Genomic DNA, 141,415 nt, shown 5'->3' on the forward strand with positions numbered 1-141,415 from the left:
TTAGGCAATTGGGTTCACAAATTAAGGAAGAAGGATGCCCATGCAATTCAGTCGTGCCATGGACATGACGAAGATTCCCCGTGCAATTCAGTCGTAGGTTAGATTCATTCACAACCCTCAATCCGTGAAATAGGGTATGAAATGAATTCATGACCAATCCCAAAGGTGGGCAATCATGTAAAACATGTGCTAGCTCCTTCAAAAATATATCTAATTTCTCAAGAATCTGGGCTTCATTCATTCATTTATATTCCCTGAAGAAGTAAAAGAAACAAACTTGACAAAAAAAGAAAAGTAAAATAGCTCTTAGCAAATGGTTTAATGGTTTAAACTCGTGTTTAACGAGGAGCAAATGGTTTTATGTGACGTTTTTTGTGGTGTCGTGTGGGTCAAATGGTTTAAACGCGTCACCTTGGTGAAAGTCAAATTGGTCTTATTCTCCTTTTTGTTAGTCTTGCTCTCAATAGACAAGTACGGAATTAAGAACACCGTTGTTGCCAAGAAAACAAAGAAAAAATAGACTCTTAAAATGGCGGCTTAGGTGATCCCACCTAACAACTATTTTTATTCTATTTCATCAAAATAAGAGTAATTAATTACTACTCTATGCATGAAGCATATTGCTCTTATAATTTCTGGAATATATATAGTAGGTTTTTCCATGTTTTTTGTAAGATAATGTGGCTAACGTTTAACCTCGAAACTACAAAGGAAAACTTTATTAAATACTAAAAAAATGATAAATAGTTTAACACTTAAAACCATCTCATTAATAATTATCTCAATCATATGGCTTCTTTTTTTTTTTTTGAGAAATTCTATGATTGCATTCATAATTCAGCCAAAAAAGCCACTAGCCACAAAGGGCCAATACAAACTAGCCACAAAAGGGCCATTACAATAACGGAGCGGTCTAATATCAAAATTAAGAAAATCAGGTATGTCTCCACCAACGATCAGGCAAGATCGAGGAAACTCTGGCATAGGCATCCCAACTAAGATTGCAAACTTAGAATAATAAAAAAGAGATAAAGCTTGAAAAAACCAAGCCATAACAATACAAATAAAACTTTCACCAATCATATGACTTCTATCCTACCACACAACCCTAATAATATATTCATTAATTTATAAAACTTAATCGTTGTTTTTTGAGAAAACCCTAAAGAAAAATTCCTTGCCGCCTTCGAGAGTGGCGTCCACCCTTCCTATTGTAAGTTCTTTCATATATTTATTCAATAATACTAACTTTGGTCAGACATAACTTCAGTAGGGTAAAATAGAAATCTACCCCATGTAATGTTAAAATGACAATATTTTTATTTATTGTTCATAATTAAAATATTTAAGACAAATGAAAAACAAATAATAAGTAGTTGTCCTAACCAGTAATCAACTAGCTTTGATTGTTGATAAACCAAAAATGATTTCCACTGGGTACTTATCGCAAATTACAGTCCCGTAAATATGATCCCTACAAGATTTTAAAGAAGATCAACAACAATGCTTATGTTGTGGACTTGCTCCCATCCATGGACATTTCAAGCACTTTCAATGTTGCTGCCTGTATGCATTCCATGAAGATGATCCACTCTATCTCGAAGATAACTCAGGGTCGAGTTCTTCCAAAATGGAAGGGACTAATGTAGAACATATTGCCGAGTTGATTGAGAAACAGCTGGATAGACGCGCACGCATTGGCGGAGCTAGGAATTCTATCAAGGAGGGTCAACTTTAAATAGCTTTATAATTACAATGAACTTAGCTTTTATAGGAAAATATATATAAGAATTCATTATAATCATTAAATTTCAATATCACAAATTTAATATCTTAGTAAGTATAACCCAAAATGTAGCAACCTAAAAATAATGAAAGAGTATCAAAAGTTGATTTTAGATAGAATGAGAAAATCAAATAAAATCCATGAGACATACATATAAATGACATATGAAGACATCAAAACAAATACAGATCATATTCATGTTCATTGTAGACAATTTACATTTGTGAGAACGGTCAATAGTAAGTATAGTGTTGGAAGTTTGAATGAAATTCAAGAATATTTGTCCCACATTGGTAGAAAGTAGAAAGAGTGAGGTGTGGAAGTCTCACACTTAGTAAATGAAAGTGGGCCAAGTGGAAGCCAATTGAGCTTCAAAAACGATTTGGGCTCTGAATATTGTATAAAACTATATAATATTAATAGTAGAAAAGATGGGCCTTGGGCCACTTGGGTATTTTCATATTTAAATTAATTTTTTGGTTTCGGATTAATAATTTTTTATTAATTCATTAATTAACTGTTTTCTAATAGTTGTGACTCTTCTGATAAGGTTTTAGAGATTTATTTAAATCAAACAAAGCCTCATTCGTTTGACACAGAAAAAGCATTCTACAAGCATTTCACATTGTCTGAGAGGAAAACAAACAAAGTTCGCCGGATTCTAAGTCCGAGTGCTAGGGCTTAGAATAAAAATAGGTGAATCCTGAGAGGCAGTCACCTATAAAACTTCAAGTACTGAGAAGAGGTGAAATTATTGTCTTTTAGACATTGCATCAAATCTACAAGCCTCTATCTCGAATCCAAGTCAATTTTATTTGTTGTTGTTTACTATATTATGTATTACAGTTTGTATCTATTTCGTTGATATTGTTAATATACAATAATTTAAATAGTCATTGATTATTGTTTTTCCTATATATACGTATAAAACAACTTGGATAACATAGATAAATATAATATTTTTAAAATGTTGAGAATGGTCAAGTGACCCTTGTGGGCCTTAATTGGCTCCGTTAATGTGCGCACGTCGTCGCGGCAGCAAAGCCCAATATGTGCAAGTATGGGCCCCGAGCTTAGAATCGAGTCCATGACTTATCGTTTCAAACAGAACAGTGTGACAAGTGCAACTCATTGCTTTGCTATGATGTATGGGCTATTTTAGCCAAATTCTATCGTTCACTTTAACTTTTTAACGTTTAAAGGTTTTAGAATATTTTAGAAATTTTTTATTATTTTCCTTTTTGTTTCTAATTAGCTTTCCTAGCAAGTCTAAGGTTTCTCATTAGCTTTCCAAGCAAATTTAGGGTTTCTCTTGTATAAAAGGAATGCGTTGAAGCATCCTGAGTCATTCATCTTATCCATTATATCTCGCTGCATCATAAAGCAAAAATAATTCAATAATAACTAGCACACTAAATTAACTCCATCTTGAACACATACGTTAGCATCAAGCATGGGGTAGCAAAAGGTTCCAAAAACATAAAATAAAGTAATTAAGAAACAAGAAGAAGACAAGCATGGGGATTAATTGTTGCACAAAATAAGGACAAGAAGAAGAGGGCAGGAGTTGTTAGTTAGTTACAATAAAAATCCAATTAAGAACACAAAGCAGGTTCTTTAATTAAAACACAAGTTAATTGAGATGCCTTCATCTTCATGTCTAAATAATGATGTACTCCATAAGACAAGGCATTGGTTTGACGAAGAAAAGATAAGACAAGGCATTGGAAAATTTGATCTGAGAATCGAATGAGATTTTGTTTTAGGGTTTTTTTTTTTTTTTTTTTTTAGTGGAAAGACTTCTTTCCTAGTGGTCAGACAACCAGTACTGAGAGACTTTGATATGATTTGATTTGGCCCATCTCTCTGTCTCTTTTCATGCTTCTTTTTCAACTTATCTCGGTTTTGTGTGTGTTTTTTCTTCCATGTAATCAATCCTTCAATTGAAACTTTTCCTTGACCAAGATAAATAGCTCGCAGTGTTTTTTTTTTTTTTTTTTAATAATATCTGAAATGTCCCTTTTTTATGTGTCCTTTTCAAGATTATCTATTGGAAAAAAGAGAAAAAATTTAAACTAGAAGTAATTAAATTCAAAATAATACAAATAGGAACCAAAAAATGCTTAATATTAGGGTATCATCTCACAAATATATTGGAATGTTATCTAATTTAATAACTTTTTTTTTTTGGTAGGCCAAAGTGAGGGAAAGGGAGTGGAAATTCGAACTCTTTCTTTTATGAAAAATCAACCTAGTTTTTAAAAAAATTCATAATTCTATCACTTTTCCCTATTTTCTTTTTTCTTTACTTTTTCTGTGTAGAACCTAACACTCTTCTATAATAATAAAATACATGCAAAAGAAATTTAGACATGAGAATGAAAGAAAAACAAAAAGAAGAGGGGGCATTTAAGAAATTTATAGTACATTTGTACAAGATCACTAACATAAAATATCTATACAACAACATTTGAGTGGGGCCAGTGCAAGTGTCATTTTTTATTGGACTAGAGACCTCATTGGCGTCCAATTTAATAAGTTAAATCATAACATTTTAATGTTAGTCAAACAATGACCAAGACATTAATCCCTCTTATACAAGTGTTTGTCCCATTTATTAGGGAAAAAACACTTACAGTATTTCTAGCCCTAAGTCAGCAAAACAACGACCAAGACATTAGCCCCATTAGTTGGGGTTGAAATTATTGTTTGTCTAGCCCAAAGAGCAATTTCCTAGGAAGGAAAGAAAGGGATACGATTTCTCCACTCCCTTTTGCTTTTTAATACTTTTTAATCAATTTTGTTCATTTTCTTTCCTATCCTACCCTTACCCTACATCAATTTCTTTTTACTTCGCTTTTATATTAGTTCTTTTTCTTTATACTTAATTTTCTAACTTGCACTTCATTTTCAGTATTTTTTTTTCCTTTAATTGAGTAAGAAATTAAGTTTTTTCCTCCTTTAATATTGAAAATGGAGTGTAAGTTAGAAAATTAAGTATAAAAAAAAAATAATACAAAAGTGTAGTAAAAAAGAAATTAATTTAGAGTAAAAATAGAATATGAAAGATAAAGAACAAAATTAATTAAAAAGTATTTAAAAATAAAAGAAAGTGTAAATAGAGAAAATAAAAATGGAAAAATCAGCTTCCAAGAGAAAAACAATGAGCAATTTCCAAGTGGTGGCCATTGCACCGAATAAATGGGTTTATTACCGCTTTGATCAGAGCAGCAATCTCCTAAACTACATTGTCTGAATGCACAGTACACTCTTGACGAATCTTCATACCTTTTCAAGTCAACGGTTTCACTGGGTTTATGACGTCATAAAAAAAAACGAAGCTGACGTCACACATTGGGGAGGGCTAATAAAGATGGCAGCAATGATTAAGGGAGCATGTGCTTATGGCCTTTTTACCCTTTTCTAGAGGGAATTGAAACTTTATCTCACCACTTCCTACCATCTGATTGAATGATAGTTATCTATTAAAGATGTCCATATACGTATGAGAAATTAAATGTTTTGGTTAAATCTTATCATGTAGATCCATAACATGGTAATTAACGGGTGTATTAGTATTGATACACGATAATATGAGAGATTATAGAATGATATTGAAGTACGGTTATGTAGTATAATTTATACACATGTTACTAAAATATGAGTAGATAACACAGTTGATATTTCCCTCTTTTAAGGCATAAAAAAAATATCTATTTATATTATAATACGTGGACAAGTTGATATGGCTCATCTATTTGAGCATTCTAAAATTGTTAATTGAAGAAACGGTTTGAGATGTTCTAATGTATTTGACATAAGTTTTTGTAGTATTTTTAAGGCATTTTCTTTATGTTATAATTGATGTTCTTTTATATTTTGGTGTTCAACTGACCCCCTCTTTGGTTTTGATTTTGTCAAGCCATGGTCTTCCATGCCCATATGTTTGTTAGTGTTGGTTGGCTTTTGTGGTTCTTGGTACTGACTCTAGGTGGCTTCTGGTCTTTCAAGAATTACATAACACTTCTGCTCTATGAATTTTACAGTATAAAATGGGATATGGTGGGTGCGGAAGAGAAGATAGAGAAATTGGGAGAAAAGATGTGGGTGGGGTTAGTATGAATTTTTATTTTTATTTTTCCAAAACCATGGCTAGAGATTATGATGGGGATTTACTTGGAAGAGTTGGGCTGATTGAAGAAGCTTAGGAGACTCTTGTTTTGAAAATAACGCTTTTAGCCCTCATTTTGATAGTTAAATTATCAAACTATCACGATAGGACTCAATTGCAACTACTTGTCGAGTTAAAAGATGTAATTGCATCAAAAAAAGTTCAATGACTCAATTGAAACTCGAGGTAAAATTCAAGGACCTCTAAAGTTAAAAATCCTTTTTTTTAAAACACGGAATATAGTTTTTTTTTATTTTTAAATGCAAACCCTCAAGATATATTTTCCGTGATTTCAATGAATACAGAGAGCACGCCATTTAAAAAAAAATACGAATTCAAGTGCAATTCCCATTTTCTTTGTTTCCTCATGAGCTCTAAATCTTGTATGACTGATCTCCACCACAACTAGAGCAATGCCAAGAAGTCATGCAACGCCAAACATGAATTATTCTTTGATTTCGAAGACTTGGAATGGTTTTATATATAATTATTGGATTCTAAAGTAATTAAATGGCAGCAAATTAAAGACTAGAGAGAAGATTTGCTGGCAAGGGTCCCTAATAATTTTTGTTTTCACCACAGATTTGGCTGGGCAGCTAACCCAGTCCTCTGTTCGGTTCGTCCCTGTCTGCTTGTCTGTCACATAGTCAACAGGCTTTATCTAGACAATTATTGCTTTGAAAATTGATTTGAAATAAATGATTTGTATTTGACAAGAAGATTAGATTTGTCAAAAAAACCCGTGAAATGAGATCAACGTGTTTAATAATTAGATGCTAAATTCATTTGTTTCTTTCTTTTCTTATTCAAATATTGAAATACGTAAATCAATTTACAATATTCAGTACATATTTATCTCAATTGAGAATTGACAAAATATCAATGATATATCAAATATTGTAGATTGATATTCAGTGCGAAACTAGTACGGCAATTGGGATCCACAAATTAAGGAAAGAAGGATGGCCTTTGCTAAAAGTGTCCGTGTCGTGGAGAAGAAGAAGATGCCATGCAATTCAATCGTAGGTTAGATTCATTCACAACCCTCAATCCGTGAAATAGGGTATGAATTCATGACCGATCTCAAAGGTGGGCAATCATGTAACACGTGCTAGCTCCTTCAAAAATATATATCTAATGTCTCATGAATTTGGGCTTCATTCAATGTTTTGCCAATTTTTTTGCACAAGTAAAAGAAAAGGGTCACATGAAACACGAGGATCAGTCATCAGGAAGTAAATTTATGGGGATAATTAGTGAGAAGCAAATGGTTTAATGGTTTAAACGCGTGCTTAATGAGGAGCAAATGGTCTTATGTGATGTTTTTTTGGTGGTGTCGTTAAAGTCAAATTGATCTTGTTCTCAATAGACAAGTACTTAATTAAGAACACTGTTGTTGCACAGAAAACAAAGAAAAAATAGACACTTAAAATGGCTGCTTAGGTGATCCCATCTCACAAACATTTTTATTCTATTTCACCAAAATAAGAGTAATTAATTACTACTATATGCATGAAACATATTGCTCTTATCATTTTTTTGGTTGTGTGTATTCTCTTCAAATCAATTCAACTTGTTATTGTGTTTGATCATTGGAGAAATTGTATCCTTATTCGGCACCTTACTTTATACTTGTTTTTGTTATTTTATCAATAAAATACTATGATTCTATTATAATATATAAAAAAAAGGAAAAACCATCTCAATAATAACATCTATTAGGATTTTATTAAGACTATATAAATCAATTATAACTAACATAGCAATGTAAGAAGTGACCAACCACCCTGATTGAGACTATTGAGCTATAACTATAAAAGGATTCGAAAGCACATTAATCAGTAGATGTGTAAAATTCTAAATAAAACTAGAACCAATTAATAATGCTTCGTCTCATGGAGAAATTATAAAATAATACGGTATAGTATGACATAGTTTGTACACGTGTTATAATATAGGTAGACGACATGGTTGATATTTTAAGTTTTTAGGGTATATAATATCAATAACTATCCACTTATATTATAATATGTGGACAAGTTATACCACGCGCGTGACCGTACTATCCAATGTAATGTTAGTATGACAATATTTATTTATTTATAATAATTAAAATATATAAGAAAAATGGAAAACAAATAATAAGTAGTTGTCCTAAGCAATAATCAACTGGCTTTGATCGTTGATAAAGCAAAAATGGTTCAATAATAACTAGTAAACTAAATTAACTCCATCTAAAACACATGCGTTAGCATCAACCAGTGCGGAGAGACTTTGCTATGATTTTGGCACATCTCTTTGTCTCTTTTTCATACTTCTTTTTCAGCTTATCTCGGTTTTGTGTGCTCCTTTGTTCGTATTATATTGTGTGTGTGTTTTTTCTTCCGTGTATTTAATTCAAACTTTACCTTGACCAAGAAAAATATCTCGTAGTGTTGTTTTCATACATCTAAAAGGTCCGTTTTTTATGTGTCCTTTTCAAAATAATACAAATAGGAACCAAAAAATGCCTTATATTCTTATGTATCATCTCACAAATATAGCAACAAAATTCATGCAATTCAAAAGAAATTTAGACACGAGAATGAAAGAGAAACAAAAAATAAAGGGCGCATTTAAGAATTTTATAATATATTTGTACAAGATCAATAGCATAAATTTTATATATAATAACATTTGAGATGGGCTAGTGCAAGTGTCATGTTTCATTAGACTAAAGACCTCGTTCGCATCCAATTTAATAAGTTTAATCCTAACTTTTTAAAGTTTGCCAAACAACGACCAAGACATTAGTCCCATCACTTGGCATTGAAGCTTTTTGGACCCCAAAGAGCAATTTCGTCGTAAGGAAAGACAAAAAGTGAGCAATTTCCAAGTGGTGGCCATCGCGCCGAATAAATGAGATGACTTTTAAGTCGCGCCGCTTTGAAGTTTGAACAGAGCAGCAATCTCCTAAACTACATTCTAGGAATGCACAGCACACTCTTGACGAATCTTCATCCCTTTTCAAGTCAACGATTTCACTGGGTTTATGACGTCATAAAGAAAACTAGAGCTGGCGTCACACATGGGGAGGGCTAACAAAGATGGCAGCAATGATTAAGGGAACATGTGCTTCTGCCCTTTTTACCCTTTTCTAGAGGGTATTGAAACTTTATCTCACCAGCTCCTACCATCTGATCGATTGAATGCTTGTTATCTATCTATTTGCAAAGATGTCCAAATTACGTATGAGAAATTAAATGTTTGGGTTAATCCATAACATGGTAATTAATGGGTGGATTAGTATTGATACTTGACACCCGTTAATATGAGAGATTATATTGGAGCATAGTCACGTGGTATAATTTGTACGTATGTTATTGTAATATGAGTGGATAACACAGTTTATATTTCTCCCTTTTAGAGAATGGTATAAAAAATATATCTATTTATATTATAATACATGGACAAGTTTATGTGACTCACTTATTTTAGCATTCCAAAGTTGTTAATTGAAGAGACGATTTGAGATGCTATAATGTGTTTGACGTAAGTTTTTATAGTATATTAAGGCGTTTTCTTTATGTTATAATTGATGTTCTTTTACCCTTCGTTTGAATTGACAATTATCTTGTTTGACAACTTAAGTGCAGAATTTACTAAATGACGCGCGGAAAAAATCATGAAAATTAGGGCATCAAATTCCTAAGTTTAACTTCCACAAAAATAGGTGTCCTTTCACAAATTCTATAGTGCCATTTACAAAATTATGTCATTTACAAAATTTGACATACATAAATCCAAATATTGACATATTCAATTGTCATAAATTGAAATGATAGAAATCTAAATTCCGTCATTTTAAAATTTTATATAATTTTTAATTTCTTCATCTAAACAAAGGATTATATTTTGGTGTTTGATTCACAAAAAAAAATAGAGGAAAATAGGTAAACGGTGTTCAAAGATAGCAAATTCTATTAAGGCTTAAAAACGAATAGAGACGTTGGCATCTTCAGCCAGTACATCAAACAACCACTCATGAAGGTCCCTAAAACAAGATTTTATTTATTTATTTATTTATTTATTGTCCCCGTCCCATACTCTGAGAGTTTGTGTAACCCAAGAAAGTAGATACTTGAAATAAAGATCGTTTCACAAATAGTCAATAATATAATCAATGTGCATCTTCTTGGATCCATATAATTTGCACGTTTGAGACCAATGATTATAATGTTTTTGATTTTGACACAACTATGTTGGATTCCCATTGTAGATGTAGAGAAGCTAAATTCCACTCAGCACTAATCTCCTTATCTCTTCTATAGAGAAGCTATAATTCACTTCATTAATTAAGTTTGATCTTTTGTTTTGACCAAAGATGGTCGGTCGTTAGTCCTCGCGGCTATGAATCATTGTCAATTATTCCTCTATATAGTATAGTGTCAGTAGGGTATAATTTAGTTGGTTTAACTCTTTTATCTCTATTTATATGGATAGAAATTCGAAATTTTCAGGCACTCAATGAATATTTGTGCGTAAACTTCCTTCCCCTAATTACTTGAACTAGAAAAATAATAATAAAAGCAATCATATCAATTTTACTATTTCGTGAGTACCAGCAAGAAAAAAGAAAATTATTACCCATTTGTGAAATAGTATGGTGGCTAGCTATGCCTCAATTATAAAACTTTAGACATTAATTAAAATTTAGACAGTTTAAAGATTTTTAGCCCAAATTTTAGATTTTGAAAATTTTAACCATTCGAGGGGGTTCGAGCATTGCTCAATGAGCCTCGAAAAGGATTGTGCATTGCTTGAAGAACTCGAATTATTATATTTCTAAATCTTTATACAAATATAAAAATAAAATAAAATAAAGTCGTTTTCGTGTTAGAAAAAAGGTTACATTTCCAAATTTCCCATTTTCTCATTATTTAAAATAGTATACCTTGTAGAAGGGGTTGGTCGAAATTGTTGATAGGTTTCTAAGGTTCATTTGACGTTCTTTCATATGATAAGTCCTGATCTTATTTATATACTAGCTCCGTGGCACGCGTGTGTCAATTGATTTTACTTTATTATTTATTTTTTTATTTTAGAATTAAAAAAGATAATATGTGGTTGTATTCCATAAAAATAGAACCTATTGTTTGATGTTATTTTAAATATTCACCAAAGCATTTTATGATATTTTGAATGTTTTATCATTTTCTGTCTTTTACTTACTTTATATATATATATATAAATAAACAAATAAAAAGCGTCTAAATATTTCCCGTTTATTATCCTTGGCCCAAAGTGCTCCTCTCCTCTCATACAACTAGACAACATGTACTAAATTAATGTTGATGTGCAACCATCCTATGTAGATATTAGAACCATTGGTATATCACGAGTGCAAAACATGCAACATTTTTTTTTTTTTGGTCGAATGCAAAACATATTTATGTTCCTGTGAGTTCCAATTATCTTCTCCGATTTGTAGGTTAAAATAATAAGACTGTAAATCAAAATACTAAAATGAAAATTAGGAATATTTTGAAAAGTAGTCCAATTATGGCATGTTAAAGACTTTTAGCAAAGTTTTTTAAAGACTTTCATGGAACTGTGACTGCTCTGATAGTCCAATCTTTGAGAGAGTTGATTCGCTCTCAAAATCCCTCTATGGTGTTCTTAGGGGACTTTAACGAGTTAGTATGGCAACATAAGAAAAATGGTGGTGCTCCATGGTGAAATAGTAGAGTTAGATTTTCAAGGATTTTATTGATATAACAACCAGCTCTTGGATATTGGGTTTAAAGGGAATGAGTTTACGTAGATTAGCATGCATAATGGAGAAATCGACCTCCAAGAGAGGCTAGACAGGGGCCTGACGAATATAAAGTTGATGGAAACATGGTCGGATCACTAGGGTTGGCTCGGAATCCCCATTGTTGGAAATCACTCCCCTCTGTGCGAAGCCCTTTGACCCTGTTTGGTTCATGGGAAAGGAGATTTGAGGATGAGAAATCAATTGCTTTCTCATGTTTGGTAAGTTCAGACATGGAAAATCGTTGTCTAGCCAATGGGAAAGTAGGAGTGAAAGTGAAGTCATCCTCCCAATTTGGGTTTTGTTTTCCCTCATCATGGGAAAGTTTGGGAAAATGAGCCAATATTAAATAAACATTTTTCATGACCATTTTGTCCCCATTAACAATTTAGAATTACAATATATCATTAAATGCATTCTTTTTTTATTTGATTTAATATGGGTATAATTAAAAGTTTATACAAACTTTGTTTTCCATTCATTCTCAAAACAAACATGGGAAAGGAAATAAAGTGATATCTCCCGGTTACTTTCCTAGCATTACTAAATGTGAAAAATGAATCTTTTATTTTCTATTCCTTGGGAAATGACATGAGAAATGATTTCCTCTCAAATTCGTTCCGTGAACCAAATGGGACCTTTGGAAAAAAGATTTTGAGATGATGCCCGGAATGGAGAACGAAATCTTAATGAAGTTCGAAAATTTTCATCTCAATTTCGTACAAAATTTGAAGGGTCTCACTTGCATGGGCAAAAATGTGCTTTCATGCCTATTGACCCTCGTTAACAACCATTAAAATCATGACACATAAACTCAAAATTTACCCTTGTTTAATAAACGAAAAAGAAACTAGACAAAAAATTGACCTAGAAAGAGAAGAAAATAAATTAGAATTAAATAAAAATTGAACCTAACTTTACATTAGGGTTGGAATGAATTGACTTACATTAAAGTCTAAGTCAAATGGAGTTTGTTCATATTTGGACTCAAATTGAGTTTTGTCTCAATGTTCACTAGTATTCAAGTTTAAATTGAGTTTTGTCTCAATCATCACTCGTATTCAAGTCTAAATCGAATCCAATTGTTTCAATAAATTCTCGCATTTAAAGTTAATGAGATCTAGTCTAGTGCAAAAGGGCCTTTACTTATTAATCGATCATCTCAAGTTTAAACCCCATGACACCTTGAAAAATCCCCTTTTCTTTTTTAGTTTAGACTATCACTTGTATTTTTTTTTAGAACCTCGTATTTAAAGTATAAGTGAAATCAAATTGAGTGGAAGTCATACTAAACGGTGGGCTAATATACCTTTTTTTTCTCTCTTTCCTTTTTCTAAGTACATGATTCATGCCTTTGTTTTTTTTTTTCAATACGAGAGATAAGGAGAGGAGGAATTTCACACGCACTATTAAGATGTTATAAAAGTTTGAATGTGAGACCACTGACATGCAAATTAATGAATTTTTTCACTGAACTAAGCCTTTGTCTTTAAATATAGAGAAAAACATAAATCTCAGGCTGTGTAGACCCAAGTAATATATCAATATATATTTTCCTTTTGTTTTTCTTGGGTGATGATCCACACAAAGTTTATAAGAGCCACTCATGTGATGGGCGCGTGGAAGACTTTCTTCTGTACCACACCCAAAGAACAAAAATTTGAAAGTACCCCAATTATTAGGGCGATTGAAAGCACGCGCCTTGTGGTAATAGACAGAGAGAGTAAAGGTAGCCAGCACAGTCATTTATTTATTTATTTATTATTATTGAATATGTATTTATCGTTTTGGTTGTTGTCGTTGCTAAAGAGAGGGCAGTTCAGTTTTTTTATAGTGTGTCCTACGCGGCCTTGTAGACCAACATTCAACATTTTCAATATTTATCCAGTCAATCGACGGTTCACATCAATCCAGGAAGAAGCATCATAGCTTCCTGCTTCCTGCTTCCTGCTTCCTTCTTCCCACGTGTGTGAATTCAGATTTTTTCTTCACTTATAAAAATCCCCCTCAACTCACTCCCTCTCTCCCCCCCCAACTGTGACTAAAAATTGCTTTTTCATCAACAATACAAATCCCATCTCTCTCTCTCTCTCATCAGACTCTCTGAGCAGCCATGGACAACATTGGTGATGAGTACAAACATTACTGGGAAACCAATATGTTCCTCCAAAGTGAAGAGCTTGACAGGTTTATATATTATTAATTATGGAGCTTAATTTATCTTAATGTTTTAATAAGCTTTCATAATTTATATATATATATATATCTGCTGTTTTTTACACCAATTTTTGTCATGGCAGCTGGGGATTGGATGAGGCTTTTTCTGGGTACTATGATTCCAGCTCACCAGATGGAGGAGCTTCTTCCATGGCCTCCAAAAACATTGTGTCTGAAAGGAACAGGAGGAAGAAGCTCAACGAAAGGCTCTTTGCTCTTAGAGCAGTGGTCCCCAAAATAAGCAAGGTTTTGGCCATACAATATTATTTCCTTAATTATTGCTTGCTTGTTTGCTTGCCCATTATAATATATATATAAATATTAATATATGACCCATTGTTTTATTTTATTTTATTTTAATTTTCAAGAAGAAGAAAAAAAGTGTTCATCATGATTTGGGTTTTTTTTTTTTTAAAATTTGGTTGGTTTGTTGGGTTTGGGGTACAGATGGATAAGGCTTCTATAATCAAAGACGCCATTGACTACATCCAGGAGCTTCATGAACAAGAAAGAAGAATTCAGACAGAGATAGGGGAGCTAGAATCTGGGAGATCAAAGAAAAATCTGGGTTCTGAATTTGATCAAGAGCTGCCAGTCTTGTTGAGGTCAAAGAAGAAGAAAATTGAGCAGCTCTATGATTCCGGAGGATCAAGAACTTCCACCATTGAAGTGCTTGAAGTAAGTCAATCCTTCTCTGTTAAATCTTGATCAATTAAATGTATTCCCATCTGAGAAGCGTTTGTGTGAAACGGGGATAACATTGTTTCGCTATTCCGGTTTAATCACAGTACGTCATATTATGATAAATTTTTCACTTTACATATCGTAATTGACTGTGAATAACAAAACAATATCATTCCCGTTTCACACAAGTTTTTCTCCCGAATGCTTCATGCACTTGTATCAAAGGAGCACTGCAAGTATACTGTCATTATATGACAACGTCATAAGCACTTTCTAGAAGAGTGTATAATACAATTTGAGGGGGTGTGAATAGCACTATTCTTTTTTAAAACTATATAATAATGTAATATTATATGTAATCCATTGATTAATTAATTAATTAATGGGGTCTTTGTATTACACTTTACAGCTTAGGGTTACATATATGGGGGAAAAGACAGTGGTGGCTAGCTTGACATGCAGCAAAAGAACGGACACAATGGTAAAATTGTGTGAGGTCTTCGAATCTTTGAAGCTCAAAATCATTACAGCAAATATTACTGCTTTCTCTGGGAGAGTCTTGAAGACAGTCTTCATTGAGGTAATTAAACTCACTTTGCTTAATTGCTTATTACTTATACTTAAGTAAACTTTTTTTTTTGGGGTGAGTTTATCCTTTATTTAGTTTAATATTTTTAGTGTTGTGGGGTTCTTGGTTGGCATATAAAAATAGAACTTTGTGACAACGCCGCGTGGTTTAATTCTATATGCGTCCCGGACACCATACCAAATATAACATGTGATTTAGTACGGTCCCAAAAGGGTGTTCTCAAGAATTGAGGAAGGGGAATGAGAACGAAGGGCCTTCTTTTCTATATGATAGTGACTAAATTTAATTTTTGAAATGTTTGAAATATCTAAAGCAGAAGGGGTTTTTAGGTTTAGATTTCAGATCTTAAGTATTTGGATTTGACCATATTATATAATGTTTAATAAGTACACATTAACTGTCAAAAAAACGTATAAAAATGGAAAAATCTCATAAGTATTACCCGTAAACAAATTTGAACTTCAGAACAAAACTTTTATTTAATCAAACTAACAAGAGTAATTAGTTGAGTAAAATAATGACAAATAATAATAATAAAGAGGTAGAATTTGAGGGTCCACAGGCACAAGAATTGGAAACCAATGGAGAGCACTTTTACTAAAGTGGATGATCCATCACATGATACGGGCTACTAAGGGCAATGATTGATTGGTGTAATCCAGAGTGTTCGAATAATACCAGTCGATGAGCAAAAGTGAGGAAACGACCCCATTTGGATTGGATTTTCTCTTTAACATTTTCCCTTTTTTGCTCTAACTTCATTTTCATCACCTCCTTGCTCTCATCTCCTCCTCGTCAATCGCCTTTTATTTTGGTAATTAAGAAAATGAGCACATTGTTTGGGCGACTGTTCCTAGTAAAATCTATATAAAAAATCTCATAACGCACTTTTTTATTAGATATAGAAATTTGGAGATCGAACTGAGTTTTCTTGTACGTCCGTGAGACCGAAAAACTTAGGGCATAGAGTTTATTTTAATATATATATATATATATATATATATATATATTGTGAGATCAAGGTCCGTGAAATAATTTTTGTGTTTTTTCAATAAGATGTTTTTTTTAAAACTTTTATGTTTGATAATGGAAGTTGAATACATCAATTATTCCCAAAGCCAACAAAAAGGAAATCTCGTACTTGAAATTGTTGTGGAAGTGTGATGTCAATGGTCAGTGGATAAGCTCTGGTCAATGGTTACAAAGAAACATGTTTCCCATATGGGAGAAGTTTCGAAGAAAATACCAGCAACCAAACAAAAATTGAATGGTTGGACAAATTTGGAGACCTCATGGGGAATTTATTTTAACATATAATAATGATGCTCCACTATGAATTTTTGGTACTAGTTTTTATTTTTGGGTTTCATTACAACTACCAATTTTTGCTTTAGATGGGTTACTTGTTAAGTTTTTCTTGGTTTAGATTTGTGACACAATATTAGGCACAAAAGACTTTAAGTATATGATAGTGTTGGAACATACAGTTGACTTTCAATCGTTAATTCACGAGGAGTTCACTTTAATCATGGATCGAAAATCGTTCACACGGAACGTATGAAAGTATAAAAAAATTTACAGCGCAGTCATATCAACATCATGTATAGAAGTTTCGTTGCCGAAAATATTGAATGTCCAACTTAGTAGGTTAGCCCTCAAAGTAGGAAAGAGCAAAAGGGATAGATGGTGTCAAAATCATATGTTGATTAAAATCTGATAAGTAAACTTTGTGTTGAAAGCTTTCCCTCTGGTTATGTGTTGGGTGGATAAGGTTTCCCAATCCTTGAATATTCAGCCAAAACATTACTAATGGTCCCAAGTTGTACCTTCTGTGATATGAATTATTGTTGCAGTTTATTTTTCTTGCCTTGTTTTTGTTGTTTTCTCCAGGGCAAAAGCAAGACACACCTTAAAAGTATGATGGTTACATTACATCTGCACATTTATGCTCCTAATATTCCTTTTACATTTTTTTTTATTTATAAAGTTTTTAAATGGATTTTGGTGCAACAAAAACTATGATTCTGTGTCCACACCATCTCCCCTCTTACTTTTTATTTATTTATTTATTATTATATATTTTCTCTCAATTTTGTTTGAATATTATGTCTTTTTCCCCGTTGTCTTTGTTCATATATATATATATATTCAACTTCTGCAAGTTGCAAATGACGAAAATAATCAAAACACGCTTTAAATACTTTATGTTTGTGATGACGCCATCATGATTATTCTTTCAATGAGTCATGTTTTAAAGATGTTAAGTTTTGTCCACACCTACATCATCATCATATAATAAAATTCTATCGCCTTTTTATGCGTCCGGGGCACCTAAGATGTATTACATGTCATTAATTTTGTCTTCATAGAGCTTTAATCAATTTTAATTAACTTGTTAATTTGGTTTATTTTTGCAGGCAGATGAAGAAGAAAAAGATCATTTGAAGATTAAAATTGAAACAGCCATTGCAGCTTTGAATGATCCACAAAGCCCCATGAGCATATAATTATGACAACAAACTTATCCATGAATGAAGTTTCATTTTTCACATCACTGCTGTTAGTGTTGTTGTTGGTTGTCACCATCTCCATCTTCTTCTTCTTCTTCTTCTTCTTACAGAAATGTCTTCTCTCTTGTTTGTTTTTTTTTTTTTGGGTTCCTTGATGAAAGGCCTTCCTTCGATCTTGGTTTTTGCTTCTGAGAAAATTAATATAGGTTTTTTTTTGTTCAAAGCCAGTGTTAAATAATTGCATGATCATGCTGTAAGAAACATGTCTTTGAATTGAATAATTGGTTGTCTAAAATGCCCAAAGAAAACCCCTTTTGTAAGACTATTTAACCAATCATAAATGGGAGTGGAGGCCAAAAAACATCAAATGAAAAAAAGGAAAAAAAAAGCACAAATTCAAGCCCACAACCTGCGACACTCAAAAGTCTTGGGTTGAACCCACAAAGCAAGCCCCACAATTTTATCCATGGGCTGGGACCAGGAGAAACCAAGAAAGTTGATGTAATAAAGGAAAATTTAGGATTATTATCTAAGGGTATGAATACAAATGTGGTATCTCTAGTATTACTCTTTAATTTTGAATTAAAGTATTATGTTTAAGGAAAAAAGAAAACACAAAGGAAGTTAAGGTTTTATTCTAGAATCAATTCGTCATGGGAAGTAGCCTAACTCCTTATAAGTCGTTAGGTTTCTCAACTTTCTAATGTGAGACATTTTTCATCTTCACATTCTCACATGCCCCTGTACGTGTGGTCAAGCCTAACATGAAGATAACACATATTAGTGACGTGAAGCATGTGTGGTCGTTGGGCTTTCATAAGTGGGCAAACCCGCTATGATATCATAAAGAAAGTTGAGGTTTCACTCCAAAACCAATTTAGAAAAAAATTTCTTTCTTTTTCATGTGAAAACTATGAATATATACAAAACTTAAGAGCGGTCCTGAAATAATCGGAGTCGGTATGGCAACAACCCAGAGGCACAAAATGTTTAAAGTTGGCCCCTACATATCAAATAAAAAACCAAAAAAAGAAAAAAAAATTCAAGTTTTGGGGGGTAGAAATCGGGATAGAGGGAGGGAGAGAGAAAGAGAGAGAGTTTAATTTTAATTTTTTATTCATATTTTAATCAATTTTGATACAAAAATACCATTTTGCCCTGCACTTAACAGAAAAGTTAATAAAATTGACGGCAGGAACATTTGTCCTAACAAAACTAAAGTTAAAGGATCACGATAACTGTTTTAGAAATTGAACTGCTTAAATGCAAATCGAGTCTAAATTCAGGGACTAATAAAAGTATTAACGCATAGTTGGTGCTAAAGCCGGATAATTTTGTTTTTAAACCTCAAAATTTCAGAGCATCCCCCATTCCGCTCGTAAAATTCTTGAACTCCAAAAATTTCAGAGCTTTTCTCTTCTCTTTCGTCTTCTCTCTTCTCGCTCTCTCATGGACTCTCTGCTCGCTAACTACGCCTCTTCTGACGAAGAAGAAGATCAACAACAGCCTTCCAAACCCGCAGCTTTGCCCTCAAAACCCAGCTCTGAACCTTCTTCCTCTTCCTCTCTCTTTTCTTCTCTACCCAAACCCAAACCCCAAACTTCCTCTCTCTTCCAGTCCCTTCCCCAACCGAAACAAACCCAAACTAAACCATCAAATCTTCGTCATGATGATGACGACGATGATGAAGACCAAGATTCAAAACCCACCTCCAAACCCTTGTTCTCTACGCTTCCTCCGCCCAAATCCCAAATCCCAAATAAACCCATTACCGATATCTCATCCTCAGACCGAAACCCTAAAAGGGTCGTCCAATTCAAGCCTCCCATTAGCTCTTATTCGATGAAGTCGTCCCAATTGGACGACGAAGATGACGATGATGATGAAGAAGAAGAAAGGCGAAGGCGAAAAGCGTCTGAATCCTCCGCTCAAACATCGTCCGGGAAGTTCATATTTTCTCTTCCAGCGCCTAGGTACTCCGCCACATTGGGTGCGAGTTCGGGTTTGGGTTCGGGCCGAAGAGCCATTCTTGAAATGGAATCAGTTGGTTCTAAAGTGAAGAGCGATGCAGGGGTGGATCAAAATGGTGCTAGTTACGAGAATCACCAATCAAGTATTGATCAGAATGCAGTTAACTATGAAAGCTATGGAGGTTATGAGACTTACCAATCTGGTATTGATCAAAATGCAGTTAACTATGAAAGCTATGGTGGTTATGAGAGTAACCAATCTGGCATTGATCAAAATGTGGATGTTGGGGTTCAATTACAGGCAGGAATTAGCGGTAGTGATGCTTCAAAATATGGTAGTTATGATGTCTATGGGAGTAATGCTGGTTATAGTGGTTATGGGCAGTACGGGAATGATTGGGTTGGTGGGTCTGAAACTGCAGCGCTGGCGATTCCAGGAACAGATGTAAGTGCGATTAAAGTGAGTAAAAAGAGAGGGAGGAATGAGGTGCCAACTGAAATAGTTGAGGTTAAGCAGGACGAGTTGATGAAGAATCGGCCAAGAGAGGACCAGGCCAAGTCAACCGGAATAGCTTTTGGGCCTTCTTATCAGGTATCACCACTTATAGGTTCTTGCTGTTTTTGATCATTTGGTTTTGTAGTGATTATGAATTTTGATTTTTTTCATTAACTGGTCTGCATCCTTTTATTCATTATAACGTTGAGAACTCAAGACATTGTTTTGCTACATTTTAATGCATACTGAAATAATCAGCAGTTAGTCCAGTGTTATGAACCTGAGTGAGATATATCTTTTACTTTAGCTATATGTTATTGATAGTTTTCTAGGAAGAATTTGATATCTGTGAAACTCTGTGAAACGGTTCATTAAGTTCTTTCCATTAAAGAAGATGATAAGAGTCATAAGAAACTGTCTTTTTTCTTTTGAGAACCATTCTTGATGAAAAAGACGTAAGTTCCACTTTATATATAAGTTATCTTTTGTGTATGTCAAACTTTTTGTGCATTACTCTTGGACAACATAACCTGGTAGTTTAATGACCATTGCATTTACTTTAGCAAAAGCAATACGATCACTAAGTCATATCAGTGGAACAAAGTCTATGAAATGGGATGTGGGAACTGTGAACTGTCAATTTCCATTGACATATATTACTATCATAGGATTAGCTTGGTACCTTGGGTTTATGTAATCTAATCCATTTTCATAATGGAGATGCTTGGAATGGGGTGATAATTTTGAATATGAGGTAACATGACATGAATGCAGTAGAAAATTAGCAGGTTAGAATTGATATTTACAACACGTAGCCAAAAGTGACATGACCTTATAACACATGTAATAAACAGGTTATGTTACTGTCAACTTGATTTTGGCAAGACGTGTTTTAACTGGTATTGAATGGAGAAAAATCTTGTTTTTTCTCTCCATCTTCTCACTCTCAAGTGAGAAGGATTTTTATCAATTGAAAGGAAAAACTAAGAGAGGAAAACATGTCACTCAAGAATCATACAGGTAATGGTCAAATACAAGACTGATGTTAGCTCAAAATGTGTAAATTATTCAGAAAGGAAAAAGACCGAGGCAGCGTTCCAAAGCATGGCTTAGATTAATATTTAGAAGCTTTACAAATGGGAAATCTCAGAAGATGATGCTTCTCATGAATCGGACAAGAAAAAGGTGCCTCTGGTAACAATGCTAGAGTGTTTTCCTTAGAATGAAGAACTGGCAGTACTGTGGAACTTAGAGCTGTATTGTTTTGATATCTGATAACAAACTGATAGAGCATGTTTGGGGTCTAAAGTAGTGCATTGCAGAACTTGGGTCCATGGGTGGACTTGGGTTTTAACTTTAATTCTTCTATAACTGCATTGGAACTTGGCAAGCACTGAGGGGGACCCTTTCCTAACTTGACTTTGAATTATCAAAATCCACCCTAGAGAAATTTTTTGGTCATACTCTTTGCTAAGATCTTAACAATCCTTAACCTCCGCCCTAATGAATGTGCTTGCAAACATCATGAGGAGTTGATATATCATTTTAATGAAGTTCTATGTATCTCATGATTCCCCGAGATTGGAAGCAATGAGATTATGGTGTCAGAAGATGGGATCATGTTGAGATGAAAATATTGTCGAGGTTGTTTGCATAGAGAATTTTATATATCTATTTTTCAAAAAATAAAGATATAATTATATATGTTACTAGCTTTTTGGGTGTTCTGTCATTTTCCTTGGCTCAATGTTTTTTTCCCCTTTTTCTTTTTTGCTTATTTGTTGTTTAGTTCTGCCTGATCGAGCACCTAGTACATCTTGTGCATGTTACATAGTACTTGATATTGTTTGAAACTTAGAAAGTGCTTCAGTCTACTTTTCAATCAGACATTATTGCAAGTTCCATTCGAAAGAAAGGAAGTCTGAATCACTATTCGTTTTGTTCATCATCGGCAATGACTAGACTGCTTTACTATTTTTGTGGATTATGTATATATGTATATATATATATATACTAATTTGTTTTAGTTTATGCATTGACATATTTATTTGTGTTTGTTCCATTCAGCCTGTTTCAACTAAAGGGAAGCCTACAAAGCTGCATAAGAGGAAGCATCAGATTGGTTCTCTATACTTCGATATGAGGCAGAAGGAGATGGAACTTGCAGAGCGACGTTCAAAAGGCTTCCTCACAAAAGCTGAAACACAAGCCAAGTATGGATGGTGATCCTGGGATAATTCTTTATATGTTGTACACTGAAACTGTATTTCAAAATAGTGACATCAAAAAGGGGGAAATTTCTCTTCGTAGTGCTGGCCCAAAGTTCTGTTCTTTCTAAAGATTTGTATCCATCATCAGAGTATAATCATGTTTTCCATTCAAATTTTGTAAAACTTTGATATTTGGATTTGTTTCGTGGGAAGCTATTGAATTTTAGGCTTCTGTTAGCTAATCCTATTTCTTCAATAATGGGAAGACCAGTTTCCTGGAGCTACATTCTATGCTGCCATAATGTGTAAACGTTATAAATGAAAGGTTATGTGAATTTTCATCCTTGTGGGGGGTCGGGGGAGGACAGAAAGGAAACCAAAGCCATGGAGACAGTAAATCATAATGGAAATTCAAGGCAAACGGCATAATTAGATGATAAATGAATCTAGAAAAAGGCAAGTGTCTCAGTTTGTATTGACATATAATTTAGGTACAAGACATTCAAAAGCCCAACTAATCCACAATCCTTGACTGCGAGTCTGCGACATATATACAGAACAGACAGTAAACCGATGCAGAAAACAATTTACCAATCCTTGAGCAGCTCACCAGCAACATCCTTGTAGCTAACTTTCTTTTTCTTTGAAGGTCCTGCATTCAGATCTACTGCTGGTTTTTCCTTTTCAATACTCGTATTTGTAGTTTCAACTTTCTTCATAGCCAGACTTGGAATCATGTCAAACAACATGGCTTGAACAGGATCAGCCATAACTTCAAGTTTCTCCGGCTTTCCACTGTCTTCGATATTACACTTCTCAATCATTTCGACATTAGGAATTTTATAAGAATGGTCCTCAAAGCTAATGTCTTCAGCAACCTCTTGCACAGCTGCATTGTCTCTTTGTAATGATTCAGAATCTTTAATTGCTTCATTTTCTTGGATGTCTAAACTTGCGTCGCTCATCATTCCATGTTTCCTTGCTTCCTTATCAACCTCTTCCGCACGTAATGTGTTATCATGAGAGCCACCTTCATCTGACTCATTTCCTGATATTTTAGCAGGCTTCCTTCCAATGCGCACCCGTGTTCTCCGAGCTTGGTTGACACCAGTTTTTCCTTTGTTCATGCTTGTGAGAGCAGGTCTTCCTCTTTTCCTTTTGCTTTCCCTCTCAGGTGAGGCCAAGATCCTATAGTTTTCTGGAGCTTCTTTGCCTCCTATCTCTTTTCCTTCTTGGTTAGGAGAAGCAGAAGAATTGTTGATTTGCAGAGTGTCCACATCAGAGGGTGCTTCTTCTAGATCCATGTCATGTTTCCTAGAAATAACAGGAGCAGAACAAAAATGTTAACCACCCTGAAATCCCCCCTATTTACTCTGTTATCATAATTGATATTAAAGGGAACCCCACACACGCACACCCCTAGCAAGTCTGCACTTCACCCCTCAGAGATGTACAATACCTTCCCCGTAGAACTTCTTCCCCTTGCTATGTTTATGATATGAACCGAACAAACAATAAAAAACACAACTCCCCTTCGTATGAGGAATTTTTCTACGCACGTCATTTTAGACAGTCTACCATTTCTTTGTGCAATGAATCCATTCCTGTATTAGTTTTCTTTCTCTTAGTAGTTTATTTCCAAGAATGACTATCTAGCCCAGTATAGCGTCTCCATCATTCAGTGGAAAAACAAAATTAAGAAAAGAATAAAAGATGAAACAGCTAGCTTTTAGCAATCATTCTTTCTATTTTATTTTCTAAGGATTACGATGGAGACACTACATAATGAACAGGTAACATCCAGCACAAAAGGACGATACGCCGGGGGCAGAAGCAAGCATTGTCTTGGGTGGGCTAGCCCAGTGTAAAAATGAAAATGAATATATAGCATGTCCACTGCAACCCAGAAGAAATTAACCCACCCCTCAAAGAAGAAATTAAGCCATCCCATATCTAAGGCCTGCATTCTCCCACTCAAGTTCTCAACATAGCAGCTCTCAAGATAGAAATCACCAAATGAAAATACACCCCTGTAAAAATTTATGGTTCTGCCCTTGGCAACGTCCACTAATGAGCAAAGGTAAATCTCATAAATACCTCAAGATAATAGTCCAATATCAGTTACCTGTGTTCAAGGACTTAAGAAAGAATTATGATGGTCTTGATAAAGAATAAGATGGGGGTTTCTGAAACTGGATTTTAAGCATTTATTTTTGCTACAAAACAGGTTTTAAGTGACAAGTGATCCCATCAGGGACCGTTGGCTTCCATGTCGTAAATCTGAAATTGAATTACGAGTGAAACTTCTTGTTACTATTATACCTAATTTTGTATCATAACCCAAATCAACTGATTTGATTTTATATGCGTATTATAACTCAGTGGAATACCACATCCAAGTGCAATATTATAATAATTGAACTCACCACTCTTCAATGCTGAATTCTTCCCACCCATTGGGTTTTAAGCTATATGTTTCTTCTTGCAGTCTCTGGTCCCTTTCCAAGCAGTCTTCCAACCATTGAGATCCAACGATATGCAACTTTTTGTTATGCAGAAATCGTTTCTCTGATTCAGTGAAACTGTAACAGAGAGAGCAGTGAGAAAAGATAAAGGAGAAAAGGTCATGGACTGTATTGATGTTGATAACAGCTGTATGAGGAAAGGGGTCAGACAGTGGGCAAAGCTATTTCTGTTGTAGTGTAAGAAAAAAATATCCAAGAACTGGGGGATAGAACAGAGCAAACAAATCATGCTCCTATAATGGTCATATCTAAATTAGGTGAATAAAGCCTTATCGTAGCTTTTTTTTTTTAATGCAGTAATTCATCCATAGATTGAAAGAAGAAATTAAAATTGTCTCTTTTCTGTTTCTTAACATGATACTTGATAATTTCAGAATGCACACGCCATTAAGCATCATATTTGATAGTTTTGTTATAAAAACAAAACATGATACTTGATAATTATAATTATAATTGAACTGTTACATTGGCTACTATAAAAACCATGCATATGGCTGTGTTGAGAGAAAAATGGCACCCTCAATATGTTGTAGACAAATCGTACTACACAAACATACTTAAATTATCCTGAATAATCAACTATCTCACCAACATCTTGTCAATCAATTCATGCCAGAAAATGCACCTCTGCCAACTTCAATGGAAAGCATATCAATGAACGTATGGTCGGATATTTGACAAAAAATCAAAACAATCATGTGATGATTTAATCGTCAATAATGATTCCACATATCTTATTGATCAGGAGATCCAAGCACTTATCCCCCATTAGAGACTGGGAATAATTATTCATGTAACTCGCAACATTATGAACTATAGGTTACCTTTGCAATAAAGTTCCAGAATCGACATCAAGACCCTGCACTGACAAGACTACCAAATGAGTCGCATGAGCAATACTGTCAGTGACTCTGCCAGCACTTATGAGAACTTGAATCTTCAACCTTCTGAGTGTGAATCGTAAAAGGACTTCCCAATCCGGTTTCCTTTAAGCAAAGGTTAATCAGAAATCCATAAATAATAAATTTAGAATGTGAAAAACAAAGAAAGCCTAATATAATCCGTGTCCTGAGAAAGCCTAATATAGCCAACAGATCTTACAAGGAATGAGTTGATGGGATAAAGTAAATGCAGCAGCCGTGAAAGCGAGACCATTTCTCCATTGGACAGTATTTTTTCTTGTAATGGTCGATAGTTTTGGAATCCTCAGATCTATACATGTTGCTTAAAAGCTGAAAAGAATGAAATAAACAAATTACCTCATTGCCTATCAAAAGTTCTCTGTGTTACCTCCAATAGAACCAGTATTAAATAGTTTCACTGGTAAACATAGTACTTAAAACTTGCTGCTTTTCCGTTCTTATATGCTTAGATATATAATAAAGTAAATTCACTGTTTGGAGAGAGAGAGCAACTAAGAATACTATGTACATTTACCTGCTTGATGTCTGCAAGGTCAAGATCCCAGTAGTACGAGTCAGAAAATTCATCAATTTCTTCTTGTAACTTCATTTTTGAAGATTCAGATATGAAGAGATAGTACCTTCACAAGAAAAATATTTGAAGCATTGTTCAATAAAAAAAGGGGTCACATTTTACAATGTCTTTTCAATATGAATAGATTAGATAGTGTTACTAACTTTGGCTGTAAAGCAAGAAGTCTCTTTTGAGAACAACAATCCAATACCCAAGAGAAATGAATTATATCTCCATGACGCTTTGCTGCCTGATATTTAATCCCTGTCATATAACATTATTATTACAGCCAATCGAAATTGTGTGTGTGTGTGTGTGTGTGTGTGTAACTGAGTTACATAAAAATAGAGAGAGAGAGAGAGAGAGAGAGAGAGAGAGAGAGAGAGAGAGAGAGAGAGAGAGAGAGAGAGACCTTTGCTATCAGCTGCAACACAGTGCGTAACTGCGTTATTCAAATTCATAGAGAAAGTACCCCCATTCTCAACAACAAGTTTGTGCAAGGAATCAAGAGAATTAGTGGGAGGCACATTAACAAAGTCTGCACGTGTCAAGGACAACATGGTAAAGCAGAATAAATAGATGCAATTATATGGTCAGTAGTATGCTCAAAATATCCAATTTTGTTGGTTCCAAATGCATCCTTATAGTATTGCCTTTTTCTTGTATTCAGTTTGTATTTGCGGGGATTATCTACAGTGAACACCTTGAGGAAAGATGTTAAACAATAATTTCTTCAGGTTATTAAACACACGCACGTCATCTCTCATCCAGCTAATACACGACTCCAAACCCCTTATGGAAAAAGGAGACAAGTACAAAATGCAGAAAGTATGACTGTTGGAAATAATACATACACCAGAAGAAGAAAAAATCATTATCAGTATTATTATCTGATGCAAAATGCAGATTGAAAGATCAAGCAATTATGTAAATGAATTGACTCAGATATTAAGCAAGTAACTCCGAGAAAAACCCACAGGATACAAAACATCATATTTGAAAATAGTAATGTGTCCTCCTTGACGCTGGAAACATCAGTCTGAACTAAATGAGAGGGAACAACAGAAAGATTTTTTTTTTCTTCCTTTCTAGAGGATTTCTTATGTTTCGTTTTAGTATCCTGCAGAGCACCGTAATCCGTTCCCCTTTGTGTGGTCCCATTGCTTGAATGTACAAGCTCAATAAACGCTGCAAAAGAAGAAAATCAAATAACCAAAATTTAAAGCACGTGATAGTTGAAGAGCTTACCCCATCTTTGAATGCTGAAACTAAGGAAATAGAGAGGAATCCTAGTTTATAAAATTAGAAATATGCTGGTCACTATAAGTAGAGCTAGAATCCTAGGATGCGTTTGGAATAAATTTGATCCTCTTACATTCCACATCAAGACATTCATGCCAAGGTTTATCATATCTAACTCGATCAATACGTGGAAATCTCAGGCTGTATGGTGCAGAAAAAACCTGCAAGAACACAACAGCCAACGAATCAATAAAGTCATCAAGTCAAACTAATACAACTTATACTGCGACACCCTAGTAGATCTACATGTAAATATCTGATTAATAATTGAATCAAAAATGATACTATAGCTGTTAGGACACACCTCAGACCTTATAGTTCTGATGTCACTTGTTATAGAAAGTATTATTGATCTGCAAAATACAAGGGGCAAAAGGAAAAAAAAAAAGATAATTGATATATGTGCTGAAAATTAATATATCACAGACCTATCCAGGAAATCATACTAACTTCTCGGGGCTTTCAACCCAAACATCTGGTCTCTCTTTTGAATTGTTTGTTACTTGATAAAAACTTGGTGGAGCCTTTCTTGGGTACTCATATTTCCTGACAGAACAGAGAGAAAATCAACATATATTTGCAGAGATAAGGAAAGAATAGCACCTAATAAGGTAAATCCAAGGGCTTAATAAGGTATTGTATTTGACCATAAAAACAGACTTATTTTCGCAGTACCAGTAAATTAGTAATCAGTAAAAAAAATGCCCCATGTGGGTGTTGGCTCCAAGCATTATCTCAAGTTTTCAACAGCATTTCTCATTCATGATAAAATAAATCAAACTGATGCGGCCTAGAATTACAAAACTACACTGAACAATCACCAATGCTAACAATTTTTTGTCTAAAACCATAAGCTGCATGGCCATCAATGCAATGGTCATAGCACAAACTGTTCTGGTTGCCCTAAAGGCTATTTCATGTTGCTCATTGGATATTTTCTTGATAAACCCCCCTGAGGAGCTACCACAGTGTCGTTAAGTTATAAAACAAAATACCTCAAATAAGGCTTTAATTTGGTTGCAACAGCTTCTAGATCCTCATCAGAAAGTCCAGTGCCCACTCTGCAAAAGGATACAAATCTGCAATATGAAAACTTAGTCAGAAACATTCACTTACCCGTTGTGGATACAAGGATTATAAGCACCAATGAGGATTTAGGCTCTCTGGTGCATCAAACTACTCTACCAAAAAATTAGCACCAACAAACAATATGGCACACACATGGAACCAATGGCTGGTTAATTGTTTAAGTATCAATATATTAGCAGCAAGCTAACCCTGATTCAGCCAAAGTCATATTCAAAATCTACTATAAAATGGCCAGGCAAGAATCTAACCTAAGAGATAAAAGTTGACGAGAAAGCAATCAACTTTTTTATTTTTAAAGAGAGAGTAGCAGTAAGCTACGTAAGAGTCAGCTTAATTCATATCACACTCTAGTATAAAAGGAGCCAGACATTGATCCAACCCAATAGATAAGACCAACCAAAATTACATAATTTAAAAATAAAGAAAAGCAATTAAGGCTAGAATAACACATGCTGATCTCATCCCAGTTAATCCAAGAGAGGGACAAAGAATGACCTCTTAGAAAGTGAATCCGAAGGGCCTAGAAAGGGCTTCTTTTCGATGTGAATCAGATATGGGATCCTAGGAAAGAAGACAAACAATTGACCCTGGAGGAGAATTGGAATTATGAGAGGAATAGGCCCTGGAATCATGGTAGTACGCCTCAAGATTGGAATGAGGGGAAGGAATGGAAAGATAAATGGATGGGAAATCCCCCTATGTGCTGAGAATAAGAGGAGCTGCCTTGCTTGGACTTGATCCCACCAAATTGACGCATGACCCATACTCAGGAATTTAACCTTCACACACCTTGGATAACTTCTCCATGCTACTTAGCCAATCAAGAAAGTCGTTGGGATGCAATCGGCCATGACTCCAGCATAAAAAACAGCACATTAATTCCGGAGCTGTGGATGATTGAGAAAGCTCTAAGATCTTGTTTGTAGTTTCTGTTTAAAAAGTTGTACTCATTGGTTTTCCCGCCCTATCAAGTGGATCAACTGCTTTAGCAGCTAGGCCCTTCACTGCAGAGCATCCAATTCCCAACTAATCTATTCTGAATGGAAGCGATCGATCGAATGGATTAGAACAAACAAATTGGATTAAAATTGGAAAGATTTTACTTTGCGTCGATCAACAAAAAAGAGACAAAAGGCACGAATCTAAAATATACATTTGTCGGAGAATCCGCTGAAGTAGCTCTTTTGAATCTTCAAAGACAGGCTTCCACCAATCGACGTTTCTCACATTTCAGATGGTGGTAAAGTGAGACCACATAAAGAGCTCTTCCTCAGTCCGTCTGATTATTCAGTAAGATATGGTTTGACCCTTTTTTTTTTTTGTTTGAATCTTCATAAAGAAAGCAGAATCAGTTGGTCAAGAAAAGAGAAAAAGAGGCCAAGGAAAAGGAGGAGGATAACCACATGATCACCAAACCTTATCCGGCTTGGATAGATTCCGCGCTGAATACGGAGGAATACAATGATATCAGAACAGAGTAGACCAAGCAAGCTTACAGAATTTGGGGAATTAGAACTCAGAATAAGCTCTTTTGACCAAAATAGAGTTAAGTAATTCAGAGTCATATCAGGTTGGCTTTAAAATGGTGGATGAACATGTCCAAAAACCATATTAGTTCATAGCTTGTAAGTTATTATCGATCGCAAAAGCCAAATCTGTTAACAGACCCAAAAATGTATATCAATCTGAATCCATCACACTAACAAATAGTATATGCATCAATCATGGCAACTCTGATAGTTAAATACACCCCTGAAATCATCTATTCACGATGGTTCAAGTAATCTATTGGTGCTTGCTTATATTTTGTTAACTCAAGGTCACAACTTCCACATTAGGCAAGAACATGACTTCAATAAGTTTACCGTCAAGAGAAACATAAGAAAACAATATGGTTACACTGTTGGTAACATCAAATTTTTTATATTTTATATTATGAGTGTTATTGTGTTTAATTTGATAAGGGTTTAAACAGATTCAAAGAGATAATGAGAAAATTAACTGTTCTCTCTCTCTCTCTCTCTCTGTGTAAAGTATTCAACTAACTCTTTGCTCATCTGCCCACTAGTCATTTTGCGCTTTTGCGCCATCATTTCACATAAGATATGGTTTGGGCAACCAGTTTCAACAAAATGCCTTTAATTAACTCGTAGATGCCCTTTTTTATTATTTTTTGTCTCAACTTACCAAATAATTGATTTACTCACAAATATGACCAACCTTATTTAAACAAGACAATACAGAATCCAAGTTACTACTCCAATATTTTCATTCATTGAAGCCAACCAATCTGTATAGATCAACCATTGAAAAATTCTTACTTTCTAGGATATGTATTTGGTACTGGACGTTCAGCAAGACCCACCAAGAATTGAGCTACCTGCAATAATAAATTTATCACTAGAACTAAAAGTCCATCATATATAACTACATATATTATTTGAGGGACACCCTTTAGGGTCCCCCTACGAATTTTTTTTCAACGATCCAAACCATCTATTTCTTAAGTCTACATTCATAGATCATCCTTGCAAAAAATTAGACGAATCGGAAACCATTTCGACATCCAATTGTGTCTTACAAAATCAATGAACACAGTGTCTATATATATCTCCTAAGGTCCTTAAATAGAGTCGTGTTTCTCAACCCTTGTGCATGCATATCAGTTGTCTACACATGATCTAAAGGTCGAGAAACATAACCTTATTTAAGGATCTTATTTGAGGACCCCAAGAGAGTTATTGGTACACGCATGCACACACATCTATGTTTGGGTCGGAATGGAAATAAACTAGAATATGAGCAAGCATTTCAAACTGACCTCCCCTCCACGACGTCCAGAACCATAGTATCCGCCTAAATACAGGTGTGTAGACATTTAATTAAAAACTATAGCAGATACGAAAAATATGTTGGTTCGAGGTAGATAAGAGAGTTTAAGAAAAAGAAATTACAAACCTATGATAAGAACATCCAAATCAGAGCCTGCACGAATGTAATCTGGCTTTAATTTTAACCACTTTCCACTCCGATCACTAGGTTCCCATTTAGAACCAAGGTCCTTCAAAACAATCCCCTCATCTCTAACAGGATAAAAATGATATATAAGCTTAAGGAAACAACTGACCAAATGATGCATGAACAACTCAATTTGATAAAATACAAATAAGACATTTAGGTCAAAGAACTGTATATTCAACACATAGAATAGGAGAGAACAATGATTCTGTACATCAATGGATATGATCCTTTTAAGACGCTATTACAATATGGGAAAGAGGTTAATGTATCGGATTTTACTCCTGAGTGACATCAATCGGTATGATCCTTGTATGATTTTGAAGGTAATTTGCAAGTAGTGTGGGATTAAATCACCATGAATCTTAGCTGATAATTTAAAGTTCTAGGTGTTTGTGCAGGGCAAAAAGTGGAATTAGGAAAAAAATGGTACAGGTGATTTTAAATTTTTGGATTAATTTTCGTGATCAACAAATTAGTCTAATTTCAGTTTTACAAATCTAAAACCCTGGCTTTAGTGCTAAAACTTTCTTCTATTTGATGCGGAAAGACTAAAAATTTATTGAAATTGGAAATTGAAGAGAGAGAGAGAGAGAGAGAGAGAGAGAGAGAGAGAGAGAGTAAAGGAAAATAACATCAATCGTAGTAGACAGATTATGCCCAAAGAATGTATGTGATAAACAACAATCATAGTCCACTCGAACTAACAAGAATGCTGAAGCTATGCTAACCTATTTTCGATGGTTTCTTTGAAAAACCTCTCGACTTCATCCACACTACGAGCAATAAGCGACCAACAAGGATCCCCTGCATGACCAACACAGGTAAGACACTGATGTACTGGTAAATGTTAAACCATTTGACAAGATTAGCTTTCGAGAAAAATAAATAGCACTATATTCATATGCCTGGAATTACCAATGGTGGAGAGGTGAACATAATAACCATCATTGTACTAACACCAGACAATAATGATGGGCATCTTGTCATTCATTCTGTACTTCATCTTTCTTCTTTAGTGAAATGTTTTATCTCGTATAGAAAATATTTTTTACTTGGATGAAAAATTTCCAAAAAGCCCAGATGAATCACATGGCAAGTTTACATACATAACTTCTACAGGTTAGAGATATTCTCACAAGCTTCTCTCAATGCTGGATACATAATAGTTAGGAGGTTTTATACCTCCGTAGGATTCAATAGATATTTAGATGGAGTTCACTGGCAAGAGCAGGGGGCAGTCCAATCACCGCATGCTAGACTTCATAGAGGATTAAGTCTATCAATAGATGTGGGTGCTTACTTTGTGAATTAAGTAATAGAGGCAACAAATCAGTTAACATGCGGTGAGTTATGACAATTGATAATCGTGTATTAAAATTAAAACTGGCATTCAATCAAATAAGTTGGAATAAGAAGTCACAATAAATAAATAAGGTTATATTTGTTTGTGCTTCAGTGACATGAGAGTAATCTAGCACGAGAGAAGTTTGACCATCACATCACCCCAAACCTCACCCTCCTAATGATCATATGTGTCAATTTGGACTTCATACATGTCAATTTGGAATTCATACACCCAAAATTTTAGTCAGAACTCAGGACTTCATGACTTCAGTATGACAACAGAAAAACATTGAATGTCCAATATATCTTAAACAGAGTTGAGTCAATCCTCATCTGTCATGATGAACAGAATTTGGATTAGTTTAGGTTGGTTCCTTAAAACGGCATATCTTAGACTAAAGCTTTGCTTCACCTAGAACGCAATCTAGAGCATAGGTTGCACACATCACTTGTTCTCGTCTACACTAAATCAACCCACTAGCAAGCAAATGAAAATATAAAAAATGCCAACTAAACCAACAAAATCCACTAAATCAAACACAATGCATAGGAGAAATTCTTTTACCACATTGGAAAAAAAAAACATAGGAACAAATTCTGAAATCTGTAAAAATATTTTTACCTTCAGAACGGTGAGTGTTAAGACCACCATTAGGTACTAAAATTTCTAAACGACCCTTCAAAGGTTTCACAACTTTCTGGAGAAGCTCATGCCGTTCCTTCAAGCTCTGGTGAATTACACTAGTATCTCCAACATAGAGGATATCGAATGCAACATCTAGTCAATCTCATGTCAAGGTACACAAAATCAACATTTTTCAACTGTCCTTCACATTTTTAATTTTCAGTTTCTATGATTTATCACCATCACCAATAACATTGAAGTGCTTGCAAAGCCGGACATCAACCTCAACTTTGAGCAAGGTCAGACACAAAAAGGATACAGCACAACTGCATGAGGAGGGGGGGCATAAAGTGTAAGCTGGACTCTAACTTGATAGTTTCTAAAAATAGAAAAAGAATATCATGAAAAGAAAACCTGTCTATCACTGTCAAGTCCATCCCTTGCTGCCTTGGCTGTAAAATAAAACAAGGAAAACAAATTTATTAGTGACAATAAAAAAAAAGCAAACAGTCAACAGATCATATCAAGAAAAATTAATTAATTACAAAAGAAAACCTATTTCTTGATTTGAACCAAACTCAGCAAAACGATTGGAAGATGTGTCCCAGACCAACATCTCACCATCAAGAATACACCTACCAACATTGCAAGGGGAAGAATTAATATGGATTAAGTTGATTGCAAAATATTACGTGAAAAAGAAACTGTGTACATTTTCGCACACCAACATGTATGGGGGGGTTTGACTGTAAATGATACACAGCTTGTTAAACCAAAGGCCTTTGCAAACTACACAGGTTCCAGGCATATAAGAATTTCAAAACATAGTATTCAGACATTGATCCGTTAACAAATAAGGGCACTGTTAAAGTTGCCCCTACAGGCATCTGTTGGTGTTCACCAAAACGAACTGTAAAGCCTTTGAGAGAATGAAGCTTTCTAAAATTGAGATTGTGATGGTTGCTCAAATGGATGTAAAGGACAGCATGTCCATTTAACTCATTTTAATATGGTCATTGTACTTTTCCCCCAGAAACATACAAAGACGCCTAAAAAGGTTGCAATGGCAGGACAAAAGTTGGTAACCTATGCTCTTTCTAGTCTCATTTGTGTGCATGCAGGGGTGCATGTATGTGTTTTTTGCATAACAAAGGTATCTCTTGGCTAGTACCTCCAGCATATTTTTCCCGTGATTCTTTTCTTCTCACTCTTTCTCTAAATCCTTTTGTACAATCATACCAAAACTATGCAAACAAATAAAAGAAGGATTATCCATATAACAGACTACTTTATCAAGATACTTCACAACACCGGAAGCACCTTAGACAATACAAGCTATTTTTTCTTTGTGATAATTTAACTTGTTACAAAATTCTAAGTTTTGGCATATCTTCTCTAATTTGTAGCTTAAATTAATAATTTAACAATCACTCATACTAGCAAAATAAGAGAACATGTGTTAGACTGGTTATAAGGGAGGGAGAGTTGAAAGGGTTATTGCTGATAGTAAGAGAGACACAGAGAGAGAAAATAAAGAGGGAAATGAGATTCAAGTCGTTCTCTATTTCTATTTGAGAGAATCCTTAGGAAAAGCATTTTGTAATCAATCTCCATTAAGCAATAATATATATATGATTTTTAAAAACAAAATCAGAAATAACAAGGGAGGGGTTGATAGGGGGCACATGCCCCTCCTGGGTCTGCTGTGCCTCCGCCCCTGCTTCACATTCACAAACCAAGCAAGAAAAGAACAGAAAAGGCCAACAAACCAAGACATGTCATAACTACTGTAGATTATAGTAGAGCTACAAGAAAATAAGATAAAGGAAGCCAAAAATAACAAAATTCTAGAAATGACAATTTGATGTAGATAAATTTACCTATCAGCCAGAACATTTTGTATAACAATGTCTGACATTGCATGTCCATATTCAGGGTGATCAAGAAAATTCCTGCAGAAGGGAAGCAACTTATGAACAAAATATTTTTTGAGTTTATGAGTTTTCAAAATATTTTGCCTAAGGAACCACCGATATGACAACGACCCAAGCTTTACATAAATGTCAATGGTTAAATCAAATTCTCTTATTGAGTAATCCTGCCATATTGTGAGCCTAAATTAGTAATCAAATTAAATAATGCCCATGAGAATAAAAGGAAACACTTAAAAGATAAAGATTGAAAAGATTAATAAAATTGCCAGAAAGGTTTGCAATTACTGATTAAATTTGCCTCTACCTTGAGAAGTAATGTATTTCAGTTCCATTCTTATGAATTTGGATGCGATCCCCATCAAATTTACACTCAACAACCACTTCCTTACCATGAAGCTGAGAATGTGGGGAAAGAAATTAAGAGAGATATTAATGGAGTTAGACATATAAAATAGCGTCACCAAACATATATGTGTGAATAATTTGTGTATCCATCTACTATATAAAACCTTTTTCCATGCAATAGTTGCATCACCAACTCTCATAGCTAGTTGTGGGCGTACAGCTTTTCCAACTTCAATGTCCTGCAATTGATGCAAAGTAGTGTCATTAATTCAGAAGCTATGTAGTTTGCACGCATATAAGCAAATTTATAATTAAAAAAAATTAAAAACACACGCTATACACCAGAATACCAAATCTTCTCTAGTAGGTACTGCAATTTTGAGATCATTAACTTCAAGAAGAGCTCTTTGTATAAATGAGAGCTTCGTAAGATATGTTCTTCACAAACAAATCACCAAAATGACCAAAGGTTTTCATATCTTTGGCATGCAACAATACCTTAAAATAATTTTCCCCCGTAGTAGCTTCAATTAGTGAGGAGTAAATTTTAGGAAAATACCATATTAATGTTGCTACACCATAAAATTATTAAAGAGATATACAAAATTGTTTCAGACTTAATGAGAGACCTGGCGTTTATGACGCTGATTTCTATCCCTCAGCTTTTCACAAACCAATTTCAAGTCACATGTGACATTAAACAAGTCTTCAGCATCTGGATGAAATTCATGAAAAATGCTCTTTTCACTAGTTCCCAGCTTCAGATCTACAGGAGATATAAAAACATGAAAAATTGAAGCTTAACAGAATGGATATTAAAAAATTCATATCATGACCTTAGTAGACAACACCTTTAAGAATAATCATGACAATCCACTTCATTTCCTGTGCATTTGTCTTCTTTATCAACGTAGAAAGAACTGAAGTCTTCTCTGCCCTGTTGACATCCTTGTGTCATTTTAGTTGTTATAAACAGACTTGAGAGCCAAACAATGTTTTCATACAATAAACTTAAAGCACGCAGGGAAGATATATTATATAAGCTATTTAAATTTAAACTTCAAACAAAATTTCAAGAAAGATTAATGAGAAGAAGCTAAATAAGTGTGGAAGAAATATACTTAAACATTTGCACTTAGGTTCAATCTAGAGGGCCTAACTTATTTGCCCCAGTAGGCTATTTAACTTAAGTTCAACAGAAAAAGTACCTAAATAAATTCTACTAATGTTTTCTAGTAAAAGTTAAAATAACAAGTTACATTAGACGACATCACCAGCTGAGACCTTCTACACAGAAAAGTGAGGGTGGAAAAAGAAAGAAGGTGGCAGCGTAGGGAATCATGTTCACAAGCAAGGCAGAGACTTTCTGGTATAATTAGGCTAGAGCTCCCATGGTGCACTTGAGTTTGCCAACCCTCATGACAGCAAACAAGTAAACCCAATTTCTAAGCTAGATCAAACAATAACTTTTCATAAAAAAGATTTGATACACAAGGATTTCATAGTTAACCAAGTTCTGTTTGTCAAGAGATGTTAATCACTGCCTAAACCCAACTTACTATCTCAGAGGCATATTTTTTTTACCATTATTGAAAAGAAAGAGTACACGCACACGTATATATATGTGTGTGTGTGTATATACATATGTGGACATCTGGAAGTTATTATCGTGCGGACGCCATGTATTTTGTACTACCCCTCCCTGCTTTCCTGCCTGTTTACAATAGCATCCGCACGATAAAAATGTGCGGATATCCGGATAAGAGAATAACTATATATATATATATATATATATGAGAGAGAGAGAGGAAACGGAAGAAGAAAAGGCCAATTCTAGATTTGTGTTTAGCATATATCAATGCAAACTTGGTTAAAATATGCCTCATAATCGATGTTAAGCATTTACAAGCTCCCGTTAGGAATTAGGAAATGAACACTGAGTAATATACCTATTTTCACTTGAAGCTAAACGATCGAGCAAGTCATTTAACTCCTTGATTGTTAATCCACCTGAACTCACTCCTTGTCTACGTTGCAGCACCTGATTCACAAATAACAAATGCCAAACAGTTATAAACATATAAAACCGAAGGAATCATACAGTAAAACCATCTACCAAAGTCTAAGCACACTAGACCAGAGGACTTTGAGTCACTAATGTCCAAAATCAACTGATAACAATTTACTGCAACTAAGTCGTTTCAAAAATCATTTTTGTAATTCATTTCAAATGAGTTGTTAGGGCCCAGTCTCATGTTTCATCAGTAATCAGTGGAAAAGTGATTATCAATCCCAAAAAAATTGGTTGGTTTCATTTCTTCTACTCCATGCAAGTGAACTCTTATTGACAACAAACCATTATAAGCACACAAAATTCAGAAGCTTAGAAAAGCATACCCCGCCAAATTCCATACACAAAAATACAAACTTTCACTGACCCAGATACCAAAAACTCCCAAATTCCACAAAACCAAAACAAGCCCAGAAAAAATCAATCAACAAATAACAAAAACCAAAAGCCAAAAAGCGTACCTCGGCGGCCACGAGCGAGAAGTTGCCGGCATTGACACCAGTCTTGGCGCCGCCTTTGCGCCAATTGATGAGGCGAAGAGCGTCCTCGGAGTCTCTGGCCATGCCGAGAGCGTCAATGAGGCAGGTGGCGAGCACAGACTCCTTAAGGCCATAGCTGCCGCGCTCGCGGTCGAGGCTGGGAAGAATTAGGCGAATCGAATCGAAATAATCAGCAGGTTTACAGAAAGTGTCGAGAAATTTGCGGAATTTAGAGCGCTTTAGGGTTGATGTTTTGCTTCTTTGCATCCAGTTGAAGAGGCTGCATAGGACGCTGAACTTGGTCTCCTCACTCATTTTGAAGCTTGTTTGGTACTCTTCTGTTATGAGTTTGAACTTTGGGTCTTATATAACAAGTTGACAACAAAAGAACCGCTATGTATGTGTCTGTATCTGTGTGCGCGCGTGCATAGGAATGGCAACGACGGGTTCAAGGTAGGCCTCATCATTTGGCTCGGGGGCTCATAGGCCAATGGGGACCTGCCCGACCCATCGAAAAAAAGTTTGACTTGGCCCGTTATGGGCTTTGAGATGGTTTGGCCCACCTTGGGCTGGGCTAGACTTGGACTTAGGTGTCTGAAGTCCGGCCCGATTAAGCCCAAGAAAGCCCGGCTCGGCCCGCCTACAAAAACCCGGCCCATTAAGTCCGCATATATATATTATTAAGTATAAATAAGAGTTTAGGTTTAGGATTATATCACTTAAATCACATATATAATTTGTTTCATTTCATTTACTTTTCTTTACTCATTCCTAGTTTATAATTGGATGATTAGCACATTAATTTGTGTCAATTATTAATTCAACAATATTATATATAATCATATCACGAAACATAATCGTACCACCAAATATAATCATACTTTTCTTGAACACATCACCAAATATTTGCATATTTATTCATACCATCCTTTAAATTTTTATTTTTTTTATACTTAGTGTTTTTTAAAATGATTTCTTAAAACATATTACGATCTAATTATGTAATAACCTCAAAAATAGTACTTGGTTTTATTATTTTTGTGGAAAATCTTATAAGTTGTGTGACTTTATTGGGTGTTTTATGAATTTGGTTTGAAGTGAAAATATTGGAATTAAGTGAGTTTAATCTCAAATTTGGACTAAAATGCCTTTATGATTAAGTTAATGATTTTTTTTAATGAAGTAGGGCCCGTTTAAGCCTGGCCCGGCCCGATGGGCTTTCTCAAGGCCGACTCATGGGTCGAGCTTGGACTTTGAATTTTCTAAAAAACAGGGGTCTGGCCCGGCCCCGATATTTTCTCTCTCCTCTTTAAAGTCTTGCCTGGCCCAGCCCAAGCCCATTAAATTTGAGCTGGGCTAGCCCGGCCTGGCCCATTGACGAGCCCTAGTTCAAGGTTGGGTATGGCATACCGTACCCGCCCCTATCCAGTCTAAAAAAATTCAGGGAACCCCCATCCCCCAATTAAATTTGATAAAATTAAATATATATTATATTATATTATACAGTCCTAATCTCTTGGACCACAAAGGTCCAAGAGATTTGTGATCACCCACCGTTGGATGTAAATTCAACGATTCACTCACTCTTGCACTCCTTTTAAAAAAAAAAAATTTGAACCATTGGATTAATATCCAACGGTGGGTGACCACAATCTCTTGGACTCCTGTGGTCCAAGAGATCAAGACTATTATATCATAATCATACATGGTTATATTATATTATACATTAATTAAAAATAAATATATTACATATTGGGATGTGTTTAGGAAGTAGCCCAGGGATCCTCATACCCGCTCCTAATTTTCCCCCAAAATCTCCCTCCATTAAGGTCGAGAATCCAGCCTGATGAGAATTTTTGCCATCCTTACATCGTGTCGTATGCTTGTTGTGTTCGTTCGTGTCATATGCTTGTTGTGTTCGTTCGTGTCATATGCTTGTTGTGTGTCTGCTTATTTACGTGATTTATCCGTTGTTACTGTTATCATTTACCCCTTCTTCTTTTTTGGCCAGCTTACGCTTGTTAATTATGATCGTTAATTGGATGGTTTTGTACCATTTTTCTTATTGTCAATGTCCAAGAAAATAATAATGAGCAATTTTGTTGAACTCACTAATTTTCTACAATAGACATTTGCATTTGGGAAAGAGTTTTGGCGAATTTGATTTGGATAAACCAGGGATTCAAATTTGGTTGCGGTTATGTCTATTAAGATGCTAGACTGCCTATGTACTCTTGATGGAATCAAACCGACGTAGTTTCATATGGTTGGGATTATATGGTTTATATATATAAGAGCAGTTCCATCGGTGCGCCCAGGCCCGGCAAGGGGGGCCAAGCCCAAAACGGGCTTCCAGATGGCTTTTTTTGCCCAGGCAGGCTGTAGGTCCCACGGGACCGGGCTGGCCCGAAGGTTGAACGAGCTCGAGCCCGAGGTGGATATGACGTCATCGCTGATGCCAGCCGGGCACGCTCCAAATCCTTATACATTTTCTTCTCTTTCTATTATTATTCACTTTATACTAAACATTTTATTCACTTTCAAATTTTATTTATATTTATCATCTTATGGCTTCTTCTATCGAAACCAAAGGGGCATGGAGCACCATGGAAGATGTTTTGTTGTGTGAGTGTTGGGTCCAAATTAGTCATTGTCCCGTCACGGGCAATGAGATGAAATTCTCTCATATGTGGAGAAAAATTCATGCCGAATTTTGTGAAAGATCGGATTCAACCCGTACGAAAATGGCATTGTCTAGTAGGTGGAAAATTCTCAATAAAGAGTTGGGGAAATGGCATTGTCTAGTAGGTGGCCTTGGCTTTGTTGATCAAGCAAAGCCATTGCTGTGGCAACTTGTTCATCTTCTTCTTGCTGCATCCTTTTTCCTTCAGCTCGTCTACGCATTCTTTCTTTAGTTTCTCGCTCTTGCCTCTTTAGTTTCTCGCTCTTGCCTCTCCAAGCATCTTTTCATGTCTGATATTGAGAATGGAGTATGAAATTTAAAATCTGATAAATGAAAATATAGAGAAGATGTGGTGTGAGATGTATGAGATGAGCCTCTGATTTTATAGAGAGATTTGGGCAGATAGAGATGACACATGGCGCGATTTTAGATGGTAAAAATCTTATCTGAAATTTGAAATTTATCTCAAATTTAAATCCGAAAATCTTATCCGAAAAATTCATTCGAGTTATGAGATATGAATTTTATAATAAATATTGACATCTAGGAACCCGAAAATATTATCCAAATTAATTGTTTAGGTTTAAAAAAAAAGGGGGGGGGGAAATAAATAGTATTTGCCATTTGCCAGGGCAACGGGTGGAAACACACCTTACTTTTTGCAAGGGCTGCCACTATTCACATGAATAGTAACAGCCCTTGTCTTGCCCTTTGTTATGGCAAATGAGTGGAAGTGCCTAAAAATTTGTTATTCTTCCTTTATCAAAAGTATTGCAAGTTGTCCAATTACATAAACAAAAGTTTGATAAGTTAAAAAAGAAGAGTATAATTTGGTCTAGTAGTTTACATTTCATTGAAGAAAGTTATGTGTTCCAATCTCAAGACGACACTTGTTTATAAATTTTTTTTTAAAAAGTAGTCTTTACCACGAATAGATTAAAATTAATAGACTTTTTATCACAAATGGTCCCTGAGGTTTATGAAATTATTATTCTTCGTCCCTAACTTTTTTTGTGACACTATGGTCTTTAAGGTTACCCTCCACACATCAAAATAGTCCCTGTTGCTATCTTCTGTCAAATTTTCTGTTAAATTGATGACGTGGCACATGTGTCGAGCTCACACATAATATAATATATTTTAAATATTTTTAAAACATAAAATCCATTAAAAAAATTAATTAAAAGCTAAATTTTTTATATATTTTTTTAAGTATCTGTTTGGGCCCAAATTCGGCACGCCCAAGTCCAAAAGATAGGCCCATGATAAAATTGCCTGCCCAGCCCAAAGACTTGAGAAAAACAAAAAATAGGATCCAGACAGATTGGGCTTCACACCGAAAATGTTGAAAACGAAGCCTCAGCCCAAAGAAAGCCCAAATGTGGAAACTTTCGAAATGGGCTTCAAAGATCAGCCCGTAATTTTTGTTAGGTTCAAACCCAAGGGATCAAAGACACACCCACGTGATTGCCTCAACTTTGAAAAAGTCAGCAATTCCAACTAAAGTTTTAAATGTGAGAGGGACATCTCTGAAACACTGCCAATTGAAGATCAAAAACCCATCTGTGTTCGAGATTTTGCCCCCAATCAATACACCATCTCCCAAGGAATTCACGGATCACGCTTTCTAAATTAGAACGGGAAACAGGGAACCATTCAGAAAATACAAAAGAAAAAGAGCCAAACCGCCATAAAAAGCCCACACAGACGGTGGCGTTAGTTGAATTAGAAAGCTGCCACCCAGGAAACCAGGGAAGGGACTCCTTTAGGAGGTGACTGCTCAGAACTTATCTGCCTTGATTAATAAGAAACCCTTCTTACTTTACATTATAAGAGATCTTTTTGCCGCCCATTATTTAGGATTAAAAATTATCTCCTTAGGAGGATCTCTTATAAAAACGAAGGTAGGCAAAGAAACAAGGACACTCATTTCATCAATAAAAAAAAAAACAAACAAGAAAACAATTAAAAGCTCACTTGGATCCCAAGAGAAAAACAGCTTTAGATCAGAATTCCAAAGTTCAGACTTAGAAAATAAGTCTTCTGAAAACGAGATCCCTCTCGTTACAAATTTGGTTCAGCAAAAGCCAAGACAAACATAGTTTGAGTTTTCGCAAATATGAAAACCTCAACAAATTTTACAGCACAGTTCCAGCTTGCCAAATCCTCGAGAATAGCCACTTCTGTCCCTTCAAACTGAAGAAGCTGCAGTTCTGCCCGCTCAAAAGTCTCCCAAGGCTTGAAGTAGATTGAAGCTCTGCCAAAATTGAACTTTGGCATCGATTTACAGCTGAAGCCAAGCAGCTAAAGTTGTTGATAGCACAGTCCAGCACAAACATACCCAGTCCAGCCCGGATCAGAAGTTTCTACCCAGGCAGAAATGGGATTCCAGCCATATTTTTGTCTTTCTAGAGTTGATTCCTCCTTTCTTAATTTTGTAAAAGGCAGTTCTGCCTGAAACAGTCCACTTTATTATTATCTATTCTGGCCAGAACAACCATTTGATACTGAGATAAATTATGAAAGTCCTCACCAGTCTGAGGCAAGAAAAGAACTTACTTAGGAGATATTCCTCACCCAAATTCACAATTATTTGTTTTAGAAGTCAGTAACTTAGGGCGAAAGTTATCCACTCTAAAAAGAAGTCTGCTAGAATTTACATTGCTAGCAGTGACACGCTCACACACCAAAGAAAGCTGACTTGTCGACCAACAAGTGGTCTCCAAGCCAGTGGGGAACTTCGCCCTTCCACCTCATGAGTAAACAACGAAAACGGGTGAACAGTATCTTTCATGCTTTGTTCAAATCGAATGTGAGAGAGAGGGAGGGTCTGCAAAAGGGAAAGGGAAAGAGAACACAGGGAGGAGAGAGAGATATTTAAAAATATATAAAAAGATTTAAGTTGCTTTTAATTCATTTTTTAAATGAATTTTAAAGTTTTAAAAATATATTATATTATATTTAAAGCCACGTGGCTTTATACCATTAGATGTGTGGGCTCCACACATGTGTCACGCCAGCAATTTAACAGAAAATTTGACTGAAGCAAACGGCAGGGACCATTTTGATGTGTGATGGCTAATCTTAAGGACCATTAGTGTCACAAAAAAAGGTTAGGGACGAAAGGTGATAATTTTGCAAACCTCATGAATCATTTGTGATAAAAAGCCAAATTAATATGTATACATTTCTTCATATATCAAAGCCCATATTACATAATGTAAATAGACTTGATTATGCTTATGCCCACAAACAATGCGTCTCACTTTACATCCCAAAACTTATTTTGCCTCGTTTATCATCCTAAAACCTCACTTTCATGTCTGACTTTGCCCAATTCCGACAACTCTGACCAGAAAATCGTTAGCCATGGCTATCTGACGATGAAGTTGGGGATATTGACCTTGGCCTTTCAAGGTGTGTTCAAGAGGTGGTGCAGCTTCTCCCAACATGATGACTGCTTGGCTGTTGGGTGGGCTTGTTGAAGAAATACATTCTGTGCCGGTTTCAATTTATTTCCTTTTAGTTTTGTCCCTACAGCTGCTCACAAATTTAACTCATTTTCCCCATGCCATCGCTAACAGTGATCTGGAATGAAGGAGGAACCAGATTGGTTCACCTCCACTATCCGATAAATAAAATAAAAGAGAACTTTAGACGACTACTAAATGCAAAAAGCCTAGAGAATTTTAGACGACTACTAAAATGCAAAGCCTTGAGCTCATAACATATAAGCACCATCTAACTTCTATATCACGGTTTAATCAGTTTAAATTTCATGTATGGCATAATACACAACTGGCTATTTCTGATTTGAATAACAGTTTAAATTTCATCAGAGAATACAAACTAAAGAGTTTTCTTTTTACGTAAAAGAAAATTACAACTGAGGAAGAGAAGAAGCCATTAGCCAGCCTCACCTTCTACACTTCATAGAACCATTAGCCAAGAACAGTGGTCATCAAAATGTTGAGCCGTTAAACCCAAAGAAGGGCCGCTGGAACAGAAAAGGATGATTATATAAACTAGTTAGTAGTGGATGAACATATTATTGCTACAAACAGCATTTCAACATTAGATAAATATTCATTTTAATTGAATTATTGGTTTAAATATACCACCCATATCTAACTAAAAACATCATGCTCAAACGATAATCTCTCAAATGACAGAGGCTTGCTTACAAGAATTAAGTTACGGGCTAATAAAGGCATCAATTTATGTGGAAAGTGATTTAACTAACTTTAACTACTTTAGCTATGACCAATTTGCAAATCAACGAGAGGTGAAGATACAATAGGTTCAGTGGATACTTGCTACAGGAGTTCACTACGACAAAAGACTAGAATAGAATGAGTTATTTGGTAGAAGCTTCTTAGAGTCGGTCCGTCTTGCAGTCTGGTGGCTTTGTGACAAACCAAGCTTCTTAGAGATATGTTGTGAATGGACTTTGAGAGAAATGGCATCTCCCCACCCCATTAGTGCACAGCGGGGTTAGCTCCAAGTGAGGAGCCACACTTCAGCCCGAAGTGGCCGTGACCCTTCTACACTCTAGCATTTCATGTAAATTTTATATTAAACTTCTATAATTGTTTGAAAAATATAGAAAAATCTATATTATTGACTTCCCAAGCAATAGATCTGTATTGTTCTGTTCCTTCCCAAGAAATGGAAGCTAATTCTTCCACTAGTTAGGACAATAATCAAATTGTTCTCGTGGGTTTGGAGATAAAGTGCTCTACCACTAGAACTAGAAGTACCACAGAAAAGGGTAAATATTTGGAAGGCCAGATAAAAGTAATTTATGCTTTATGCAATATGAAGAGTAATATTCTACATTTCTAGTATACGACAAGTAGATTGAAGCTGCAAAATTTAGGCAATCTAATGTAACAAACAAGTAATTGGGCTCACCTCAACGTCATAAAATTTGATATAGAAGCGGGAGCTATCGATGGAAAGCTTGGTTTCCAGAATTTCTGCAATAGTTGAACTCAGTTTTCCATTAACACTCGGTCCAATGCCCCCAATGGAGATTAATTCTCCGTAGGCTGCCGGTTCTTCCGTGCCCGCAAATGCCATAGGCACTGACCCGTTCAGCAAAATCATCACATACTGAAGAATATGAAAACGAAAAACAAAGTGAATATGTAATTTATAATGCAAGCCACTAATACCATATTGATAAAGTTTACTATTTCATTGAGTATTTTCATCGAACAGTTTATGTTCATACCAAATACATCAACAAAAAGAACACAAGAGAAGGGAAAAAGGAGACTTAACAGACTCGGGTTTGCCAATGATTTTAGAAACGGCTTTGGTGGCGTCCTTGAGAATGTCAGAGGCCACCACTGCATCCACTGGCAGATTTGTGAACAAATTCAACGTCGGCATTTCTTTTTTCTTTTGAATTTGAGAGCAAATGATTTGAACAAGGCCTTTCTCCTTTCCTAGAATGCCAGGATGAGTGGTTTCAAAAAGAGAAGGTTGTAGATAACGCCCGTTTATATCGTCTTATTATATGACAACTTGACAAGGAATGTTGTCTTCTCATTTCAAACTCCAAGTGCAGCTGAACTGGGACCTTTCAAATAGGTCACATACTTCTCTCTAATCTAAATAAATAACCTGAACTTTGTTGGGCTCATTTCATCCCTCCTTACATTTACATGCAAATCAAACTTGACGCGTATACTGAAATTATTGAAAATAATAATAATTTATACATATGTATCAAAGTGTGATTGCGTTATTAAATCAAATTATTGGATGACTTTGAGTAGACATTTTAGTACAACACCGAAGCTTCAAATTTAGCTCAATCGGATGATTGTTATTACTTGTTTCAACAATCAAACTATCGTTTATAAGATTTGAATTTAGGTTAGGACCTAGCAAAATAAAGACTAAATGTCACTAGATTTGAATTTAGGAATTAGTAAAATGAAGACGGAATGACACTAAGACCATACGGCCATTCGCATATACAGAACAAGATGACGCATGTTATGTTAGTGATCATTCCTTTTTTGCTAAACATGCTTTAAGTATATTTATAAACCATCTTCTCGTAGAAACAGCATGCTACAATTCTTTCTATTGATAATGATTAACATCTCTTCTTATGCGATGATAAATTTGCGGGAATGAAAAGAGGGCATTTGGGTGAAAGGATCAGTTTTGCGATCGTAACAAGCAAATTCAAGAGTTAAAAAAAGCAAAACTATTGCAAATCAAAGTTTGAGAAAATTAACAGAGGACAATAAAAAAAACCAAATGCAACAGCCTCATTTAACTTCAAAATTAATGCTTAATGCACAAATTCATGAAGGTAAACGAAAATCACTACTATTTCAATACAATTTTCTTCTATATCCCTTTCAAGCTTGGCTACCCAACAGATCAAATCTGATGATATCAGATGACATTGTAGACCCCTTTCCTCTGGCAACTTTACAAATGCTACACTCCGGACATCAATTTTTTCTCTAATATGTGGACTAAATAACTTGTTGGTCCAAGCAGAGAAGCCACTATTAGTCTTTCGGTTAGCAATCAAATCAAAGCCTGAAAGTGCTGTAGCCTCCTCCTAGACCAGAAGATCCATACCCACCACCATACGGTTGTGACGGTAATGAAGATGAAGGGTAAGATGAAGCACCTAACTGACTGTAGGATGACCTCATTCCAGTATCTATCCTGCCATAGCTACTTGTAACTGGTTCCTTGCGACTGTTTATAACTTCCTGAAAATGAAGAAGGAAAAAAAAAGCCAGCATGCTTAAACTTTCCAAGCAGGGACCCTATTGAAGTCACAAGTTTTTCATTTTGGCTGGCTCGCCAAATATATGCAAACTTTTTTCTAATGGGAAATTTACAAATAAACCAGGAAACCACCCACCTGTAACTAAAACATCGCAGTTATATAAAGCCTTCATTATTTTTTTATTTTTTGGTAAATATAACTTTAATCTTTAATTATCTCAAAGTGATGTAACAGATCTTTTATATAAAATAAATTTAAAAATTTGTTAATCCCTCATTTTACTAGATATAAATGGAAAAGAAAGATCATTGGTAAGCATACCTGAATCAGTTGCTGAGCCATTTGAACCTGTGATGAGGTGCCTTTTATTTCTACGGTAATTTCATCAGGTAGTCCCCTGCTCTCTTGCACAGTTAAGATGGCTCCGCTACTACGGCGAATGAATGCAATATTCGAACCTTCAACCCCAATAATGTCCTCGGCATAAGATAGAGGAATTTGCATTGTTTGTGCAATCTGATTATAGAATGCAACAGAGAAAATATTGTTACCAAAACTATAAATAGAGAAAGAAAGTACAACAATATGAAGCAGAATATTGCACTCTGATTTGTTTTCAAGAACAATCAGAGTATACATGCAGAAACTGATGTACATAACACAGGCCTGATGCAATCTGGTACACTTTAGGTTTCCGATTGACAACAAATCTTCACAATATGTCATACATCAAGACAAATTATTTCTCAAATAGATGAGTCAGTCGGTAAGACACAAAACCTTAGTTATTCAGAGTCTTAAACAAACTGTATACATTCCTACTGTTTATAATTAAATTAAGTCAAGGACTAGATAGTAACGGATCCCCTACCATCCTTCTAGCAAGGCTAAAAAACACACTTGGCCCCATTTATTTTAATTACAAGTTACAACCAAGCTAGACTGCCTTTGTGTGTTGAGCATGCATGTGAAACCCCAAATGAGCTCATTAAGTAGGAAGTTAAGCTAAAATATGAAACGGTTAGAACAACCAACCTGAGTAACAATAGGAGCACCAGGCCGACCAATCCCTGAAGAACGGATAGAAGAAAGAGAAGGATCTTGTCCATAAATAGAAGGATCTTGCCCATAAATAGATGGATCTTTTCCATAAATAGAAGGATCTTTTCCATAGATAGAAGGATCTTTTCCATAAAGTGAAATGCCAGCGGAAGGGAGTTGTGATTCTAATTGAGTTTCACGATCCAGAAACAAAGATTCCCTTTTTGCTGAGAGAGAATAATTAGTGCTAACTCCCGTTTGAGAAGCAGTATGCAGCAACGATTTGTCAGCCCAGGTATCTGGTTGGCGCTCTTGTGAGATTGTTGCATTGTACTAAAGATGCACATTCCAATAATCAATACATAGCAATGCAAAGAAATGAAATTACACCAGACACTAATGGGAATTAAGCTTACCGTCTTCTCAAAAAGTGGAAGAACACTATGATCAACCAAAAACTTCCTCAGGTGAGCCACTACTGCTTCTACAGCTTTGAGGACCTTTAAAGCTTCTCCCTGTAATTCAACAATCCTTTCTTCTGCAGCAGCATAGAATGGAACCTCATCTGCAAGAACAGAAATAAGTATCAGATGCCTTCCTTGGAGAAGGAAGAAAGGTTTAAAGCATGGAAAAAGGTAAGGCCACTTGAGAAAGAAAATGAATGTGAATACAGGAAAAAAGGGACAGAGACATTAGTTGAATCAAATTATAAAGAATCTGAATACACTGATTGAAGAAGGATGAGTAAAGCATTTCTAAAAGGGATAACGAATATAATCAAGGCTTGTTTTTCAAATTAACAGCTATATCAAATATTTTAAGAGTGGCTGCATAACATGATATGAAGACATACTGTGATTTAGAATCACATATTTACATACCCATCATACATTCCGAAGTTAAAGGACTCTAACATGGAAAACTGACCTAGAACTCAGATGCCAGAAAGGAAAGAGGGAGCAGAATGTAAGCTAAATTACACACTATATTAAGCACATCAATACAATTATCTTCACTAGCATGATCATTAAACCTAGATTACCAATAGAAAATCTAAGCCTCCAAAAGTAAGATCACAAAAGTAATTGGAAAGGAAAACCCATACACGGGAACTTAATTTCATTATAAACCACATAAACAGCAACAAACACATTATACTTTGCATTGGGAAAAGGTGATAAGATGATGGAGATATTTCCAACCATTGATATTCTACTGAATAGAGAAAAGTTGTATTATGCAACAATAAGAGCATACCCCCAGACAATACTCGCACAGAAGCCCCGGTACTCTCCTGTATAGATTTGATTAATGACCCTTGTTTTCCAATTAAATTAATTGCTTGTGTGGATGCTACCAACAAGCGGATGGAACAGAATGCAACTCCAGCAGGACCGGACACTTTTGCATCACCCTCACTATCAGCTAAGCCAGAGATACGTTTAAATATTCTTATTACAGCATCCATTGCAGGGGACAGAGGAGCCTCTGGCTCTTCCCTTCCAGAGATCAGCACCTAAAAAGAAAAGTGTGTTAGAAAGATTTTAGCATAGAATGGTATCACCGTAGACACATGTCTAGTGAAGGGATAATTGTAGACATAATGTCTGGTTGAAGGGATATGCATGTGTGGAATGGTCGGAGGACTGTGTCACCTCAGGAGCAGAACAGGAAAGCAATGAAAGCAAAGGAAACTTCAATCCCCCTGTTTGCTTTCTGTGCAATTTTTTTGAAAAATCTGCAGCTGTTTACGGGGGCTTTTGTTCTTAGATTGCTTTTGTTTTTAAAGTTTTTGGTGTTTTTTTAGACCTCTCTTGTTCTTTGCCACTGTGGACACTTTGTCCATTGTTTTGTACTTTCTCTTTCTTAGTGAAATTTTGTTTCCTATTAAAGAAACACCTTCTACTCCGAATGGAGTACTAGTGAAATTTGAACAATATATCCAACACTAACACAACAGAAATTAACGAAGTTCCAGAGACATAATTCATTAAACATGACTAAAAAGCACAAAAGCGTGTGCAAACGCAGAGCGCTATCTCACCCAAGCAAGTGCAAGGAAGGCACAACCAGTAAATTGTGGAGTGAGACTTCCACAGGTAGAGAATGTACAGAACAAGATATTGGTACAAGCAAGCAAGAAAAAACAATGATGGTTGAAAAAGTAATCAGGGCTGCAGCATTGGTAAAGAAGTTAATATGGCTTCATGATATTGACAACCATGGAAAATCTGTTATGAAGGTATCAAATCTTATTACTATCAATCAGACGATTCTTAGAAACAAAAATACAGATTTAGTTTTATAACTACATGTTTATAAAAATTCAAGACACTTACTCATATTATGCCCATTACTAATAAATTGAGCGTTCGAATAAAACTACGAGCCAGATGCAAAGGACTTCACATGACAACAGGTCATCTTTGCCTAGCAGAATACCCAATACTGATCAAGTGTCATTCTCAGATTTCATATTGTTTTATAACAAGATGTTCATAAAAATTTAAGGCTTTTACTCATCTTATGCCCATTACTAACAAACTGAATGTTTGAATAAAACTATGAGAGGGATACAAAGGATTTTGCTGACAATGGGTCATCTTCACATAGTAGAATACTCAAGAAGTCTTATTCTCAGATTTGAGATTGTATAACCAGATCTTTATAAATACTCACAGCAGTTACTCGTCTTATGCCCATTATAAGCCTATGAAACAGATCCAAAAGATTTTTCAAACATGGATCATCTTCACATAGCAGAATACCAGACACAGATTGTCTCATTCTCAGAAATCAGAGACTAGATGTTTATAGAAAGAAAAAAATAATCGAGAGAGTTACTCATCCTATGCTCATTGCTAATAGATTGAGTGTTCGAATAAAACTATGAGAAGGGATCATCTTCAAATAGCAGAATACCCAATACTGATTAAGCCCCATTCTCAGATTTCAGATTGTTTGGGGTGCCTTTTAGAACCAAAAACCAAAACTTAAAGCCCCACTCCCAAAAGACCATTCCCTTCATAGCATTTTGTAAGCAACAAAACCTAAGCACCTAAGAACCAAATACTAGGCACTAGACTTTAGCGGTTTCTATTACCTCATGACACAAATACTATTGAATTTGCATGATTTAAACTTAAATTTTCAATTTTTAATCTCCTCAAACACTTTAGCAACCCCGAAGCATAACTAGAATCCCTAAATAACCATAAAGCCACAATTACACAGACGACAGCACAATTTCTAGCACCAACGGAAGCTAAAAAGCACAAACCCTAGAGCTCAAAACAACAGCAGCAAAAGATAGCACGTTTCATAATACATAACAAGAAGAACCAAAACGAGTAAACCCTATACACAGAGAGAAAACAGGCACAACTCACGATGCGATCAGGAGTTCCAACGGCGCCGTCGAGGACCCGAATGCGAGCTCGGGTCTCCTCACACATCTTCTTAATGAGCTCGCCTTTTCGGCCGATAATGCTACCGACCTTGAGAACCGGCACAATTAGCCGAAACACACAGTCCCCGGGCCAACCCGGCCATCTTTTATCGGCGATTGAGGTGGCATCGCCGCTAACGGTCGTTGTAGTTTCCTGGGCGCCGGGCTCCGGTTGGGGACCGGAGTCGGGTTCGGGATTTTGGTTCGGATTGTTATCTGCCGTTGCGGTGGTGGCTGTTTGGTCGGACTCGGGTACGGTTATTGAGGCGGTAGTGGTTTCGGATGCGGGTTGTTGCAGGTCGGGTTCCGTAACCTTCGCGGAGCCGTTCTCGGTGGGCTGGGCGGTGGCCATATTCTGTAGAGAGAGGGGAGGGGGAGTGTGGTTAGGGTAAAAGGTTTTATTGGACAGTGATGCCTGGAAACGGAAGAGGGGTTTTGTTCTTGCAGCTGGGTGTTGCAAAACAAAACTATCGGTTGTTTGGACTATGGACTATCAATATGGATGGCACGTGCGGGAGCACGTGAGCTCACACTTCTCCGACTCGAAGACCAAGAGCACAAGACTTCCAGTTCTATGTGAATATGTGCAGTCGATATGTACCTCCATCAAAAGAAACAATTTGTGTTGTATGTGCATGTTTAAAATTTATAACAATAAAATACAAGGATCGCGAAAAAGTGTGTGCAATATGATGAAGATTAAAGTAGAAAGAAACCAGGGGATGAGAGTAGAATTATAGGAAGAAAAGGAAAAAAATAGCGAAATAGCACGCATGTATTTGATATCTTTTGGTACTTTCTTAAATAAGTTTGGGGGCAATCTTGTTAGGAGAAACTATCATTTTACTAATATATCAAGTAACGTGTAAGAACATGCGCTTTCAGAAAGGAACAATGATTGTAAAAAATTGCTAATTCCCTATAAACTAAAGAGCAAAAGGAGAAATTCACGTAGATCAATCGGCGAGAATTAATTATCTAATTCTATACATAAGCTTTTTTGACAATTCTCAAAGCTACAAAACTTATTATGCACATTTGAACTCTAAACGCATTCTAAAATAACTTTTTGCTAACACCACATCACTCCAATTACCTTCTTTTCTAGCATTTTAACTCTGAAAGTCTTCATACATCCAGCTATCTCCGATTGGGCTCTAGGATTTTCTCTCGCCATTTCACTATATTAAAAAATAACTATAGTATTTATGATTCCCTAAACTAAGGGAGTATGATTGGAGTTCAAATTTTATAGAGAGCTCTTAAAATAACTTTCGTATGTTTTTAACTAAATTTTAACTAAAAAAATAAGAAGCATGATTATAGATACTCTAAGCTAATAGCTATCTTGAAAAGAATATGGCATTGCGTTTGGAATTTAGCATAACTAACCTTTTCAATGCCACATTCCAGAAACTCTACACTCTCCATCAATTGTGTCTTTTCTTGAAATTACTATTTTATGACAATCATATAATCAAACATTGTTTTATTTTATGAAAAAGATAAACTAGAGTTCAACTTTAATCTTATAGCTCCATCAGTGGCGGAGTCATAAAATTTATCAAGAAGGGTCAACCTTAATTAGCGAGAGTGAAAATTTTGCCTAATTGATTGACTCATTTGTTTTAAAAAATCACAAGAAATCTTAGAAATTATGAGGTGTGTTTATGTGTTAGAAAAAAGATGCTACTAAAGCCAAGAGGGATTTTGTAGTGTATTTAGTTGAGTAAACTCAAAAGATGAAAAGGATCAGCCATGTAATATAGAAAATGATTGAGTCAAATGTGAGAAGGGTCAAGTGACCCTTGTGGGCCTTCATTGGCTCCGCCCATGAGCTCCATCACTTGATTATATCATACTATTTAAAAAATTTGCACTGAAAGGTTAGACATTTAATCTTAAAATTAAAATAAAAAAGCATAGAAACTTAAATCCAACTATTAAATTGGTTTATGAAATCTCTAGTATTGAAAAATATTTTTTTTTTCCTTCTTTATATTGATGATTAATTTTTATTTACATGTGCATCATTATTTTTCAATTTTAATTAAGCCGAGCTAAACAAAAACTTGACCTCATTTCAAAAACGAGTTGAGCCGAGCTTGAGCACAACTTTGTTTGAGTTTGAGTCAAGTTTGAGCTCGAATAATATCGTCCAACCTTGATGTTATTGGACATCAAAAACCTTCTTTTGAATCCAAATCTCCATTTGGGTTTAAATTTAATTTGCTGCCAATGAATTTTTTATTTCAACAGTGTTACCTACCAAGAAAAAGAAAGGTGAACCAAAAGGAAATCTGTTTTCAATTTGAAGATTAACCTGTTTGATAGAAAAAAGTGAGTTGAGAGGTGATGAAAAGACTCGTGATTCAATGATGATTTGGTGTGCTACTCTCTCTCTCTCTCTCTCTCTCCATCATGTGATGTTGAAGATAATGCATGCTCATCATCAAAGAAGAAAAAAGAAGAAAAAGTTTGAAAATAAATGCGATAAAACAATAATACTGGCCTAAACTAATTGGCTTCCCGTGCGAAGGAATTAATGAGTCATGAAATTTCCAATATCCTAAGCTCACACTGTTTATCCAATTTCAAGGGCTGTGGGATTCCCAGGTCACCTTGTGAAGATAAGGGTGTGGTCACTCAGTCATTCTTTTGATGAGGAGGATATGCTCTTCTCTTGCAGTCTTTTAGACTCTTGCGGTCAGAAGAACAACGACATGCCCTTGGCCCAGTTGCTGCCTCTTTTACCATTTTCTTTAAATTCTTCCAAATTCAAACTCCTTTTCAACATGCTCTCTATTTTTTATTTTTTATTTTTTACACTCACCATTTCATATTATTATTATTATTTTTTTAAAAAAACCTTTTATTTTTACCATTTTGTCCTGGGGATTCTAAGAAAAATATTTTTTTCGATCTCAATTATTTGTACTTCATTTTTTTTTTCTTTTGGGCTGATTTGACTTTCTATTCATTATTATTATTTTGTGAATGAAGAACTTGTTTGTTTGTAGTCAGTTGTTGTTGGCTCTCAATGTTTTATATTCTTGTGTGTATTTGATATTGGCTGTAGGTCATCCGGAGTAGCAAAGGTCCGCAAAAATGCTTCTCCAACCTTCTTGTTTTTTTCTTCTTCTTAATTTCATGACTACAGATTATTACTTCCTCAGGTTTTCGGTGTTTTCAAATTAAAATGACAGTAGGTTGTAGTTCAATTGGTTGAGCTCCTCTACATCCACACATTTGAGTAAAGGTTAGAAACCCTAGCCACCCAATAAATATTTGTGTAAACCATCCTCCCCAATTATTTGTTAAAAAAAAAAAACCTTTAAAAAAATTTAACAGTTATTTTGACTTGAATTTATATTTTAATACATTAATTAAAAGAAAAAAAGTACACAAAAAAGAATTTATGACATCTTGTAATGGAGGAGAAAAACTTAATTGCAACGGGAATAACACTGTTTTACTATTCCCGACTAATAATGCTATGCCACTTGAAAGTATTATTATGCGTTTCATGACATTATTAGCCGAAAATAGCAAGACAGTAATATTCCAGTTAAAAACGTCAATTTCAGTGTTATAAATTGTTAACTTTTATTTTATTGTATTTTATTGACATAAAACTTTTATTTTATTATAGAATCTAGTAGCTATGCAGATATATAACTCTCTCTTTTTTTTTAATTATAAAAAAAGTCCCATAGCAGAAAAACTCTTCTTGCTTCTTTTTTTTTCCTATAAATATTTTATGCATACACATAACCCTTTCATTTAGATATTCAAGGCAAAAAAAAAAAAAAATTACCTTCCATTTTGTATAGCACCAGATGCCAATTATCTGGATATTGCGGAACATATCTTTGAAAAGATAATTCGAGTAACCAGAGTGAGAATCCAAAAAAGCGTCATACATGTTGACTTTTATCATTTGTCTCCTATAAAGAATAAATATGTATTTGAATATTTTGAGAGTAATTCTTCTTTTATTTTCATATTTTGAGAGTGGAAAGTTCACTTGGAATCTCTTTCAACAAAATAACGAACGATATCATTACATAAATAATTAATTAATAACATTATATATGTGCCGCTAAATAATAGAATCAGATAATCGTTACTTAATTACAGTTTGACAACATATGAATTCAAATTCAAAATATAAGAATAGTCTGTCATTTTTGTACTGATGGATGATTATCCATCTTTTATGGTGCAAATTCCATATATTTGGGTGTGGCAAAAACCATAAGAAATTGATATTGTAATCTCAAAGTTATTGAACCTAATAAGCTCAACGTATGATTGCCATGGACCGCACATTAACATTGCAAAAGACACCAAAAAGGTTCAAATCATTGCTTTCCCTATTTCTTGAGACACGTGAATATCTTCCAACCCATAAAAGAATTCCAGTCAGCCCTAAAAATCTCAAGCACCCAATCAGACCTTGCCACCTCAGCAGATAAGAAAAGGGTTTCCATAAAATCTCAAGTAACTTTGCAGTGGGGCATGGGTGGCATACTTAGAATCATCCACACAACACAACACATCCATGCTTGTCCCATGGTTAGGATGAGAACATCTGGATCACCAGTTTTCACCACATGCCCATGCCCTTTTATCTTTTTTCAATTTTTTTGTATCTTATTATTCTAATTATTGTTTTTTCTTTCTTTCTTTTCTTAAATCCATTAATGCCCACTTTAATTATATATTTTGCTCAAATTAGGAAGCGAGATGAGGGTTTTCTCACACTACTAAAGCGCCGCAGAAGTTCAAACTTAGTCAAAGCCATTTTTTACTAGACTACCCCCGATTGACAATTATATTTGTTTTCATTTACATGAATAGTTTGAAGTTCAAATTATATCACTAGAATTTTGCTCATACCCTAGGGATAGAATCATAATTGCAATGTGACATTCGATTTGGTATTTTGAGTGAGAGAAATAGAAAATGAAAAGGTTAGCAAGTAACCAGAGAATTCATATTTAAAAAATGATTTTATTTAAATTAATGAAAAAACCTTCTCTTTCTTTCTTTTTTATTTATTTATTTTTGTTTTGATCACTTGAGAAAGCCCGTTTAAGTTGTTCTCAATGATTGGGTTGTTGATCGAATCACATATAAAACTTGTAAATAATTGCCCAAAAAAATATAAAGGTGTGGTTGCATGTGATACATCTCATTCATGTAAACACAAGTGGAGTGAGAAAACTCCAAAAAAAAAAAAATCAATGTTTATGTTTTTAATTTGAAGCAAAGGATTTCAATCAAGCCATATAGAAAATAAAAATCATAAACACAATATATTTTATCAATAACCATTTGAACAAAGTTAAGGCCAAAAGAAAGGCATTAGAAAAAAGCTGGAACTTGACAGTTTTATAATTTTTTTTTGGGTTTACTTCTGTATATATCTTTTTATAATAAAACCATTTCTTCTTTTTGAAAAATTAAATATGAATCTTCACTTCGGGCCCGGTGGAGCTTGTTCCAAACGAGCCCTCTTCGGGCGAAATTAATAAATTAGACCAAATTGTATTTCATTAAAATGTTCTCAAATATTATTTAGTTTGTGGTGCCCTTAACTTTTTATTAAATAATTTGTTGAGTTGAGGTTAGACGTATTATCCTCTTATTGTAATTCTTTATTTTATCAATAAAATTTTCCTTGTTTCTTAAAAATTATCTCAAAATCTATAGCAAAATTCTCAAATAACAGCATTACTATTTGAGAATTCATTACAGTAATAATAGTATTGCAGCATCCTCAAAAAGTATAGAAAATAATTATTTCCTCACAAAATGAATTAAAAAAAATATGAAGAAGGGGGGCAGCAAAAGCAGGGGAACAAGGGCAATATAGTAAAATAAGCAAGATAAAATTATTGAAGTGGTAAAAAAAAGAGAGAAATATAACAAAACAAGGCAGAAAAAGAAAAACGGTCCCACAGCCAGAACTGCTGAAACTGGAGTATTGTCTCTTCCCCTGTCTCATCTCCATCACTCATGCATAGGCACTTCTCAGTCTCTCAGTCCCCTCTGGAGAGAGAGAGAGAGACGGAGAGTAAGAGAGAGGATCTGCGTCTCTTCATATGCTACTTGTAGTATTTACAGGCTTCCCAACGGTTCTTTCTTCCTTTTATTTGGTTTGCCTCGTGACCTACTCTGCAAAAACACCACCTCCTCTCTCTTCTTCTCTCTCAATCCCTCTGTTTTGTGCTGAATTTTCACAGTGTAATATACACTTCTTCGGTTCCCTTTATTGGGTAAATTTCCTTTCTGAGATATTTCCATACCTTCTTGCCCAATACCCAGTTACTTGCCTTTGAGTATCTGGTTTCCTTCTAGGGTTTTGGGATACTCTGTTTTTTTAAGAGAAACAGTTGTGAGAGGAAATAGGAACTTTTTCCTAATTCTTATGCATATCTCTGGGGTTTGCTTTCTTGGGTTTTTTTGAAACCTTCCTACTAGTGTGCCATGAAGTCTTGATTCCTTGTTCCAATTTGGAATTTCAGCATAAAAAAGACCCATTTCTCAAGTGTTCTACTGTGTCCCCCTTTCTATTTTATTCCCAAAACTGCTTGGCCTTTTCCTACTCTCATTTCAAGCCAGTACTTTTGTTTCTTCTACTTTTAGGGTTTAGGGTTTTGCACCTTTTTTCTTTCTGTCTTCTTTTCGGCAAAGATTTTGGCTTTTTTAGTCTTCCAAGTCTACTTGTTGAGTAGCCACAGCTCGAATTCAATCTGAATTTTGGGTTTTACTTTAGTTCCTAAACTCTATGAGTTCATCTCCTCTGTTTCTTCTGGGCTTTAACTCAACAACCACCTGAATTTTGGGGGTTTTCAATTCAATTCCTCTGCTTTTTGTTCCTCGAAATCATCCACAAATGTCTTCGTGTTTCAGCGGCAGCGGAAGAACCTATGCATTTGAGCTTGACATAGTCAAATCCCCATCCACATCAACCCGAACATCCACATCTTCTCCTTCTTCAACTCTCTCAGAATCAAGCAACTCGGGCCTCGCAATCTCAACTCGAAAGCCCCGAACCCCTCGAAAACGCCCCAACCAGACTTACAATGAAGCCGCCGCATTGCTCTCCACAGCTTACCCCAACATCTTCTCCACCAAAAACTTCACAAATCCTCGGAAATTCACCAAGCCCCACGACTCGTTCTTGGACCAATCTGCAGAATTGCTCTTGCCCTTCAGAGTCATCGACGACGGAAGCTCCGGTTTCTTAATCGGCGAGCCAATCGGAGAAAAACCCAGTTCTCAGTTCGAGCCCAAAGCCCTGATTTCGTTCGAAAAGATGTGCCAGAGTCCAGGGGAATTCGATTCCCAGGCTAATTCCAATTCCAATTCTATGGAGATGTGTGGAAGCTACCATCACCAAGATGAAGACTTCGATGCCGAGTCGATTCTCGACGAGGAGATTGAAGAGGGGATTGACAGCATCATGGGAAGTATGAACGTGGACATGGATTCAGTCGACGAGTCTAACAATGGCGGCGGTGGCGGTGGCCGTGGCGGGCAAATGAATTCGAACCCGAATCCAAATTCCTCGAATTCTTGTTACGGGTATCCGATGGGGTTGGGATTTGGCGGGAAATTCGAATTCGGGTTCGGGTTAAGAAGAGGGGAAGTGAGACCATTGAGGCATGTTGATGATGGGAATTGGTGGAGCTTCCCCACCGTAGATGTTCTTGAAATCTCTCCCAGATTCAACAAATCTCAGTCTTCTTCTACCCCAGCTCCGGCTTCGGGGGCCTCGGCTGGGAAGAAGAAGAAAAAGAAAGTGGAAAAACTATCGGTTTTGGAAGCGAAAGCTGCTGCGGAATTGACCAAGGAGACGAATCCGATTCCGAAGGCGGAGGAGCCTGGGCTGATGCTGAAATTGGACTACGAAGACGTTTTGAATGCCTGGTCGGACAAAGCGTCGCCGTTTTCGGAGGAAATGCCAGGATCTGATGTGCCCGGAAACGACGTCTCTGTATGTTTCTCATCTCTCGCCGGAAAATCAAATTCCAGGAAAAAATAAACGTTGTTCAAAGTGTGAAGCTTGAAAAAAAACGAGTTGCTCTGTTTTTTTTCTGTCAGGCCAGTAAAGTCGGTGCGCTTTAAGTACTTTATTCTGCGTTTTAATGAGAGTAGAGAACTCAGTTTTCTATTGGTGCTTTTTCTATTTCTCTCTTTTTTGCATTAATTTCATTTTGCTACCAATCTCACAATTTCTCATTTTTTTCCTTTTTTCAAAACCACAAATTTTTTTTTTTTCCTTCTGCTTTTGGTGTTTATAAAATTTATTATAATGGCTCTAACTTTTTTTAAAAAAAGAATTGAGTTAGTTGTCATGTCTTCAAATCCCACTTTTATTTCCAAAAATTTGGTGTAAAAGTTCGTTTAGTGTCATTTTGCTTACTTCTACGTATTTTGTGCGTGTTCCGAATATACTAATAATGAGAAACAAAAAAAAAACACTTGCCTATGTTTCACTTAAAAAAAAAATTTCCCCATCAATGAATATAAAAAAAACATTATTTCTCACCAACCATAACTCATAAGTTTGATATTTTAAACTCTCTTTTCTGACCTCTAATATTTTAAGCTTAAATGAGGCAAAGTTAATTGTATTTTTACCAATTCCGTTGCTTTGCCGTAATGTCAAAATACTTATTACTCTAAAAACAAACAAGAATATACGTTTTTTTATTTGTATATTTACTACTCTTTTTTTTTTTTAATGAGACTTTATAGGAGGCGGTATCAGTCCTTTTCTAGGTCGATATAATTGCTTAATCTATTGGGACAATCCAGAATGTATGAGAAAATGACAGAATTGTCCTTTTTTTTTAAATTTTCTATATAATTATTTGTGAATTATGGTATCAAAATTTCATGAGAGAGGGTGTGTGGTGCATATCACTGAATGATTTTGTTGATAATTTTGGTTTCGTTTGGGGCAGGCCAGGCTGGCCCAGATTGATTTATTCTCGGACGCCGGAGGACTGAGAGAGGCTAGCGTGCTGCGCTACAAGGAAAAACGGCGTACACGCCTCTTCTCTAAGAAGATCAGGTACCAAGTCAGAAAAGTCAACGCGGATCGACGGCCCAGAATGAAGGTACTTCTTTTTCTAAAACACTCTTGGTCGTTGATTAGAGTTATTCATCATTGATGGTAAAAAAAGTGTTTTAAATTTCACATTGTTGAGTCCAAATAAAGATACAAGGCAATCAAAATAATTTAATTTCTTTTTCCTCCAATTTATGTCTTCTCCTTTTTTCCTTTTTCTTTTTTGTCACTCTCTCTCTATTTACTAGCTTGTTTTTGTTTTTCGGTTAAAATTTACTAGCTAGTGTGAGTAATCCAAGTTTTTGTGCTTTTCAATAAACCTACTTCCAAAGCTCAAAATTGCGAATTTTTTTCATAAGGAAAATAAAAACATTATAAGGAAAAAACTCTAGGGCACCGAGGGATTAAAATAGTCCCAATTACAAGATGAAACTAAATTTACACCCCATCATTTTATTCAAGGATGGATCCAGGATTCAAAAACGGGGTGGGCTAAATTTACCTTACGTACAAATATTTTAAGAAGATACAAAACTCAACAGTACAAATGAATTTCATTGATAAAACAAAATACCCTAGTGAGGAGTACATATAAATAGAAACTAGTAAAACAAAAAAGAGTACCATTAAATCGAAGTTTTATTTGAAAACAACGTGGATATTCCTTTACATTTAGTTGACGTAGTCCAAAGAGAATATATACTCCTAATTCTACTTCTGCTTTTTTTTTTTTTTTTTTCTACGTACAGGAAAGGGGTTGGCTATTGTAACAAAACAAAAGAGGAAAAAAAAAGAAAAGAAAAAGGAAGAAGGGGTTTATTTATGCCTAAAGTGTGGAAAGGCATACTTGGGTGGGCTAATGTTTTAGTTTAGGCTTACAAACATACAAGTGGCCTGGGCCATATAGTCCAGGTTGACCGTTTCTAAGGTCCGTCTTTGATTCTACTTCCAAATTAGCTTCTTGAAAAATATATTTAAAGAAGATAAGCACGTCAGCCTCTCAATGTTTTTAAAAGAGATAAAAATCAAAACATTTGCGAATTCTTGTATATTGAGATTCTTATACATAAAATTCCTTTTTTTTTTTTTTTTCTTCCTCACTAACAAGGAAAAGTTCAATTGAAACTTTAAATAGAATAACTTGTTCCCTATCATAGTAAGCCTATTTGTCTGATCTCTTTGTCTAACTCAGATTGGTCTTCCTTGTTTGTTTTAGGGACGATTTGTTAGAAGGCCTCATTCTAGCACCAATGGTCAAAGACAAAAGGAAATAGCATAAATGCTTGTTTTGGATTGTGGCCATCACACTTCTGGTCTCTTTTCCCCTTTTTCATTTTCTTGTATTAATTTCTTCTTTTATTTTTATATTTCTCTCACACTAAGAAGCCAAAGAGATGGAGACTAGTTAAGTAAAGATGGGGAGCATGGAGAATCACCAACATCTTTTAGTCTAGGTTCTCATTTTTATACATGTATCTCTTTTTCTCTTTCTTTTTTCTAGTCTTACAAAGATACTTAATTTTCTACTTGGTTCTAAAGTCATGCATACCTTATAGGTCAAGAGATTTTGTTGTTGGAGGCAAAAGTAGCACATAAATGAAGTTATGTTACTTGAAATTCAAGTGGGTTGTTTTCTTCTATATTAGGGTTTAGGTTTTTGAATGCTTATTTATTTTTTAGAGTTTAACATATAAGCCCATAAATGGGGCCTAAATTATAAATAGACCCTATAATACTTCAATTATAGGGAAAACCCCAATTGATTTTTCAATGGGATCAAACATACCATAAGAGCTTTTAAAAGCTTTAAAATTACAACACTACCACTGAAGTTTGTGTTTCTTAAATCCGACGGGTTTGAAGAGAAAATAATAGAAATTGATGGTTTTGGGGGTGATTATCAGATGGGCTTTGAGGGGTGTGGGAAAGCTGAAGGAAAATCTTCAATTTTTTTTAATAAATGACTTGGCTCAAAACAACGTCGTTTTGGCCAAGTAATGTAAAAAAAAAAAATTAATTGAGCCAAAACGACATTATCTTGCTCATGGAGTTTTTGTATAGGCTTAATTACACCAATGCCCGCTTAAATTACTGTTAAATCTCACATTGCCCTCTTAAACTTAAAATGGCCCACTTACCCCCCTTGATTGTGGTTTGGTAACCCTCTTGCTGTCAACTCCATCCAAAATTCTATTTATATCTGATGATGTTGTATGGGCTTTTTGGCAATTTCATCCATGTGGCCCTTTTAAAATAATTTAAAGAAAATTTTATAAGAGCCTAAATTAAAATAAGGCTTTTTATCACAAATGGTCCTTTACGTTTACAAAATTATTATGAATCGTCCTTCAGGTTTTTTTGTGACACTAATAGTCCTTCAGGTTATCATTCACCCATCAAAATAGTCCTTCTGTTAGTTTCTGTTAAAACTGAAGTTAAAATCACGTGCTCATCAGGCTTTTTGAAATATAATCTCATCATTCCACTCAACCTTCGACCAAACCCAACTGTTAGATTTCCCTCCATTTCCTCATGGTCCTTCCATTTTGGCGCCCCTGTAGGATATAACCAACCAAAAAAAGTAAACTTCTGAAGAAATTGAAACAATCCAAGCTCAAGAGAAAGACCAACAATGGAGAACTCCAGAAAAAGACCAAACTCATGGATCAATTTGAAAAATAGAAGTCTTGCAAATTCATTATTCATGGCACATCATAATACAGAGTCCTCAAAAAACCATTGAACCACATCAGTACTCAAAAAACCAATGCACCACATCGAAGACATCAATCTTGAGCAAGTCCTAACATAATATATCAAAATGAACTTCCCAAATCCTAACACAAAACATTGAAATGAACTTCCAAGTCCTAACTCAAACTCTCCATGGTGTTCCTCTTTTTGCTGGAGACTTAAGTCTTCTTTGCTGGGTTTCTGTTGTCGTGCCTTGGTTTGATGAAGAAGGTTGTGAAAGAGGAGGCTGTGAACCCACTCTTGGTACCGATGTATGAAATTGTGCAGTTGTTGTCCTGTTATGGCCTCCTCTTGCCACCTAAACATATTAATATACTAGTAAAATGCCAAAGAAAATGATATTATATTTTGACCATAGAAAAAATGACATATGAAAGTGAAAGAACCTTTAACTCTTGTTTCCTTTGCTTAACTGGCTTATCTTTAGGTTCATTTCGCCCAATTTGAGGTTGCAAATCAAATCTCAACATTATTATGAATAATATACAAGGTCGCACCTGTTTATAACTTTTTATATTGAAATGAAATGTGCAAAGGAATTTTATACCTGTTTGGTAGCTGTATTTGTGCTAGAGGTCCCATTGGAACCCCAAATAGAGAGGAAGGCCCGATGAGGAAATGGAGGGAAAATGTTATATACTGCAGTTTAGAGCACCAAAATGGAGGGCCGATGAAGAAATGGAGGGAAATGGTTCTGTCAATTGGGTTTGATCAAAAAGGTTGAGTGGAATGATGAGATTATATTTCAAAAAGCAGGATGAACACGTGAGTTTAACTTCAGTTTTAATAGAAACTAACAGAAGGACTATTTTGATGGATGGATGATAACCTGAAGGACTATTAGTGTCACAAAAAAACCTGAAGGACGTGAAGGACCATTTGTGATAAAAAACATTAAAATAATAATAAATAAAAAGCCAGCAACCACCATCTTCTTCCCATCGCAGCACCACCCCAACAGCAAACCCAGCAGCACTAGCCCACCCCAAATTCAAGCCCTATCACCTTCGCAATCCAATCTCTACCAACGACATCGAACTTCAAAAACAAGCAAGAATCAAGGGGCATATAATCCAGATCTGCCGCCTCTTAATCTCTTTATTTTTTACTTTTCTTCACAACCTCTCAATCTCCTCATTTGGACTATGGTGTGGGAGACTATGTTGTTGAGTTGTGGGGGTGGGCCACCTGTGATGGGAAAAAGAGATAAAGAGGAAGGGATGGTGCTGCCCCTTCTCTCCTCTTCTCCCTTAATTGACATGCTAATCTCGTAAAAGGAGATTGCATACAAATGAGGTTTTTTGCTTTTGTTTTCTGGATATTCATGGGTTTCGATCCATTTGTTGTGTGGCGAATTGGTTGTGTGTATGGGCTGTGAATGATTGGATCTAGTAGGGGATGGCGGTTGCCAGGTTTGTAGGGGGAATTGTGGCAGATTGGTGCATGTTGGGGTGTGGTCTACCATGGGCGGGTTGCAGGTGGGGATGAAGTTAAACTTGAGGGTGGCTCGGGCAGCGTGGGAAATATTGGGGAAGATAGTGGTTGTAGGGATTTAATTTCTTACTAATTTTTTTTATAAAATTTTTGTTTCTTTTTTCTTTTGGCTTTATGAATTTTTATCGTTGTTTTTAATTTTTTTGAATTTGTTTGATTAATTTATTGCTTATGTGGAGTCCACGTAAGCATAAAATAGCCCAAGTATACAAAATTACTTAAATATTCTTGCCACGTTATTAGATTTAACAAAATTTTGGATGAAGTTGTGGGTTTTTTAATATATTTGTTTTAATAAATAGTATAGCCGGACGGCTATACTATTTTTAAATATAATATGCTTAAATAGTATAGCCGGGCGGCTCTACAACAATTTTTTATTATAAAAACAGTATAGCCGCCTGGCTATACTGTTTTGACACGCGCCACCGGGACGCTTCTTGGGCGCGAGGCGGGTCCCCTTTTTTTTTTCCCCAATAGTATAGCCCCCCGGCCATACGCCTTTTAAATATAATATGCTTTAAGAGTATAGCCGCGCGGCTATAATGGTTTTTTTGTTTCAAAATCGTATAGCCGCACGGCTATACTGTTATAGCCACGCGGCGGTACTCTCAAAGGGAAAGGAGGGGAGGTGTAATTAAGCCTAAAAAATATTGAAGCGCAGTACGCATCTTCTTCCCCAGGCAAAACATCGAGCAGTTGGAAGGCAGTCCATAGGGTCGCACCACCGATTCAGGTAGACCTCCAAGCCTATTTTCATGGCTTTTTTAGGGTCGTTTGACCCTGTGACCCCACTGTGGTTCCATCTCTGCTTCTACACCTCGAATCCACTAACCTGTGTTTCTCTCTTCCACCACAACAGCTTCTCTTCCATGTGCTTTCGTCCCTGGCAGTATCATAGCTGTTCCTCCAGGTTAGAATATTTTTATCATAGCTGCTCCTCTTCCTTTTTTTATTTTGCTTTCTGATATACCGCTGGGTATTTTCCATTTTGCTTATACAAAGTTTTCTAATTCTCTGTATGGTATGGGATTGCTTACTAAAAAGATTTGGGTTTCGCTGGAAATGACTAAGGTTGGAATCGAGAAAATAGAAAGCAATGATGTATGGGTTGTATGGATTTGGCTAGTAATTGGTCTTTGTTTTATGGTTTTATGGTTTTTTTTTAATATCAAAAGTTTATCTATAATTCAAGTTTGACTAATTGGATCATTATTCCTACAATTAGTTTTGCAGTAAAAGAGGAAGAAATAGAGACTGAAAAACAAACCCAACGCATTTGACAGAAACAAAAAGAGCGTCAACCGCCGTCGTCACTGCTGCCAAAGTAAGTCTTAAAGTAATTTTCTTTTATTTAAAAAAGAAAAGCTTTAGATAGTTTAATCCAATTCTTCAAATGGGTTCTGAGAATTTTGTGTGTTATGAGGTTGAAGAGTGTTGAAAATGGTTGAAAACATTTTGGGTGTTTGGTGTTGAGGTTGTTGATTTAGAGAGAGCATGCACCCAACACCCTTCTGGAGAAAAACACTCGAAAGAATGTCACTTTGCATTTATATTCTAGTTTTATTGGTGATTTTTCATGTTATTTTTGCATACAACATGCACATTTCATGTATGTAATGTAATCTTAGAGTCTGAGGAGGAGGCAGGCCTCCATCACCTCAATATCTGTGGTTAAAATACTCCTGAATCAACTTGCAAAGTTTCCCAGCACATGAGTTATTGTGCTTCCCCATTTAGGGAAAATTTGATTATATTATTAATACATCATGAATATGTTTTGAGATAGATTTGGCAATTGGTTACTAGGAGGCTAACCAAGAAGCTTTTAAGGGACCATCCATGGTTGTCCCAAACTAGTGCTTCATTTTTATCCTTTTGTAAGTGGGGTTACTAGTAATGTTTTGTCTCCTTTTCTGAAGGAAATCACAGGCATTCACCCTCTTGTGAGCCGCTAGCCCAAACTCAAAATCTTCAACTTAGTCGGAACTTTTTGTTCCCAAATCGCTTCAGCTGGATCAAAGGCTGGTAGATCCAAATTATCAACTAAAATTCTCTGAAATAAGATTTTTTATGAGAAATCCCCTAAATGTTCCAGCTTCTATGCCTCAAAGCCTTATTACCCCTTGTAATTGGTGACAAATTAGGCTTGAGAGATCCCGAATTTGCAATTTGGCGTATTTCAAGCCAAACTGAAGTTTATTCTGTAGTTACAGTAAATTTTTCTCTCCTTTTGTTCTATTATCTTCTAACTGCTTGTATGTTTTGCCTTTTCAGTCTTCCCCTGTGTATATTTCATAGATGTCATCTCTCGGGGAAGAGTACCCTGACGATACTCTTACATTTATGCTTCTTGCTATAGAACAGGTAATTCCGAGACTTCCTACTTGCAGGCTGCAATATTAAATTAGTGTTTGATTGTAATAGAAAGGAATAAATTTATGATAGATACATACCATAAACATCCTGACCTATGGCATGGTAGAGGCTTATAAACTGTGGGAGGTGATTTGGCTTCAATTTCCAGGATTTTAAGTTGTGAAAATATTGTATTCTTACAAATACCCAAGTTTGATGTATCAATGATGGACTGGCCTGGTGATGTTAGTAATTTTTTATCTGCCAATGCCATTCACTGAGATTTCTTTACATTTCTGAGCCAAAATGAGTGCCAAGTTGGCTTTTATTTCCCCCCTTTTATAGTAGGATTGAGTCTGGTGTTTGTTGTTTATCTTTGTCCATTTGTGTTATCATTAGTTCCAATCATCTAACAGAAATTTGCGTTTCAGCTGATGGCAACACTATGCATCATGTAGATTCAACTGCTGTGCACACAATGTCTTTACTTTATTATTTTTCATTGTCATTTTGGGTGCTTAAATTTGCTACCCTTGCAGGTATATAACTTTTATATTTGGTCTTGCTTTCTTATTGTAGGCAAAGGTGGCTATGGACTGCCTCGAAGTTCCTGTTGGGTAAGATTTCTGGTAATTGTATAATTGTCCTGGTTTTAAGAGTCTTTATTTATTTGGGTTTTATACTTACCTTTTTTGGCCTTTTTCTTTAATCATATAACACCTGGAAATGTTCAGCTTTACCTTGTTCCTAAGTATATAGTTTAGTGCAAAATATTATTTTCTTCTGAATTTTGAAAGCATGTCTGTTACTCATAATTTAAGTATCATATGCCTATCTTATGTATTGATCCTATCACATTATTGAAACCCTATTGATCACATCATTGAAATTTCATACAGTATGCTTGAAATTTGCTGCTTTTGTTAGAAGTCAAGAGTGTGACTATGTCAGTGCATCTTCTAATCAATAAATTTGATTGATCAGCTGTGTGATTGTTGAAGATGGCAAGGTCATAGCATCTGGAAGAAATCGAACAACTGAGACACGAAATGTAAATTTACCATTGGTTCCTCTATCTCTTTTTTTCCTTGGTTCTTGTTGGCAACTTTATCTATACACAGACTGTTTTTAAACTGAAAAAGCAATTGTTCCTGTGTATTTGAATTTTTAAGGCTTCTCATTTAACGACTAGCCACGCCTCTCTAGTTTGCTTCATGAGGATAATCTCTCGCATTTCAGTTGCATCTTTCTCCGAAGTACAGTTTTCCTTGGAACCACATAAAAAAGATGGGGTCCAGTTAATGCATTTTCTTGGTGATCTTAATTATTTTTTGTGGGATGACTGAGGCTAATTCAACTAATTGGAGCTAGACCGTAAGTTTTATGTGATTATCATTAAGAACGTAATGCATTCTTTAGGGTTTTCTCGTAAGTATTTTTTTTCTTCTTAAATTATTATAATAATTTATAAGATGTGATCTCTGTTTGGAACTTCTTTGCTTTGTTTTATGTCCAGGAAGTCTGCTTCATATGTAAGCCTTTGGAAATTTAGTTTATAGTTTAATGTGCTTGCCATAAAAATGCAGGCTACAAGGCATGCAGAGATGGAAGCCATTGATACCCTTCTTGAGCAGTGGAGAGAAAAGAGGCTTTCACAGTCAGAAGTTGCCAAAATTTTTTCAAAATGTAAACTCTATGTTACATGTGAACCATGTATAATGTGTGCAGCGGCTTTATCATTCATTGGTATGCCCCTTTTCTTAAGATTTTGTTAATAAATTTCGGCACTTTTTTCTCTTTCCTCTTGCGACTAATATAGGTGACTCTTCTTCCCTTCTTTAGGAATAAAGGAAGTATTTTATGGCTGTGGCAATGATAAATTTGGCGGGTGTGGATCAATATTGTCATTGCACTCAAGTAGCTCTGAGCCACTCATTAGGTTTCTTTCTGAACCCAACCTCACAACAAGAATTAACTGATTTTTTGCTGTGTCTTCACTAGTCGTTACTTTTTTTACAAATTGTTTCCTTGACACACACTCACTCACACACCGAGATTCGTGGACAGAATACATTTTATCCTTATGCGCACAAAATTGCATATACAATTTAATATGACAAGATATGAAATATTTTTACCAAAGATGGTGTGTTTAGGATGCCTGATGAAATCTTTTCATTTTCGAGATTGTGCTGATGAGAATAGTTCAGGCATATTTGTGTAAATACACTGTCTGTAAATGGAATTTTTAAGTGCCTTTAGCAATTATAGAAAAACACAAGAGTTATAGTCTTCTCAACACTGCATTCTCTGAGTGTTTCAAATATTTTTTTTTACTTGTTATGTCTGTGATTGCTGTGTTGGTGTAGTATACTCTAAACGAAAATTACTAATGCAGTATAATGTTATTCCTCTGATCTTATTGAACATGATTGTTGCATCAAACCATTCATGTGGTGGGGCTTTCTCAGTTTTTACTTTCCCTTTGTTGTAGTGGTGGAGCTCCAAGAGGTGAAGGATTCAAATGCAATGGAGGGATAATGGCATCAGAAGCAGTCTCTCTTTTTCGTAGTTTTTACGAGCAGGGAAATCCTAATGGTATCTAGTTTATTCATGATTTAAGTTTTTTTGGACATCATGCCTCTATAGGGAATTGTTATTTTGTTTAGTTTGTCAACTCCTTTTCTCATTGACGGATTCCAATAGCATGTAGAAAAATTCATGTTATGCTGACCACCTTTGTTAGTTGTTAACATATATTTGTTGCTTAGAATATTCATTTTCTAGCTGAAGTATTTAATTGATTGTATTCTTTGGTTTCCTTCAGCTCCAAAGCCTCATAGGCCTCTTGCTCAACAGGCAACACAATGAACAATGGTGAGGCTGAGTCTGTTGAAGTTCATTTCTCTTTGTATTTGATTGTTTGCTTTTTGTTTTTGTTACCTTCTATTTATCACCTTTTTTTAAATTTTATTTAATTTTATTAATTTTATTTACAGTTCGGTCCGCTTAACCTAATAAAAATTGTTCATTTGGATTAACAGTTCAAATAAAGTTCTGGACTTTCTTAAGGTTTGCACAAGCCTGAGCTCAATACTTCAGGATTTCAAAACGGAAAGCGGATGGAAACTTTGAGAGAGGTTCAGAAAATATGCGTCTCTCTTCAAACTTCTCATGGAAACATATGAAGAGACATCAAACACAAGCAAAATCTAAAGCTGCAACACTTCATCGAAAGTTTCAACAAAGAGAAGAATTCTTTTGTTTAATTGAAGTACATATGAAGTTTACTAAAGTCCAGTTTACTCTGAAGTTAATTTGATAAAATATAATGATATACATGGTTTTACTCAAAGGACTTCCATCACGTGTTATTCTTCCTCTCCTTGAGAAGGTTACATTGTGTATACAATAAGAAATATAACTATTTTTTGTTACCCAAAAGTCAGCCATATAAGTATAGGCGCGTGACTATGCATAAAATAAATAAAAATAGTATAGCCGCGCGGCTATACTTAAATAAAAAATAAAAAATATAGTCTAGCCGACCGTCTATACTATTTAAAGATTCGAATATATTTAAAACGTATAGCCGCGCCGATGCAACTAAAAATAAAAAATAGTATAGCCGCCTGGCTATACTATTTATCTATTTATTTTATGCATAGTCACGCTCCTATACTTAATACTTTTTATACTCAAAAATAAAATAGCCGGCATGCTCTTGAAATACGTCTGAATATTTAAATAGTATAGCCGCCCGGCTATACTATTGTTTTATTTTTATTTTTACATATAGCCGGCCGGCTATACGATTTTGGGTTAAATTGGTTAATCAAATTAGTTCGGTTTTTGAACCATATCAAAGAAAACCCCAAAGCCAAGTGTAAAGGCCATAAAACTCGTCTCCCACCGTCTTCGTTTGTTCCTCTTCTCTGTCTGTCAACAGAACAGCCGAATGCTCCTCTGCAACATTCTCATTTCTAGTTGAAAGCGTTCAAGAAACGAAAAAGTTCCTCTTCTTCTCTGGGTTGGGCCTTTGGATTGGCCATCCATGGTAATGTTGTGCCAATTTCTTTTTCTTTTTCTTGTTCTTCGTTTTCTTAGTTTAGTTTGATATGCTTTACTCTTTGTTGCATGTCATAATTTTTCCCTATGAATTTGTTCGATTAATTGCAATCAGTGATGCCATTTATTGTTGGAATTGAGATAAACCCCATTTGAGATACGGATTTGGGCTCGCTTTACCCCTTTGGGGTTGACGAAATTGGGTCCATTTGCATGTCTCTGCCCATCAGTTATTAGATGGAATTCACACTACGTTGGTTTAGTTTTGATATAAGAACAAAGGAAAAGAGAACCTGTAACCTTTGTTTCTGGTGCCTGAAATTGTTGTTGAATCTCACTTACTGTCAGAAGCAGACTTCAGTAGGTGTGTGTGGAACAGTTTGAGTGATTGATTTTTCTGTGGTCTTTGTATTTATTTCCTATCCATCACGGTGTCTATGAAGAAAGCATTGGAAAAGTAGAGAATTTGGCAAGTTTATGTTCTCCAAACATTTTTAAGATTTGGTTAGAGTCACTGTAATGCTGTTTTCTTTCTATATTCTTTTTGATATATATAGCTATTGGTGTCATATAAACAGCTTCCTTTTAAGTAGTAATACTTGAATGCAAAGAATCTGTATTTTTCAATGTATTAATTTTTCAAGCACTACGAGAAAATAAAGAAATGCGTCTAATCATGTGCAGGAAACTAATGAAGGAAACATGTGGTGTTCTACGATATTGCATAAGATAACTGTTGAATTTAAAGTTGTGTATAGCTTTACACACTACCCAACCCACCTTGAATTTGGTCTTGGTAGCATGCCTCCTTGCAATTTGTGAAATAGATATACTAATCCTTGCAATTTGTGAAATGGATATACTAAGTTTTAGTCCATATAGCATTTCTGAGTAAATAAGTGTCAAATCTGTCTAATTAATGATGCGGGCATCCATAACAAACCTCTTAAGGTTTATCAACAAAGGAGGAAACGATCAGCCAATCCAACATTATCATTATGGTTGGGTTGAAATTTTAGAGCAGCTTTCCTTCTTTGTTAGTTTCCTATGTTCTCTAGTTTTCCACATTTCAGTAGTTTTTTAGTTTTCCGGATCTCAGTAGGATTTCTAGTTTTATCAAGGGATTTTTATCTTATTGTCTCTAGGTTTTAGTTTGCTATAAATGCCCCCCATGTAGTTCTTTGGAATTCAGAGTTGAGAGTTTTACTGCATTATGTTTACAGGTGGACATGCCAGTTGAATTTTTGAAGTTACGTGTTGCATTACACAATAATTCACTCACCTTGAATTTGGTGTTTATAGCAGACTGCATTTTTATTACATATAGCATTTCTCAATGTTTAGTTTGTCTAATTATTATGCTTTTTAATTAGATTATGCATCTGAAAAAGAAAAAGGAAAATGTTGCACTGAGTGCAGTAGATGATGAGGTATCAACTATCAGTAGAAGTTCTAGGAAAATCCTCTTGGAGGTTTAAGTTAAATTTATCCTGATATTTCATTGTATTGCAAATAGATATCATGGATTTCTCCAATCCAAGACATCAACAACATGGGAAGTTGACGAAAACAACCAAAATTTCTTCTTATAGTTATGTTTTCTGAGTTGGTGTCTCATGCCATGCCTTAATTCTATGTTAGTTATTCTCTTCCAGCTACAAATTACATTGTTGACTTTGTGTGAACCAGAAATTTAGGTGTCTCATGTCTCAACTATGGTGATTTTAGATGGTGATTTTATGGCATGCTACAAGCTGATTACTTTTATATCATCCAAGGTGGTAAGGAACATATGCATGTTCTCGGTCTTTTGTCATGCACAGCTCTCATTTGGGTTATTAACTGAAACTATTGCAGTGGATTACTGCTCTTCTTTTAGGAGTTTTGAAATTTGGAGAAATTTGATGGGTTGATGAACTGCTTGCCTCTTGGGGCAGAATGGGGGTTTGGAATCTGGAATCTTTGCTTTTATGCTGTGGACTTGCAGAGCTTGTGGAGATCTTTTTTGGAAAAGAATTCCGAAGAGGAGTTTGGTGGCTGTAGCACAAAGACTGTTATATCACATGGTAGAGGATTATGGATTTCAGATAACAGTTGGTAGGCAAGTGCATTTTTTTCATGGTATGACGTGTCTAATTGCCCCTTGAAGAATGCTTTTCTTGATTTGGCAGCTGATAAAAATGGTTGTGTGTGATGGAGATGGTATCTCTCAGATCCCTATATTTTTAGAGAATCTGAATGAATGAGAGCTGGTTTTTGTGTTGGATTCCTTTTAAGACTTTAATAGTGGTGAAGGTTGTAGAATTGGGGTTCGATGACTAATTGAGTTGGACTCTCAATAGGGGAAGAAATTTGATGCAAAGACCTTTTTAAAATTCTTTTCAGTGGAAAAGTTTGGGCAGGCACACCACACCACCCCCCCACCAACCCCACCCCCCCAACTTTTTATTTGGGTTGTGCTCATCAGAGAGTTTTGATGATTACTTGATGAAAATGGGAAGCTTCTGGTTAGTGTTAATAGATGCCATGTGTAAGAGCTAAAATGAACCATGTATCATTTACATTTTTATTGTTCAGTGACCAGGGAGCTGTGGGATTACATATGTTATATCTTTGTGCTCTCATGCTGATGCTGAAAAGTGTCATTGACGTTCAATTGCAGGTTTATTATAATAGAGAGGTTTGGTAGGCAGTACCTTTTCATTTGTCCTTGTGTTTGTGTTAAGAGAAATATCATATAGCATTTGAAGAGTAGCACTGTGTCAAGAAGTTAAAGGAATTCATCGAGAGGATTATTCTATTTCTAGGGGACATATAAATACTTCTGTTTTTTTAAAAATTGGGTCTTCTTCTCTTTACAATTTCAATGGGATGCACCGTCTCTATATGACTTATGTTAGCACCTCGTAACAATTTTATTTTAATTATTTATGAGGTGTTTTTAATTTTTTCAAACTTCTCTTAGAGAGTAATATTGGAGGTGAGGGGATGAAATGGGGTTTATCCAAAATGGGGGTGTTTAAGGATAAACCATACTAAAGGGAATCCATTTGGTGTTCAATCCTTGCTCTTTCCATGGAAAGAAATTTTGTGTAATGCTGCCCCACCTAAGGCAGCTTCTTTTGCTTGTACAGCATCTTTGGGTAAGGTTTAAACAATAGATAATGTAATTGGACAACTCGCACTTGTCCATCAGTTGTGTTTGTGAAAGCAAGCAGAGGAATCTGTAAATCACTATTTCTTTGTGCATGTTTGCTAGGAAATGATGCTATTTTTCATCCTCTCTCTCTCTCTCTCTCTCTCTCTCTCTCTCTCTCTCTCTCTCTCTCACACACACACACACACACACACACACACGCAGGCACGCAGGCACGCAGAGTCTTTTTGGAATTCCTTGGGTGATGATAGCTACAGCTGATGTATATGTGGAGTCCATGTATGGTTTGTCAAGAAGACTAATAACATAAGTTAGAGTCCACCGTTGCGTTCTTCATGGTATCCGTGGCTGGAGCAAATTTTTTGTTATTTTGAGGGGATAGAGCATTCATCATGGAAGTGAAACATGACTTTTTAAGGCTACCGTTTGATTGGAAGATGAAGATAGTCTGACTTTTTCTTTTTCTTTATTCCCCATTTTGGATTACGTTCTTCCTTGCGTTCACTTGGTGTTTTGAAATTAAAACCTTATGCATTGAAAAACTTGTCTTAAAAATTAAAAGGAAGTGCATGAAGCTCTAGAGTTTGATTCCTGTGTTTAAACTGACATTTTTTTTTCCTTCTTGGAAACAGAGGTTGGTGCAACTTTTGGGTTTGCCACTTCAGTAATATATGAAACTCCTATTTCAAACATATAAGAGGGTGAATTACTCTGGGACTTTATACGAACGTGCACCAGATATTAGTGAGGTTGTTTCAGGTGAAAATGTTAATACAGAGTTCCTTTCCTAGTTCAATTGAAGCTGCTCTATTTTGTGTATTTTAACCATGGGTCACAAGATGTCTTATGTAATTGGGTGCTTGGTGCTGAAACTTGGCAGATGTGTACAAAATGCTACTCTCATTGCAGCTGCAGAAAAGCTCAACTAAACTCAAAGGAAAATAAGAATACTGATGATTTGCCATCCTTACTTTTTCCAAGAGGTTCTTCCTGGCTGTCAGCAGTCAGTATAATGTCTGAAAGTAGTGCACCTAATCTCGTATATAAAAGGAGGAAATTATGAAGAAACTCTGTCACCATATTTTCAGAAGATCCAGAAAAGGAAGAGAGAAAGAAGAGAGAGATCCTAACCACAATTATCATAATTTATATGAAATTGATCACATTGATCGCAAATAGAATTCCAAACCAGTTGACAACTCATGCGAAATTTTACCATAGCCTTGCTTTTGGTATAATTTTTAGTTGATGATCAATCCCATGTGTAATTCTTGTTTCTCTACTGCAACTAGTCAGTCCAAATTAACAACTCTTCGGCCAAATCCGGTTTTCATTGCTTTCTTTCAGTTTAACTTGGTTTGTTTTCATGTTATGTATCCACTCCATAACAAGATTTGTTGCTATTACTTTTTTTATAGTAGTGATTCAGACTTGTTATTCTATTTCACAACTGTTTATGATTGAATCGAATTTGCTATTTCTTATTTACCCTAAATAATAGTCCTTAAATGGATGGGAACTAATCTATGCTAGTTCCCCACTCGGAATTCAGTAGTTTGATTGAGGGTCAGGTTACTTAAGACGCAAGTAATTATCTATTAATCAACCTATTAGACTATCTCGAATGCTAATAGTGGCACGTTCGCATCTCACACAAATTCTTGACCTATGGCTACGGTAGAGCTATTTTGGGGTAAACAATAATTGGTTAAACAACATGATCATGCATGCCAATCTCGTTTTACTCTTATTAGGGGTGGTCACGCTTGATGTGCAAGATCTGTATTTTTATAGAGGATAACTTTGTTGCCGGTCATTTGATTAAGTTTAGCCTCATTGTAGAATTAAATTATTATGTTCTTATACGTCTACAACCAATTCTCTTTTTCAGGCTGGGAAATAGTATTAGGGTGACTCGGCCCAAAGGTATTTATAATAGTTTAATTTCAATTTAGATACAAATTGAGAAAAAAAAAAAAAGAATAAATAAATTTAAATTGATTGGGTTAAATTGGTTAATCAAATTAGTTTGGTTTTTGAACCATACCAAAGAAGAAACCCAAAGCCAAAGTGTAAAGGCCATAAAACCCATCTCCCACCGTCTTCGTTTGTTTCCGTAAACCCTTGTTCTTCTTCTCTGTCTGTCAACAGAACAGAACAGCCAAATGCTCCTCTGCAACATTCTCATTTCTAGTTGAAAGCGTTCAAGAAACGAAAAGATTCCTCTTCTTCTCTGTGTTGGGCCTTTGGACATCCGTGGTAATGTTGTGCCAATTTCTTTTTTTCTTGTTTTTCTTGTTCTTCGTTTTCTTAGTTTAGTTTGATATGCTTTACTCTTTGTTGCATGTCATAGTTTTGCCCTATGAATTTGGTCGATTAATTGCAATCATTCATGCCATTTATTGTTGGAATTGAGATAAACGGTTTATTATAAACCCCATTTGAGATACGGATCTGGGCTCGCTTTTCCCTTTGTGGTTGACGAAATTGGGTCCATTTGTATGTCTCTGCCCATCAGTTATTAGATGGAATTAACACTAAGTTGGTTTAGTTTTGATATAAGAACAAAGGAAAAGAGAAATCTGTAACCTTTGTTTCTGGTGCCTGAAATTGTTGTTGAATCTCACTTATTATCAGAAGCAGATTTCAGTAGGTGTGTGTGGAACAGTTTGAGTGATTGAGTTTTATGTGGTCTATGTATTTATTTCCCATCTATCACGGTGTCTATGAAGAAAGCATTGGAAAAGTAGAGAATTTGGCAAGTTTATGTTCTCCAAACATTTTTAAGATTTGGTTAGAGTCACTGTAATGCTGTTTTTCCTTCTATATTCTGTTTGATATATATAGCTATTTCGTGCATGTTTTTACTTTATAGAAGCTCCAAAATTCAGTAAAATTGTAATTGCATGTGTGTATCTAGATTCCCTATTGGTGTCGTATAAACAGTTTCCTTTTAAGTAGTAATACTTGAATGCAAAGAATCTGTATTTTTCAATGTTATTAAATTTTCAAGCACTACGAGAAAATAAAGACATGCGTCTAAGCACGTGCAGGAAACTAGTGAAGGAAACATGTGGCGTTCTACGATATTGCATAAGAGATGTGTTGAATTTAAAGTTGTGTATTGCATTACACACTACCCAACCCACCTTGAATTTGGTCTTGGTAGCATGCCTCCTTGCAATTTGTGAAATAGATATACTAAGTTTTAGTCCATATAGCATTTCTGAGTAAATAAGTGTCAAATCTGTCTAATTAATGATGCGGACATCCATAACAAACCTCTTAAGGTTTATCAACAAAGGAGGAAACGATCAGCCAATCCAACATTATCATTATGGTTGGGTTGAAATTTTAGAGCAGCTTTCCTTCTTTGTTAGTTTCCTAGGTTCTCTAGTTTTTCACATTTCAGTACGATTTTTGGTTTTCCAGATCTCAGTAGGATTTCTAGTTTTTCCAGATTTCTAGTTTCCTAATTTATTTGGGTTAGGATTTCAGTTTTATCAAGGGATTTTTATCCTATTGTCTCTAGGTTTTAGTTTGCTATAAATACCCCCCATGTAGTTCTTTGGAATTCAGAGTTGAGTTATTGAGTAAAGTTTATTTTCCAGAGATTGGAATTCTGGTTTGAAGCCAAACCCCTAGTGTGAAGCCCCTGGAGTGATTCCATACCTATCTTTATTCATTTAATTTTCTGTTTTTATTGTTTTCGCTTCCGCTAATCTACCTAAATCTACAGTTCACCCATATCCTATATCAATTAATATGCTCTTTTTTCAATTTATTGTGCATCTGGTAGAAAAAAAAGAGAAAATTCTGCATTCACTGCAGTAGATGATGGGTTATTGACTATATGGAGAAGTTGTAGGCAAATAGACTCCACATATTTGTCCAAGGCATAGATAATATGTTATGTTGACAAAAAGAACCAAAAGTTTTACATACGGTTATGCTTTATGAGTTGGTGGCGCATGCCCACAACCTTATTCTGTTTTAGGTATTCTCTTCTGGTTACATTTTGCACAGTCAAATTTATTATTTCTTTTAGTCTTAAGGAGAAACTTAGGTGTGTCAAATATGTTGATTGTAGATGGCAATAAGATGGTGCTGATACTGGTTGCTGTGTTGACGTAACAATTTATTATTAATATATACCTGGTGTCAATTTGGACAAATTTTGATGTATCATCTTGGATATGGCATGCTACGAAGTGAGTACTTTATGTTGTCCTTGTGCTTACATATTGTAAGTTATGGGTCTTTCCAGTATCCATAGGGCTTGTTATGATTAATAGCTAAATCATTGCAGTGCATCACTTCTCTTTTTCTAGGGGTTTGAAAGTTTGGGATAATTTGATGGGTTGAAGTCCTGGTTGCCTCCTGAGGAAGAACAGGGGCTTGGAAAACTGGAAGTTCAGTGGCTTTTATGCTGAGGACTTGGAGAGCTTGTGGAGATATGATTTGGAAAAGAATTCTGATGAGGAGTTCGGTTCGGTGCTTGGAGGACAAAGGTTGTTATATCAAGTGGTAGCAGATTACAGATTTCAGATAACAGTTGGTAGGCAAGTGCATTTTATGCATCATACGTGGTGTGGAAGTACCCCTTGTTTTATTTTGCAGCTGATGAGAATGGTTTGGTGTATGATGAAGGTGTACCTATTGAAATCATATGTTTGAACGTCCAAGAAAATTTGAATGAGTAGGAACTGGGTTTGGTGAAGGATTTCTTTTAAGACTTTAATTGGAGGAAAGGTTGGTGGACTGGGGGATGGTGGGTGAGGTGGAGTTTTAATGGGGCGCGAAGACTTTTGTTAGTGCTCTTTTGTGTTTGCATCCGGACTCTTTTCACTAGAAAATTTTGGGACAGGGAGCGTCATTCATTATAGGATTCTGATGATCAAATATTTGATCTAAACGGGATGGTACTAGTTAATAGATTCTATATGTGCAAGAACCTTTTATTTTTTGGTATCATGCAAATAGTTTCCTTGTAAGCGGCATTCCTTAAATATAAACAATCTTAATTTTCAATTTTATTAGGTTTCCAAGTTTTGGAATAGAAAAAATGTTCATCTAAATATGTGCAGGAAATAAATGAGGGAAATATGTAGAGTTGTACGAAGTTTTACTGCATTATGTTTACAGGTGCCAGTTGAATTTTTGAAGTTACGTGTTGCATTACATAATAATTCACTCACCTTGAATTTGGTGTTTGTAGCAGACTGCATTTTTATTAAATAGCATTTCTCAATGTTTTGTTTGTCTAATTATTATGATTTTTAATTAGATTACGCATCTGAAAAAGAAAAAGAAAAATGTTGCACTGAGTGCAGTAGATGATGGGGTATCAAATATCTGTAGAAGTTCTAGGAAAATCCTCTTGGAGGTCCACGTTAAATTTATCCTGATATTCATTATATTGCAAACAGATATCATGGATTTCTCCAATCCAAGACATCAACAACATGGGAAGTTGACGAAAACAACCAAAATTTCTTCTTATAGTTGTGCTTTTTGAGTTGGTGTCCCATGCCATGCCTTAATTCTATGTTAGTTATTCTCTTCCAGCTACAATTTGCATTGTTGACTTTGTGTTAACCAGATGCATCAACTATTATGATTTTAGATGGTGCTATGATTAGGCCGATACTGGTTGTATTGATATCAATATACCCAGCACAAATTTCAACAAAATTTGTATATTATGGCATGCTACAAGGTGATTATTTTTATGTCATCCAAGGTGGTATGGAACATATGCATGTTCTCGGTCTTTTGTCATGCACAGGGCTCATTTGGGTTATTAACTGAAACTATTTCAGTGGATTACAGCTCTTCTTATAGGAGTTTTGAAATTTGGAGCAATTTGATGGGTTGATTGACTGCTTGCATCTTGAGGCAGAATGGGGGCATGGAATCTGGAAGCTTTTCTTTTATGCTATGGACTTGCAGAGCTTGTGGAGATCTTTTTTGGAAAAGAATTCTGAAGTGGAGTTTGGTGGTTTTAGCACAAAGACTATTATATCACATGGTAGAAGATTATGGATTTCAGATAACAGTTGGTAGGCAAGTGCATTTTTTTAATGGCATGCAGTGTCTAATTGCCCCTTGAAGAATGCTTTTCTTGATTTGGCAGCTGATAAAAATGGTTGTGTGTGATGGAGGTGGTATCTCTCAGATCCCTGTATTTTTAGAGAATCTGAATGAATGAGAGCTGGTTTTTGTGTTGGATTCCTCGTAAGACTTTAATAGTGGTGAAGGTGGTAGAATTGGGGTTTGATGACTAATTGAGTTGGACTCTCAAAAGGAGAAGAAATTTGATGCGAAGACCTATTTAAAATTCTTTTCAGTGGAAAAGTTTGGGACAGGCACATCCCCCCCAACTTTTTATTTGGATATTGCTCATTAGAGAGTTTTGATGATTACTTGATGAAATGGGAAGCTTCTGGTTAGTGTTAATAGATGCTATGTGTAAGAGCTAAAATGAACCATGTATCATTTACATTTTTATTGTTCAGTGCCCAGGGAGCTATGGGATTACATATGTTATATCTTTGTGCTCTCATGCTGATGCTGAAAAGTGTCATTGACGTTCAATTGCAGGTTTATTATAATAGAGAGGTTTGGTAGGCAGTACCATTTCATTTGTCTTAGTGTTTGTGTGAAGAGAAATATCATATAGCATTTGAAGAGTAGCACTGTGTCATGGAGTTAAAGGAAAGTCATTGAGAGGACTATTCTATTTCTAGGGGACGTATAAATACTTTTGTTTTTTTTTTAAATTGGGTCTTCTTCTCTTTACAATTTCAATGGGATGCACCGTCTCTATATGACTTCTATTAGCACCTCGTAACAATTTTATTTAATTATTTATGGGGTGTTTTTAATTTTTTTCAAACTTCTCTTAGGGAGTAATATTGGAGGTGAGGGGATGAAATGTGGTTTATCCAAAAGGGGGTGTTTAAGGATAAACCATACTAAAGGGGATCGATTTGGTGTTCAATCCGTGCTCTTTCCGCGGAAAGAAATTTTGAGTAATGCTGCCCAACCTAAGGCATTTTCTTTTGCTTGTACAGCATCTTTGGGTAAGGTTTTAACAATAGATAATGTAATTGGACAGCTCACTCTTGTCCATCAGTTGTGTATGTGAAAGCAAGCAGAGGAATCTGTAAATCGCTATTTCTTTGTTGCATGTTTGCTAGGAAATGATGCTATTTTTCATCCTCTCTCTCTCTCTCTCTCTCTCTCTCTCACAGATGCGCATGCACACACACACACACACACACACACACACACACACACACACACACACTGTCTTTTTGGAATTCCTTGGGCGATGATAGCTACAGCTGATGTGTTTGTGGAGTTCATGTATGGTTTGTCAAGAAGACTAATAACATAAATTGGAGTCCACCGTTGCGTTCTTCATGGTGTCATTTTTTGTTATTTTGAGGGGATAGAGCATTCATTATGGAACTGAAATATGACTTTTTTAGGTTACCATTTGATTGGAAGATGAAGATAGTCTGACTTTTTCTATTTCTTTATTCCCCATTTTGGATTACGTTCTTCCTTGCGCTTGCTTGGTGTTTTGAAATTAAAACTTTTGCATTGAAAAACTTGTCTTAAAAATTACAAGGAAGTGCATGAAGTTCTAGAGTTTGATTCCTGTGTTTAAACTGACATTTTTTTTCTTCTTCTTGGAATCAGAGGTTGGTGCAATAGAATGGAGAAGACTTTTGGGATGCCTCTTCAGTAATATATGAAACTCCTATTTCAAACATATAAGAGGGTGAATTACTCTGGGACTTTATAAGAACGTGCACCAGATATTAGTGAGGTTGTTTCAGGTGAAAATGTTAATACAGAGTTCCCTTCCTAGTTCAATTGAAGCTGCTCTATTTTGTGTATCTAACCATGGGTTACAAGATGTCTTATGTAATTGGGTGCCTGGTGCTGAAACTTGGCAGATGTGTACAAAATGCGACTCTCATTGCAGCTGCAGAAAAGCTCAACTAAACTCAAAGGAAAACAAGAATACTGATGATTTGCCCTCGTTACTTTTTCCAAGAAGTTCTTCCCAGCTGTCAGCAGTCAGTATAATGTCTGAAAGTAGTGCACCTAATCTCGTATATAAAAGGAGGAAATTACGAGGAAACTCTGTCACCATATTTTCAGAAGATCGAGGAAACACAAGAACTGGTGATTATCTTTCTTTTGTAAATTTTAATGTTCCTTCAGAAGATCGAGAAAACACAAGAACTGGTAAGAAACAACTTGTTGATTCGCACATAGAGCATGAAACTAAAGCCACTCGAGCGTCTCCTCATTTATGCAATAGAGAGTCTCATGTTTTAAATTCAGAATCTTTTAATGGATGTTCTGTTGGTGAGGAATTAATTTCTGATGAAGCACCTAAAAACAATGTGCAAAAAGTTTTAGAGGTAAACAGCGTAAATGATAGTTGCTCATCATCAAAGTCAAATATGGAGCATCTGTCAGCAGTCAGAATAATGTCTGAAAGTAGTGCACCTAATCTCGTATATAAAAGGAAGAAATTAGGAGGAAACTCTGTCACCATATTTTCAGAAGATTGGGAAAACACAAGAACTGGTGATTATCGTTCTTTTGTAGATTTTATCGTTCCTTCAATTGCTGCTAAGAAACAACTTGTTGATTTGCACATAGAGCATGAAACTAAAGCCACTCGAGCGTCTGCTCATTTATGCAATAGAGAGTCTCATGTTTTAAGTTCAGAATCTTTTAATGGATGTTCTATTGGTGAGGAATTAGTTTCTGATGAAGCACTTAAAAACAATGTGCGAAAAGTGTTAGAGGTAAACAGCGTAAATGATAGTTGCTCATCATCAAAGTCAAATATGGAGCATGCTTCAACTTCCATGAAGACTGAAGTAGATGAAAATGGTGAGTGCTCCTCTTCTAGTGTGATAGTCATGGAGGCTGTGGGAGACCTGTCTGAAAAGGATCTATGCATCTCAATTCTTAGAAGCCATGGACTGCTTGGGGATGTTCAGGCTACCAGGATTTGTCGTTCTGCTGAAGACACTGGTACCAGTAGCAGTGACAGCTGTCATCGGTCATGCAAAATTTGTAGTCGTGCAGGAACTGCTCTGAAAATGCTGATTTGTGATAATTGTGAAGAGGCATTTCACATGTCATGCTGCCACCCCCGTATAAAGAAAGTACCTTTTGATGAATGGTTCTGCCATTCTTGTTTGAGAAAGAAGCAAATTTTAAAGGAGAAAGTGGCTAGAAAATCACCGAATATCACCAGTGTCATGTGTAGGAATGCATCATCTAAAGGCCAAGTGAATCCTATACTGTTAATGTTAAGAGACAATGAGCCGTATGCAACCAGTGTTCGGTTTGGCAAAGGGTTTCAAGCGGAAGTTCCTGACTGGTCAGGCCCAATAAATGAGTATGTTCATTCAATAATTTATTCTTAACTTTTTGAAACTTTTTATGCAGGTTAAATGCATACTGCCTTCACAAATTGGATGGATAACCTTGTTAAATTTATAGGCTGCTTTCTTTCCTTGTCACTCTTCCTTTCCACTCTAAGTTACAGTTGAATTGGTACTTTGACTTTCTGATTGTTCCATTATGTGGTTTATAGTAGCGCAAGTAGTTTTCCTTAGTTATTCTGTCTTCTATCCTTGTTTTCAAAGCACTTAGCATGCCAGGTAGGAAAGATCTCCTTCTGTGTGCTGGTTGTATTCCTGAACAATTTGTTGATTGTCCTTCTTCATAGCTATTTGTGTGGGATCTTCTGTTTTCACGTGCGTTATGGAAAGAAACAATTTCATCATCTCCTGCCCTTTTTTGAATCGCTATTTTCTCTCTTTTGGCATGCTGCTTACAAGTTACAGTTTTTATTGTTTTGTTTGATATAGTGATATTGATGGCATTGGCGAACCTTTGGAATTAGATTCTTCGGAGTATGTTAGATTGAATGTAAGTCCTTGATGTGTCTAAGCATTTGTAATCAGCATTTTCATTTGACAAGGATGATTTGGAAATTCTATTGAGCAATGGCCATTTTTCATTGTAGGAGCTGAACTGCAATAAACCTTCTAGAGTTAGCTCTATAGGTAATTGGCTTCAATGTCGAGAAGTTGTAGATAGTGCAAATGGAACTATTTGTGGAAAGTGGCGCAGGTAATTTGTCTATGGTTTTATGTTAACTTAGCACTTAATTGGAACCTGTGATGGTTATGATTTGACTGTTTGGTTGGAAAATTTTCTGAAAAATATGTATAGTATTATTATATTTGGCAAAATTACTTTAATGGAGAACATGAAACACTGATATAAATGAAGGAAAGTTGTTTGTGACTTGTCAAATTTGATAATTATAAAGTTATTTGACTGTCCCCAGTGCAATTGCAATCTTTTCTTATGTTAGTATTTAGATACTGGCATATTGTTCAAAGTTGAAGCTGCACTTCTCCCCCTTCTTTTTTCTCTGGGGATTTTTTGTTGTTGTCATGTCTTGTACATATAATTTGAGTTCTGATGTGGCAATGATAGGCCGTCTGAGTAAAAACAGAGGTATGATCAATCATAGAATATTTGTCAAACAGATCAATAATTGGGCATGGATGAGGAAGTGAAGAGTAGCATGGGATGCTAAGTCAAACATGTAGTGATTTTTACTCTAAAATGGGCATGATTCATGAGTCTTAGCTCAAGTGGCAGGGATGAAGAGCTGGATGTCAGCAAACATAAAATAAATAATGGGCATGAAAGATGGGGAGAACAGCTACAAGAACTTACTGTAAGCAAATAAGTAATATCGAAGAACTTGCAAAGTTAAGGTAGAGATAAACTAAAAATTGTAATAATGTTAAATGATAAAGAGTGGTGAGAACGATGGAAGGTCATTGAAGGATGATTATATGAAAGTTTTTCCTTGGATCAAGGAAGATGGGAACAGAACGGGTTTTAGGACCAGATGGAATTCTGATTGACCCGTGGAGATGTTTAGGAGATGAGGGTGTCTCTTGGCAAACAAAATTATTTTATAATAGTATGATGGTAAGGAAATGCTTGAGTGGCAAAAATTGATGATTCATAAACACCCAAAAGGAAAATGATGAGTCATAGTATGAAACTTTGGAAGAGTGATTGAAACTTTATGATTTCTCCGTTTCTTTCCCTCCAAATAACCCAAATTACAGGTAACACACTACAACCTCAATGACTCGAACCTTCTTCCCACCCCCAAAATGCTGTGCTTTTCACTTAAAAATAGTTTTTGTTACAAATTCAGAACTTGGTTTATACTCTTTGGTCAAAATTTGTGTTATATCTCTTTCGCTCTCCTAGATTGATTTTCTACTTCTTGTTGATATGTTATACATCTTTAACATTATGGGAAATTCTCATATAGCAGGGCTCCTCTTTTTGAAGTCCAAACTGATGACTGGGAGTGCTTCTGCTCTATCCTTTGGGATCCAAGCCATGCTGATTGTAATGCGCCTCAGGTGGACATATCACTGACAGTCTTCATATGTCTCGGTTTTTTAGATTATTTTTGGATATTTAGACCATATCATGAAACTCTTAGAAGAAAAGGTATAGCAAATTTCTACTGACAGGGTCCTCAAATGTGCTCACATTGCAACTGCTAGATTCTGTGGTCTTCACCACAGTATTCCTACTCAAGCCTCTACTGCCTAAATCTTTAAAGCCATCAGTACCATTTGTATCCTCCATTACCGCCATCATCTCCAAACCAAAGTTATCTTAATTGTTTCACAAAAACATATCTGAGTTTGTTGAAGAGTTAACTACTATAACTTTATCCTATGTTAAAACCTTTCTTGTTCCTCCGTTACTTCTATTATCTGAAACACCGAAATTCTCTTGATTTTTTTTCATGAAAGTACAATGATGAGAAGGTTGTTGTTTTTAGTTCATGGGTTAGAAACTTAGAATTTCTTTGATTCTGTACTTGGTTAGGATTTTTGAGGTTGTCATTGTTGAGTTTTTGGGTAAGAGATACTTGAATGAGAGGAATCTGGTGAAGAGATGCAACTTCACCTTCAATGATTAGTCTTTGGCAGCATATTTTTATTGTGAAAAAGCTTGGTAGAAAACACTTCACTATCATTTTGTCTTTCTTATGCCTATCAGATTTTGTTGATAGTTTTATAGTCTGTTCTATATTATTTCTATTATTAACTCTAATGCAAACTCTCCTTTTATGTGTCTGGCTCAGGAACTGGGAACGGATCAAGTTCTGAAGCAACTGAAGTATATTGAGACGGTCAGTGTAAATAACTCAATGAAACTACTGAAATTTTAAAGGATAACCCAAAGAAAAAGAAAATGAAAAGAAAAAGGTTGATATATTTCTTGAGTATGTTGAAATATTTTGGTAACGGAGAAACTCAGATGGTATGGGCCAAAATAAATAAAAATGAGCTAACGGTTGGCAGATACAAGAATGTACGGTTCAAGTTACATGTGTTCATTTTTTCTAGGGGAGGTATGGATAGATTTATTGAGAGAATTGAGATGGGACATTAAATTTTACTATTGAATTGATGATTACTAATTCCTTTGCAAACTTATTGGGGGAAACATCTGTTGTAGTGAATTTCTGGCATATCTAAACTTACATAATGTTTCATAGTTTTAAATTCATGTGCTTTTGTCAGAACACAGTTCCTGAAAATCCTTTTTAAAATTTACTAAGTTCTTGAAATTCCCTTTTAAAATTGTCTCAAACATGTGCTAACGGCTAACTGGAGTGTAATACATCAGTTTGTGTACTGTTTTTTTTCCTTCTGGTTTGTCTTTGGGTTCTTATTATTTCGTATAACATGCAGCTGAGGCCCCGGCTATCTGCAAAACGGCATACTTTGGATGGCACCAAGAGTACTGGTGATTTACAAAACCCCATAACAGATGCAAAAAGTATACAAACTCTATGATATGATGAGAACTCATTAAAAGTGTCGATACAAACCCAGCTTGTTACTCATGTTGTACATTTATTTCATATATAACAAATTGGGTTAGAAATTTTCACCGCAGTTGAATGTGTAATGATATAGGCAAGTATATGTTTATGAGCTACTGTCTTGCGCGCCTCTCTTTTAAGTTTTTAACCTCCTTCGCAGTGTTGTTTGATTTTCGTCTTTTAATGGGTGAACTGAAATGTGGAATGGATGGACGAAGAACTACAAAACTAAATTGTGAATATCATATTGTTCATGATTTTCATAATGAAAAATATACGACCTAGGATTTTCAGCTCTCTTGGGAAAGCTTATAGTAACTATAAATGTTTCCTTGATTTTATTCCATTAAAGTTTCGTTCTCTGATTAACACTACCTATAAGCTTTTGTGACAAGTCTTGGTGGATTTCATCATAAGTTGAAGGTGGTGTTGATTGGTGGATTTCAGAGTGAAACAACAGAGTAAGATTTCCTGGTCTAGTTTATTCGAGGATGAAGGCATTTTCCACAAAACAGAATTTCAGGCATTGTTTCCAGTGTAGTGTGATATCCAGATGAAACTTAAAATGGTTCCATTCTGAGGTTGAGAAAAGTATCGCCTCCACTAAAATTTCATGGAAAAAGATAAATGCAATTGCATTGTTCAACTCTAAAAGTCTAAACCTTAGTCTCTGTCCCAAATTTCTGTATTAAAAAAAAAAAAATGTCAACGGGTCTAGCCCTATGAAAAGAAGGCCATGACTTGCAGACTACTCGTTTCAGATTCAAACCTTCATGGCACCTTTGGTAGGTGCGTGAGTTGTAGTTTAGACTATCGCTCTGCTAAAAATAAAAATAAAAGTTTGGAACTGATGCTGATAGTTATTGCTAACAAGTTATTTGGTAAGATATTGGTGTTGTAACTGTTTTGGAAACAAAAGTTGCCTCCGTGAGGTGGTTGCGTATTGCGACGTCGAGTTTTCTCTATTCAACGAAATTAATAATTTGAACTTGATTGCAAACCAAATCAAACTATAGGGCTGGATTTATCAAAATTGAAATGAAAAAAAAGAGTGAAACTACTAGGACAAAATGGGAAAAATAAACCAAATACAATAGGATGTTCAACTTGAAGTTAATTCGGAGCCCAAGTCTCAAAACTATTTTCACTTCTGAAAGATAACTTGTGAGAGAGAGAGAGAGAGAGAGAGAGAGAGAGAGAGAGAGAGAGTATATTCTTGTACAACAAGAAAAAATTGATACACCACACGTTAAATTTTAAGTTAGTGCGAGGCATTTGGAATTAAGAAACACCCAATGACTGAGATGACAAAAATGCTATATGAAAATTCACAACATTTCAGAATATCAAACTTTGTCCTTTAGTTCTGCTATTGGAACATAAATCACAGACTGTTCATGCAAGAGAGATTTATTTGACTTCTTTGCCTTGGCATTTTGAAATTTCAGTAATTTCTGTCTCATATTTTCTAGCCTACCTTTGGCTTTACATAGTCTCTCCATTTCCAGTTCTGCAACTCGACATCCACCTTCAGCAATAAGGTTGGCCTTCTTCTCCTTTGTTCTTGCTTTCAAAAGCTTCTTCAAGCTCACATTATCACTCAACTCCATTCCATCCTATATGAAAGCAAACCAACACATGAGTCAACTTTATTATTATTCAAGTTATCCAACGTACATAATTAGGGGTAAATATACTATCTATCTAAAAAAATCATACAATTCTCTCATCTGTCACAAAAGTTCAACAAAAATAAGTTGAGGTAGGCGCACAATTTTCTATACCCTTACTAACACACCGACAAAAATAAAGGTAAGTCGCAACTGTTTAAAAGAAGATTTAAGGCATGTGAAATGGTTGAGGATGACAAAGTGGTTGTTCCTGAAGAACTCCATGATACACCAGAATTCTTCCACACAAAACAAAGTTGATGAGAGTAAGAAATGTGGACTGATTGAGATCACAAGTCTGTTGAAGGGCAGTTGATTTCTATCAGTAGGTTGTGACTATCTGTAGGACACTTAAAAACGATTTTTGGATAAAAAAGGGAGGTCGCAAATTTACAAAAACTCAAAACTCTTATTCTGAAGGAAAAGATCCAAAATTAAGAAACTAAGCAAAGCTCAAGTCTCACAAGCAAAATAACTACTTTACTATTTTACTGATAAACACGTGGCCACAATGACGGCCAAAACACAGTAACCCTTAAAATAACCATAATACCAATGACCCTGGAATAATCAGAAATTTCCTAATTTTTATCTATTATGATAGGCCAAGACCTTGTTTCTCTTTGCAGGTGACCCACATGAAGATCCTTTCTGTTGATTTTTCCTCAAAGGGCTGCTTAATGATTTTGGGTGCTTTCTCCGGAAGGATTTCTTAACATTTCTTGGAGAATGGACCACAGTTTCAGCTAAGAAATCATCTGAATCTGATGCCATGAGATCAGCAGCTTTTTCAGTCACATTTTCATTTGTGGATTCCTTGGAGATTCCAGTAGTAACAGTGTGAAGGTTTGTAGCACTCTCTTCCTGTTGCGCAAAAGATCCATCATACTCTTTGTTGAAAATATTTCCAACAATATACCGTTGATTTTTATTTAGCAGTGAAAACTCAAAGAGGCTAAAACAGATAAACGAAAAAAGAAAAAACACAGTGATAGATATAAAAAAATATACAGAGACTACTAGCTCACCTTTCTGGTTTTGAGGGCTAAGTAACGTGCGTTCTTAAACCATTTACTAACCTGGAAATTGCAACTTAAAAAGGATTAAAAACAATGGAAAATGTAAGAAAAGCATAAGCTTCAATCCTGTATTAATATCCCAGTGACACTGACTTCACAGATCAGATACCACAAAACTCACGCCTACGCATTTAGATTCTCTGAGACTTGAACCAAAACTTCCAATAAAGTAAAATCCAGAAAGGCAAATGTATTTGACTGGATGAAAAACATATCAGTAACTTTTAAAATAATTTTTCCTCGATCCAATATGGCACGCAGTAAGACTTATAGAGCAACAAACTAGGGTTCATCAATCGCCATTACCTTCTCAGGATCTAGTCCCAACTCTTTTGAAAGATTCTCTTTCACATCTCTAGAAGGAAGTTCATTCTCAGAAAACGCTTGGCGCAGCTTCTGGAATAGGAAATTGCGGCACAGAATTTTAGTCAAGAAAATATCAAGTACTGCCTTCAGATTTATAAATACCTCTGCCTGAAAGCATAAGGAGACAGACAGAGAGAAGGGAGAGTCATGTTCTAATACCTCTACTGCCTTGCGAGGTATTCGGAAACATGCCCTTCTAACTTGAGTATCTGGAGGATGTTTATTTTTCACTTCTGTAGGGGTGACATCTGGAATTCTCTCGCTTTCATAGAGAGTCATAAGGGTGCTGGCTGCATCAGATTCCTTTTCTCTCCGCTTTCTTTTAACAGGACCCCAGTCTTCATCATCACTAATTTGTTCATGCAAAGGACCATCTTTTCCAAACATTTCCTTGTAGGGGAAAGAAATATGTATTATACTGTGAATATCTGACCTTTACCTCAAAAAACTGGTGATGTAACAACAAAATGGGGAACTGTACCCCATAATTTTGCATGAAATAGAAATTTATAATAAACCCCAAAGAGATCTATATTGATTACATTATGATACAAGCATTTCATAGGTTGACAATATATCTAAACAGACTGTTTTATATGCCAAGATGACTGCAAGCAAACAACTGTGGGGTCAAATTATTGGTTTCTAAGTAATTTCATTTTCTGGAAACTTAGCATTCTCCTTCTGTCAGACCCAAATGCGGCATCCAATTGAAATTCGTCTGTAGGAACTTTTCAAAAAGACTCAAGATTCTTCTGTAGCTTTATGTTGTCAATTTGGAGTCCTATTATTAGTGGTAGCAGGGTAAAGTTCAAGAGTCAAGTTTCCTTTCTGTTTGTACTTGAGGAAGACATTGCTATCTAGAGTATTCTATATGTCTCTCTCTGCCTACATGAAGTTTCCTCATGTAACCACAAGATGACTAAAATGCACACATTTAATTTTCTCAAAGTCCCACCAATAATTCATCTCTATTCTATTTTTCAGGGAACAAGTTAAAAAAAAAGCTCAAAAAATTTGGGCTGCGTACTCACATCATATAACTTCTTATAATCAACACGTCTTCTCTGTCTGCGGCCAGAAACAACTTCCCCATCAGTAGACTCATCAGAACCTACACTGACATCAGTTGACAATTCATCATCTGACGCATTGTCATCGGTGCCTCCCATGCTGAAGCTGCAGCTGTTCTCGTTCCTTTCTGGATTATAATCATCATCTTCAGAATCATCTGAAGGCCATTCTTCATCTGGGTTTAATAACGAATTCTCACCATCAGGGAAAGCGGCCTCTTCCTTGAAGACATCCTATCCCATGGAGAGCCAGTAATTACTTGAATTACTAAATTCGGAAATCAAAAGTAAAAAGTGGGGAAAAAGTTGGCATTTCTAGATGATTCTGGTAATGACTAACCTGCCAACCACAGTCATTGGAAAAGCAGGTCCCAAGATGAGCATTGACTACTTCTAGTATTTCCATTTTACACTCGCAAAATTTGCAAAACCAGCCTTGATCTCCCCGAGGAACTGTAGATAATCAATTAAACTTAAACTAACTGTTTGCTAACAAAATCTAATTGGTATGTCACCAAAAGGTCCAAAACAAATTCAGAAAAGGTGAGAAACTTACTATTTTCAGTATCCAAGGGAGGATCCAGACATTTTTGGTGGAATGCAGAATTGCATGTCCCATCACACAGTATAATATCATTATCGGGGAACGCTTCATTCAACTTGCACTTCGCACAGAATATCTAACAATAACAAAAACTAGCATATAAATAAGCATGCAACCAAGACAATGTGGCAACACCTCATACAAGGTATTATATCAAAGGCAAAACCATTCTTGCTAGCCTAAAACCACAGAACCATTCTTGCAAACCCAAAACCATTTCATTAGTATCCTAGGCTTTGGAGCTGTCTGAAAAGCAAGACCTTAGCCAAGACCGCAAGGATCGCTCATTCTTTAATTCTCAATCTATTGCATGCTTTTGCAAAAGTTTCTAGCACAACTGGTTATTCCAAATGGCCCCTTTCAGCACACATCCACACAAACAGAATGTGCGTTGCTTTATTTTCTTTTTACAATAAATTAGATTCTTGAGAGAGAGAGAGAGAGAGAGAGAGAGAGAGAGAGAGAGAGAGAGTCAGAGAGTGAGAGAAACCAAAAGGATAGTAATGACATATACTTACATGTTCATGATAAACAGATCCATCTGCAGCGATAACAGAATCTGCCATGCTACCCACCGAACTCAGAGAATACAGTTGATGAATAGCATCACGGATTCCAAGCTTACATTTCAATATCTGTTTCTTAGCTCTTTGTAGTTCCTTTTCTGGCTTAATCTTTTCTCGGCTGTGATAGAAATAAAAAATTAAAAGAATTACAACATTGAGCTATTTGCTGAAGAAAAAAGCTCTATAAACACACAATCTAATAAAATGATAGAAATTTTAAATTCAATCAAATAATATCAAAGAATTAACTTCCAACACTATCCAGTCGTATCTTTATTACATTCCTCTTAACATAAATACTTATTGTTGAGAAACCAGAGCATGCATGGTTCAAATGGTTACTTTATCAAATCTTCAAAATTTCAATCCTCTCTTTCTAAGTCTAGCTTAAACATTGATAATTAACTTAATTTTATCATACCTCTGACCCTTCCAACCTTCACCAGAATAAGCATCAATTAGGTTCTGCTCCAGCTTTATTTTAATCAGCAGGTATCTTGTCCTCCTCTGCAAGCGAGAAGTTTCATCTAACTCCACCTTATCCTTTTGTAATTTCTTCTTTCTTCTCCTTTTTATTCTAAGTTTGACTTCCCCATCAGCATTTTCCCCTTTCTTGTCAGAGTCCTTGAATGAGAACTTCTCATCCTGAAGTTTCACAGAAGACAGCTTTTTGGAAGAATTTGTATCATGTACCTTATGAACTCCTTTTCTACTCATCAACTTTTTATCAGTACCATTATTCCTAGACCCCTTTCTTGTAGAGTCAGCACCTCTCTTCTTCGACAAGCATGAAGCAATAATAGTTTTGGACTTTGGCTTTATTTTTTTAACATGGGAAACTTTGCCACCTTTTCTAAATTTTGGTGATGAAATTAGCTTTGCCACAGAATTGGAATAACGAGGTTTTCCTGACTCCTTGAGGGATGACTTTTTTCCAAGACCATGCATTCTGCTAACCAATGTATCAATACTGAAAATCCAAACACAAAATGGATTAGTATTAACTTTTAAAGATAGAAAAGAAAAAAAAAGGACCAGAAACAATGACATGATAGAGCAGAGAAAAGTTTTACAGCACAAAATTGACATATAATACGATAGAAAACTCTCAAGAGTTATCAGGTTAATTTAGTTTTGCAGAGTTTACATGTTTTAATTGCTGGCATCCCCTACTTCAAACATTTTTAATAAAGTTTGTCTCTGCATTGAAATTCTGGAAAGAATTTATGAGAACTAGATGAATAAGGGGCCCTCTTGGCCAAGTGAAGTTAATTACTGAATACAAAAGAACAGCTTCAAGAAAGAAAAAACAGTGCAAATTAGCCAAGAAAAAGATGAAGTCAAATTCAATCGTCTTTCCTGCAAAGAGGGCACCTTCTTTCCTCAGCTGATATGGAATTGTCACAAGTGTGAGTAATGTGCGTAGATATATCATAACAGATTACTAAACAAAGCAATGAAACATAATGTCATCTCAAAAGAGACAAGTCATTGTAAGGAGACTTCTTTTGTTAGAAGCAGAAGCTCAATGCAAACTCACAAGAACAGTGATCTTGTGCCTCCCAATTGGAGGATTTGATTTTGAAAGCTCAGATCACAACATAACAAAAACTGGAACAGAGCGCAAAAGATTCAAGCTTCAAACCAATTTCAGTCAAGTAAGCAAATTGAGAGGTAAAGGCATCATGGGAAGCTCACCTGAAAAAGAATAGAGATCTATGAACTGCTGGGCTTTGAAGCTGCTACAAAACATACATATATATATATACACCACGTATACATTCATATATACAAGTAAAGAAGTATTGGAATTGTCGAGTTATTGATGGGTTTTGGATTAATTGCTCCAAGAACTTCAAATTTTTAAAAAATTTGGGTTCTTGGGGTTTTCCCCAATGGTGCTCTGGGCAGTTCTGCTCTCCTCCCCGAAGCGCCACCCAACGCTCTCTCTCTCTCTCTAAAAGTCCTGTCTATTTATAGTCTTCTTCATTTTGGGAATGATCAATCAATCATATGTGTCTAATAAGTTTCTGTTTTCGAATCGATGAATTCTTGTACAAAGAGGATACAAATCTGTTATGATTTAGGCATCCCTTTTCTCGCTAGGGAGACTTTGGAAAAGCCCAAAAGAGAGAGAAAATTTTTAAAACAAGTAAAAATGGACAAAATTGCCCTTATTTATTTTTTGATTTCCTAAGAAATCCTTTACATTTGCATGTCTTTGGTTTGAAAGTTGAGAGGTTATTCTGTCTTTTTTTAAAAAGCTTTGACTTTTTTCAAAAGTGAAAGTTTTTTTATGGGTAAAACCTAAATTTACTTTCTCGCTACACTAAAAAATAAAAAAAATAAAAATAAAAATTCTTGGAGCAATGTTATGGTTTGTTGCTTGACTTTCTTTCATGCCCTTTCTCAAAAATAAAATTTTCTTTCATGTCTTTGTGTTTTTTTATTAATTTTTTTTTCTCGATTCACTTTTTTTTTCTTCATGTATTTGAATGACTTTAACTGAAATAATTAAAGAGTGTATAGTAAAATATTCTCTTGTTGGAGCACAAATTTATGCTCTTTGGAATTACGATTGTAACTTGTAAGATGAGCAAATTCAACGACTGAAAAGGTATCGATGTGGTGCTAGCCAATAATTCTTCAACTGTCAAATGATTGGTAATTTTGATAGAATTAAACTAAAGTAGTAGGATTGGAGCAGAAAGTATTGCGTAACTTAGATTGGTACACAGAGGAGTCTGTTCTGAACTTGCGTAATTTAGGCAAAGTCTCGGTTCTTAGCCGTTTTGGCTTCAGACTTCCATTCTTATTAGTCTCAGTTCTTAGGCAAGTACATAATGCGAGATTTTTTTGGTGGGGGGTGGGTGGTAAACGCACCAACATATTCAACATGGCCTCATTTGAGGGTATTTGTGTCTTTTCATTTTTTTGTAGTGTAACTTATTCTTCTTGGTCCCATAAGAAAAAGTTATATATCCAATAGTACAACATATTATGTAAATTCATAGGTTCTATTTGAATGGAAGGATTATAAAGAAAGGATTTGGATTTGACAACGATGCTAAATTTGCTATAAAAACAAAAACTATATTAGATTGAATGTATTTGAAATAAGTAGATGTTTAATTTTTAAAATGACTATGCAATCTAAGGAATCATTTGGAATCCATGTGTTTTCTTCCTTTCTTTCTTGTCTAAATTTGTTGGCATACATGGATTGTAATAGTCTAAACAAACAGTTTTACTTTATAATCGCATCTAAATCCATGGACTTGGAATTCATCTATCCAAAGGAAGTCTTATTGTTTTGTTATATTTGAGGAGACCGAACTCTTTAAACTATACCTCTTGAGTATGTGGTATAGATTGCCAGTCTAACAATACAAACATACTAAATTGTCTAATTATACCTTTTATTGTTTTGCTCATGTTGTTGGGTCAAGGAATGTAATACTTTGAGATATGCTACGGTTAGTCGCTATGGGGACAAGAATTTTGTCAATATGAGAGTGGCAGATTGTGAGTTAATTCCTGAAACCATTTTTTGCTATTTAGTAGGCTATAAGACAAAGCAGGAGCTAAGATAATTATCTTTGGCCCAATTGGATGTATAAATTTGACAAAACAAAACTAAGTGTGGGCGGATGCCTCAACAATTAAATTTCAACCGCCTACGCGTGGGCAGTTGATGGTAGAAAACTTCCTACTACCTTTGTTTGTTGATCGTTATTGGCAATAGACTTCAAACATTTAGCATCCCCAACCCCAACAGGAAGTTTCCATTAGTGATGAATCTTATACAAAGATTATGAGGTAGACTGGGGAGGTTGGATTGTAGATTTTATTTAAATGTTTGATGTTTGCGTAGGAATGTGCTCAATTTGCCAGGGATGATTTTCGACACACAAATTCATCTTTCCCTCTGTTTCCCGGGATACTCTTGATTATATTGGCAAGAGAACTGGTGCATAACTCAGAGGGTTTAGCAATTGATGGGCATGATATGCTACAAAACCACAATGTCTGACCACAAAATTGATGGGTGTGATTAACTGGTGGGTGTGATTAATTGATGGGTGTCATTACAATTTAATCATAACAATAACTGCTTCAACAAATACACATCAACTACCACATCATGTGGTCAGAAATGCAATCTTCAAGCAGAGCAATGAACGCATCAAGTGAAACGAAAATGATTGCCTTGTGCCAACTTCCCAGCCTCAAAATGCCAGGACCAAAGTAGAACAATGAATGCATCAAGTGAAATACATTTTGTATAAACCCTTCAAAAATTAGACAGAGTGCAAAGGATTTCACCTCCAACGCACATTAATACTAATGTAAGGGAAGGCACAAAGACAAATCATTTTTCGATAACAAAATCAGCAGCAGAATACATTAAATGACAGAAATTGTTTATTACTAACAACTCATTCAATGGTCAAATTACAAAAGTAATAGGCAAGATACCCGATGGCCAAGTAAATTTTATTGGAGAACCAACACCCAAAGCGCTCATTAACCTGCAAAATTTAGAAGCGAAAATATTATTTCCAGATAAATAAAAGACAAACTAGCAAGGAACAAAGGAACCAAGAGGTGGAGCTTTCAGCAGCACAAAGAACAAGGATATATTGTCAGTCGTGCAGAGTCATATATATAGATGGAAATAAAGACGCATTTTCTAGCCTAGTCAAATATGGTCATCAACATATAGGTCAATTCCAGCTTAGTAAACTATGGACTTCAATCTTTTCAGTGCAACCCTTGTTTCAACAAACATATTTGGCGCAGTCATTGCAGTGTTTCTAAAGACATAATTAGGTGGAGAAAATTCTTAAAGTTCACATTTCTATATCTAAATATGTAAATTCTCTAAGTGGATGGGCCACTTTTTTAGAAAGAGTAGAGGACATTGTATATCATCCTGTAATCAAATTCAATAAATTTGGGGCAAACAAAAAGAGAACCTCAAGAAGGCCTCATTGTAAGAACTTGGAAAAAAAAAACATAAAACAAATAAAACAAAAAACTTCACAAGTGTCGTTAACAGATAAAACTGTTGCCAATTCAATGTCCTAAGTAACTCAACAAGATTGTGTACCAAATGAATGACATATGCACTAGGTCATGTAGGTATGTTCCTCAATCAATTTCCAAACTTTTTTTTCACAAACCAACGGGAAAATGACTAGTGTATGTACATTTTCATTAGATAGAGCCCAAACACTACAGTTTAAACATGAGAAAATTAAAGATGAGAACAGACAGGAGTACATTGCAATGAGAAGTAGGGCTAATTACTATATTGCCTTAATTTTTATATTTATTATCAAACTTATTAAAGATGAAAAGGGTATAAATGGTACTTTACACACACTGATTGACAAAAAGTGCTTTTTTAGTAACAGTAGATATAACCAAGTTGAAGAGAATTACATGAAAAAGCAGCTGAAAGAAGAATACATCCTAAAACTATATGCTAAATGGACTGAAGCTCAATCAGGCAGGAGTAAATTGAAGTCTTACATATGGATATAGCATAGCCTAATCGCTCTGACTCAACTTAAACCAAACCTCAGTTTGAGATGCAAAACTAAATCCAACTCTAACAGAGTACAATAAGACCTTGAGAGAGCGCATTTGTGTTTAAGGAGTATAAGAACTATGATATCTAACCTACTACATAATGGGATTACATAAGGCATCATGCACACTCTTAAACAGCCAACACAAAACATATGATTTCCTTTTTATCTATTTCATTACAGATTGAAGAATTATGATTTCAAATCCCTATGCAATTTTATTTTTAAAATCAACAATATATTAAGTTCATTGAAGCCAAATAAGATAGGCGCAAAAGTAATATTCTGGGATGATTGCTCCCCATTTACCAACGCAAATATGCAATTCCATTAATTAATATCAGAATGTTAACCCACAAAAAAATGAAAATAATGTACACAAAGCAAGAGTTACTCTCTTCCGGCCATCAAGCTCCACCTTCAAGCAAACAATGGTGGAAAACTATTTCATTGCTCACCCATTTATTACGACAAATAATCAAGGATTGATAGACAAAAATATGTTCACTACATTATCACCTACTAAGCTAACATGCAAAAGCTCACCTACTCTCAAATCTATAAATTATCACACCTTCTTCAATACACCGAGATCAGAGAAACAAGTAAAACCCAATCATGAATCAACAAAAATCTCCCACCAGAGAAGATATCAAAAAGCCAAACCCAAGGACCACAAAAACATACATTGAAATGTTTACAAACAAAACCCTCAAGTCAAATAAACATCTTCCAATGACCCATTTGAAAACACAAATAAATAAGGAAAATAAACTTCATCTATTATCAGCAAAAGATCCAATGACCCATTTCAACACACCTATACACATTTTTTGAATTTTCAATCATTGAATCCTTGATCCATTAAAAAAAAAAAAAAAAAAAACCAAACACGAAAGTAAAACGACTAATATGAATAAACAAAAATATATATATGAATTGACTATACCAATTGAGATCAATGGCCATGCTCCTTGGCGTGCTGCTGGTGCTCGAGGTGGCGACGCTCCTCAGGAAGAGCGACGAGGTAGGAAAAGATCATGCCCCCGAAGCAGACATGGAAGAGAGGATCGACGGAGTTGGTCTGGATGTACTTGGCGTGGTAATTGTCCAAGCCTCTCTGCACCGTCTTCTTCGCGTAGTCGACGGACAGCATCGGCTTCACATAGCTGGGCAATTCCTTCACCTTCAACCCCTTGATCTCGTTGTAGAATCTCCTCAACGCCATTTGTAATGACACCCTGAGAGAGAATTGGAAACCCTAACCCTAGAACGCAAAGTAGCAAGAGGAGGAAACGAGGTGTTCGAGCAAATGAGGAATTGGAGGCAGAGAAAGACGTAGCCGGTGAGACTCAGACCGAGAGAGTTTTGTATGATAACGGACCTTCGTTTGGGTTGGGCCGAGTGAAGGTTTGGGCCTGGTATTATTTGACCAAGTTGGGCATTTTGGCCCTTGTATTTTGTTGGTTGTTCTACTCTATTTCTGATTTGGTGATTTTTGTTTGCTTATTTTTATTTTTCTACCTTATTATTATTAAGGCCCTTAAATGATGCCTTATCTCTTAATCATTGGATACAAAAAATTAATTTAATTCAATCAAATTAATTAACCGTTAATCAAATTAATTAGTTTGATCCAACGGTTAAAGGATAAGACTTCACCTGAGGGCCTTAGATAAGATCCTCGCTATAAAACGACTCCGTATAGGTGATTTTTACGGGCCTCCGAAACTTAGACAATTAGGATGATGAAACTGCATTGTGGGATGAGCTTAACAAGTTGATTTGTGTTGCCTCAAGATCCATATGGTGTGCATTCAAATTTTTTATAGATAATCCTATTGGCTTAGTCCCTTTTGTTACATTTTAAGAACTCCTCTTTAGAGATACATGTATTTGAAAATTTTTGTAAATGACTTTATTGGAGTGATCATATGAAATACATAGTCGTGTTCGATTGCAAAATCTTTTTATTTTTAACCTCATTTATTTGGTGATTGGTTTTACCATAATTAGTTTTTTCACCTGTATGCATATCATACGGAAAATGTGAGTTATTTTTATAAAAATAAAAAATAAAAAAGAAGTTCACAATGAATTGTTTATTATTTATCACCTACTTTTATAGCATAGTAGTGCCTCTCCCATTGATCAATTTTACTCCTGATGGATGGGAATTGAGGATCAAAGCATGATATATGATTCCTATTTTTTTTATTATTATTATTGCTAACATGATGTAGCTCAGTGAAAAAGGGCATTGACTTGTAGATCAGTGATTTCACATTCGAACCTCCATAATACCCCCTCTCCCCTTTGTAGTTTAGTCTATCACTTGTATTCAAATATAATAATAATGTAATTTGATCAAATATAATATGCATTGTAACCCATTTTATAAAAAATCTATACCTATGGTCCAAGAGAATGTTCCAAATCACTCTTTGGAAATTCCTTTTAAATTAGGAGGGGATATTTTGGTGTTTCTATTTAGACCCTTCCTAGTTAATTCTTAAACCATGTTTACTTACCATCAGTGAATATTCGAAGAAAATGAATGATTTCAATTTTTAACTTCACCAACATTTATTGACACGTAAGGAATGAAAAATGTTTTCAATGAGACTTGTAAGGAATTGCTATCTAATTTATTAAGTTCTGGCATATTAAACGATGGCCAAAATATTTGTCCAATTTAATTGAAAGAATTCAGTCTAATTCGACTCACCAAACGTGACCTTTGGCAACATCTCTTGTTTTTTTTTATTATTATGATTTTTACTTTTAATGATTAGAAAGGAAAAAAAATGAGAGTAGACAGAAAAATGGTGATCAGTCACATCAGAAGCAAAGAAAAACAGAAAAAGAGAGAGGATAGGGAAGGGGAAAAAGGAGGATGGAGCAAAGAAAAAGAAGAAAAATGGAATTTCCACGAGGCCATCCCAATGCCACCTAATCTTAATGAGATTTGTAAGTGGTGTTGTAGGTGGTGGTTCACCATATGCTTCCAGCCTGTCCTCTCATTCTACAATCTACACCAGCCTGTACTGGATCTCCCAAAAACTTGAGATTCTAAATTACCAAAATACCCATACTTTCCCTACACCAAGTCATAAACAACTATGGGTATTTCAGTACTTCATATACAAATAAAATACCCGCCATTTTGTATTCTCAAATCAAACCCATAGACAACAATAATATTCATGAAATATTCTGGTGACTTATAGTTCAAAATCAACAGACAACAAAGAGGGAAAAAAAAACGTTTGGCAAATTTTTTTTAAAAAAAAAAAAACAGAAGGAGGGGGTGGGGTGTGGGGATTAAAACTACAAAAATGCCCATATAATTATAGTCCTTCCTGTTGCGCACATTTTGGAGCCTTGGAGGGGAGAGAGAGAGAGAGAGTCGTTGGTTGTTTTTGTTGTTGGAACGACTCGGTTTCAGAGAACAAGAACATCTTCAGCACCATGATCTCCTTCTCCTCTCTATCTCTAGCCATGAATTGAATCTCTCTAGGCCAACACAAGAAAAGGTGTTGGTGTTCTTGAAGGAAAAAAAAAACCAATTATATATATATATATTTTTTAAAGAACAATTTGATGGGCACGTTCCAGAGCTTTAGGAAGGCCTATGGAGCTCTGAAGGACTCTACCAAGGTTGGCCTCATCAAGGTCAACAGCGAATTCAAGGTACCAAGAAGGAAAAAAAAATGAAAAAGAAGCAAATTTGATTGATGGGTTTTGTTTCTTGAGCTCTGTTAATGCCTAGCAGTTTGGTTTTTGATTGTTTGTTTGATGAAATGTTGGTTTTGTTGGAAGGATTTGGATATTGCCACGGTGAAGGCCACCAGTCACGTTGAGTGCCCTCCGAAGGAACGCCATGTTCGAAGTGAGTTTATGTCTTTTTCATTTGATTTTCTAAATTTATGATTTTGTGTTTTGAATGATGTGAGGATTTGAATTTGCATGACAATGGTTATCAAGATTTGTAATTGTGGTCATTTTCCTTGCATTTGCTAACAGAATGTTTGTAGTTGTATTTTCTTGCACTAATGATCTTTCCTAATTCAGTCTCATTCTCATACCTGATTATTTTCTTTGGGGGGTTTTGTTTTTGTTTCCCTGCATAGAGATTTTCTCTGCAACATCTGTGACACGTCCACGGGCAGATGTGGCATACTGTATTCATGCTCTGGCCAAGAGATTGTCCAAGACTCGGAGCTGGATTGTATGTCCTTAATTCTTCTTCTTCTTCTTCTTCTTCTTATCATAGTGTTTGTTCTTAATTGAAACAATATGTAAATTTGGCTCAAGGTCCAGGAGGCTTCGAATTGATATATAACTGATACGAATTGGTTTTGTAGCAGTTGCAAAAAGTTAGCATGAAAACAAGCTCAAAAGAACTGATGTGATAATGCAGTTGCAAACATGTTATGACTTGGTTCCTTAAATGTAGCAAATCACTTACCTAATGACAAGTTGACAAAATCTGCAGGTTGCCATAAAGACATTGATAGTTGTTCATAGAACATTGAGAGAGGGTGATCCTACATTTAGAGAAGAGCTTCTAAACTATTCTCAGAGAGGACACATTCTCCAAATTTCCAATTTTAAAGATGACTCAAGTCCCCTTGGTAAAATGCTTCTACCTTCCATGGCAGTTTTTTTATGTAACATGTTGCCAATATTGTAACAGTCTCTTCTTAGACCAAATTCTACCTTGCAGCTTGGGATTGCTCTGCTTGGGTTAGGACATATGCCCTCTTTCTAGAAGAACGGCTGGAGTGTTTCCGGGTTCTGAAGTATGACATCGAGTCGGAGCGTTTGACAAAAACATCACCAGGATCAACAAAGGTGTGGTTTGTGGTTGTCATTTCTCACACTGAATTTCTTCATCATCTTTCGCATAACAAAGATACTATTAACTCCACTAGGTACATAGTAGAACACGAACATTGGCTGCCGATGAGCTGTTGGAGCAACTACCTGCACTGCAGCAACTTCTTTACCGCCTCATGGGCTGCCAGGTAATAACTTAATATTGATACAGAACACCAAATCTGGTTTGGTTCTTTATAGTCAAATACTTTATGTTGATCCATGACGGTTTCTCTTATTGAAACATTTTGTTCCTTTGGTTGGAATTTCTAATTTGTTCTTATTTTGCAGCCTGAGGGAACAGCTTTTAACAATTACCTCATACAATATGCCTTAGCTCTGGTATGCATGATACCAATCTCCATTTTTATATGATCAGAGTGTGAGAGTGTCTCTACATGCCTTTATTGAAAACTGCTTTATGCATCACATACTTTGTAAATTAGGACATGAAATTCATGAGGTTTATGGCTTTTTAGTTAATTTCCAAGTATGATACACGGGCCCTGAACCATTGACAGAATTTCTGTCATTACACTGCAGTAATTTAAGCATGTTATGTCATAGAAACCCAAATTGCTCCAATACGGTCTGTAAGGGTACAGTTTATGCAAGCTTTCATAACTATTCTTTATTGTTAAGGCCATAACATCCTTGGGAAAACATAATATATGCCTTATCACTAGTTGCTTCTGGGTTTCAACATTGTCCTTTTCCATGTAGGTTTTAAAAGAGAGCTTTAAAATATATTGTGCCATCAACGACGGAATTATAAATCTTGTTGACATGGTAAGACTCTATTAGATTCAGTTCTCATGTTTCGTTGAACTGAATCCGTTGTTAAATGATGCTTTCTCTTTTTAATTTTTTTTCAATAATACCAGTTTATGTTACATGTTCCTGCAGTTCTTTGATATGTCAAGACATGATGCAGTTAAAGCTCTCAATGTTTATAAAAGAGCTGGCCAACAGGTATACAGTGGTACTGATTTTGGAACCTATTGTATGAAAATATGCACTTCTGTAAATTGCTGGATCATCCCCTAAAAAATTGTTTTTCCTTTATTCAACTACAGGCCGAAGCCCTAGCTGATTTTTATGAATATTGCAAGGGTTTGGATCTTGCTAGAACTTTTCAGTTTCCAACATTGAGACAGGTTCCATTTGGCCTCAGTGGTATATTTAAGTTGACTCCACTACATGGTCTCTCACAAATTTTCTTCTCTGCCCTAAACAGCCACCTCCATCCTTTCTTGCAACAATGGAGGAGTATATAAAGGAAGCGCCGCAGTCCGGTTCTGTTAACAAGAGACTGGTGAGATAGTTTCCATAATTTCTTTTTCTGTCTCAGAATTTGACATAAAAAGTAAATGAAAATAAAAGGTTGCCATAATTTCTTCGAAGTTTCTGATAATTTTGTTCTGACTATAGGAATACCAGGAGACAGACCAGCAGCCTCAGAAACCTGAAGAACCTCCTCCTCCTCCAGAGCCTGAACAACAAGAAGAAGAAGTTGAGGAGAAAACGGAGGAAGAGGAAGAACGCCAACCTAAGGAAGAGGTAGTTGAACCTCCCCCTTTGATATCAACGGACGACACTGATCTTCTGGTACGTTATGCACAAGTACTTCATGTTTTCTCTGATGCCAATTTTATGAAGTTCTGCAATTCATGTTGTCTTTTGCCTTTTCTTTGTCCAGGGTCTAAGGGAAATAAATCCAAAAGCTGCAGAAATTGAAGAAAGCAATGCCTTGGCTCTTGCAATAGTTCCACAAGGTAGGCTTCCATTGTCTATGATATTTGATTTTGAGGAAATTCTACACATGCCTTCACTGTGGAATTTGTTTCATACATCATACTATTTGTACATTCGCAGGGAACGAACAACAATCTGGAGCAAGTTTCAATGATCTTGCTGGGACTTCAGGCTGGGAGCTAGCACTGGTGACCACACCAAGCAACCATACAAGCCAAGTGCCCATGGACAAGAAGTTTGTTAGTATTATTTTCTGTTCATTTCATTAAGCTAAAGCTTTTTCATTTCGTTCTTCTACCCTTTGGTTTGTTGATGAGCATTGGTTTCATTTTCGGGTCAGGCTGGTGGCTTTGACAAGCTATTACTTGATAGCTTGTATGAAGATGAAGGTGCCAGGAGACAGATACAGCTCCAGAACGCAGGCTATGGCTACGGTGCAACGAGCTTGCATAACCCGTTTGAACAACAAGCACAACATCCTGTGCAGGATCCATTTGCAATGTCCAACAACATAGCACCCCCAACCAACGTGCAAATGGCGCTAATGGCTCAACAACAACACCAACATCAGCAAATCCTGCAGCAACAGAACCAGCAATATCAACAGCAGCAGAACATGATGATGGTGCCTCACCCTTATTATTCTCAATACCCCCAACAGATGCAGCCCCCGGGTTCTTCGAACCCGTTTGGAGATCCATTCAGCTTCCCTCCTAGTTCAACGCCACACCAGGGAAACCAACACCTAATATAGAGGTCATTTGTTTCATGATTTAATTCCAGCTTATTCTTTGATTCTTTGGAGTAGTGTGAGTTTGAGAAGCTCATTCTTTGTTTAACTCTGTATATTGTTTTGGAGGGCTATTGACAATGGAATGCATACAAATTGATGTGTTAATTTCATAAAACTTGTGCTTATTGTTAACAGTTATCAGAAGTCACACGTGTATTAAAAATAAAAATAAAACAAACAGAGTGATGGTTTGATTTACATGGATAACGCCCAATAACCAATGCAAGTTCTACAATTTTTTATTATTTACCAAGCATGTGAGGTTTTGGCAGAAAATTGGATGGAAATAACGCTAAAGACGAAATTGAATATTTCTAATGTGTTTGAGTGATGTAGGATACCGGTGACCTGAGTATTTAGGTAGTTTAGAGCATTCACAGTAGGGGGTGAATTTTTGGGGGTGTAAAGTCACTTTTACTTCCCCTTTACACCTCCGAGGGTTGTAAATATGGTTTTTGCTCTAATGGTGAAGATGTAAATCTATGTATAATTGATTTTGCTCACTTTTGTCCATTTTTTCTCACTTTTTCTCATGTAAGCCCCACTTGCAAGGGATGTAAAAAAGGATGCACATGTGCATCTAAATTTGTATCTCACGGTTGTGATGCAAATTTACAATCATTTACACCTCTCCATTGGGGGTGATTCCGATCACAAATGGTGTATATTTAACATACACCCCATTATACAACCCCTACTGGAGATGCTCTTAGCGGAAGCGAAAACTGTTTGTGCAAATATCACGGAAGAATATTCGCTTGAAGATCCTTTACCTTTTGAACTTCTTTCTCTCTCTTCTTGTAAAATCAAACATCAGCAAAAGACCACACCTGTGGGGTGTTGGCCAAAGCCCTCCTGCCTAAGTTAGTTCAATTGTATATAGGAGAAAACAATAGCTAAAAGAGAGTATGGAGTTTTATCTACGGGGAGAACTGGGTGGCCGGAGCCATGTTTGGGGTGGCAGTTAGTCGTGCGGGAGAGATGAGAGTGGAGCGGACGGCGGCTAGGGATGTCGTCGACTAGGAGAGAGAGACTGGAGTTTCTCGGGTTTTTTGCTAGGTTGTATAAATTGAATCAATTAGGGATTTGATTGGGATCAAATCATTTAATTGATGATGTATCTCTTAAATAGGATAATACCATAATTAGGTGATTTATCTTTTAATTGGTGATTATATTCCCAAATAAAGATAATATCCCATATATATATGTATAAGACTGTAGTAGCCACTAGTGTATATTATTTATTGAAGACAAATTTTTCAAAAAAAAAATTTTCACAAAATTTTTTTTAAAAATCGGGTATAGCCGCCCGGCTATACTATTTCCAATTTAAAAAAAAGATAATAGGCGCACAGCCCTTTGGTGCCCACGTGTAATATAGTATAGCCGCCCGGCTATACTATTTTTATAATAAGAACAAAATTAAGAAAAAAAGACCCTCCCAATTGCATTAGTTTGTACTTTATATATATTAATTTGCTAGTTTCATGGTAGTTATTAATCGTCCACTATATCATATTGTAATATAATTTTTATAACATGTATTATTCTTATTCAATAGTATGTGAGAATTATTTGTATAATACGTGAATTTTGTGTGTCTTACTACAAATGTTGTAAAGAATACGTGTATTTTGTGTATTAAACGTCAGAAATATGTATGCATATGTACAACCACATTTTCTTTTTAAAAAACGTGAGACGTGTATAGAACACGAATGTATTACTGAAAAATACGTACGTATGTGTATAATAGAGTATTAAACTTGAAAGTGCTAAATTCTTGTCCTATATATATAAAAGACTGTAGCAGCCACTAGTGTATATTATTTATTGAAGACAAATTTGACAAAAAAAATTTAAAAAAATCGAGTATAGCCGCGCGGCTATACTATTTCCTATTTTAAAAAAAAAGATAATAGACCACAGCCCTTTGGTGCCCACGTGTAATATAGTATGGCCTTGCGGCGATACTATTTTTATAAAACAAGGACCCCCAGCAGTTTGCCGCCACGTGTCAAAAGCAATCTATTTTAAAAATAAAAAAATAGAGTATAGCCGCACGGCTATCCTATTTCCTATTAAAAAAAAGATAATAGGCGCACAGCCCTTTGGTGCCCACGTGTAATATAGTATAGCCGCGCGGCTATACTATTTTTATAAAACAAGACCCCCCACCAATTTGCCGCCATGTGTCAAAAGTACTTTATTTTTTAAAAAACTGAGTATAGCGTGCGGCTGTACTATTTTGTTTTATTTTTAAATAGGTCCCTCTTGCGCCACGTGTCCTAAATATATTTATTTATTTAAAATCGTAGTAAATGTGAAATTCATGGCCAAGTTATGGGAAACTTGGCCAACAAGTTGAACAAAGCATATGCTGGAGAAGTGAAGCAAATTCTAAAAGCAAAAAGTCGGAGCAAAGAGTTAGAGTCCTTGAAGTTGAAATTGGAAGAGAGAAAGAAATATGCTGTCGAAAAATTCACAAAATCTGAAGAATATGACCATGAAATGGTTGAGTGTTTCAACAACGGCTTCGAAATGTTCCGAGATTATGCTTCGGTCATCTCACCAGACTACAATTGGAGTGAAATTGATGTAGCTGGTGTCTGGGAGGTGCTGAATATGGGTGCTGAGGGAATGGCTCATCATAGCCTCGTGCATGCAGCGAGGAGAAAGGACAAAGACATGGATCTTTTGATGGACCTGTAGTAAGGGTGAGTGCTGCTTCAGTTCATCTCACCCGAGTACATGGATCTTTTGTTGCCTTCGTTTTCCCTTCACAGGGATAGTATTGTTAAGGTTCGGTGGCGATTTCTTTTGCATCTGTAAAATGTAGTCTGTAATGGATGTGTGTGTATTGTATGTAGATTCACTTAATATTGCTGTTCTATTGTATGTATATTGCCGTCATATTGCCTTTGTATTGCATAGATAGTGTATGCATATTGCCACCCTATTGGATGTATATTGTAATACTATTGCTATCGTATTGTCCTTATATTGCTCTAATATTGCCTCTATAGTGCACGTATATTGGCCTAATATTGCTATTAAATCGTATGTCAATGGCATTTGGTCTAATAAGAGTCTCCACTTCGTTGAAAGTAATCCTGAATTAAAATATGACGGACACGACAATTGTTATCCATCCTTACATTACCATCAATTGATGTTGGCCTTTCAAATGATAGTTGGAGTTGCACATCGATTCATATTCAAAAGGAAAGTAATTCTCTCCCTCAATGAATCATCGTTAAAAAGAAGGCAGCTATCAAATATTGGGTATAAAAATGCAAGATCCATGGTAAATTAATTGGGCACAAACCACATATTACAAAACCGGGCTGATTTTTGGCATGCTTGAAAAGAGAAGGGCCAAATACAACAGAAAAGAAAATCCATTCAAGCTTGTACAATGGAATGCACAATAACCCTTTTACATGTCCTTCCAACACCAGTGTTTTGCCTGCTTTAGAGTCACAATAACTCTGAGTTTCTGAATATGTCACTAAACGACCACGTGGATTCCCAGTAAGTTTAAGTTTCGTCTGCAAGTAGAAAAATTAATTAGAGCAAACACTACATAAGGGACTATAATGAGGGCCTCAGTAAAAGGTAAAGAACAGAGTGAGATTAAATGATGGCAGGGGCTTATCTTTCACTACGACATGATCTTATTACTTACAGGTAACTTTGATACAATGAACATAATCTTTTCATTTTTCACAATATAAAAATATTATGAAAGTTGAAGAGTCAATAACACATTTAAATCCAAAGCTGCTGAGGCATTTCAACTTGTTTTCCCTCAACAAAGTTGACGAGGTAGAAAACACCAAGATTTGAAACATCCTGCACGAGGCATTTCCATCAGTACAACCTTAAGCAGATAAATAAAGTGATGTGTGTATCGAAATAAATGCAACAGCCACTGCAAGTACTCCAAAGCAAAGACATATCTTTATTTACAAAAGTGTTACAGACTGGTGAAAGAACAGAGTTATATGCACATTAATTATGGCTTCTCTATTCGAACAAAAATAAAGCTGTTTTACCTGCTTTTCTGAAATGGAACCTAGCTTGTAATCCTGCAAAAGGGAAAAGTAAGATAAGTTGCTACAAATTCAAAGAAAAATTTGTCTCAGAGAGAACAATCACTCAGATCAAATACAGCTAAATACACAAGGAAACTAATCCAGTATACAAGATGAAAGACGAGTGATTGGTACCTGCTCCAGCTAAGATCAGCAAACACAGTATGAGGTTCCAAATTCCAATAACAACATAATGCTAAGCAGAAAAGTAGAATTGCTGCCGAAATTATTTAAAATGAACTAAGTCAAAACTAAATTGAGAAATCTTAAGAAAGCTGTATGCTTGAGTAAGTCCACTAACAGATTCCCAGTGCAGGAAATGAAATATACGTATATCACATAAATTGCAAACAAAAGCACAGAGACAAAATGTGAACAATGGCTACAAAAGCATCCATAAAGAGCAACTATATTTATATATGGAGGTGTACAAAATAGGTAACCTTCAAAATCGAAACAGTGTGTGTGCCATGTAAGGCAATTAGCCACTGCTTCTAGACTGTACAATATTACACCTCACAATAATAACTAAACCAACTAGCTCTAGCAAAAAGGCAGGATGACCATATAAAGTACCCCCAGCAAAGCATCTACGTCTGCATCTTCATATAAAGGAGTTCCTGACATAATTAATTAGCACAGTGAATTCCCAAGTCATAAGTCCAGACTGAGCTCAATTGACAGACATTAAGACATTTACCTCATAAATATGCCTCCCCCCTTAAACCCTCTATTGCAAGCTTCAGTCGGTAATATTTGATCTTCAAAGGGTCAACTTTATCCAACGAAATCCCAGCACTGAGATGCTCGATGAATTTTATGGTCATGATTCCGCAAGATGTACTGTGAGGCCTATAAGTTGGGAAATTAGAACTGCAGTTACGTAAAATTTGGATAAACTGCACTGAATTCACAAAGCTTACCCATCTCGTTGTAGTGGCACATCTGCAATGCTGCAAAGTGAGAATGGCGTAAACCTCGACATCTGCAGCCCCTTTTGCTTAACCTCTTCAACCTCAGAATCTTCATAAAAGTGCATATTGTACAGCACTCGTGCCAACGTATCGCTAATAGGGTGCAGAAGTGTAACCAACTTCGAAGTTATGGTAAAACCAACGCAGGAGTCATACACAGTTGCAGTATGTTTGACGAAATCAATTTTGATTGCAACCCAGTGGGACCCTTGAAGATTATATGGAAAATAGACCTTCTGGACTTTTGTCCAAGCTTGGCCATACCCGTGTTGCCACATACCGCGCACATAGTGATGTATATTGTTCAGCTTGCTGGGCGGAAGGTCAATGGTGTTTGAAGCAGCTGCCTTCTTCGATCAACGTTTCTTGGCAGTCGCTTTGAACGGCTCTAGAAATTGCTGCACACATTGAAATGAAGGCATATTATAGAATGAGAACCGAAAGCAAATGAAGCAGTGAATATAACATGGTAGCATGTTTACTTGCAAGCAATAATCTGCCGTTGTCCAGTGAGTTCCAAACACCAACGGATGAGAGAGTTGCCTTTTTCCGGATGAGAAAGGTTGCCATGTCTAGGTGTTGAAAGTTGACGTATATAATATCAGCACAATTTCATACAACTGTACACTTAAAAAAGGTGAGAAAACAATTGAATGATCGTAATAAAGTAGATATTTGTGTATTCTTACCCTTGAGCTGATCCATTCCGTTTCATCGAACAGTTTGTAGAAAAAATCAGCGCCCACTGAAAATGATTCCAGCTGCACCACCGCACTACAAAAGGCAAACTTGCAACGGTCACTTTTGTACTCCTCTCATAATTCTGAGTTTGTTGATGACAAATATGCACATGTATATTAAAGCAAACTCTGCATTTTCTCATTACTATATGACTACATACTAGAATAGGATGAAGATTGGATTTCGAAGGTAAGAAATCCTAACCTGATATCGTTTTTCCAGGCAGTGCAAAACTCCATTACTGCCTTCACATCTTTAATGGGCAGGGGTTTTGATGGATCAAAACATGGCGGGGTTGCAGTCACATCTGACACACTCATCGTCCTCTTCTTCCTCAAAGGATCAGTAAATTGACTCAACAATGTCTGGGCCGACGCTTCTGTCTGCACCCTTTACCTTCCACTTGTTTTTTTTGAACACTCAAACTACCTTCTTCATCACCAGCCATACTAACTTTGGGCATACTTGGAGGATTCATCAGACCTCCCGATGGCAAACTCTCAGTTATTTTCCAATCTTCTAACAAAAACAACAGTCTTTGGCAGATGCGTCACACCCGGCCACATCTTCCGGGGTAGGCAGCTTCTCGGATTGTGCCTGCTCAGCTGCTTCATGCACTTGTAAGTGAGGAATTGAAGCAGCCATTTTTGCCTCTTCGACTACCATGGCTGCGGAGGGTTTAGCTCCATCATCGGGGACTTGTGTTTCCATTGCTGCCGGTTCTGTAGGCGGACTAACATAGTCATGTAATGGCGACAAGTCATTGTCGCCTCCTTTATTCATATGAGGACTACCGAGGTCCTCATGTCCTTCCCAACCTTCATTCAACCCACCATTTCATTTTTTCAGCTGCTCTATCTCCAGCTTAAAATAGTGTTCCATGGAAGCGAGGGTGTTGCCGAAATCCTACACCCACTTATTATTTTTTGCAAACTCTCTTTCACGTTTCAATGACTCCTTCCGTACCATTTCTTCTAACTCACGCACTCTGTTGCTAAGCGCTCGATTAGAACTGGCTACTTTGGCCAAATCATCCTTTGTCATTTGAAAGTCACGCTTCAAAGTGCGTAACTCAGTGGACCCGAGTTTACCCTGCTTTCAGTTATAATGCAAGTGTTACAATATTTCCAGATTATATCCCAAATACAGCAGTTATAATGCAAGTGCGTAACTCAGTGAAAAAAAGGTAATGCTTGCCTTAGAAGACGACGGAAGGCTAGCAGTTTCGTCAATGTCCTCATCTTTTTCTTCTACAGAGGCAGAAGTGCTGGTTTTTTGTTCAGCGTCATCACCAAACAACTCAACAAGTTCTTCAGTGTTGTCAACACTGTCACCCCAAGTCCAATACGGTTGTTGCTTGTCAATTACAGATGGCCGGAGAATTTGCACATCAACCTGCAATTTACATAGACAATATACATATTAGTAAACTTATTATAATATATTTTCATATGCCTAACATTATCATTAGAAACTTAACTAACCTCACGGTTCTCGAATACTTGGCTCATTAGCTCATAAAAACACGGCGAAGTATTGCTCCTCCAATGTAGTATACGAGGGATGTAAGCATTATCTTCGTGCACTACCAAATGTAGTGCAGCCAACGCTGGAAATACCTCATAAGCCCAAATCTGGTTTGAGGAAGAAAACGTCAGTCACTGTAAACAAATGAAATTTAACTTAAACATGAATGGAAATTTGCTCACCTAAAGTGCAAAGGAAAAACCTTTGAGGTGGTACTCTCTTGGTCTACCAGTTGCCGTTGTCTTTGCTTTCTTTTCAGATTTTTTTGTTTTCGCAGCTTTTTTGGGCACTTTCACTCGTTGCTAATCTACACAAAGTACCCTCAGAAGTGACACATTTGTCTTGGCATAACACACAGCACTCCATGGATACTTCCCAAACTCTTCAAGGTCTCTTTCGCCAACTTCAAATATCGCATGTCAATGTGGACATGTTTTTCACTGCCCAACAGCACAAACACAGCAAAGTATACAAATCCGAGCTTCAATACATCATCCGCATCAGCGCAGTCGAGGAAGGTTTTTTCTAATTCCAAAAGGTTGACAGTTTTATCGTTGCCAAAGTACTTCCTTTTCAATGAGCAGTTCTCATTAGTGGGAATCGAAATGAAGGGAAGGTTTCCAAACCTTAGCCCTGGGACAACGTAAAATTGCTACGCCGTGAATTGGATCACCTTATTGCCAACGATGAATTTGATCCCGTTCACTTGGGAAACTGTCTTCGGATATGCCTTCCTCAGCAACAAGCCGTGGACAATTGGCGAAGTCCACTTCAGGTCCTCAATCAGTAGGAGATGACCAAAACAACTCTCTTCAAACCTTCGTAGCTGTTGCTCACTGAATTTCTCCTTTATCGTACTGATTGCAGTCTTTGTATGGGACAGGGACAATGCTTTTCCTTGGAACTTTTCTTACTCTGCAATCATCAACTTAATTGGAGAAACCATATTTCCCTGCACGCCAATATTATAAAAATAATTTCAGTCCATTGCAATCTAGACAATAACAAGCAATAAACAATCAGCACTTATCAACAGCCTATTATAGGATATTAAGTGAAAAATAAACAAAAAATACAGAGCAAAAACAAAACCCCAGCTATTTACAACTGACCTACTAATTCAACGGCTCAAAGCCAGTTAGAAAATTGTCATATCCAAATAAATAGTGCTGGTTATAACTGTTTTATCAGTTACAACTGTTCAGTAAGCCAGTTGAGGTTAGCTGTAACTATAATAAGATGGTGCAATGTAATTGAACAAATCAGAATATCTAATTTCTTAGCACCTCTTATCTCTATAACCACTCTGTCAAAGTTGTGCTTACAATGGGCTCTTCTTAGACACAAATACTAATAACTAGCTGCTAGCAATACCAATATCCTATGATCAAAGAGTCGTTGTTCAAAATGTATGCATGTTTTTCTATTATAAATCAATTGTTCAAAAATATTGCATTCAAATTCATAATTAAGCTCACATATTTTTAAAACAAAACAAAACAAAACAAACTCAGCACTTATCAAGAGCCTATTATTATATCATTGTATTCAAAGAGCCTATTACCCCACTATTGTATTCAAACGAGCATTTTTTATATCTAAAAACACATTTTCCTCTGCAAAATTGTGGCATTTTAAGTTTTTTTTGCCACTTTTCAGCACAGCTCATGCACTCATCAAACCAGCCTGACCAAACAAATACATTATAGAACCATATCATCAGAAGAGAAAATAAGCATGATACAATGGTGTACCTCCAGAAAAACCGTAGGAATGAAATACCCATTTATTTACTTTAACACTAACCAAAATCATAGATATGAAACCAATCTCAAAACCATATCAAATGACCCAAAACAAAAACACATCACCCAATCCTTAGCTAAAATCACAATCACAATAAAGAACAATAAATTAGGGTAATCTGAAGTCCAGTCCAGATATCTCATCAATTCTAAAATTATAAATAAATAAATAAATAAACTTTAATGAATAATTCAAAACGAAAAATTAGAGCAAAAATTATGTATAAGACTTCAAATAAATTTTAATAAGAGAACTTAATCAACTGACTAGATGATCGAATTCTGAAAAGAGCTTGAGAGAATGATTTGTCTTCTGAAGAAACAAGCTAATGAGCGAAGGAGAGTGATGGCAGTGGTGACTGAGGCGTTCTCGGTCTCAAATGTGGACTGTGGACCATTGACAATCTGCAAAATTTGATTATAAGCATGTAGATTCCCGAAGTCGTTTTTGACAATTACCCATCCATAAACAATGTTCCTTCCTTTGCTTTGATTTGAACAAGTAAAATCCGAATATTGTGGATTTAATTATTGTAGAAATCACAGAGCCCAGAGCTTAAAATCTCATCAACCAATATAGATAGTTGGGACTTACCCAGACGAACGAAGTCCAAACATTCTGTGACAAAATGAAGAGTTTGATTTATGTGAACAGTGCCTGCGAGCGAGTGAGAGTGGGTGTGAGTTATTACCCAGTTCATAGAAACCTATAAATCCAAACCCAATTTTTGAGCAACCCCTAAACATTAAAACCCTAAACCAATTTCTTACAAATCCATACACCACAAACCAAATTCACAAAAACCCCAAATTTCCAAGAAAACGTATATGAACAGTACCTCGTGGATGTCAACGGTGGAGTTACGCTTGGATGAACAGCCACTGATGAGGGAGAAAGACGATTGTGTTGCAGAGAGAGAGGTACACGAGGGAGAGAGACGGGCTGAAGAGATAGAGCCAAGAGAGTTGAGAGAGAAGCCAATTTCTGAAAAATTGAAATGGGTGCAATCAGTCCACAATAAAGATGTATTTATATGTGTTAGTTGTAAAAAAATTAGGAAGGGGTGGTATTTTTAGTTAAAATTATGAAATGGGTGGCATTTTAAGCTATTTCCCTTTCTTTTCTTTTTTTTCCTGTCAAAGCTGCCTTACTTGTTCTTTTATTATATTTGTCTTAGTCTTTGTTTTTTTCTTTTTGGCACAGTTTTATGACAAACTGTAGTCTAGCAAACTAAGACAGAACTGTTGAGCAAATTCTTCGTCTATTACAATTATTGTTATAGCAACAACAAGATTGAGAACTTGAAGATAATTGTACATGTCACTATCACTGGTGGTTTGTTGGTTGGGGATGGTTGAGCAAAAGGAGCCTGTAAATACAATTTTGTGTACTAAACAGAACTGCATTTTCAGCTAGTTGACACACTAACAACTTGGGGCTTAGAGACTGAATCTTTTTGCCATCATTAGAAGAGAATCTGTGGGTATTCTTTTCTTTTCTTACTGTTATAGGGTACTCAAGTCAGCCTCATTACAGAGAGAAACTGCTCCAACTTACAAATGTGGAGGAGAGGCCGTGGGACGTGTACTCAAATGGGAATAGCCAAAACACCTACTGATGCAAAAATAAGCCACTTCTAGCAGGCAATCACTCGGGTTTATCCTCAGATTTACTGTGAGGAAAGTGCCTATGAAAGGCATTCAATGCTCCTATCAACCCATCTTCGTCATCTATGGCCTTGGCAATTTCAACAGCACGCTCTTTAACCTTTCTACCGAAAATAGTTATGTCTTTGTTAATGTAATATATTCATATCCATACTAGGGATTGAAATAACAAAAAATAACCCCTAGAGTTATGACTAGTATTTGCATGTTAAAATTGATAGAAAAATAATGGCAACTTCAATCAAATCAGTCCGTATGCATGTGTGATAATTTTACACTCAATATGTAAGGGATAGAGCAAAAAGCCAATAACTTACCGGTAAGTTATGGCGTGAAAAGCCAATATTTAATCGCCAGGAAAATGATTGACCGAAAAGCCTATAACTTACCGGTAAGTTATAGCGCGAAAAGCCAATATTTAATCGTCATGCAAATGATGGAGTGAAAAGACTATACCTTACCAGTAAGTTATCTAGTGAAAAGTTAATACTTTACCAAACATCAAAATTAAGACAATCTGGTGCGCCTCCACTAACGAGCACGCAGTATCGAACAAACTGACATATGCATCCCAACTAGGATTTCAAACTTAAAATAATAATAAAAAGATAAAGCCTCAAAAAACCAAGCTATAACAATACAAATAAAATGACAAGACTCGACCTAAATTCCTCGGAATCCGTGACGGATCCTGTGGTATTTTCGACATCCAACCGATATGGGCCCACTTACTGATTTCAAATGTCCTCTTCCCCTAAAACAATGGAAAAGAGGGCTAAGACTTCTACTGAAATTTCGGCAGAGTCTCCCTTAAAAAACGGACTTAACCAAATATTTCAACTTGCAAAAAACACAGTTTAAAATTTCCACACTTCAGCATGCACAGTCTACCCTCCAGGCATAGTCATAAGTAGTTGTAAGGACTCAATCCACAATCATTCATCAATCTAAAATAGGTTTCAGCCCTGACATAATCACAAACACATTATAACCACATCCCTTCAGCCTACCGACAAATTCAAAACCGAACTTAACAAATCTAATAAATAGGATTCGATCCCAATGACCATATTAAAGTCCAAAAATATATTTTATCTTGTTGTTGCACCTGGGTGAGCCTCGGGTTTTTTTAATTGGGTGGGTCAAGTAGAGGAGGAGAGGAAAACTTTGCAAGTCGTTTCGTCAAAAACAGTGGCTGGACGACGCAGGATTCAGCGTCGGAAAATGTTGTTGTGCGACGGGGGGAGAGAGAGAGAGAGAGAGAGAGTCGTGGTAGGAGAAAGAGAGAGAAAAAGAATCTGACCTGGGTTTTAAAATTTTGATCTTGAAATATTTACGATTGTACCACTGCGCATCCGTTTACCGTAACTTCTTCGTTAAAACTCCGATTTGGGCCCACTACGTGTCTATGAACTCGTATCGATGAGCTCTAAGCAATGAAATACCGATGGTGGTTGAAGATGTGCTGTCCCTCTCTTCCAATGACTTGTCTCCTTTTAGATTTTTCCAACCTTCGAATGCCTTTAGTTGTTTTAGTCAAATGCCCTTAGTCTTTGGTTTTTTTTTTTTTTCTCGTCAAAGCTGCCTTAGTTGTTCTTTTATTATATTTATCTTAGTTTTTTTTTTTTGGCACAGCTTTATGACAAACTGTGGTCTAGCAAACTAAGACAGAACTGTTTAGCAAATTCTTCATCTGTTACAATTATTATTGAGAACTTGAAGATAATTGTACATGTCACTATCACTGGTGGTTTGTTGGTTGGGGATGGTAGAGCAAAAGGATCCTGTAAATGCAATTTTGTGTACTAAAACAAAACTGCATTTTCAGCTAGTTGACACACTAACAACTTGGGGCTTAGAGACTGAATCTTTTTGCAGTCATAACAAGAGAATCTGTGGGTATTCTTTTCTTTTCTCAATGTTATAGGGTACTGAAGTCAGCCTCATTACAGAGAGAAACTGCTCCAACTTACAAATGTGGAGGAGAGGCCGTGGGATGTGTACTCAAATGGGAATAGCCAAAACACCTACTGATGGAAAATAAGCCACTTCTAGCGGCAATGACTCTAGTTTATCCTCAGATTTACTGTGAGGAAAGTGCCTATGAAGGGCATTCAATGCTCCTATCAACCCATCTTCGTCATCTATGGCCATGGCAATTTCAACAGCACGCTCTTTAACCTTTCTACAGAAAATAGTTATGTCTTTCTTAATGTAATATATTCATATCCATACTATTCATAAGACTAGTATTTGCATGTTAAAATTGATCGAAAAACAATGGCAACTTCAATCAAATCAGTGCGTATGCATGTGTTATAATTTTACAGTCAATATGTAAGTGATAGAGCAAACAGCCAATAACTTACCGGTAAGTTATAGCGTGAAAAGCCAATATTTAACCATCATGTAAGTGATGGAGTGAAAAGCTTATAACTTACCGGTAAGTTATGGCATGAAAAGCCAATATTTAATCGTGAGGTAAATGATTGAGCGAAAAGCCTATAACTTCCCGGTAAGTTATTGCGCGAAAAGCCAATATTTAATCGTCATGTAAACGATGGAGTGAAAAGACTATAACTTACCAGTAAGAATTCCCTCGCAAGGAGAGGGCACCATTTGGAGAAAGTGCTCAAGGTGCGGTTCCGCAGGCCACAATAAAAGTACCTGTAAAAACAAAATTCCATTGCACAATGTATCTTAGACAATATGATTTGTGTTGCTTTGGTAGGTCATGTAAACTTTACTTTTATTTGTGGTGGGTTTCGTGTTATGTTGAATGGGAATTCTTTTAAATTTGCATAATTTGAATTGCATTGCTGCAGCATGCTGTATGGCTTCCAGATTGCTATTATATTGTACTTTTATTGTACTGGTATTGCTTCCAGATTGCTATTATAATTTGAGTGTGAATTTAAAAGGGCATGGAATGTAATTCCAAATGGATCCAAAACATTAAAGTTCTTAGAATTCCTTTATTACACAGTTACCGTGATACTCCGACTATACCTTCTTTTCTAATTACAAATTCGGCCGATGCGTAGGCTAGATGTGGGGCAAATACAAGGTGAAATGTCCTATGTGTTTGACTACATATAGTTGTTGAAGGAGCATTACGAATGTTAACCCCAATAGATTGCTCATGTCTTGCCAAGAACACTCTTGAATTTATGCAATGTGCCCAAGCCAGTCCCAAAGCTGGACTCAGCCGTCTGCCTGATGTGTCCAGGGACTCCAAGTTTCCCAACCTCACCCCATTCACTCCATCATGTGGCCCAATAAAATCCACTTGGTTGGTGACAACCACCGCCGACCCAAACTTATTTGCTAAACCCTTCAATGTCCCAGATATATTGAAGAACATTTCAGACTGCCGTTTCAAATCTGCCGGTGTTGTCTGATACTGTGATCGGAACAATGCAGCAATGGAATCAATGACAATGAGTTTCACAGGTAGGCGGGTGTGATCAATGGCAATAAATGCTTCTATGTCTCAAAGGACATGGATGAGTTGTTGAGCATTATGAACACCATGAACATATATGTCTTCCAATGGCTCCAACCTTATTAAGTTGGGGTATGATGCATGATAAAGGTTGCCTAGTTGTTGCAATCGGCGAAATGAGAAGCTGAATTTTGTGAATATGTAGACGGAGGAGCCCCCTAGTCCGCCATGTGAGGGTGGGAGCTGAGCTCGTACTGTAAGTTGGAGACAAAGCTGCGTCTTCCCGTAACCACTCTCCCCTACCAATTCTGTTATGGAGTTGCAAGGTATCCCCCCCCCCCCCCAAAGGAGTCATTTAGTATTGGGCATCCGATAGATAATTTAAGGGTTGAAAGAGGAAGAAGCATGAGGTTTTGGGGTGTCATGTTTCTGTAATTTAGGGGGGGATGTGATGGTGCTACAAGGCATGCATTATATATATAGAGTTCATTTTGAACGTCTGTAATGGTGGCAGGGGCAATTTCAAATTTTCCTTTCATTGCCTTTATATGTAGGAGATGCATGCAGGCATGATAACAAGAGCGAATTGTGCGCTTTTTTATGACACCCCATCTTGCTTGGCCCTCCACGATTTTTGAAACTACGTCTGCATGGAGATTTTTCCAAAACATGGTATTGCCTCGACATTGTTGCATGTCAAAGACCAAGTCTGCAGTAAGTAAATTTGGTGACTTGGCTTGTGTTTCAATCTCCCCTCCTTCAGCAATTGAAAGCGTTGGGTTTGGTGTGAGGTTATGGTCCATGGTCTTCGATATTTATTGTAGGTTGTTGTACGACTTGATTTGAAAAAAGGGGGACTAAATGCGATGTGAGTGACATCAATGGGGAAGGTAATGGCTGCAAGCAGTCATACTATGTGATGGAAGTTTTCATTTCAAACAGTTGGGTTGATTAATATAGGCAGGTTTTAATGACCTGGAGTAACTGAGAGAGTTATTGGCGAGAGGGATTAGGGGGAGTAATTGGAGGGAGGGATTGGTGGGAGTCTTAGGCGGGATAGTATTGGGCGGGAGTTATTACCCAGTTGAATGTGGCTGCATAGATATTTATAAGGGATTTGCCTATTTGCCTAATTCACCAACTCATTCAAATTGACCAATATGGTTATTGTCTTATTTCTCGTTTCAGCAATCTCAATTCGTTTCCATTTTTCCATTATTCATATTTTCCTATTTTCCATGTGTCATCCAATTATCCAATTATTAATTATTTTTGCCTATTCCCTATTTTCCTATTTTGCAATTTCCCAAGTTTCCTTTTGTTCTATTTCCAGTTTTCCAATTTTTCAATGTTCCAATTTTTCCATTATGTAATTAAAAAAAGTTGCCTACTTTGCCTAATTGAGAAAGTAATTAAAATTGTCCAATATGGTAATTGTCTTATTTCCCACTTCCACAATTTCAATTCTTTTCCAATTTTCCTATTTTCCATGTGTCCCTGTTTCCGATTTCCATTTATCCAATTTTCAGTTTTTGTCCAATTATCCAATTGGGCTATTTTCTAAGTTTCCTTTTTTTCCTATTTCCAATTTTCCAATTTTCCAATTTGCTAACTTTCCTTTTGTTCTATTTCCAATTTTGCTATTTTCCATTTTGCCTTATTTCCTATTTTTCAATTATCCTGTTATCCAATAGTCCAATTTTCCAATTTTCCAATTTGCGAATTTGCCTATTTTCCAAGTGTCCTTTTTTCCTATTTCCTATTTCGAATTTTCCAATTTTTATGTTTTCAGAGTTTCCTTTTTTTCCTTTTTCCTATTTTCCTATTTTCCAAGTTTCCTTTTGTTCAATTTCCAATTTTCCAAGTTGCTTTATTTTCCAATTTCCTATTTTCCTATTTTTCAAGTGTCCTTTTTTCCTTTTTCCAAGTGTCCTTTTATCCTATTTCCTAGTTTCCTCTTTCCAATTTTCCTTTTTTCCTATTTCCAATTTTCCAAGTTTCCATTTTTTCGTTTTTCCAATTTTCCTTTTTTTCCAAATTTTCAATTTTCCAGGTTTCCATTTTTTCGTTTTTCCAATTTTCCTTTTGTTCTATTTCCAATTTTCCAACTTTCCTTATTTCCCATTTTCCAGGTTTGCACTTTTGCTATTTTCCCATTTTCCAATTTTCTTTACTGAAATTTGCAATAAATGCTTAGTTACATAGTCCTATTTTGGGTTGAAATTCACAATTTTGCATTTTCCCATGAAGGTTTGCTTTTTTCCGTTTGTAAGGCAATTTTATTGTTGTTAATGTAATGCTCTACTGCTGTCAATTACAGCCAAGGAGTTAATGGTGTTGTTTGCAATCCCATCAATTGAATGCAGGAACTAAATACCCAATATAATTCATATCAGTTCCTACATATAACTGAACCTTCCAATGTATAATTGCAACAGAAGCACTTTCTTCACGGGAAAGGTATTTAGTCTTACTCAAAGCCAAACATTCAGTTGTAAAGCTAACCATATTGTCGTTTACAACTGGAGATTGAATGTGTCTTTATTTGTTTTGTTGCAGTCAGCAGCTGTGAATTGTCCCCAGCAATACTTAAAGATGTCGGATGTGCGCCCTCCAAACGAGCATGTCAGTTACCCAGGGGACCAGCCGTGGCATGTGCCATTCCCATCTCCACCTCTGACTCCCAATCATGATCCCACTTCATCTGGAAGTGAGGCTGAGAGCAATGATCCGCTTGAAGAAATCTCTGCCGTCAAGCACGACCTCCAATATTTGTCTAAGGCAACAGATTGGTGGGAGAGCAAATGTGAAATTCATGGCCAAGTTATGGGAAACTTGGAATGGAGCCCCTTTTGCTTAACCCCTTCAACCTCAGAATCTTCATAAAAGTGCATATTGTACAGCACTCGTGCCAACGTATTGCTAATAGGGTGCAGAAGTGTAACCAGCTTCGAAGTTATGGTAAAACCAACGTACGAGTCATACACAGTTGCAGTATGTCTGACGAAATCAATTTCAATTGCCACCCAGTGGGACCCTTGAAGATTATAAGGAAAATAGACCTTCTGGACTTTTGTCCAAGCTTGGCCATACCCGTGTTGCCACGTACCGCGCACATAGTGATGTATATTGTTCAGCTAGCTGGGCAGAAGGTCAATGGTGTTTGAAGCAGCTGCCTTCTTCTATCCACGTTTCTTGGCAGTCGCTTTGAACGGCTCTAGAAATTGCTGCACACATTGAAATGAAGGCATATTACAGAATGACAACCGAAAGCAAATGAAGCAGTGAATGTAACATGGTAACATGTTTACTTGCAAGCAATAATCTGCCGTTGTCCAGTGAGTTCCAAATATCAACGGATGAGAGAGTTGCCTTTTTCGGATGAGAAAGGTTGCCATGTCCAGGTGCTGAAAGTTGACGTATATAATATCAGCACAATTTCATACAACTGTACACTTAAAAAAAGGTGAGAAAACAATTGAATGATCGTAATAAAGTAGATATTTGTGTATTCTTACCCTTGAGCTGATCCATTCCGTTTCATCGATCAGTTTGTAGAAAAAATTAGCGCCCACTGAAAATGATTCCTGCTGCACCTCCTCACTACAAAAGGCAAACTTGCAACGGTTACTTATGTACTCCGCTCATAATTCTGAGTTTGTTGATGACAAATATGCACATGTATATTAAAGCAAACTCTACATTTTCTCATTACTATATGACTACATACTAGAATAGGATGAAGATTGGATTTTGAAGGTAAGAAATCCTAACCAGATATCATTTTCCCAGGCAGTGCAAAACTCTATTACTACCTTCACATCTTCAATGGGTAGGGGTTTTGATGGATCAAAACATGGCGGGGTTGCAGTCGCATCCGACACACTCATCGTCCTCTTCTTCCTCAAAGGATCAGTAAATGAACTCAACAATGTCTGGGGCGGGCGCTTCTGTCTGCACCCTTTACCTTCCACTTGTTTTTTTTGAACACTCAAACTACCTTCTTCATCACCAGCCATACTAACTTTGGGCATACTTGGAGGATTCATCGGACCTCCCGATGGCATACTCTTAGTTATTTTCCAATCTTCTAACAAAAACAACAGTCTTTGGCAGATTTCGTCACACCCGGCCACATCTTCCGGGGTAGGCAGCTTCTCGGATTGTGCCTGCTCAGCTACTTCATGCACTTGTAAGTGAGGAAGTGAAGCAGCCATTTCTGCCTCTTCGACTACCATGGCTGTGGAGGGTTCGGCTCCATCATCGGGGACTTGTGTTTCCATTGCTACCAATTCTGTAGGCGGACTAACATAGTCATGTAATGGCGACAAGTCATTGTCGCCTCCTTCATTCATATGAGGACTACAGAGGTCCTCATGTCCTTCCCCACCTTCATTCAACCCACCATTTCATTTTTTCAGCTGCTCTATCTCCAGCTTAAAATAGTGTTCCATGGAAGCGAGGGTGTTGCCGAAATCCTACACCCACTTATTATTTTTTGCAAACTCTCTTTCACGTTTCAATGACTCCTTCCGTACCATTTCTTCCAACTCACGCACTCTGTTGCGAAGCGCTCGATTAGAACTGGCTACTTTGGCCAAATCATCCTTTGTCCTTTGAAAGTCATGCTTCAAAGTGCATAACTCAGTGGACACGAGTTTACCCTGCTTTTAGTTATAATGCAAGTGTTACAATATTTCCAGATTATATCCCAAATACAGCAGTTATAATGCAAGTGCGTAACTCAGTGGAAAAAAGGTAATGCTTGCCTTAGAAGACGACGGAAGGCTAGCAGTTTCGTCAATGTCCTCATCTTTTTCTTCTACAGAGGCAGAAGTGCTGGTTTTTTGTTCAACGTCATCACCAAACAACTCAACAAGTTCTTCAGTGTCGTCAACACTGTCACCCCTAGTCCAATATGGCTGCTGCTTGTAAATTACAGATGGCCGGAGAAGTTGCATATCAACCTGCAATTTACACAGACAATATACATATCAGTAAACTTATTATATTATATTTTCATATGCCTAACATTATCATTAGAAAATTAACTAACCTCATGGTTCTCGAATACTTGGCTCATTAGCTCATAAAAACACGGCGAAGTATTTCTCATCCAATGTAGTATACGAGGGATGTAACCATTATCTTTGTGCACCACCAAAGCTAGTGCAGCCAACGCTGGAAATACCTCATAAGCCCAAATCTAGTTTGAAGGAGAAAACATCAGTCACTGTAAACAAATGAAATTTAACTAAAACATGAATGGAAATTTGCTCACCTGAAGTGCAAAGGAAAAACCTTTGAGGTGGTACTCTTTTGGTCTCCCAGTTTCGGTTGTCTTTGCTTTCTTTTCAGATTTTTTTGTTTTCGCAGCTTTTTTGGGCACTTTCACTCGCTGCTAATCTACACAAAGTGCCCTCATAAGTGACGCATTTGTCTTGGCATAACACACAGCACCCCATGGATACTTCCCAAACTCTTCAAGGTCTTTCGCCAACTTCAAATATCGCATGTCAATGTGGACATGTTTTTCACTGCCCAACAGCACAAACACAGCAAAGTATACAAATCCGAGCTTCAATACATCGTCCGCATCAGCGCAGTCGAGGAAGGCTTTTTCTAATTCCAAAAGGTTGACAGTTTTATCGTTGCCAAAGTACTTCCTTTTCAATGAGCAGTTCTCATTAGTGGGAATCGAAATGAAGGAAAGGTATCCAAACCTTAGCCCTGTGACAACGAAAAATTGCTGCGCTGTGAATTGGATCACCTTATTGCCAACGATGAATTTGATCTCGTTCACTTGGGAAACTGTCTTCGGATCAGCTTTCCTTAGCAACAAGCCGTGGACAATTGGCGAAGTCCACTTCATGTCCTCAATCTGTAGGAGATGACCAAAACAACTCTCTTCAAACCTTCGTAGCTGTTGCTCACTGAATTTCTCCTTTATCGTACTGATTGCAGTCTTTGTATGGGACAGGGACAATGCTTTTCCATGGAACTTTTCTTCCTCTGCAATCATCAACTTAATTGGAGAAACCATATTTCCCTGCACGCCAATATTATAAAAATAATTTCAGTCCATTGCAATCTAGACAATAACAAGCAATAAACAATCAGCACTTATCAACAGCCTATTATAGGATATTAAGTGAAAAATAAACAAAAAATACAGAGCATAAACAAAACCCCAGCTATTTACAACTGACCTACTAATTCAACGGCTCAAAGCCAGTTAGAAAATTGTCATATCCAAATAAATAGTGCTGGTTATAACTGTTTTATCAGTTACAACTGTTCAGTAAGCCAGTTGAGGTTAGCTGTAACTATAATAAGATGGTGCAATGTAATTGAACAAATCAGAATATCTAACTTCTTAGCACCTCTTATCTCTATAACCACTCTGTCAAAGTTGTGCTCACAATGGGGTCTTCTTGGACACAAATACTAATAACTAGCTGCTAGCAATACCAATATCCTATGATCAAAGAGTCGTTGTTCAAAATGTATGCATGTTTTTCTATTATAAATCAATTGTTCAAAATATTGCATTCAAATTCATAATTAAGCTCACATATTTTTAAAACAAAACAAACTCAGCACTTATCAAGAGCCTATTATTATATCATTGTATTCAAAGAGCCTATTACCCCACTATTGTATTCAAACGAGCATTTTTTATATCTAAAAACACATTTTGCTCTGCAAAATTGTGGCATTTTAAGTTTTTTTTGCCACTTTTCAGCACAGCTCATGCACTCTCATCAAACCAGCCTGACCAAACAAATACATTATAGAACCATATCATCAGAAGAGAAAATAAGCTTGATACAATGGTGTACCACCAGAAAAACCGCAGGAATGAAATACCCATTTATTTACTTTAACACTAACCAAAATCATAGATATGAAACCAATCTCAAAACCATATCAAATGACCCAAAACAAAAACACATCACCCAATCCTTAGCTAAAATCACAATCACAATAAAGAACAATAAATTAGGGTAATCTGAAGTCCATACCAGATATCTCATCAATTCTAAAATTATAAATGAATAAATAAATAAACTTTAGCGAATGATTCAGAACGAAAAATTAGAGCAAAAATTATGTATAAGACTTCAAATAAATTTTAATAAGAGAACTTAATCAACTGACCATATGATCGAATTCTGAAAAGAGCTTGAGAGAATGATTTGTCTTCTGAAGAAACAAGCTAATGAATGATGGAGAGTGATGGCAATGGTGACTGAGGCGTTCTCGGTCTCAAATGTGGACTGTGGACCATTGACAATCTGCAAAATTTGATTATAAGCATGTAGATTCCAGAAGTCGTTTTTGACAATTACCCATCCATAAACAACGTCTCTTCCTTTGCTTTGATTTGAACAAGTAAAATCATAATATTGTGGATTTAATTATTGTAGAAATCACAGAGCCCATAGCTTAAAATCTCATCAAACAATATAGATAGTTGGGACTTACCCAGACAAAGGTGAACGAAGCCCAAACGTTCTGTTTTGATTTCTGTGAACAGTGCCTGCGAGCGAGTGAGAGTGGGTGTGAGTTATTACCTAGTTCATAGAAACCTGTAAACCCAAACCCAATTTTGGAGCAACCCCTAAACACTAAAACCCTAAACCAATTTCTTACAAATCCATACACCATAAACCAAATTCACAAAAACCCCAAATTTCAAAGAAAACGTATATGAACAGTACCTTGTGGATGTCAACGGTGGAGTTACGCTTGGATGAACAGCCACCGATGAGGGAGAAAGACGATTGCGTCGTGGAGAGAGAGGTACACGAGGGAGAGAGACAGGCCGAAGAGATAGAGCCAAGAGAGTTGAGAGAGAAGCCAATTTCTGAAAAATTGATATGGGTGCAATCAGTCCACAATAAAGATGTATTTATAGGTGTTAGTTGTAAAAAAATTAGGAAGGGGTGGTATTTTTAGTTAAAATTATGAAATGGGTGGCATTTTAAGCTATTTCCTAGTTTTTTTTTTTCCTGTCAAAGCTGCCTTAGTTGTTCTTTTATTACATTTGTCTTAGTCTTTTTTTTTTTTTTTTGGCACAGTTTTATGACAAACTGAGGTCTCGCAAACTAAGACAGAACTGTTTAGCAAATTCTTCCTCTATTACAATTATTGTTATAGCAACAACAAGATTGAGAAGTTGAAGATAATTGTACATGTCACTATCACTGGTGGTTTGTTGGTTGGGGATGGTAGAGCAAAAGGAGCCTGTAAATACAATTTTGTGTACTAAAACAGAACTGCATTTTCAGCTAGTTGACACACTAACAACTTGGGGCTTAGAGACTGAATCTTTTGGCAGTCATTACAAGAGAATCTGTGGGTATTCTTTTCTTTTCTTACTGTTATAGGGTACTCAAGTCAGCCTCATTACAGAGAGAAACTGCTCCAACTTACAAATGTGGAGGAGAGGCCGTGGGATGTGTACTCAAATGGGAATAACCAAAACACCTACTGATGCAAAATAAGCCACTTCTAGCAGGCAATGACTCGGGTTTATCCTCAGATTTACTGTGAGGAAAGTGCCTATGAAAGGCATTCAATGCTCCTACCAACCCATCTACGTCATCTATGGCCTTGACAATTTCAACAGCACGCTCTTTAACCTTTCTACCGAAAATAGTTATGTCTTTGTTAATGTAATATATTCATATATAACCCCTAGAGTTATGACTAGTATTTGCATGTTAAAATTGATCGAGAAATAATGGCAACTTCAATCAAATGAGTGCGTATGCATGTGTGATAATTTTACACTCAATATGTAAGGGATAGAGCAAACAGCCAATAACTTACCGGTAAGTTATTGCGTGAAAAGCCAACATTTAATCGTCAGGAAAATGATTGAGCGAAAAGCCTATAACTTACCGGTAAGTTATAGCGCGAAAAGTCAATACTTAATCGTCATGTAAATGATGGTGAAAAGACTATAACTTACCAGTAAGTTATCGAGTGAAAAGCCAATACTTTACCAAACATCAAAATTAAGATATTCTGGTGCGCGTCCACTAACGAGCACACAGTATCGAAGAAACTCTGGCATATGCATCCCAACTAGGATTTCAAACTTAAAATAATAATAAAAAGATCAAGCTTGAAAAAACTAAGCTATAACAATACAAATAAAATGACAAGACTCGACCTGAATTTCTCGGAATCCATGACGGATCCCGTGGTATTTTCGACATCCAACCGATATCGGGCCCACTTACTGATTTCAAATGTCCTCTTCCCCTAAAACAAAGGAAAAGAGGGCCGAGACTTCTACTGAAATTTCGGCAGAGTCTCCCTTGAAAAACGGACTTAACCAAATATTTCAACCTGCCAAAAACACAATTTAAAATTTCCACACTTCAGCATGCACAGTCTACCCTCCAGGCATAGTCATAAGTAGTTGTAAGGGCTCAATCCACAATCATTCATCAATCTAAAAAGGTTTCAGCCCTGACACAATCACAAACACATTATAACCACATCCCTTTAGGCTATCGACAAATTCAAAACCGAACTTAACAAATCTAATAAATAGGATTCGATCCCAATGACCATATTAAAGTCCAAAAATATATTTTATATTGTGGTTGCACCTGGGTGAGACCCGGGTTCTTTAAATTGGGTGGGTCAAGTAGAGGAGGAGAGGAAAAGTTTGCAAGTTGTTTTGTCGAAAACGGTGGCCGGACGACGCCGGGTTCAGCGTCGGAAAATGTTGTTGTGCGACGGAGAGAGAGAGAGAGAGAGAGAGAGACGCGGTCGGAAAATGTTGTTGTGCGATGGGGAGAGAGAGAGAGAGAGAGAGAAAAAAAATCTGACCTGGGTTTTAAAATTCTGAGATTGAAATATTTACGATTGTGCCACTGCGCGTCCGTTGACCATAACTTCTTCGTTAAAACTCCGATTTGGGCCCACTACATGTCTATGAACTCGTATCGATGAGCTCTAAGCAATGAAATACTGACGGTGGTTGAAGATGTGATGTCCCTTTCTTCCAACCTTCGAATGCCTTTAGTTGTTTTAGTCAAATGCCCTTAGTCTTTGGTTTTTTTTTTTTTTCTCGTCAAAGCTGCCTTAGTTGTTCTTTTATTATATTTGTCTTAGTCTTTTTTTTTTTTTTGGCACAGCTTTCTGACAAACTGTGGTCCAGCAAACTAGGACAAAACTGTTTAGCAAATTCTTCGTCTATTACAATTATTGTTATAGCAACAACAAGATTGAGAACTTGAAGATAATTGTACATGTCACTATCACTGGTGGTTTGTTGGTTGGGGATGGTAGAGCAAAAGGAGCCTGTAAATGCAATTTTGTGTACTAAAACAAAACTGCATTTTCAGCTAGTTGACACACTAACAACTTGGGGCTTAGAGACTGAATCTTTTTCCAGTCATTACAAGAGAATCTGTGGGTATTCTTTTCTTTTCTTACTGTTATAGGGTACTCAAGTCAGCCTCATTACAGAGAGAAACTGCTTCAACTTACAAATGTGGAGGAGAGGCCGTGGGATGTGTACTCAAATGGGAATAGCCAAAACACCTACTGATGCAAAATAAGCCACTTCTAGCAGGCAATGACTCGGGTTTATCCTCAGATTTACTGTGAGGAAAGTGCCTATGAAAGGCATTCAATGCTCCTATCAACCCATCTTCGTCATCTATCGCCTTGGCAATTTCAACAACACGCTCTTTAACCTTTCTACCGAAAATAGTTATGTCATTGTTAATATAATATATTCATATCCATACTGGGGATTGAAATAACAAAAAATAACCCCTAGAGTTATGACTTTGCATGTTAAAATTGATCGAAAAACAATGGCAACTTCAATCAAATCAGTGCGTATGCATATGTGATAATTTTGCACTCAATATGTAAGTGATAGAGCAAAACGCCAATAACTTACCCGTAAGTTATAGCGTGAAAAGCCAATATTTTTAACCGTCATGTAAGTGATGAAGTGAAAAGCGTATAACTTACCGGTAAGTTATGGCGTGAAAAGCAAATATTTAATTGTCATGTAAATGATTGAGCGAAAAGCCTCTAACTTACCGGTAATTTATTGCGCGAAAAGCCAATATATAATTGTCATGTAAACGATGGAGTGAAAAGACTATAACTTACCAGTAAGAATTCCCTCGCAAGGAGAGGGCACCATTTGGAGAAAGTGCTCAAGGTGCGGTTCCGCAGGCCACAATAAAAGTACCTGTAAAAACAATATTCCATTGCGCAATGTATCTTAGACAATATGATTTGTGTTGCTTTGGTAGGTCATGTAAACTTTACTTTTATTTGTGGTGGGTTTCGTGTTATCTTGAATGGGAATTCTTTTAAATTTGCATAATTTGGGTTACATTGCTATAGCATGCTGTATTGCTTCTAGATTGCTATTATATTGTACTTTTATTGTACTGGTATTGCTTCCAGATTGCTATTATAATTTGAGTGTGAATTTAAAGGGCCTGGAATGTAATTCCAAATGGATCCAAAACATTAAAGTTCTTAGAATTCCTTTATTACACAGTTACCGTGATACTCCGACTATACCTTCTTTTCTAATGACAAATTCGGCCGATGCATAGGCTAGATGTGGGGCAAATACAAGGTGAAATGTCCTATGTGTTTGACTACATATAGTTGTTGAAGGAGCATTACGAATGTTAACCCAATAGATTGCTCATGTCTTGCCAAGAACACTCTTGAATTTATGCAATGTGCCCAAGCCAATCCCAAAGCTGGACTCACCCATCGGCCTGATGTGTCTAGGGACTCCAAGTTTCCCAACCTCACCCCATTCACTCCATCATGTGGCCCAATAAAATCCACCACTTGGTTGGTGATAACCACCGCCAACCCAAACTTATTTGCTAAACCCTTCAATGTCCCAGATATGTTGAAGAACATTTCAGACCGCCGTTTTAAATCTGTCGGTGTTGTTTGATACTGCGATCGGAACAATGCAGCAATGGAATCAATGACAATGAGTTTCGCAGGTAGGCGGGTGTGATCAATGGCAATAAATGCTTCTATGTCTCCAAGGACATGGATGAGTTGTTGAGCATCATGAACACCACGAACATATATGTCTTCCAATGGCTCCAACCTTATTAAGTTGGGGTATGATGCATGATAAAGGTTGCCTAGTTGTTGCAATCGACGAAATGAGAAGCTGAATTTTGTGAATATGTAGACGGAGGAGCCCCCTAGTCCGCCATGTGAAGGTGGGAGCTGAGCTTGTATTGTAAGTTAGAGACAAAGTTGCATCTTCCCGTAACCACTCTCCCCTACCAATTCTGTTATGGAGTTGCAGGGTATCCCACCCCCCAAGCAGTCATCTAGTATTGGGCATCCGATGGATAATTTAGGGGTTGAAAGAGGAAGAAGCATGAGGTTTTGGGATGTCATGTTTCTGTAATTTAGGGGGGATGTGATGGTGCTACAAGGCATGCATTATACATATAGAGTTCATTTTGAAGGTCTTTAATGGTGGCCATATGTCTTTTAAGGGATGTATGATTCATCCTTTTTCCAGGTTGTAATTACTTTTTTGTTTATTTATTTGTATTTTTTTGGACCAAATAATTTAAAAAACATTCTGATGCAGTATGTACTATAATAGGATCATACTGTAACTCTATCACTACTCTATTGTACTCCTATTGACATAATATTGCCATTATACGCATGTTTATTGTATAGTTATTGCTGCTATATCGCCACTGAACTGGACACCGATAAACTGTATACACACAAATACAAAAAGAGGCAGCATCATTCCATAAAATCATACTTCCAAACTTACATAACACAACAACAGGCCACCCCATCGTTACATAATACAAAAAGAGGCCACCTCATAGTTCCATTTCTCTGCTGTTTACAAATTCGAAGTTGCATACTCTTCAAGTGCGGCGACCGCGACCCATGAAATTCATGACCCCGCCCACAGTGATGTTGGCCCAGTTTCCTGCCAGATCCACTATTTTTGCAAAGTTACGAAGTTGTTCGAATCCGCTTTCCACTTCTTGTTGCTTCAACTTGGCCATTTCTTATGATTCCTTGAATACTAGGCCTGGGCACGGTTCGGGTCGGGTCAAATTTTGGCCGACCCGCGAGCCAAACCGAAGGAGAGTTCGGTTCTCGGGTCGGGTCGGGTCTAGGATGAAACCCGAAAATGGGCCGAACCGGAAATGGGCTCGGTTCTCGGGTCGGTTCTGATTTATTCTCGGTTTGGGCTTAGGCCCATTTTTTCAATTTTCCAAAAGCCCAAATCTTATTTATTTTCGGCCAAAAACAGCCCAAATCATATTTTTTTAGTAAAACAAAGCCCAAATCCGATTTCCTTTCAGCCAAAACCCTTTTTTTTGTTGTCAAATTGCCAAAACCTATTAAATTCTTATGAACAAGCCCAAAACACTTTTTACTTCTCTTTCAAAACCTGAAATTATGTAAATTCAAGCTATAAAAATCCATCATTCCAATCTAAGTTTCTAAACTAAATAAATCTCACATACACACATTCAATTCAACCAACCAACCAAGGAAAGGAAATATAATCTCTTACAAACCATTACAAAAAATAATACACAAACCAAATTAAACTTATGACATTAAAGATTACAACCCATCACAAAAATACACATAGAGATAATATCCTTGCAAAAAATCTGCTGCATCCATTCTTCCAAAAGCCTTCACAAAGCAACCTACACAACACTTAAAAGAATTAACACAAAGTTTCACCATCAACAAATCATAATTAAAATAAGATGCAATAAAAATACCTTCCAACATATCTTAATCACACTAAGAAGGGAGAGTCTTATTCAAATTTGTCATGGATGTTTTACTCCCCATTTCTACAAAGTATAATAAAATAAATCAAACCAATTTGAGTTAGAACACATAAAAATAAGAAAATAATCGGATTCAAATATACTTATAGAAATGAAAATATTACCCATTTCAATTGATTCATAGAACTCCATCTTTTGTGAATGAAATCAAACAAAGGGTTAGGTTACAAACAAGCTTCATTTGTTCCATAAACAAGCTTCACTCAAAATAGCAACAACAAAGATAGATATACATTACAAAAAGTAAATCATATGGGGACACAAATGAAAGACTGAAATGAACTTAAGTGCAATAAAATAGGGTCCAACAGAAAAGTATGAATCAAAAGAGAGCAGCATAGAAACGCATAAACGAAATCAAACAAGAATGTTCCATCCACATATCATATTGGCCACCACAGTTTTATATATAACTGATAAGAAAAATCACAGATAGAGGAGTAGAATCCAATACCAATAAGAAGTTCGGTGCCACTGGGTTTAGCTTCCCCAAACATCCATGCAAATGACAGTGCCATTGTTGCAATCAGAACCGCGAACACTGCTTCCAGCTTCCTCACACCATAATTTTCAAGAAAAAGAAAGATGAAACTGTAGCAAGGAAACAAATGAAATTATTTTCGAGTTATCAATTTTAAAATAGTTGCAAGTTCAAGGAAAAAAAAATTTGGTTCAGTTCTAAGACAATGCAGGAAAAGAAAGAAACTACAAGCTTGGACTATCAGAAACTTTATTCTTTTGAACCTTAAAAACTGAAAATTAGTCAGCGAGAACTAATAAATCTATTCGGCATGGTTGAAATGAGCTTCACTTTCCAGAAATTAAATATTTTTAAATCTTGGATTTTCCAGGCAACCAAGCAGAATTCAATCCTTCACTTTGAATAGACTCTCAAATTCCTGATTTCAAACAACACTACATCTTTCTATAAACTGAACTAAGTCAACTGGCTGACTAAGAACTTCAAATCTTTAACACAACTACAGAAAGCGCCGAAACCAGTGGCCCTTTGAAAATTGTGAAAGAATCAAACATACTCATATCAAAGAAAAGCCACAGAAATTGCTTGCACATTAAATACCAAAAATCCATACATCGAAAGTAAAGCCATGTGGAGCTGATGATATAAAAATATGTAATTCTAATGCACACATTCAATTTTAAGCCACAAATAGAGATTGAGACAGAAATATTTATACCTTCAATTTTGCCTATTAATCCAAACCCACAGAGACTAAGCACAACTACTGCAAAATTAAGAACAAATTGTGTTAATTACAACAGAATACCAAAATTTCAAAACCCTAATAATCTACTAAATTAGGGAAAATGAAAACAACTAAGAATTCAAACCAAATACATACAAATTACCTTAGAATGAACCAGAGCCCTCCATAATTTACAAGGATTCGCTCCAAAAACCAATAAAATTGGATGATGTTTGGTTCGGTTTGGAGAAAGAGAATGAGTCTCGCGCGACTCTAAGAGACTTAAAGATGTGAAGAGTGAGAGAGAGCCAAGGGATGAGTCGAGAGAGAGACAGAGAGCCAAGGGATGGCGGCCGATGAGGTGAGGGTTAGTCTCAGATCGGGAGAGAAATAGTGTAGGGTTTCGTTTCGTGAGTTTCATGAGAGAGAGAGAGAGAGAGAGAGAGAGAGAGAGAGAGAGACGGCCGAGTGAGTGAGAGAGAGTCTGAGAGGGTTATTGAAAAAATAATAAACAAATAATTGAGAGAGGTTCTAATATAGTGCAAGCAGACCCACCCAAAGTTCTTATTTAAGCCAATGAGACAACGCCATGTGTCAAAAGCATATATAATTAAATAATGGTCGGTTCGGTTCAGGTCCAACGGTTCAAAAAATTTTAGACCCGAAGGCTGAACCGAAGTCAACGGTTCGGTTCAGGTCCAGCGTTGACTTTTTCGGTTTGGTCAAAAAAACCTTATTTTTCGGTTCGGTTTGGTTTGGTTCGGTCGGTTTGATCGGTTTATCGGTTTTTATGCCCACCCCTATTGAATACCATAATTGCACTGGCAGGGGCAATTTCAATTTTTCCTTTCATTGGCTTTATATGTAGGAGATGCATGCAGGCATGATAACGAGAGCAAATTGTGCTCTTTTTTATGACACCTCATCTAGCTTGGCCCTCCACGATTTTTGAAACTATGTCTGCATGGAGATTTTTCCAAAACATGGTATTGCCTCGACATTGCTGCATGCCATAGACCAAGTCTGCAGTAAGTGAATTGGGTGACTTGGCTTGTGTTTCAGTCTCCCCTCCTTCAGCTGTACTATTTAATAAGAACAAAATTAAGAAAAAAAAGACCCTCCTAATTGCATTAGTTTGTACTTTATACATATTAATTTGCTAGTTTCGTGGTAGTTATTAATCGTCCACTATGTCATATTGTAATATAATTTTTATAACATGTATTATTCTTATTCAATAGTATGTGAGAATTATTTGTACAATACGTGAATTTTGTGTGTCTTGCTATAAATGTTGTAAAGAATACGTGTATTTTGTGTATTAAATGTCAGAAATATGTATGTATATGTACAACCACATTTTCTTTTTAAAAAACGTGAGACGTGTATAGAACACGAATGTATTACTGAAAAATACGTACGTATGTGTATAATAGAGTATTAAACTTGAAAGTGCTAAATTCTTGTCCTGTATATATAAAAGACTGTATTATTTATTGAAGACAACTTTTTTATTATTAAGCACAAAAAAAAAATTTAAAAAAATCGGGTATAGCCGAGCGGCTATACTATTTCCTATTTTTTTTAAAAAGATAATAGACCACAGCCCTTTGGTGCCCACGTGTAATATAGTATAGCCGTGCGGCGATACTATTTTTATAAAGCAAGGACCCCCACCAGTTTGCCGCCACGTGTCAAAAGCACTCTATTTTAAAAATTAAAAAATAGCATATAGCCGCTCGGCTATACTATTTTTTAAAACAAAGCCCCCCACCAATTTGCCGCCACGTGTCAAAAGTACTTTATTTTTACAAAAACTGAGTATAGCCGTGCGGCTGTACGATTTTGTTTTATTTTTAAATAGGTCCCTCTTGCGCCACGTGTCCTAAATATATTTATTCATTTAAAATCGTAGTATAGCCGCCCGGCTATACTATTTAAATGCATTATATTCATAGGTATAGCCGCACGGCGATACTATTTAATAAGAACAAAATTAAGAAAAAAAAGACCCTCCTAATTGCATTAGTTTGTACTTTATACATATTAATTTGCTAGTTTCGTGGTAGTTATTAATCGTCCACTATATCATATTGTAATATAATTTTTATAACATGTATTATTCTTATTCAATAGTATGTGAGAATTATTTGTACAATACGTGAATTTTGTGTGTCTTGCTACAAATGTTGTAAAGAATACGTGTATTTTGTGTATTAAACGTCAGAAATATGTATGTATATGTACAACCACATTTTCTTTTTAAAAAACGTGAGACGTGTATAGAACACGAATGTATTACTGAAAAATACGTACGTATGTGTATAATAGAGTATTAAACTTGAAAGTGCTAAATTCTTGTCCTATATCTCTAAAAAAGTAAAAAATTTAAAGAGAAGAATAGAGACTCGGGTAATGTCTTAATTGTAATGGATAACTACTCTTTTTATTTAAATCATAGAGCCCAAGAGCCCTTTTGATTAATTAAATATATTAATTAACTATTGACCCGACTAATTAGGTATTTAACCAATGGCCATACCCACAAGCCACTCAATTGGTGCACTTGCATAGCCAATACAAACTGTTTCTTTTCCAAGAGTTAGTATTATAAGGACTTCTAAGAAACTCTAATCTTCCAATGTGGGAACTCAAAATGTGTTTGCAATGCCTTGGAAAACCTACAAAACTAAATATAGGCTGACAGATTATTAACAACTTTTTCGATTTTTCATAGTTTCATCTCACCTTAATTATAGGCTCAGAGATTATGAACAAGAAGAAGAAAAAGGAGTGTCTTCGAGCAATAGAAGTGTCTTCGAAGCAAATCAAACAATTCTCCTTCACACTCATGGTTTTGCTAGTTCCTGCAGGGTAGGTGCTCTGAGAAGCTGTAGCCCCCATTAAACACAAGAGTTACTTGATTGACTCGCTGCTTCCAGGAAGTGTGTTTGTAACCTGTAATCTGTAAAATGTCAATCGCCTGTATCAATTGCATTGAACTAAAGTTTAATGATGTGCCACTGAGCATGGTTTTATTTATTTATTTTTATTTAATGAAATGTGAACTACAATAATGAAGATATGAATTAACTGAACAATAATTGAATCCCTTGGAGGGAGAAAATGAAGTAAATACATGAATACTCAAAGTGATATATGAAATTCTAACAGGTTGGCCTCATCAAGGTCAACAGCGAATTCAAGGTACCAAGAAGGAAAAAAAAAAAAAAAAAAAAAAGAAGCAAATTTGATTTATGGGTTTTGTTTCTTGAGCTCTGTTAATGTCTAGCATTTTGGTTTTTGATTGTTTGTTTGATGAAATGTTGGTTTTGTAGGAAGGATTTGGATATTGCCACGGTGAAGGCCACCAGTCACGTTGAGTGCCCTCCGAAGGAACGCCATGTTCGAAGTGAGTTTATGTCTTTTTCATTTGATTTTCTAAATTTATGATTTTGTGTTTTGAATGATGTGAGGATTTGAATTTGCATGACAATGGTTATCAAGATTTGTAATTGTGGTCATTTTCCTTGCATTTGCTAACAGAATGTTTGTAGTTGTATTTTCCATTTCTGTTTTGAATTCCGTTGTCTAAATGCCTTGCATTTCTTGCACTAATGATCTTTCCTAATTCAGTCTCAGTCTCATACCTGATTATTTTCTTTTGGGGGGGTTTTGTTTTTGTTTCCCTGCATGGAGATTTTCTCTGCAACATCTGTGACACGTCCACGGGCAGATGTGGCATACTGCATTCATGCTCTGGCCAAGAGATTGTCCAAGACTCGGAGCTGGATTGTATGTCCTTAATTCTTCTTCTTCTTCTTCTTCTTCTTCTTATCATAGTGTTTGTTCTTAATTGAAACAATATGTAAATTTGGCTCAAGGTCCAGGAGGCTTCGAATTGATATATAACTGATACGAATTGGTTTTGTAGCAGTTGCAAAAAGTTAGCATGAAAACAAGCTCAAAAGAACTGATGTGATAATGCAGTTGCAAACATATTATGACTTGGTTCCTTAAATGTAGCAAATCACTTACCTAATGACAAGTTGACAAAATCTACAGGTTGCCATAAAGACATTGATAGTTATTCATAGAACATTGAGAGAGGGTGATCCTACATTTAGAGAAGAGCTTCTAAACTATTCTCAGAGAGGACACATTCTCCAAATTTCCAATTTTAAAGATGACTCAAGTCCCCTTGGTAAAATGCTTCTACCTTCCCTGGCAGTTTTTTCATGTAACATGTTGCCAATATTGTAACAGTCTCTTCTTAGACCAAATTCTACCTTGCAGCTTGGGATTGCTCTGCTTGGGTTAGGACATATGCCCTCTTTCTAGAAGAACGGCTGGAGTGTTTCCGGGTTCTGAAGTATGACATCGAGTCGGAGCGTTTGACAAAAACATCACCAGGATCAACAAAGGTGTGGTTTGTGCTTGTCATTTCTCACACTGAATTTCTTCATCATCTTTAGCATAACAAAGATACTATTAACTCCACTAGGTACATAGTAGAACACGAACATTGGCTGCCGATGAGCTGTTGGAGCAACTACCTGCACTGCAGCAACTTCTTTACCGCCTCATGGGCTGCCAGGTAATAACTTAATATTGATACAGAATGTTGTGATATTTATTGCAAGCGCACAGCACAAGTAATATAGTGATGAGTGAAGTGTCGTTCCCACGAAGAGTGATTTAATTTACCAAGTACCGATTGTGATTAACCCAAGACTTTATTTGAACAATTGATGATGAGATTTGATTGATTAATTAACTAAAACAATGAATAAAAACAAGCGTAGAAAAATAAAGTAGTGAGATTCAAGTTATGAGAGCACTAGAGCTTCCGATTTCACCATAGCCAATTCTACCCAATTCCCTTAGCATGTTAATCCTAATTATTCTCTATGTTGACAGTTGATTTTCCCTACTTTATTCGATACTCCATCCCTGGTTATACCAAAATTATTCTTATTACCAACCCACTCTATCCCTAGTAATGGAATTAAGATAATAAGAACCCATTAAATTCCTTGGAAAACCTACAAAACAACCACATAAGTCATGACAAACATCCCTGTCTAATCATGTAACTCATGGTATCTATTACAAGAAGCAACCCCAAATTGGATATTCCTATCGTCAATTTAGCATCAAAACAATTAAATGTTGGCCAAACATTCAA

The 141,415-nt window shown here is 36.0% G+C and overlaps 11 protein-coding genes, 2 long non-coding RNA genes and 1 pseudogene across 29 annotated transcripts; 8 read left to right on the top strand and 6 right to left on the bottom strand.

Moving 5' to 3' along the window:
* Positions 13,722-18,046, top strand: LOC18792032 (transcription factor bHLH35). The gene is made up of 5 exons (XM_007223851.2): positions 13,722-13,938; positions 14,052-14,214; positions 14,416-14,646; positions 15,062-15,232; positions 17,659-18,046. Exons 1-5 carry the CDS (start codon positions 13,865-13,867, stop codon positions 17,746-17,748), a joined length of 729 nt encoding a protein of 242 aa, XP_007223913.2. The 5' UTR covers positions 13,722-13,864; the 3' UTR covers positions 17,749-18,046.
* LOC18791605 (ubiquitin carboxyl-terminal hydrolase 36) lies at positions 19,084-22,770 on the top strand. Its single transcript, XM_007225584.2, has 2 exons — positions 19,084-20,313; positions 22,285-22,770. The coding sequence occupies exons 1-2, from the start codon at positions 19,201-19,203 to the stop codon at positions 22,441-22,443; spliced, it is 1,272 nt and encodes a 423-aa protein (XP_007225646.1). The 5' UTR covers positions 19,084-19,200; the 3' UTR covers positions 22,444-22,770.
* On the bottom strand, positions 22,834-38,973 carry LOC18792250 (DNA ligase 4). Of its 3 annotated transcripts, XM_020555182.1 has the most exons (27): positions 38,621-38,973; positions 38,038-38,129; positions 36,940-37,025; positions 36,718-36,854; positions 36,253-36,327; positions 36,048-36,139; positions 35,690-35,761; positions 34,365-34,444; positions 34,224-34,261; positions 34,129-34,135; positions 33,807-33,962; positions 32,569-32,644; positions 31,778-31,902; positions 31,641-31,675; positions 31,141-31,199; positions 28,726-28,809; positions 28,181-28,276; positions 28,035-28,083; positions 27,804-27,891; positions 27,413-27,616; positions 26,841-26,966; positions 26,593-26,692; positions 26,390-26,495; positions 26,054-26,184; positions 25,777-25,938; positions 24,854-25,009; positions 22,834-23,741 (listed from the first exon to the last, which is right to left on the bottom strand). In XM_020555182.1, the coding sequence occupies exons 1-27, from the start codon at positions 38,951-38,953 to the stop codon at positions 23,015-23,017; spliced, it is 3,492 nt and encodes a 1,163-aa protein (XP_020410771.1). In that variant the 5' UTR covers positions 38,954-38,973; the 3' UTR covers positions 22,834-23,014. The 3 variants fall into 3 exon arrangements, with proteins under 3 accessions (XP_020410771.1, XP_020410772.1, XP_020410773.1); XM_020555183.1 differs by lacking the exons at positions 36,718-36,854; positions 38,038-38,129; positions 38,621-38,973 and having other exon boundaries at positions 36,925-37,009; XM_020555184.1 differs by lacking the exons at positions 36,718-36,854; positions 38,038-38,129; positions 38,621-38,973 and having other exon boundaries at positions 36,940-37,008.
* LOC18789679 (macrophage migration inhibitory factor homolog) lies at positions 45,037-46,984 on the bottom strand. The gene is made up of 3 exons (XM_007225828.2): positions 46,608-46,984; positions 46,236-46,436; positions 45,037-45,318 (listed from the first exon to the last, which is right to left on the bottom strand). Exons 1-3 carry the CDS (start codon positions 46,716-46,718, stop codon positions 45,283-45,285), a joined length of 348 nt encoding a protein of 115 aa, XP_007225890.1. The 5' UTR covers positions 46,719-46,984; the 3' UTR covers positions 45,037-45,282.
* On the bottom strand, positions 47,535-53,207 carry LOC18791471 (RNA-binding KH domain-containing protein PEPPER). The gene is made up of 6 exons (XM_007223174.2): positions 52,521-53,207; positions 50,389-50,647; positions 49,548-49,696; positions 49,126-49,464; positions 48,412-48,606; positions 47,535-48,070 (listed from the first exon to the last, which is right to left on the bottom strand). Exons 1-6 carry the CDS (start codon positions 52,929-52,931, stop codon positions 47,885-47,887), a joined length of 1,539 nt encoding a protein of 512 aa, XP_007223236.1. The 5' UTR covers positions 52,932-53,207; the 3' UTR covers positions 47,535-47,884.
* LOC18793520 (protein CHLOROPLAST IMPORT APPARATUS 2) lies at positions 58,330-63,289 on the top strand. Of its 3 annotated transcripts, XM_007225004.2 has the most exons (3): positions 58,332-60,587; positions 61,561-61,716; positions 62,884-63,289. In XM_007225004.2, exons 1-3 carry the CDS (start codon positions 59,484-59,486, stop codon positions 62,944-62,946), a joined length of 1,323 nt encoding a protein of 440 aa, XP_007225066.1. In that variant the 5' UTR covers positions 58,332-59,483; the 3' UTR covers positions 62,947-63,289. The 3 variants fall into 3 exon arrangements, 1 of the variants encoding a protein (XP_007225066.1); XR_002269686.1 differs by lacking the exon at positions 62,884-63,289 and having other exon boundaries at positions 58,330-60,707; positions 61,561-61,620; XR_002269687.1 differs by lacking the exon at positions 62,884-63,289 and having other exon boundaries at positions 58,330-60,707; positions 61,566-61,620.
* On the top strand, positions 66,541-71,710 carry LOC18790618 (tRNA-specific adenosine deaminase 2). Of its 3 annotated transcripts, none has more exons than XM_020558681.1 (12): positions 66,541-66,651; positions 66,778-66,828; positions 67,144-67,242; positions 67,838-67,943; positions 68,193-68,282; positions 68,853-68,890; positions 69,258-69,324; positions 69,860-70,019; positions 70,116-70,212; positions 70,768-70,871; positions 71,101-71,150; positions 71,318-71,710. In XM_020558681.1, the coding sequence occupies exons 5-11, from the start codon at positions 68,217-68,219 to the stop codon at positions 71,142-71,144; spliced, it is 576 nt and encodes a 191-aa protein (XP_020414270.1). In that variant the 5' UTR covers positions 66,541-66,651; positions 66,778-66,828; positions 67,144-67,242; positions 67,838-67,943; positions 68,193-68,216; the 3' UTR covers positions 71,145-71,150; positions 71,318-71,710. The 3 variants fall into 3 exon arrangements, with proteins under 3 accessions (XP_020414270.1, XP_020414266.1, XP_007227178.1); XM_020558677.1 differs by having other exon boundaries at positions 67,838-67,939; XM_007227116.2 differs by lacking the exon at positions 67,838-67,943.
* LOC109949968 lies at positions 72,123-76,963 on the top strand. 5 transcript variants are annotated; one of them, XR_002272301.1, is made up of 4 exons: positions 72,123-72,330; positions 74,031-74,122; positions 74,199-76,257; positions 76,379-76,963. It is a non-coding gene; the product is annotated as an uncharacterized LOC109949968 (long non-coding RNA). The 5 variants fall into 5 exon arrangements; XR_002272304.1 differs by having other exon boundaries at positions 74,221-76,257; XR_002272302.1 differs by having other exon boundaries at positions 74,031-74,119.
* Positions 77,326-88,787, top strand: LOC18790932. 4 transcript variants are annotated; one of them, XM_020567126.1, is made up of 8 exons: positions 77,326-77,757; positions 83,209-83,348; positions 83,469-84,937; positions 85,413-85,473; positions 85,571-85,677; positions 86,915-87,005; positions 87,743-87,790; positions 88,356-88,787. In XM_020567126.1, the coding sequence occupies exons 3-8, from the start codon at positions 83,469-83,471 to the stop codon at positions 88,458-88,460; spliced, it is 1,881 nt and encodes a 626-aa protein (XP_020422715.1). In that variant the 5' UTR covers positions 77,326-77,757; positions 83,209-83,348; the 3' UTR covers positions 88,461-88,787. The 4 variants fall into 4 exon arrangements, with proteins under 4 accessions (XP_020422715.1, XP_020422732.1, XP_020422726.1 ...); XM_020567143.1 differs by having other exon boundaries at positions 83,209-83,338; XM_020567137.1 differs by having other exon boundaries at positions 77,326-77,754.
* On the bottom strand, positions 89,684-95,946 carry LOC18792243 (pathogenesis-related homeodomain protein). 2 transcript variants are annotated; one of them, XM_007224461.2, is made up of 11 exons: positions 95,546-95,943; positions 94,269-94,817; positions 93,800-93,965; positions 93,234-93,357; positions 93,018-93,130; positions 92,639-92,911; positions 91,764-91,994; positions 91,545-91,634; positions 91,188-91,238; positions 90,772-91,023; positions 89,684-90,105 (listed from the first exon to the last, which is right to left on the bottom strand). In XM_007224461.2, exons 2-11 carry the CDS (start codon positions 94,793-94,795, stop codon positions 89,836-89,838), a joined length of 2,097 nt encoding a protein of 698 aa, XP_007224523.1. In that variant the 5' UTR covers positions 94,796-94,817; positions 95,546-95,943; the 3' UTR covers positions 89,684-89,835. The 2 variants fall into 2 exon arrangements, with proteins under 2 accessions (XP_007224523.1, XP_020410181.1); XM_020554592.1 differs by lacking the exon at positions 90,772-91,023 and having other exon boundaries at positions 95,546-95,946.
* Positions 98,039-100,798, bottom strand: LOC18788802. Its single transcript, XM_007223772.2, has 2 exons — positions 100,394-100,798; positions 98,039-98,379 (listed from the first exon to the last, which is right to left on the bottom strand). Exon 1 carries the CDS (start codon positions 100,670-100,672, stop codon positions 100,403-100,405), a length of 270 nt encoding a protein of 89 aa, XP_007223834.1. The 5' UTR covers positions 100,673-100,798; the 3' UTR covers positions 98,039-98,379; positions 100,394-100,402.
* On the top strand, positions 102,508-106,978 carry LOC18788413 (putative clathrin assembly protein At5g57200). Its single transcript, XM_007222237.2, has 15 exons — positions 102,508-103,137; positions 103,267-103,336; positions 103,578-103,675; positions 103,943-104,081; positions 104,174-104,301; positions 104,382-104,474; positions 104,617-104,667; positions 105,049-105,114; positions 105,232-105,297; positions 105,402-105,482; positions 105,563-105,640; positions 105,757-105,933; positions 106,025-106,100; positions 106,201-106,319; positions 106,421-106,978. Exons 1-15 carry the CDS (start codon positions 103,048-103,050, stop codon positions 106,832-106,834), a joined length of 1,746 nt encoding a protein of 581 aa, XP_007222299.1. The 5' UTR covers positions 102,508-103,047; the 3' UTR covers positions 106,835-106,978.
* Positions 134,591-136,711, bottom strand: LOC18793482. Of its 3 annotated transcripts, none has more exons than XR_002269617.1 (6): positions 136,391-136,711; positions 136,219-136,266; positions 135,474-135,610; positions 135,124-135,216; positions 134,948-135,022; positions 134,591-134,869 (listed from the first exon to the last, which is right to left on the bottom strand). It is a non-coding gene; the product is annotated as an uncharacterized LOC18793482 (long non-coding RNA). The 3 variants fall into 3 exon arrangements; XR_002269616.1 differs by having other exon boundaries at positions 135,124-135,151; positions 136,391-136,709; XR_002269618.1 differs by lacking the exon at positions 135,124-135,216 and having other exon boundaries at positions 136,391-136,708.
* LOC18791374 overlaps positions 139,200-141,415 on the top strand; it is a 22,064-nt pseudogene continuing 19,848 nt past the window's right edge.

Source organism: Prunus persica, chromosome G1 (genome assembly GCF_000346465.2).
Source record: "Prunus persica cultivar Lovell chromosome G1, Prunus_persica_NCBIv2, whole genome shotgun sequence".
NCBI lineage: Eukaryota > Viridiplantae > Streptophyta > Magnoliopsida > Rosales > Rosaceae > Prunus > Prunus persica.

Bases quoted from the DNA above. Each gene is read 5' to 3' on its own strand.
- LOC18792032 (XM_007223851.2), top strand. From the start codon at position 13,865: ATGGACAACATTGGTGATGAGTACAAACATTACTGGGAAACCAATATG. The intron at 13,939-14,051 runs GTTTATATATTA...TTGTCATGGCAG, and splicing joins CAAAGTGAAGAGCTTGACAG to CTGGGGATTGGATGAGGCTT. The intron at 14,647-15,061 runs GTAAGTCAATCC...TACACTTTACAG, and splicing joins CCACCATTGAAGTGCTTGAA to CTTAGGGTTACATATATGGG.
- LOC18791605 (XM_007225584.2), top strand. From the start codon at position 19,201: ATGGACTCTCTGCTCGCTAACTACGCCTCTTCTGACGAAGAAGAAGAT. The intron at 20,314-22,284 runs GTATCACCACTT...TGTTCCATTCAG, and splicing joins CTTTTGGGCCTTCTTATCAG to CCTGTTTCAACTAAAGGGAA.
- LOC18792250 (XM_020555182.1), bottom strand. From the start codon at position 38,953: ATGAGTGAGGAGACCAAGTTCAGCGTCCTATGCAGCCTCTTCAACTGG. The intron at 28,810-31,140 runs GTAAGAATTTTT...TTCATATTGCAG, and splicing joins CCAAATACATATCCTAGAAA to ATTTGTATCCTTTTGCAGAG. The intron at 26,967-27,412 runs GTATCCTGTGGG...TGACACGTGCAG, and splicing joins ATTTTCAAATATGATGTTTT to ACTTTGTTAATGTGCCTCCC.
- LOC18789679 (XM_007225828.2), bottom strand. From the start codon at position 46,718: ATGCCGACGTTGAATTTGTTCACAAATCTGCCAGTGGATGCAGTGGTG. The intron at 46,437-46,607 runs GTTAAGTCTCCT...CATATTCTTCAG, and splicing joins TCATTGGCAAACCCGAGTCT to TATGTGATGATTTTGCTGAA. The intron at 45,319-46,235 runs GTGAGCCCAATT...TTTCTGTTCCAG, and splicing joins TCAAATTTTATGACGTTGAG to CGGCCCTTCTTTGGGTTTAA.
- LOC18791471 (XM_007223174.2), bottom strand. From the start codon at position 52,931: ATGGCCACCGCCCAGCCCACCGAGAACGGCTCCGCGAAGGTTACGGAA. The intron at 48,607-49,125 runs GTTGGTTGTTCT...TTCTATAATCAG, and splicing joins GTGCTCCTATTGTTACTCAG to ATTGCACAAACAATGCAAAT. The intron at 48,071-48,411 runs GTATGCTTACCA...CTTCATTTTCAG, and splicing joins TGGCTCAGCAACTGATTCAG to GAAGTTATAAACAGTCGCAA.
- LOC18793520 (XM_007225004.2), top strand. From the start codon at position 59,484: ATGTCTTCGTGTTTCAGCGGCAGCGGAAGAACCTATGCATTTGAGCTT. The intron at 60,588-61,560 runs GTATGTTTCTCA...CGTTTGGGGCAG, and splicing joins TGCCCGGAAACGACGTCTCT to GCCAGGCTGGCCCAGATTGA. The intron at 61,717-62,883 runs GTACTTCTTTTT...TGTTTGTTTTAG, and splicing joins ATCGACGGCCCAGAATGAAG to GGACGATTTGTTAGAAGGCC.
- LOC18790618 (XM_020558681.1), top strand. From the start codon at position 68,217: ATGTCATCTCTCGGGGAAGAGTACCCTGACGATACTCTTACATTTATG. The intron at 69,325-69,859 runs GTAAATTTACCA...ATAAAAATGCAG, and splicing joins GAACAACTGAGACACGAAAT to GCTACAAGGCATGCAGAGAT. The intron at 70,213-70,767 runs GTTTCTTTCTGA...CCTTTGTTGTAG, and splicing joins AGCTCTGAGCCACTCATTAG to TGGTGGAGCTCCAAGAGGTG.
- LOC18790932 (XM_020567126.1), top strand. From the start codon at position 83,469: ATGTGTACAAAATGCGACTCTCATTGCAGCTGCAGAAAAGCTCAACTA. The intron at 84,938-85,412 runs GTATGTTCATTC...TGTTTGATATAG, and splicing joins TGGTCAGGCCCAATAAATGA to TGATATTGATGGCATTGGCG. The intron at 87,791-88,355 runs GTCAGTGTAAAT...TATAACATGCAG, and splicing joins AACTGAAGTATATTGAGACG to CTGAGGCCCCGGCTATCTGC.
- LOC18792243 (XM_007224461.2), bottom strand. From the start codon at position 94,795: ATGCATGGTCTTGGAAAAAAGTCATCCCTCAAGGAGTCAGGAAAACCT. The intron at 91,995-92,638 runs GTGAGTACGCAG...TTCCCCTACAAG, and splicing joins ATTATAAGAAGTTATATGAT to GAAATGTTTGGAAAAGATGG. The intron at 91,635-91,763 runs GTATTAGAACAT...TTCCTATTCCAG, and splicing joins TACCTCGCAAGGCAGTAGAG to AAGCTGCGCCAAGCGTTTTC.
- LOC18788802 (XM_007223772.2), bottom strand. From the start codon at position 100,672: ATGGCGTTGAGGAGATTCTACAACGAGATCAAGGGGTTGAAGGTGAAG.
- LOC18788413 (XM_007222237.2), top strand. From the start codon at position 103,048: ATGGGCACGTTCCAGAGCTTTAGGAAGGCCTATGGAGCTCTGAAGGAC. The intron at 103,138-103,266 runs GTACCAAGAAGG...TTTTGTTGGAAG, and splicing joins AGGTCAACAGCGAATTCAAG to GATTTGGATATTGCCACGGT. The intron at 106,101-106,200 runs GTAGGCTTCCAT...GTACATTCGCAG, and splicing joins TCTTGCAATAGTTCCACAAG to GGAACGAACAACAATCTGGA.